The 144,179-nt window shown below is 41.0% G+C and overlaps 3 protein-coding genes and 2 pseudogenes across 3 annotated transcripts; 2 read left to right on the forward strand and 3 right to left on the reverse strand.

Moving 5' to 3' along the window:
- Positions 1–24,298: 24,298 nt before the first annotated feature.
- Positions 24,299–41,612, reverse strand: C10H18orf54 (chromosome 10 C18orf54 homolog). Its single transcript, XM_049782153.1, has 8 exons — positions 41,564–41,612; positions 38,730–39,049; positions 35,600–36,376; positions 35,037–35,190; positions 32,141–32,240; positions 29,763–29,894; positions 26,250–26,320; positions 24,299–24,529 (listed from the first exon to the last, which is right to left on the reverse strand). Exons 2-8 carry the CDS (start codon positions 39,004–39,006, stop codon positions 24,457–24,459), a joined length of 1,584 nt encoding a protein of 527 aa, XP_049638110.1. The 5' UTR covers positions 39,007–39,049; positions 41,564–41,612; the 3' UTR covers positions 24,299–24,456.
- A 1,098-nt stretch (positions 41,613–42,710) lies between these two features.
- Positions 42,711–56,073, forward strand: STARD6 (StAR related lipid transfer domain containing 6). Its single transcript, XM_049782163.1, has 7 exons — positions 42,711–42,941; positions 46,344–46,437; positions 46,641–46,690; positions 48,041–48,167; positions 52,408–52,525; positions 54,634–54,727; positions 55,622–56,073. Exons 2-7 carry the CDS (start codon positions 46,348–46,350, stop codon positions 55,812–55,814), a joined length of 672 nt encoding a protein of 223 aa, XP_049638120.1. The 5' UTR covers positions 42,711–42,941; positions 46,344–46,347; the 3' UTR covers positions 55,815–56,073.
- A 15,287-nt stretch (positions 56,074–71,360) lies between these two features.
- Positions 71,361–112,030, reverse strand: POLI (DNA polymerase iota). The gene is made up of 9 exons (XM_049782154.1): positions 111,957–112,030; positions 108,382–108,546; positions 95,006–95,158; positions 90,313–90,549; positions 89,570–89,748; positions 82,352–82,443; positions 75,807–75,937; positions 73,027–73,232; positions 71,361–72,280 (listed from the first exon to the last, which is right to left on the reverse strand). The coding sequence occupies exons 1-9, from the start codon at positions 111,991–111,993 to the stop codon at positions 71,471–71,473; spliced, it is 2,010 nt and encodes a 669-aa protein (XP_049638111.1). The 5' UTR covers positions 111,994–112,030; the 3' UTR covers positions 71,361–71,470.
- LOC126021363 (uncharacterized) lies at positions 77,549–77,627 on the reverse strand (annotated as a pseudogene).
- On the forward strand, positions 96,022–96,140 carry LOC126021166 (uncharacterized; annotated as a pseudogene).
- Positions 112,031–144,179: the final 32,149 nt, after the last annotated feature.

Consider the following 144,179-nt stretch of genomic DNA (forward strand, 5'->3'; position numbering starts at 1 on the left):
TATTTTTGTTCAGTCTCTAAGCCGAAGCCTAGGATATTATGGATCCAAAGGTTCTGCTCAGTCTCTGTTGTCCAAGTTGGACCTCTGCAATAAGACATCTTGTTGTTGTTGTTGTTGTTTTATGTGTCCTGGACTACAGCCTAGGGTAGTGTTTTCCTTATTAGTCCCAAGGTAGGCTCTGTAACAGTCATGGTTGTCAAAGTCAGTTTTCTGTTGTTGGTGCACTTATTTTTCACAGTTCAAAAGACAATATCTCTTCTGATTTACATTTAGTGTTAGGTGATGTGATAGGACAGCCTGGTCTTAGGTCAAGTTTTCCTTTCCTCGTTGTCATATCAAACTGGCACAAGTTGGTGCCAGAGTAGTGTTATAAATCTTCCAATGGAGCTTAGTTCCTGGTGGTGTTGCCCGGAGCTGTATCATTTCTACATCGGGGATCTGGGGTTTCGGATTGGACTAACACTGTCCAATCTCCTGGGGACTGGTTGTATCCACATGACACATGTTCAGGATGGGAGGCACCCTTCTGCTATAAAAAGTGAGTTCTTATCCCTAGAAGATAAGATCTTGTTTCTGTGTCTATGGTTTCCCCCTTTTTTACTGTGCCCATACAAAAACGTATGGTGCAATACTGTGTTGCTGGTGCTATTCTGGGTAAGGATGACAGGCTGCACACACAGTCTCTGTAGTCTGGTTTTGTTCTGAGCTTTTATCCCAGTCAAGGCTTTTTGTACCAAGCAGCACCAAAAATGGTAAGGATAGAGAAAAAATTTATATATTAAAATAGAACAAATAAATAAAACTGAGTTAAAAAGAAAAGGTATTCAAATAAAACAAATGGTGGAGGTGGCTACTTGTATATTTAGGATTACACATCTTAAAATGTATTGTTATACAGGTATTGAGCTTCCATAGGCAATATAAGATTCCCAATTAAGTCTTTTGATATATTCTTCTGGGGAGTAAAAGCCAAGGTACTTTTCGATTCACGGGCCTTGGAATTGAGTTTGAGAGATGCTTTGCTGCATTACGAGACCATATAGTGTCTTTGAGCTGGGAGTTTTGCTGAGGCCGATTCCTGTATCGTGCAACAGTTCACAATTTGGCGGAGGTGAGAGGGGCCATCAAGCATGAGTCAGCAGGTGTGCTGGTTGTAGTTCTTTGCCAATGCATGAGAACAGGGACCCAGATGGTATCTTTCACTGAGAAGCTGGAAGGTGATCTGTTGGGGCAGGAGGTCGATCTTGGTGCCTACCGAGTTAGGAACTGAGGGTAAAGAGGGTTAAATTAGGGGAGGATAAAGGATCAGGATTGAAAAATGAGGAAATAGAGGAGACACAGGGGTAGGGGAGAAGCAATACATGACAGGGGATATATACAATACATATATATGAATTGTTTGTGATTTCGGCTTGGAGTCAGTCATGTCCATAAAGAGTGACTTTAAAGATCTATTTGAGTGTTATCATCCAAATCTTTGGTATTCCGTTTCCTTTCCTAGGAACCGTCTAGAATGAAGAACATTTTTAGATAATGCTTAAAAAGTATATTTGTCGCGCGGGCACATTTGCGCCTGTGAGGTTATAAAAATGAGTATTAATAAGAAAAGACACTGCTGCAGGGGGTCCAGTATGAATACGGGAGGAGTTTCCCTCCTCCCCCTCCCCCCAGAGCCCAGTTGTCAAACCTGGCCCTGAAGACCAGTTTGGCATGGGGGATCTCGGTCTCCTGGACTAGGTGGTCAGCCCAGGAGGCCATTGGCCAGCTGTCTGCCCAGATTCCCAGCCATACCCATAGGAGAGGAGCAGGAGTCCTGGCATGTGGGATCTTCTGGGTCCAGCTGCAGCCTCCCTCTCCAGTATGAAAAACCATGGGGGAGGAGTTTGCCTCCTCCCCATCCCCCCAGAGCTCAGATTCCAGACCTGGCCTTGAAAGCCAGCTTGGCGAGGGGGGAGTCTCGGTCTCCAGGACTAACTGGTCAGTCCTGGGGGCCTTTCGCCAGCTGTCTGTTCAGATTCCCAGCCATGCCAGAAGAAGAGGAGCAGTAATCCTGGCATGTTGGATCGTCTGGGTCCAGCTGCAATCTTCCTCTCCAGTTTGAAAAAGCATGGGATTGGAGTTTCCCTCCTCCGCCCTCCCCCCAGAGCCCAGTTGCCAAACCTAGCCCTGAAGACCAGTTTGGCATGGGGGGATCTCGGTCTCCTGGACTAGGTGGTCAACCCAGGAGGCCATTGGCCAGCTGTCTGCCCAGATTCCCAGCCATACCCATAGGACAGGAGCAGGAATCCTGGCATGTGGGATCGTCTGGGTCCAGCTGCAGCCTCCCAAAATGGTCTTTTCATGGGTAAAAACACAGTTAAGAGCAAGAGAAATAGTTCAGCAGTTAGAACGCTTGTTTTCCACACAGCTGATCAAGGTTCAATCCCCAGCATTCCATATTGTCCTCCGAGCATCACCAAGAGTAATTCTTGAGTACAGGATAAAAAAGTGTGGTTACCATAACTAATGAATTAAAAAAATGGCCTTCAATAGCTACAATTTACTCTCTTGAGGCACTTTAGTGAGTTTACTTTTGAACTCACTTTAGTTCAAGTTTTCTTCTAAATATGGGTCACAATTCTTTACTACTCGTTTTCTAAGTGCTTTCTTACTCCCATCTAAACTCTGAAGTTCCATGACCAGGGTAAGTGCACATGAGAATACATTATTAGAACACCCTGATAATTGTGCTCTCATTAACTGCAAATTTATGAATACTTTCACTTCCCGATTACATGACACCATATGCTTCCTTAAAGCACTTCCAAAGACATGATACTTAAACACATACACTTGAACACATGACTGACTGTTATGTGATCTTTTCTTTTTGTTACATGGTCTTACATTCAGTACAATTTCAACTCTTCCCTAGAACCAGAACCAACTCTTGCAAGGAAATTATGTTTTATGTCTTTGGCAGGGAAAAAAAATCAGGTGGGCTGGAAATATCCTGTTATTACCAGAAAGGACTGATGCATTGGAGAATGTCAACACAAAGAGGCTTCAAAGGCCACCATGGCTAACATGTGATCATTCCAAGCCCAAATGATAGTTTTAGTGTGAGAAATTGAAACATACTGAACTTGAGAAAGACTTGACGTCCATGATGATACTCAAAAGCATAAGACATAATTTGAAGTGTTGAAGAGGCAGCTGTACTAGAATACATACTAGAATTCATTCTCTAATAAGTGGGAAAACAATATTATTTTGATAACAATTAAAGTATTTTATTTACTGGAGTCATTAATTAAAACTTCTAATGGCAAGCTTATTTATAAAGTAAGCCATAGATTTCTTAAAATGAGGTAGTCACAGTCCACATAGAAAGGTAGCAGCGAGTGATCTGAGAAGACCAGAGAAAGCAAGCAGTTTACCACAGCAGGAAGAACTGATTAATTCTAGTGTCACTGGAAGGAAAAGGATTCAAGAGTTAATCAACAACCAAGTACCAAGTGAGGGGCCTGAGAGGTAGTACAGCGGTAGGGCATTTGCCTTGCATGTAGCCGAACCAGTTGGGACAGTAGTTCGAATCCCGGCATCCCCTATGGTCCCCTGAGCCTGCCAGGAGCGATTTATGAGCGAAGAGTCAGGAGTAACCCCCGGATGTGACCTCCAAAAAAAACAAAACAACCACACACACACACACACACACAAAAAAAAAAAACCCAAGTACCAAGTAAAAGGAATAGAACCTATGTCTGGTAGATAGCACGGTGGTAGGGCATTTGCCTTAGACGCAGAAGGACGGTGGTTTGAATCCCGGCATCCCATATGGTCCCCCGTGCCTGCCAGGAGTGATTTCTGAGCCTAGAGCCAGGAGTAACCCCTGAGCGCTGCCGGGTGTGACACCCCCCCCAAAAAAAAAGAGTATTGTACATTTTATTTTGGTTTTTGGGTCACACCGGGCAGCGCTCAGGGGTTACTCCTGGCTCTACGCTCAGAAATCGCTCCTGGCAGGCTCGGGGGACCATATGGGATGCCGTGATTTGAACCATCGTCCTTCTGCATGCAAGGCAAACGCCTTACCTCCATGCAATCTCTCCGGCCCCCTATTAGATTGATCCCTCCCCAATTTCCAGGCCCTCTCCTTTCACCCATGTAGGACATCACTTGTCCTATCCCTCAATGTCTGGTTTAGATTATGGTCATGTCACCCACCATTTCCTTGATTCCACGTTTGTCTGGTCTTGTTCCTCCTCCCTTGTAAATCCAGTACATGCTTTCCTGCTCTAAAGTTTGCACTTGGATCCTATAACCCGTGTTTTATCCTCTAGAACCTGTCACTAGGCTTCGATAAAACTGTCCCCCAGCCAGCTCCTGTCCCCTTGGCTTTCTTTACTCTCCAGCCATACCCACTCAAGTGTGAGTGAGAACCCCTACTGTCTTGCCTGTCTGGTCATACATTAAGGACATTGCCTTGTGGGAGGTTTCCCTTTATTTTTGCAATTTCCCACGCCATTCATCCCATTACCACTCTTGATTGGTTAGTGTTTGGACAGGCAAGACTTTTAACAATCAATTAATTTGTCCTCCTGGCTGCCCATCCTTCTACTCCGACCAATAACACTCTGTCTATATAACCTGAAATTTTGTGAAGATCAGAAGTCCTCTTTTTGAAGCATTCCCATATTCTAAGTCTATGTATTGTTTCCATCAACTGTTTCCTATCTACACTTTAATTCTAAAATGTATACTATTCTCTCATAGACCTTTTACTATGTTTTATTTCTCTGCCTCATACTTGAATTCTTTCCTGTGTGGGTCAAATAAACCTGATTTGCTTTGATCCTGAACAGGCACTTCTTACCACAAAACTAACTACAAATAGTCATCTGTTAATGTTGACCCAGAAGATATTGCATACATTTCTTTGATATATACATAAATCTCTTTTTTTTTTTTTTTTTGGCTTTTGGTGTTTGGGTCACACCTGGCAGTGCTCAGCATTTACTTCTGGCTCTGCACTCATAAATAGCCCCTGGCAGGCACAGGGGGCCATATGGGATGCCAGGATTCAAACTACCATTCGTCCTGGATTGGCTGCATGCAAGGCAAATGCACTATCACTGTGCTATCTTTCCGGCCCCAATATATACATATATTTCTTTCAAAAAATGTCTTTCATTCCTTGACCTGTGCAGATACCAAGATCTCTAGATACAGAGGTCTGATTTTATCACCCATGACAGAGCAGAAGTCTTCCATACATCACAAAGGCACCGAAGGGAAGAGTAAATGAACATGCAAGGTGTCTATAGTTTGTCCCATGACAGTATACTTGAAAGGTGGAGAAACCCTGTATCTCTTAGGCCAATGGAATTCCCTCTCTAATGTCCCCAATATTTATTGTGTCTATGCAGGGAAAAAAAAAAACAGAACAAAATAATCTTTTTTTATTTATTTATCTATTTTTTTTGACATCTGTGTTTTGGTTTGACTATGGAAGTTGTCATCTTCAATTTTTTTCTTTTCTTTTTGTTTCTTTTTGTGCTCTGTCATGTTTTTATTTCAGGACCATGGCTATTATGGGGTGCTTGTCCTTATTGCTGTAGTGCTCACTGGCTTTTTTTTCTTTTTTTTTATTAAATATATTTTTATTTAAGTAACATGATCATATTTGGGTTACAGTCATAACCAGAACACCCCCCTTCACCAGTACAACATTACCCCCTTCCCCCTTCCCATCCCCTGCCTGTATTCGAGACAGGCATTCTACTACAGTAATTTGTTTTTAAGTTCAGTAAGTTGTATTTTTTTCCTTAAAGGATAAGAGTAAAAAAAAATATAGTAAAGGTGTGATAGTGGAAATTGCCAATGTTTGCATAGGTCCAGAAAAATAAAGAAAATGGGAAAAAAATCCTTGACCAGATTACAAAAAGGCCTCATCCCAGAAGTTTATTGGCATAAGACAGACTCTGGGTTCCAGGCATACCAGTCTATCCAACTCCAGTCATTCTCAAGGTCCCGGTGAAACTTTTTCACACTTTAGCTATAGTTGGTATCAGACTTTTATATTTAAAGACTCTGGATTCTGTGCATTTCTTTCGTTGATGTCAGGCTGATGTGGAGCATCCTCTAGTTTCAGCATATCATTAAATGCAGAGCGATCTGCCCTGCATGCAGACTGTTGCTGAGTCGCCTGGGTGTTGGGAGTACTCTTTGGAGTAAGTCAATGCCAAAGCAGTGGAAGGTCTTCTCTGGTAGAGGCTTGGATCCTGGGAATGTTAAAGACAATTGTGGTTGTTTCCATAGTTCAGGTGTGTGTGGGCAATGCCCATTCTTCTGAGGCCTGAGCCAAATCATTATGCCAATGTTCAGGGTAAGAGGCCTAATTACATTACCAAATTTGTGTTCCCATCTCTATTAGATAAGAACTTGTTTTTATATGTATTATTTTCCCATTTTAATGTGTCTATGCAAAAGAGAAGCAATGCCACAATACATTGTTGGTGCAAGTGGGGGCCAACGAATAAAGTCCAACATTTCCCGTAACTTGGTATAAACATGAAATCTATACAGAGTTACTCTTCTACCAGTATTGCTTATAGAACAGATCTCACAGGGGAAAATCAAACAATCAAATAACTAATCTAGTGGGCAAAATTGTCACTATATGAGGATATTTGAAAAGAGGTGTAGATGTTAAGGGAATACATCTGAGATATACAAAAGAGATACATGTGACCCTTTTATGTTTTAAAGAGAAAAAAAAAAAAAGGGTATTTGAAGACAACAGGTGATAGTTGAGTTTGAGACATGTTTTGCGGCATTACGGAACCCTATATTGTCCTTGAACTAGGGGTTATGCTGAAGCTGATTCCGGTATCATGCAACAGTCCATAGTTTGATGGGGGCATAAGGGGCCACCAAGCAAGGGTCAACAGGCGTGTTGGTTGTAGTTGTTTGTATAGGCATGAGCTGGGGACTGAGAGGGTGTCATTCAATGAGGAGCTGGATGGTGGTGTTGGGGCAGAAGGTCAGTCTTGGTGTCTATCCAATTAGAAACAGAAAAAAAGAGGGACGGCTTTCCTGGCATGTGCGCTCTGCTGGGTCCTACTGCGAGCTCCCTCTTCAGTTTGAAAAGTGAAAGGGAGGGGTATCCCTCCTCCGCCCGCCCCCCAGGGCCCGAGTTGCCAGGGCCAGCCATGAAGACCCGCCTGGCGTGGGGGGGGGGGGGGGTTTCCCAGTCTCCTGGACCAAGTGTTCAGTTCATGAGATCTGTGGCCCGCTGTCCAACCAGCGACCCTAACATAACAGAAAAAAAGAGGGACGGCTTTCCTGGCATGTGTGCTCTGCTGGGTCCAACTGCGAGCTCCCTCTCCCTCACTGGATTTTTTATTTGATATTCCTTTTGTATTGTTGTGGTGTTTCACCTCTTTTCTGCCTTTCCTCTCTCAAACTGAGGTTGAGAACCTCTAGAAGGACTCCGCCCACTTTCGGTTTATTTGATTTTTACCCCCATTTTATTGCTTTTCTTTTCTTCAAACAAAACCACATAACTAGAACTATATAGTTCCGCCTCTCAAATAGAGGGGGAAATAATGGAGGGTACCAAGACCAAACAGTTGTATGATCACTCAGTAGTAAGCTAGACACAGAGGGGACCACTCATTCTAGCATCTGGGGGGGGGGGGTGAGAGGGGAATATGGGATACAAGATGGGAATGGGGGTGGAGAGAGGACAACTTTGATGATGAGAATTCCCCTGATTCAATGTTAATATGTACCTAAAAATATTACTATGAAAGATATGTAAGCCACTTCGGTCAAAATAAAAATTATAAAAAAAAATGTCTTTCATACACATGGGTACTAACAAATGCCAATACTAATCTGCAGGCAAATCATTTTATTGGAGCATATTCAATATTGGAAAACCTTGATAAAATTCTATTATATCCTGGGTGGGGAAAAAATTCTATTACATCCTGTCTAGTTTCTCTCTCTTTTTTCTTGGTGGGGGGGGGGTCACACCAGGCAGAGCTCAGGGGTTACTCCTGACTCTGCAGTCAGAAATAGCCCCTGATGGGACCAGAGAGATAGCATGGAGGTAAGGCGTTTACCTTTCATGCAGAAGGTCATCAGTTCGAATCCTGGTGTCCCATATGGTCCCCCGTGCCTGCCAGGGGCAATTTCTGAGCACGGAGCCAGGAAAAACCCCTGAGCACTGCCGGGTGCGACCCAAAAAACACACACACAAAAAATAATAATAAAGAAATAGCCCCTGATAGGGTCAGGGGACCATATGGGTTGCCAGAAATCGAGCCGAGGTCCATCTGGGTTGGCCTTGTGCAAGGTAAACGCCTCCCGCTGTGCTATTGCGCCAGCCCTAGTTTCTTTTTTTTTTTTTTTGACATTTTAAATTGCTTTATTTAAAAACCATAATACAGGTTGTTCACAATACAGTCAGGAGTATTTTTTTACAGTTGCAAAGTATGCATGATTGAATTTCAGTTATACAATGCACAACACCATTCACCAGTGTATGTTTTCTGCCACCACTTTCCCTAATTTCCTTCTGCCCTGCTGCATCTGAGTGAGATATTTTCTTTTCTCTCTGTATAAGTATATATACACACACACATATATATACACATATATGTGTATGTACATATATTTTTTTTCTTTTCCTTTTTTTTATAATAGCTTATTTTTATTGAAGATCAGAAGTTAATATACGGTTAACATTATTTCTGCACACAACTTTCCAACAGTACCCCCATGGCCTGAGCGCTTCTAACCTTCACAGTAGCCCTAGGGCCCCTTTCATAATAGCTCAATCCAGGGCCTATTTTAGTAACATAGGATTGAAACATAAACCAATCAGATTTGTACAAGTACAACAATTTTAACCAATGGGAGCATAAACACATTTTGATGGCGGGAAGGATAAAGAGGAACCTGGCATGATGGGGGGAGGGGAAGCAAATTCTTAAACAAATAGCTAAATGATATTTACGCAAATACAATTATTTATTTAGCCTATTTTCCATTTAGATCTATCTTTTGTGCAAGCAATAAGGATCATAATTTAAACTTTACAAAAACATATCAATAACTACATACTTGAGAGCAGTTACAAAAACAGGTTCCATGGAAAGGTTAAGGCATCTGGTTAAGCCAGATTCTTTGTGCTGAGCTAAATTTATTTGCAGAGTTTTCTGTTGGTTCGGGGCTATGCAAACTTTTGTGGCTTGAATCAGACAGGCGGTGGAAAATTCATTCAGAGTTCCTTTGATATGTGGGGTGCTTGATCTCCCACATCTCCCCCTGTTTAGTATACAATATACAAGGGACAGACGTGCCTCGGTGGACTGGCCACACTGGGTGAAGAGGTGTGGGGCTTCCAGTCACTGCATCTGCTACCCTTGAGTCAGTCGTTTCCAAAGCTTGGCAAGGCACAGATTGAGGTCTATGCGCCAGCTCCTCGATAACTTCAAACTTAAGTGGCGGAGAGTTGGCAGGAGGGGAGCTGTCAGGTGTCAGCTGGTCTTCTGAGGTGCATAGTTGTTGGTACAGAACCTTTGAGTCCTTTCTGGTTGCTTCATCCACTTGATTCTTTACGAAGGTGGTGAGTTTGCGAAAAGCCCAAGGACCAAAGGAAACTAGCAACATAAAGCCAATGAAGGGCCCCAAAAAGGCTGGGAGCACTGTTGTTATCCATGGAGTGGTAGAAAACCAATTTTTGTACCAGCTCTCACTCTGCTCTATATCTTTTTGTCTATTTACTAAATTATCCTCTATGTGTTGAATGCTATCTCTAGCTAAGCCGAATTTATTTTAAAAAGCAACATTTTACTCTAAGGATGACACAAATTCCCCCCTCCCTCAAAAAAAATGTTAATTTTGAACCACGGCGGTTATTCTGCACTCTTTGCTAGGAAATCAACAGTAGTGTAAACTTCTTTAAGTTTGTAAACATTTTTAGCCACAGTTATAAGGCATTAGCAGATTCTAGAGTATGAACCAATGAATAAATATTTGTGCTTACACCAATAACACCTAGGCCTTTTAATAAGGCTAGGGTGATGGCAGTGTTTGATTTTTGTACTGCAGCGGGGAGAGACACAAGATTATATTTAAGAGGTAATAAGGCAATTTTTGATCTAACAGTCAATTTAGGCATTAAAACAACTTTTTTTTTAATGGCGTCACATTAATCACTTCCAATTGAAAGTAAAGTAAAAGCTCTTCAACTGCATAATTAAATGGACTTTTAATGTCTAAATTCTTTTAGAGTGTATATGAAGTTTTTGTTTTGTTGCTTTTTTGTTTTGGTTTGGTTTGGTTTTGGGGCCACACCCAGTGATGCTCAGGTCACTCCTGGAGATACGTTCAGAAATTGCTCCTGGCTCGGGGGACCATATGGGACATCTGGGATCTAACCAAGGTCCATCCTGGCTTGGTCACATGCAAGGCAAAACTCCCTACTGTGCTATGACTCCAGCTTCCATAGGAGTGTTCTTTTGTTTGTTTAAAAAAATTGCTGCTGAGTCTAGTTTGAGCTTAGACAGCCTAGTTACTCTGCAAATTTGTGAAAGAGTAGAGGTCCTGCTTTTTAACATTTAAAAACACAAGAAGTGTTTTACTTGAAGAGAGAAAATTAAAGGCATAAGCCAGAACCGAGAGGGAAGAACTCAAAGTGATCTATTCTAGGAAGTAGGCAAAGATTAGAAGGTCATAAATCACAAAGGTCTGATAAGAACAGAGCAAGTCCACTAAGATTGTTTTAGCAGGAATGGAATAGTCACAGGAACAATTAGTAGCTGTCTGTATGAAACGTAAGACAAACTGTGTCAATCATTGATTAAACCTAGGAGAAGAATCAGATTCTATTACTGATACAAATTCATGTAGCTAATAAAAGTTAAATCTTCAAGAGAAAATAAATTTCATCCTTGACCTACTGGTTTAGTTACATGACTCAAATACTTTCTGCCATACACCTGCTAAAGAATATCATCATAAATAAGCTTTAAACATGTGATATTTTCACAAGATTTCGAGTTTTATACAACTAAGTAATTTACTAAACACATTTTATCACAAGACATCCTATCTTATTTCCCAACTTAAAAATAATAGATTCTCCTTTTTATTGTAACATGCATACTCTTTATTGAAGCTAATTCTTTAATTGCTCCAAATTCAACACTGACTTCTGAAATAATAAGCAACTTAGTTATGTTGCACTTGTCCAAAACCAAAGAATAAGACACTAAAATCATTTGCCCTCATTTTTAATTGACTACTGAATGTTACTTCCAGTGTTACTGGCTGCTTTGATCAGCTCTCCAAAAGGCTAATGTTCTTAAACAAGGTTTTTTAACAGATGCATTACTCCATATACTATTAAATCACAATTCAATCAACCCATTACTGATTGGCAAAACTTTCATCTAGCCAACAAATGTGAGTTGACTGTAGTTTTCACTCAGACTATTTGGAACGACATGAGAGGTCCATCTAATAATGTATATGTTTTATGCTCTGCAATATTATTTTTAATGACTTTTTTGACCAATTGAAATGTTTAAAATGTCCTTTGTTGACTCTTCTGTAAGAAAAAAAAAAAAAGAAATGCTATTTGCTGCTAAGTAGATAGAACTAGAGAAGTTGTAGGAGAGGGACATACAGAGATGATCTCTCCTAGGTGGGATATAAAGAAACAGAGTAAGGAAATGACAAATGACCAAAGGCAACAGAAACTGAGAACTTTCTGCTGAACTGAGTTTTCCCAGGTCAAGGCAGTTGGGAAAGGTCCTGGAGATGATGGTACAGGAGGTGGGTGCTGGAGAGTTTGTGAATCTCCACTATTCACAGTATTGTAAATCATGGCTCAAACACTTCCACATACTAAAAAAAAATTTTTAATTGTTTTTTAATTAAGATAGTCCATTTGCTCTGGCTTGTTTTGAAGTGGTTTCAATTAATGAAGTTTCTCATAAATTTGAGAGTAGGTTAGTATCTTTTTTTTTTTGTTTTTGGGGTTTTTGGTTTGGGGTTTGGGGCCACACCTGGAGGTGTACAGGGGTTACTTCGGGCTCTGCACTCAAAAATCACTCCTGGCAGGCCCAGGGAACTATATAGGATGCCAGGGATTGAATCCAGGTCTGTCCCGGGTTGGCTATGCGCAAGGCAATGCCCTACCACTGTGCTATTGCTCCGGCCCCCAAGGTCAGCGTCTCTTGTACAATAGGACTATATGTTTTTAATGATATACTTTGTGTTTGTAACTAGCTAGGTAAACTTTTCTCCCTGTGAGTGTTTGAAAATTTTAAAAATGCCCTTTTTATCCCCCTTATCCTACCTCATCTTGTCAAATACAGAAATAATTTTATGCAAGAAGTTTGTAGTTTTGACATAATTGGATCTTAATGAAAACTTCTGATCTCCTAAGCACCTATGCTTAGAGGATGGTCCAAAACTGACCAGCAGACTGACCAACTAACCAGTTTCCCCACCCACCTCTACTCTGTAACAGGGTTCTTGGCCTTGTTCCTTCTAAATATGCCCCCCCCCACTTTCCAACCATATTTCCTTCCTGTTCCCCCTTCCCCCAATCTGTGGGGCTGGCCCCAGAGTCTCATGCAGTGGTTCCTATTAATACAAGCTTTACCTGTTGCCCCTGGGAAAATCATAGGGACATACTAGAGGCTCACTGATAATACTCTGTAATCTCTCCCCACTGCCAAATGTGGGACCTAAGATCATTTAGAAAAAAGTGCTATAAATTCATTATAATTTCTCTCAAGCAGAGTAAATTCTGCTTCTTAAAAGTCTATCTGGGGGCCACAGTGAAAACAGAGTTGGGAGGTGTTTGCTTTGCATGCAGCTGACACAGGTTTGATCCCTGGCACCTCTATGGTACCCTGAGCCCACAAGGAGTAATTTCTGAGTGCAGATCCAGAAGTAACCCAATTGCTGCTGGATTTGGCCCCAAAACAAAACAAAAAATCCAATGCATTGATGAAGGGTGTTATACATTGTATGGATTATTTCCCCGCTGTTACTCTGAACCTTCAGAGCCACAGGTTGGAAGGGGTTGCAGGCGTGTGGCCCAAGCCAACAGAGAAAGGTCTCACCATCCATCCACAACCATCCAGGACTCTATAATTAATATGTATTTCAACACATTGTATGATTGAAACTCAATCATAAAGTTTGTAACTATGAGAATAAAAACAACTTTATTACAACTTTGTAATCATGGTGTTTGAGTGATTAAAAAATATTTATATCTACTAGAAATAAAAGCTGAGGCCTAAGGCCTAAGGAAATAAAAAGCTGAGGTGATTGGCCTTCTATTGTCTCTGGATGTTATTATCATACTCCTATTTTTCTTATATCCCATAAATTAGATTATTCTGTCTATTCCTCTCTCTTGGACTCATTTTACTCAGAATAATAATCTGCATATCCATCCATATATAAGCAAATTTTATTACTTCATTTTTCCTAACAGTACGGTGCTCCCAGCATGGAACATGCTGTGCTTCCTCCCTTCTCCATGTAGGTGACAAACATTCAAGATTAGTCACTCAAATGTGAGCACTGGCCACGGCAAGAATTGCAGGGCAAAACTGTCACAGTTTCAATATTGTGGGCCAAGTGGAAGCCAAGGACAGTACCTACAAAATGCCTGAGCCAGATAATTTGTTTTTGAAGCAGGGCAAAGCAAACTTCTCGGCAGAGGTGGTCTCACTTAAGAGATTTATAGCCACACATCAAATCTTCTCTTCCAACTCAGGGTGAATTCCTACTGAACCAGCTGCAGGCATCTAGGAAGGGGGTCGGTGTCCAGAGGTGTGCATTTTGTATTAGGCTGAATTTCTACTGGACCTGTGATGTCATTTCATTGTAATGTTCATATGTTGTCTATTGAGTGTCTTTTGGTGTGCACAGAGTCTTCTGAGGATTAGATTGTGTTATCACTGTGCCTTGTGTATAGCCAGATAGTCCCTGCAAAGGCAATGTATATATTGAACGTTGAAGCCTGGCAGTCATGTTCGAACCAGGCCAGTTTTATAGACTCACTTCTCGAAGAGATGTAAACCAAGCTGTGAAAGATCATGGGTACATCAGTCCACTCAGCAGAAAGCTGCGCATCCGAGGAGAGGGCGAGCCAAGCCCCCCACCTGCCAAAAGCCACACCTGCTCCCTCTCATCACCAGAATCATTGTTTTCCTCATGGCCCTGCCTCATGGCCCCTCTGTGATTCCCTTTGGGGACAGCAATCTGACCAAATTTTAGGTATGCTTGTCTTTGAGCTGATATTACCAGGGACTTTTGGAGTGAGTGTGGGCACCCTCCCCATACCTTTCTTATTCCAAGAGGTCTGGCAGCTTGAGTACATGTCCCTAAAAGTCATAGTATCAATTATAGTGCTTTGAATTTCTGGACAACTTCATTTGTTTAATGCTGCCATCCCTAAAGGAATACCTAATTTAACAGAATGGACAACTAACAAGAGCTTACAAAACCTCCTGCCACTGTATTAATGACTTCATTGGAGATACAATAATTTTCACAAATGTGCTTGCTACTATACTTTTTTTTTTTTAACTTTATTCTCTTCCTTTCTTTTTTCAATAGCTTTGCTTTCACTAATCTGGAAACAAAAGGCAACTATGCCAACTATCTGATGCCTTTTTTTGGGGGGTGGGGGGGTTGGGTCACATCCAGCAGTACTCAGGGGTTACTCCTGATTCTATGCTCAGAAGCTGCTCCTGGCAGGCTTGGGGAACCATATGGGATGCCAGAATGCGAACCACCATCTTTCTGCATGCAAGACAAATGCTCTGCCTCCATGCTATCTCTCCGGCCCCTATCTGATGCTTTTTAAAATAAAGTTAAAATAATAATAATATGTGACCATGAGTCATAATGTTTTAAGCTTTAGAGATCTGGTTTACAAAATCGGATGGTATCCCTTCCAAAAGTTTATAATTTAGGTATAAAAAGACTTAATTTATTTTAAATAAAACAAATTCTAGGACATAATATATTAATGCTAGGAGGAGTTCAAAATCAGATTTTTAAAATGTGAGAAAAAAAAAGACTGGTGCTTTTCCTCTTCAAAATAGTTACATCTTGAGGGGCTGGAGCTATGGTGCAGTGGTAGGGCATTTGTCTTGCACGCGGCTGACCAGGCCGGACCTCAGTTCGATCCCCAGTGTCCCATATGGTCCCCCAAGCCAGGAGCGATTTCTGAGTGCAGAGCCAGGATTAACCCCTGAGGGTCACTGGGTGTAGCCCCCCTCCCAGGGTTACTGGGTGTAAACCACCACCCCCACCCCACCACCCACCGCCAAAAAAAAAAAAAGTTACATCTTGATTGTGAGAGGGATATTTAAAGTCAAAATACCACACCAACCACCATAATCTTGCCCTGGGACTTTAAAGAAAATGAACTCACAGGAGAGGCGGCTCAACAGCAAAGGTTTGTAGGTGTAAAGTCCTGGACTCTACCCCTGGAGGGGAAAAAAAAGGCCTTCCAGTGGTTTCTTCAATCTTGTAACTGCCAAGCAGACAGTGCCCTCTTGTGGCGAAAAGATATTTTAACAATTCAAACTGACCTGTAGCCATATAAAAAGCAATAACTAATAATTAGTTAAAATTCGGAGCAGGAGGAAAAATACCAACATAATTGTACTTACCAATAATAACCCTGAGTTCTGTTTTTGAAGCACAATTAAACAAGCATTTCACAGGCATGACTCATTTCACCCTTTCATCTGAGTGAAGCAGGTACTTATTTAAACTCAACTTAAAAAGGGAAACAAACCTGCCTCAGATATTCTAGCTAATGAGAGTGCGAGGGGGCAGTATTACTTAAATGTTAAACCTAAGGAATCTGATTCATGTATATACAGAGAACAGAACAATATGGTTTTTGCAATTCTCTGCTCACTTTTATTGCTTTACGCTATTGATTACTTTAACATATAGTAAAAATTAATCTTTTTAAATCATTTTATTTACCTTAAGTCTAAATGTGTGAAGACAAATAATTTAAAGGATGCTGAATCGTTGGTTTTTCAGAGACATTATCATTTTCCTTCTTGCTTTGTTAAGCCAAATTCTACCTCATTTCCTGCCATCACAGCTTTGGGATCCTTTTCCAAGAATGCTTTTTACTCAGTTCAGGTGCCTATAGTCTTATCCAAAATCCATGCAAATTGTTGTGTATCAATAACATATAGTACTACAACCAAATTAACAGCCTTTTAATATCACCTAAGGACTCCCCAAACCCAGAAACTTATTAGCATAAACAAGGTAGCTGATCAGAGAATAAATAGAATGGAGAGAAATGCCTGAATTTCAGATGGATGAAAGGAATGAGATGTTAGAACACAACATGAAACTTTGAGCTATGGCCTACCATAGCTTAACATTTACTTTAAGATGGAAGCTCCTGTGAATTCTGAGACGCACATGAATGACCCTTAGAAAAACTGAGTCTTTGGGGCCGGAGAAATAGTATGAAGGTAAGGCATTTGCCTTTCATGCAGGAGGTCATAGGTTCGAATCCCTGCATCTCATATGGTCCCCCGAGCCTGCCAGGAGCAATTTCTGAGCATGAAGCCAGGAGTAACCCCTGAGCTCTGCTGGGTGTAACCCAAAAAAACAAAACAAAACAAAAAAAAAAAAAGAAAAGAAAAGAAAAACTGACTCTTTTTTAGTATGGAGACTCACAGCTATGTATGTCTTAGTACTAATGTCTCCCCATTTGGCGTATGCCTGTATTAGTAACAAGTATTTACCAAGGTCAGGAATCAGACATGTTCTCTCATTTATTCTCAGAAGAAAGTGGCAAAGTAAATACAAGAGCCACTGACAAAGCAGCTTGTTCACAACGAATTTATAAATGGTAAAACCATTTAAAAAAATCTGCCTGATATTACAGCACAAATTTCTCCCAGTTCAAAGCATAATCTGAATCAATAAATTCAGAGCAGGCCATTCTACCTGAGTCTTTGTGCAGCCTGCCTAGAATAAATATCCTTTCACCCCGTATCTTTCATGGAAAACTTGTTCATTTTTCTGGTTAAACTTAAGTGTTCCTCCCTCCTGATTGAAATCAGGCCTTATTTTTGCAGGCCACTAAACTGTTCCATCATCTTCTTTTTTTTTTTTTTTTTTTTTTTTTTTTTTGGTTTTCTGGGCCACACCCATTTGATGCTCAGGGGTTACTCCTGGTTAAGAGCTCAGAAATTGCCCCTGGCTTGGGGGGACCATATGGGACACAGGGGGATTGAACCGCGGTCCTTCCCTGGCTAGCGCTTGCAAGGCAGACATCTTACCTCTAGCGCCACCTCTCCGGCCTCAACTGTTTTATCGTCTGTGTCCTTATAGCAAGCAGCTGCTCCATCTTCATTTCTCCAAAACAAAACTTACCTGGGTGACTGTATCCATTAATACATATCCAATATTTAATTCTCTGTGATAGTAATCACCTCAACCCTATACTCCCCTCTTGCCCTTCCACTTCCACACACACATAACATGGTGCCAAGACCCAAATAGATGTGATTTTAATGGAGCAATTAGCTATAAGTCAAATGTAGAGCTCGATTAAACTCGACATACTTTAGACACATGGCATCATATTAGAAAACAAAGAGGTGATGAATGATCTATTAACTAGATGAGGAATCATTTACAGTTTGTATCAAATCATCACTGTGCCTTGGAAACATTTTACAATTTTGTCAACGAATCTCCATAAATTTGGAAAAACAGCTACAGGTAGCAATTGAAAGTGATGAATGTTAAATAGGGTTATTGTGTTGATTTTGTCAAAATTCATTTCTGTGTACACCACATGTCATAATTCATTTTTAACTAGTTCTAGTTCCACTGTTAAACTGAGCTCTAATGGGGCCATACTGATAGAACAGTGGGCAGGATGTTTGCTTTGCAAGAGGCCTATCCAGGTTTAATCCCCAGTACCCCAGAAGCTCCCCCAAGCCAGCCAAGAGTAATTCCTGAGTGCAAAGCTGTTGTGTATGTAAATAGGTACCACCCAATGGTGGGATCAGATACCAACCAATGGTGGAAGCAGAATCAGGTACTACCCTAGGGTGGGGGCAGAATGCCAGGTCACACCCTAGGGTAGGGCACAATCACCAATCAGTTTAGGGTGAGTAACATAGTAATCCCCTAAAATATTTACATACACAACACAAAGCCAGGTGTAACCCCTAAGTAGTATCAGAGTAATATCAGGAGCACCCCTCAAAAAGTTAAATGAATAAGGCTCTAAGTCATTACACAATCTTACACATCTTACACAATGAATGTAGACACATAATGAACAAAACTGAGAGCTAAACACATCCAGAAAAGTGAAATTATAACTTTGTCAAACAAGTTTTGTCCAAATAATTCAGAAATTATAAATCTTGTCCGAAGGAAAAATAAAGCATTATTTTGTCAATATTGTATTGGGAAAACTTTACTGTGCATATGGATTCTCTTGAAAGGCAAAATTTAAAGTAATATATGAAAAAAAAAAAAAAAAAAAGGAATCCATGGCTTAACTGAAGCAAGAATAGCAGACTATGAAATCAAAGATTCAGAATACCTCTGGGGCTGGAGAGATAGCATGGAGGTAAGGTGTTTGCCTTTCATGCAGGAGGTCATCGGTTCAAATCCCGGAGTCCCATATGGTCCCCCATGCCTGCCAGGAGCAATTTCTGAGCCTGGAGCCAGGAATAACACCTGAGCACTGCCGGGTGTGACCCCCCCCCAAAAACACACACACACACACACACACACACACACACACACAGAATACTTCCATCTCCAGACATCCACATAAAAGCAGAGGCTGGCTTAATGAAAGTAATAGAAGGAATGCTCTCCACTTACTCTAATTGAACCGCTAATGTATTAAAGAATGCCAAATATAATCCTGGATTTTCAGTTCATAAACATTTATTTTGCAACACTATTAAATTATTAGGTTTTGAAAATGCCGATCCAAGGTTTATGATGTCTGTTTTCTAACAACCTGACATGTCTGCCCAGACATACCCAGATATGCCCTTGACTCGGACAGGTTAAAACAGGGAAGAGGCACCAGTAAACCAGTGACAGTTCTCTCCCAGCAGAACCTTCCTAGAACACATGGTGCATTTCTGTGCCAGATTACTCACTCAATAGTCTCTAGACTCCAAACCCACCCTGATGGGGCCCTCTTGCTTCTTCCTGCCAACTGCTTTATTAGTAGACAAGATGGGTACAAAGACAAGTGTCACCCCCTGAGACATGCAAACACCAATGTTTGATGCTCTCACCGCCCCAACCCCTGCAGCCATGTTAACTCAATCTTCCCAACACAACCACCTCAAGTCCAGCATATCCCCCTTCCTCCATGCCAACACTGGTGCTCCTCGCCTGTCCCATCTGTGCACTCAGCCCAGTCACCAGCTGCCACTTCACTCTCCCTTAAGAGACTGCATGCCTGCTTGCGTAGTGACCAAAGATCAACTCTGTTGGGGCCAACCAGTAACTACTCTGATATCCAGTGACTTACAGCTCCATGTGCTTCAGGAAAGCTTGAAGCCAAATGCTACACCCACTCCAAGTTTGTCTCCTTTGGCTGAAATCCTTCAGTTCTATCCACTGAGTAAGCTTTTCTTATATGCTGTCTCGTCTCTCAAGAGATGAAATCTATTAGGGCTGCGGGTAGAGGATCAAGTAGTATAGAACCCAGCATGGCATGTACCCAAACTTCATTTCAGAACCTGGTACTATCATGGCCCACTGAACACTACTGGGTATATACCCTAGTTGTCCCAGAACACTGTCAGATCCATTCTACCATGTAAAATACTACAAGAATGGCTGTGGCTACCACACCACCACACCACACCACCCCATCAGTGTAGCCACTGTTTTAAAATTTTCTATTAGGGGGCCGGAGTGGTAGCACAGCAATAGGGTGTTTGCTTTGCACGCAACTTAACCACTAACACGGGCTCAATCCCCGGCATCCCATAAGGTCCCCAGAGCTAGGGCCAGGTGTTGCCCAAAAATCAAACAAAAAAAATTCTATTAGGCAGTTGCTTTACACACAGCCAAGTCCAGTTTGATCCCTGGCATCACAGAGCACTGTGAGGAATGATCCCTGAGTGAAGTACCAAAAATTGCCCCAAACCCAACCACCCTCCAAAGTATACTAAATGTTCCTGTTTAGCATCACTGTGTGTTTGTTTTGAGATGCCAAACTTATACACAATTTTCCAACAAGTCAGGTTCAAAGAGGCAACAGACTAAAAATCAGTTACTTTCCTAGTCTCAAGATCTGTAAAATATTTTATTTTGAGGGCTCTAAATGACAACTAACTCATCCAAAAATACTTAAATGTTAGTTCTATTTGATAAGCAGTAACATCATAACTTCCACAATTACTTGTTTTCAATTTAGCAAGATTCACAAATGATCATATTAAGAGTATGGGGGTTGGGGCCGAAGAGATAGCATGGAGGTAGAGTGTTTGCCTTGCATGCAGGACAGTGGTTCAAATCCCAGCATCCCATATGGTCCCCTGTGCCTGCCGGGGGCAATTTCTGAGCATAGATCCAGGAGTAACCCAAGCGCTGCTGGGTGTGACCCAAAAACCAAGAAAAAAAGTAAGGGGGTTTCTCCTCTAATATAGGAACCAAGTTTAAGACTAAGACCACTAGTTTCTCCCTGATAATACAATATATTCTAAGACAATCATTCTCAGCCAGGGGCAATTCTCATCCAACGGGCCTTTAGAATTTCTCAACCAACCTAGGATAGTTGAAGGAGAAAGCCTGTAAACAAAGAACCCTAGGATATTTGAAGGAGAAAGCCTGTAAACAAAGAACCACGGGGCCAGGAAGGTGGCGCTAGAGATAAGGTGTCTGCCTTGTAAGCGCTAGCCAAGGAACAGACCGCGGTTCGATCCCCCGGCGTCCCATATGGTCCCCCCAAGCCAGGGGCAATTTCTGAGCACTTAGCCAGGAGTAACCCCTGAGCGTCAAACGGGTGTGGCCCAAAAACCAAAAAAAAAAAAAACAAAACAAAACAAAAAAAACTAAGAACCACAGTATGAGACTAGAAGGCCAACAAATAGGACAGAAAGGCTACAGGAAGGAGGAAACAGGCCAGAAGCAGCTGAAGAAAAGGCTAAGAAACACTCTTCTAAGAGACACTGTATCATTGAGGCAAAAATCTATCAAGTCATATTTTTGTACAAAGACACAATCCAAGAACATAAAACAAGAAATAACATACAAAACATGAATTAAGAGGAGGAAATTTCAAAAAAACAAATTGAAGGGTCTGGAAAAATGAATGTTTGAAAAGGAAATACAAAATCAATCTTTGAGAAAAGCTAGAATAAAAAAGTGAGTGTTTCAAGTACAGAAAAACATAAGCACAAAGGTTGACAAAATCTCTGTAAAACAAGTTAGCTGTTAAAAAACATATTATAGGGGCCGGAGAGATAGCATGGAGGTAAGGCGTTTGCCTTTCATGCAGGAGGTCATCGGTTCGAATCCCAGCGTCCCATATGGTCCCCCGTGCCTGCCAGAAACAATTTCTGAGCCTGGAGCCAGGAATAATCCCTGAGCACTGCCGGGTGTGACCCAAAAACTACAAAAAAAAAAAAAAAAAAAAAACATATTATAAAGTCCTTGATGGTGGGATGGATGTATGGTGAGATGGATGGTGAGAGAGAGAGGCCTTTCTCTGCCAGCCTGGGCCATGCACCTGCAACCCCTTCCAGCCAGCCGGGTCTGCAGGATTCAGGGTAATGGCAAGGGAATGATTCACAGTCAGGTTCAGGAGGCATCAACTTTATTCAGGCCCTAGCCACCATGTGTGGCTTCTAAGCTTTTTAAACCTTTTAAGCCTGCTCCATAAGTAGCTCATTCAAACCTGTCTTTCCCAGGCACCTCTCTTGCTGAAAACCTTTCGATCCTCTCGCTCAATCTTCCCCAATCTATCTATCTTGCCCCTGAGGCAACCCCCCTTTTGCCTCTCTAGGTCAGCAAAACAGGAGGTCAAAGACCCCTTCTAGATGGCAGGTCTGCCTCTAAAGGTAAGCAAAACAAGAATTTGGGGGAGAGGTGTGACAGTTAGCTACAGCAAATCTGCTTCAATTATGTTAGTGATTATAAATGAGTTCTTCTAGCTATTCCAACTATGGCCCCTTTTGACCTGTTTCCTTCCTAAAAATGTCCCCCTACCCCATCCCACCAGACCCTAGTCTAATTTCTTAGTCATTCCCATGATGGAAATTTCACCCATAGAAGATCCTGAGGGCCCACAGGGTGCCACCTGATCCCAAATTAAGAAATAATTGTATACACAAGTGTCTTGACTATTTTCTTTTTTTTCTTTTTTGGTTTTTGGGCCACACCCAGTGGTGCTCAGGGGTTACTCCTGGCTGTCTGCTCGGAAATAGCTCCTGGCAGGCACGGGGGACCATATGGGACACCGGGATTCGAACCAACCACCTGAGGTCCTGGATATGCTGCTTGCAAGGCGAACGCCGCTGTGCTATCTCTCCGGGCCCATCTTGACTATTTTCAATGAGAGGATGTTAAACACTGAAATTTAGAGGCCAATAGACAAATGTTAAGGTATAGATTAAAGAAAAATATTATGGTATTAGAAAAATTGATCTGGTCTAGCATAGGACTGGTAGAATTAAATTGGAAAATTAAAAAAAAAATTTCTATGTCAAAAATAGGAAATGACCTTAGTGAAAGATGAGTATAAAGCAGAAAAGAATGGGGGCCAAAGTGATAGCACAGCGGTAGGACATTTGCCTTGCACGCAGACAATTCCTAGCATCCCATATGGTTCCCCAAGCCTGCCAGGGCCAAAAGCCAGGAGTAACCCGAGCGCTGCCGGATATACCCAAAAACCAGAAAAAAAAATCCAATTGGCTTTTGAATAATCACATATTTATTAATTTCATCCCTAAACCTAAATAATTATCAGAACTGGACTTATTTTCCTCATATTCAATTAAAGTAAGTCTTATGAAAACTTACTTTCACTTAACGTTTTTCAATATACCTAAAAAATGCCGATGAAATTATTTTTCAAATGTAATTAAAAATATATAACTATGCTCATTATCTGCTTTTTAAAACAGTTTCAAAACTCTGGAAATTTAAAATATTCACAAAATAAATGTTAAATAATTATATCAATTCTTTAAAATATTTTGATTATATTATTTACATATTTTTCTTTAGTACATAGTGTATTTTATTTTGAGCAAGATTAGAATTAATCTTTTTAATCTTTTTGATAAAATTTCCTTTTAAGGTCAAAGCTCAAACTTTCCTACTGATATTCCATGAACAAAACTATCAAGGCGGCCTTCAGAGGCCAGGCTCTTCAACATCTGCAGAGCTTGGCAAGAAGCAAAGTTCAAAATTTCGAGGAGAAATACAGGCCTACAAGAACAAACTGGTTCTTCCAGAAGCTGCAGTTTTAGATAAGTTTTGTTTCAATCATTAAAAACAAACAAAAAAGGCTTGCCTGTTCTCCCTTAAACACATTCCTCTCTCCCCCCTCACATCAAAGCAAGTATCTTTCAATAAAGAACTATGTTGCTTTCACTTTAAAAAAAATAAAAGGGGGGGAGGAGGAAGATTATACACAGAAACTAAGCAAGGTTTTTCAATAATCCAGAATCAGATGAAAAATAAAGATGGTGAAGATGATTATAATAAAAATAAATCCACGTAGGCTTCAAGCACAGAGATCATCCAGAGATTCTTTATATATATATATATATATATATATATATATATATATATATATATATATATATATTTTTTTTTTTTTTTTAATTTAAACACCTTGATTACATACATGATTGTGTTTGGATTTCAGTCATGTAAAGAACACCACCCATCACCAGTGCAACATTCCCATCACCTATGTCCCAAATCTCCCTCCTCCCCATCCAACCCCCGCCTGTACTCTAGACAGGCTTTCTATTTCCCTCGTACATTCTCATTGTTAGGATAGTTCACAATGTAGTTATTTCTCTAACTAAACTCATCCCTGTTTGTGGTGAGCTTCATGAAGTAAGCTGAACTTCCAGCCCTTCTCACTTTTGTGTCATCCAGAGATTCTTAAATTTTTTCTGGTCTACAGATCAAATTCAGCATAGGACAGAGAATGGGTCCTTCCATTTCATTCTGGTATTTTGGCACACAATAAAGATACACCACAAACCCATAGACATTTCAGGGTATTTTTTAATAAATAAATATATACATAATACTTGAAACAATTACAGACTAATGGCTTAAAATTTCCATTTAATGTACACTTAAGCAATTGAAAAAATACTGTATTGTGGTGATTATTTATTGGTTAAACAGTTCTATTTTTCCTCTTCACATTTTCGGTGACTGTTTCCCACTGGTATCATCAACCAGGTCTCTCAGGCGAGATAAATGGTGCAAAGCCCTTCATTAAAAAGCATAAAATACATTACAAACCAGTATTAAGGGTTGACTAGGAAATATAGAGCAGCAAATGATAAATACACTATTTATTAACTTCAAAATTAGAAAAAAAAATATTTTTTCAAAAAACAAATTTAGAAAGTATCAAATGCTGAGAATTTTTTTTTATGAAAACTTGAGATCTGACCAGAACTGAGAGAGGGTTAAAGTAGTTCACCCAAAACTCTGTATTCACTTTTAAAAATTATATCTTGTTAAGTTATTTTTTTAAGGTCACAGCAGTAGTTTAACAAAAAAATCAATAATAGTCCATGGAGCTGGAGAGATAGCATAGCAGTAGGGCGTCTGCCTTGCATGCGGCCAACCTGGTTCCATTCCCCACATCCAATATGGTCCCTCAGCCTGCCACGGGTGATTTCTGAGTGCAGAGCCAGGATAACTCCTGAGCACCGCCAGGTGTGACCCAGAAACCAATTAATAAATCACTAAAGTTTTAATAATAATAATAATAATAGTCCATATTGCAGTATGCTTAAATTTTTAATGTAATTTTCACAATCGCTCTTTGGTGTTTTTTTTTTTCGGACCACACCCATTTGATGCTCAGGGGTTACTCCTGGCTAAGCGCTCAGAAATTGCCTTTGGCTTGGGGGGACCATATAGGACGCCGGGGGATGGAACCGAGGTCCTTCCTTGGTTAGCGCTTGCAAAGCAGACACCTTACCTCTAGCGCCACCTCACCGGCCCCACAACAGCTCTTTGTAATTTTTTTTCTGGTGTGTTGTTTTAAGTATTTTTAAAATATTAAGTAGATAACTTTTTGAAAGTACAAATCAATAAGGTCTTGAGAAAAAAATTTTTGTATGTGTGGTTTTTGGGTCATACCCGGCAGTTCTCAGGGGTTACTCCTGGCTCCATGCTCAGAAATTGCTCCTGGGAGGCATGGGGGACCATGTGGGACGCCAGGCTTTGAACCGATGACCTTCTGCATGAAAGGCAAACACCTTACCTCCATGCTATCTCTCCAGCCCCGAGAAAAATTTATTTTTAATGAGCAAGAAAGAAACAAGTAACAATTACAATCAATAATCAATAAAGAAAAAACTGTTGTTTTTTTTTAAATAAAGATTGTTAGTTACGGTCAGAACTCAGTGAAGAAAACTCAACCATCCCTCAAACTAGAAAAAAGAAAGTCAAGTCAAGGAACTTGCCCATGTTTCTCTAAATTTATTCTTCCAATTTCACCTCTTCCCATAGCCATCAGGAGTCTTGAGGACCACTCAGAAAAAAATCTATCAGATTTTAAATATCAAATAAAACAAATAATTATAATGTGCATTCTTTAGAATATCAGGAATTTATATTTCTGCGAGGGAATATAAAAACAAGTTTAATCAATATATATTAAATAAAACACATCTTCCATCTCATTTAGAGTAAGAGATGGAGGAGACTGGAGAGAGAGAACAGCAGGCAGGACACTTGCCTTGCACACAGCTGATCCCCAGCACCCCAAATGGCCCCCTTAATACCTAGAGTGGTTTCTGAGGGCAAAGCCAGGAGTAACCCTTTGAACATCACTGCTGTGGTCCAAAAACAAACAAACAAAAAAAATCCAATAAAGCTATTTTTAGAACTGCTTAATTCCACCCAATAACTTTATTTCAAAATGTTGGCTACCAAGGTCTAGATTCATTAATGTTCAGAAAGGAAATACTTACTTTTGAAGTGATTTGGTAATAGGAATCATACTTTCTTTCAATTGTAATTTAGAAAAATCATCTTCCAAAACCTATTATCAAAACAATATACCAAAATTATTTTAACTAAAACTAAATATGCGTAACTAATAAAACTTAAAAGTATTGAATGTATTATTTTATGCATACTAGAAACCAGTAAATGGTTTATTTTTCTCTGTTTTAAAATGCCAACTATGTCTTATATTCATCATTAAAATGACCTAAAGTGTGTGTCTAAATATATATGTCCATTAAAAATAAAATCTTTAGGCTGGTAAGACTAAAGCTCAGAGTTAGAATATGCAGTTGAAGGTTCGATCCACAGTACAGCCTGGTCCCCCAAGAATCCCCTGAAGGAGGCTAACAGTAGCCTCTGAATCCGAAACAAGAAACAGTATTTTTCTTTTTTTTTTTTTTTTTTTGCTTTGTGAGTCACATCTGGCAGCGCTCAAGGGTTACTCCTGGCTCTAGGCTCAGAAATCGCTCCTGGCAGACTTCGGGGACATATGGGATGCTGGGATTCGAATCACTGTCCTTCTGCATGCAAGGCAAACACCCTACCTCTGTGCTATTTCTCCAGTCCCCAAGAAACAGTATTTTTAATTTATTTTTTAAATATTAATAGAATGTTAGTTTGAAATTAAGACTTTCAAGATTATTTTTCAGTGCAAAAGGAAAAAAGAAAAATGGACCAGACTCTATTTAATGTATAATCATGAGAGTATACAGTGAAAATAAAACTCAAGCAGACTATCACAAGTTCTCAAGATGATCCTGTAATTGGTAAAAACTAAATTTCATGGGCCAGAGAGATAGCATGAAGGTAAGGCATTTGCCTTTCATGCAGAAGGTCATTGGTTCGAATCCCGGCATCCCATATGGTCCCCTGAGCCTCCCAGGAGCGATTTCTGAGCATGGAGCCAGGAGTAGCTCGAGCGCTGCTGGGTGTGGCCCAAAAACCAAAAACCAAAAAATAAAAAAGAAAGGTTTCTTCAATAAAAACTAAATTTCATATGCATGGAAAAAAAAAACTTTACCTAATTGTTTTTTTAAGAAAAAATGTCTATGAACAATACATGGTAACTAACTTTCAGACAATAGTATGTGGAATAGTACAACATAAAAAAGGTTTTTCCGGTGCCGGAGTGATGGCACAGCGGTAGGGCATTTGCCTTGCACGCATCTGACTCAGGATAGACCGCAGTTTGATCCCCAGCATCCCATATGATCCTCCAAGCCAGAAGCGATTTCTGAGCGCATAGCCAGGAATAATCTCCTGAGCATCACTGGGTGTGACCAAAAAACTAAAACAAAACAAAACAAAACAAAAAAGTTTTTCCAGGCCTCCCCAAAAATAAAGACAGAAAAACACATAATAGTGGTCATCTATTGCTGCGGACCTGCTGCGTCTCTAAGCAAGACCTTAGTGGGGTCCGTAAATCCTCACTGGGAGAAGCAGGTACACGAAGCGCATGAATATGAAATATGAAATAATGATACCACACGCAGTATGTGTGGGGTCAACACAGAAATCTGGCAAGAGTGCGCCAAATTTAATATTTTATATAAATTTTATACAAAGGGAAAATTTAATATTTTATATAAATTTTATATAAAGGGAAAATTTTTTATATAAAATTTTTATATAAAGGGGAAAAATTATATAAAATTTTATATAAAGGGAAAAAGAGGCAGTCATAACATGAAAGGAATGCAATGTACATTGTTTAGAACAAATACACATAGCTTTAGGTGTTTTGTAACCTTAGAATAGAATAGGTTTCAGTTAGGAGTTAGAATAAAAGGAAGTCTAAATTCTTACATATCAAAGAAGTTCCTGGCCCTAGCTGTCATTACTGATGTAAATTAGGGGATATCAGGAATCCTGGTTTACTCTTGATAACAAATATTCTAAACCTGAGGGAAATAGTATTCTAGCTAGGGGCTAAGACCCACTTCCTATGGTAATAGAGAATAACACTAAAAAAAGGGTTACATAATTATACCTAGTAAAATAGCCTAATTCTACACTGACCAAACCTTTTCGTAAGCAGGTATTGAAAGTGACAGGGAAAGTCCCTGAGACAGAAATCATTCTGCTGTTATGCTCAAAGGCAAGGAGAGAAGACCATTGTCTTGAAGATGCTATGTTCTGACTTGGCCTTAGGATGTAAAAAAGCTGACAGAAAGAGAGGTAGCTGGCTGGATTTTGAGTTGCAAATATACTAAGCCAGCAAGGAACTTCTAGCAGCTTGCTTGGGTACTGAAATTCCTTTAATGACTGCAGGACAGCTAAGGCCGAATTTCTGTAGTATAGCAGAAACGAATTAAAAGGAAAATGTTAAGTCACTACCATGTAAGAAGTATGACAGAAATATCGCCAGTGATCCACGCAAGGGGCAATAATTGAATTTTCCAAACGGGCCTTCTGGCAGATATTTCTTTTTTTATAATCTTTTTTTGGGGGGTCCACACCCAGCGTTGCTCAGGGGTTACTCCTGGCTGTCTGCTCAGAAATAGCTCCTGGCAGGCACGGGGGGGGGGGGGGGGAGGGGGACGGGGGGGGGGACCTTATGGGACACCAGGATTCAAACCAACCACCTTTGGTCCTGATCGGCTGCTTGCAAGGCAAATGCCACTGTGCTATCTCTCCGGGCCCCTGGCAGATATTTCTTGGGAGGAAAATTAGGCACTGCACCAGGAAAGCCAAAAGCCACGTCTGGTGCGTGCTTCCTTTTTCGGGTATAAACAATCTATAAACAGAACTAGAGAGCCAGGCTTCTCCTGCTGATGATCAGAGGGACCGTGAATTATAAGGAGCTACATTCATGACCTGCAAGGTCTCACACACGCAGAAAAGTGCTCTATCATTTGAATTTTTTCTCCAAGAATAATTTTGAGACACTGAATAATAAGTCTTGGTAACCTTTCGTACTTCTCATTGTTTTAAAATAAAATGTTGTATTTATAACAAAACTAAACACAGCAACTCATTATGGAATCTACTAGTATTGAATTTGTGCTACTTTCTTTTTTTTTTTTTAATTTTTATTTTGATCATAGTGGTTTACATAGTGTTGACAATAATATTTTAGGTACATATTTACATAAAATCAGGGGGGATTCCCATCACCAAATTGTCCTCCCTACACCTCTGTTTCTGTCCTACCTCCCATTTCCTTTTCCCTCACCCCAGGGCGGCTAGAATATGTGGTCCCCTCTGTATCTAACCCACAACTTAGTAGTCTTGCACCTGTTTGGTCTTGATGCCTCCCTTAGTTCCCCCTCTAACTGGACTAGCTAGTTCAAGTTGCGTGGTTTTGTTTGAAAAAGAGAAAAGTGCTACTTTCTTTTTAAAGAAAGGAAAGTACAAGTTTGCAACATGTACAATATGATATGCTCATTAATCTAAAACTAAGTCAATCTAAAATAAATCTAAAAAGAAATCTTGTCTCATTCACATTCACAGATATAAATCAAGTTTGTGCTTACTTGCTTAATTTCTTTGTTTTGCTCTGTGGTCTTATTCTGATTAAAACTTTCTTGCACAGCTTGAAGATTAAATAACATTTGTTTCAGGGCTTCAACAGGACCATGATGTTTCCCTCCAGAAAGGGTACAGCTCTAAAGTTAAAAACAAATGACATGTTAACCAACCAAATCCAATGTGGGAAAAATAATAATATGTTACTTTGCAAGACCATTTCCCACTAGTATAAAACAAAAATATAAGTAAGATTTGCATGCAAATAAAGTACTTTTAAAAAATCAAAATTAGAATTCAGCACTTCCTCAAATTAATTCATAGACAATGATTAGCAGAAAGGTATATCCTTTCTAGTTCATTTTAAATTAACAAACTCTAGGAGCTGGAGGGGTAGTGCTAGAGGTAAGGCGTCTGCCTTGCAAGCGCTAGCCTAGGACGGACTGCTGTTCCATTCCCCGGCATCCCATATGGTCCCCCACAAGCCAGGAGCGATTTCTGAGTTCATTGCCAGGGGTAACCCCTGAGTGTCAAACAGGTGTGCCCCCCCCCCAAAAGAAAACCTTTAAATCAGGGGTCTCAAACTCGCAGCCCGTGGGCCGTTTATAGCCCTCCGTACAACATTTTGTAGCCCTACCCTAGAGGAATCTTTTTTTGTTTTGTTTTGTTTTAGTTGTTTGGGTCACACCCCCCAATGTTCAAGGCTTACTACTGACTTTGCACTCAAGATCACCCCGACTTTGCCTCCTGCGGCCCCCAGGTAAATTGAGTTTGAGACCCCTGCTTAAATGAACAAACTCTTAACACTGAAAAGCATTTATCTTTAAAATTCAAAGGTCCCAGAGATCACGTAAAACATAGTATTGTATCTCAATTTTTCAGTTATGCATGTATTGCATTATTTGTCTATTTTTAAGAATATTTTCATGAAAATAATGGTCTTATACTTTTTCCTGAGTCATACACTCTATGCAACCTAAGCATTTGTATCTCTTATCATGAATATAATCTGAATACTTTTAAACTTCTTTTAATGATTACCCATGTTTGCATATTACAAATAAATTGCTAGCATCTGTTAACAATCCAAAGTAACAAACAGACTTCTAAAGATGTCCATTGTTTAACAATATTTCACTATTTTAATTTCAAATCTTGAGAGTTATTGTCATAAAAAATAATGTGAACTCTCACTAGTCAAGAGATTCAAAAATAATGAGTAAAAATAGTTTAAAGATTCTCCAGTTACATAAACAGACTACAAAATCGAGAATGTGGAAAACAATAAATAGGTGCAACTTTTTGGGGAAGTACTATAATGACTACACAAGAAAATTAAACATAGAACTACTAAATGACTATGCAACTCCCCTTCTGGCTATTTAGGCAAAATAAGTAAAAGCAGAGATTCAAATTGGTTCTTGGACAGCTATTTTCTTAGCAGCACTATTCACAATTAGTCAAAAGGTGAAACTGAACCAAGTGTCCATCAACAGATGAATTTACAAATAGAACAATATGTGCAACTGAACATTATTCAGTAAGACACTGTAGTTTGCAATGTTACTGAAGGGGTATCATGTATATCACTTTACCTCCTTTCAGCACCCAGTTCTTGTCCAAAGTGATTATTTCCAATTATCATTGCAATGACAGGGATTCTTCTTATCTTAACTGAAAACATACAACTCTCAATAATCAGTCACCCTATGTGAAAATTGAATCCACACTATAATAGTCTGTTTTATATTTTTTCTAGAAAAAATAATCCTAATAAAAATTTACTGAGTCAATTTCAGACACAGAATTTTATTTTATAATACTAAAAACAAGGAGTCAGAGCGATAGCACAGGGGTAGGGCGTTTGCCTTGCACTAGCCAGTGGTCGGCAACCTTTTTTTTCAACTGAGCCAAATCTTGCCAAAACCACGATTGAAATTTATTTTGAGAGCCACATAGGGCGTGCACTGACAGAGGCTAGGAGCAGAGTCCTGACTCCTGAAGCACCCGCCCAGCACACAGAAGAGCCAAACTAGAAGTGTAAAGAAGTGTAAAGAGCCACGTGTGACTCCCGAGCTGCAGGTTGCCTACAACTGCACTAGTCCAACCCAGGACTGATGGCAGTTCGAATACAGGCATCCCAGATGGTCCCCAGAGCCTGCCAGGAGTGATTTCTGAGCACAGAGCCAGGAGTAACCCCTGAGTACCACCAGGTCTGACCCAAAACAAACAAACAAACAAACAAATACTTAAATAATTTTAGGAGTGATCATTTTATTATGGCTGTATTTAGAGATGATTTAGGTCTTTTTAATAAACGCTTAATATTAGAAAGTGCAGATCAGTTATATACTTCTAATAAATTTAAAAAATTAATTTCACCCACCTGATTATCATCATGTAAAAATTCTTCAATGGAACCATTAGCAAAACTTCTCCTTGATGTCTGAGGACTATCATTAGAGTTAACAGGAACAGGAGGTTTGCTAAATAGGATTTAAGGAAATAAACAGCAATTAAGTTGCTAATACGTAAAATTGAGCACAAAACCTAATGTGTACTATTTAAATATAAGCAGCCTGCAAGAAAGAATCAAATAATGTAACGGATATTTTTTTCTTTTTTTTTCTTTTTTTCTTTCACGGCTGGAGGCCTGCCAAGCCTCCCAGCACCCCCCAAGCTAGGGAGAATGCCATCCAGCATGGGGTGTTCACTAACCCCATACCTGGGAAGAGCTGGCCTTATATCTGCCCGGCCCCTCCCTTTGCTCCTCCTCCCTAAAGTAGGGAGGGGGGGAAGCCTGGAGACCCCTAATAGAGTCCACCTGGAACCCACAGCAGGCCACCCGAGGTGGCACTCAGGCCAGGCCAAGAGTCCAGGGGGAAATAGGGGAACGGCTGGAGGCCTGCCAAGCCTCCCAGCACCCCCCAAGCTAGGGAGAATGCCATCCGGCATGGGGTGTACCCTAACCCCATACCTGGGAAGACTGGCCTCCAGGATCAAGGCACTGGAAGCCAGCTATCTGCCCTGTGATGGATATTAATGTTGCTAGGTTATTCCCTCATCCTCTCCCTAGGCTGATACTAGGATATAATTCCTCCCTTTGTCCTACCATCTCTCTCTCTCTTTTAAAGCTTTAAAGAGAAACTCTAAAAAGAGTTAAATTTTGGTCTTCAACAAATAATCCTTCAATATAAACCTTACGCTAAAAACTCATTTGCTTTAAAGTACAAACTACATTTCTCTAATACTATAAATATGCCTATGTCATCACACATAGATTCCCCTGAAACTTTCCATTGAAACCTTTCCATTGAAAGTTGCCTTGTGCTTCCACATCAAAGCAAAGGCAGGGGCTAGAAAGATACTAACTACAGGGGCCAGAGTGGTAGCACAGTGGTAGGGCATTTGCCTTGCACTAGGCTGATCCAAAATGGACCTGGATTTGACCCCTAGTGTCCCATATGGTCCCCCAAGCCAGGAGCGAATTCTGAGCGAACAGCCAGGAGTGACTCCTGAGCGTCACCAGGTGTAGCCCAAAAACAAAACCAAACAAACAAAAAAGATACCAACTACAGTGGTTAAGGAGCAAGTCTTGCATGTGGTTAGTCCCAATTGAATCTCCAGCACAAGAGGGCCCTGAGCAACATAACTCTGAAAACTCCCAGTCTCCACTGGGTGGCCTGGGTAATCCCTGGCTCCACAGGTCCTAGCACCATCATATCCTCAGGCCTAGTCTAAGAATCACTTAGTGGAACAACCCTCCTGCTTGTATCCAGTCCCTAAGCATCACTTGGAAACAGCACCCCAGCCTACAATAAAAGCAGATTTTCAGGGCAGGAGAGATAGCATGGAGATAGGGCATTTGCCTTGCATGCAGAAGGATGGTGGTTCAATTCCCGGCATCCCATATGGTCCCCGTGCCTGCCAGGAGCGATTTCTGAGCATAGAGCCAAGAGTAACCCGAGTGCTGCTGGGTGTGACCCAAAAACAAAAAGAAAAAAAAAGAATTCCACAACATATTTATTGGTGCAAAGTAATTGCTTTGGTTGTTGACCAAACTTGTTAAAACTGTAATGCAAGGACCAAATGCACAGTGATGTGACACCAACTAATTAGCAAGCATGAATTTTTTTTCACTCAAGAGTCAAAAAGAAAATCGAGTGTGGCTTGCAGTTCAAGAGCAGAACTCCTGACTACCATTCTGACTCATCAAGAGATTAATAGTTTAAAAAAAAAAAAACAAAAAACCTCAGCACGCCTTGTTCATGATATGCAGAAAAAGAGTGCTGCAGTTTAGATACCTCTGAAATTTTTCCAGTTTCACAGGTTTGTAATACTTGAAGCCCTACAATTCTAAGAATATATTTCTTGCTCAGTTGTTTCAGGCAAGCCCAAGACTTATTTTTTCAATAACACATCAACTTCTTTTTCCTGCAGTTACAGATGTAATTTTCTTTTTGTTGTCAAACATAAAGTATCAAATATGATACAATAAACTGTTTTGAAAAATAAAAATAAATAATTGCTTTGGTTTCTTCTTCTTCATACCAAACCATAACAGCTTGTATTACAACACATAACACATAAGGGAAGTTTATATAAAAGTATCCAAGTATCAAGAGTAATTGTGACACATGATACCATCGTTTAACTTAAAAACATACAAGGGGCTGAAGAGAGTAAAATGGGTAAGGGCTAAGGGTCAGAGCAGGAGTCTTGCCCCAGGCTGACTCTAACCCCAAGCACCACCAGGTGGGGTCCATAGACAAACAAATCAAACCTCTGAGCACAGAACCAGAACTGGGCCCTGCTCACTGTCAGCAGTCCAAAAACAAACCAAAACATGCCACTCAAAGCATGCAACAGTGAGGTAAGATAAAGAGCACTGTGCACAGGAGGGCAGGACTCTTGCTCCTTGGCACTGATTAGTCCCTGAGCACTGCTGGGAATAGCACTTTCAGGCATGGCCTAAAAAAAAAACAAAAAATATTTTAAATAAAGCAAGCAATACTTGCCGTATTTTTCGTACCATAAGACGCACTGCCCCCCCCCCCCCGCCCCTCAAAGAGCATATTATGGAGCGAATACTGCCTGAGTGCAGGGGAGAGCATCTAAAAATTACGTGCATTTTATAGAGCGAAAAATACGGTGAGTCATGTTCTAAAGCAATGACTATGCTGTGACCAGTGGTAATTATTTTTCATTACTTACAAAAAAAAATCACATACTCCCTTGAGAGTTTTCATTTGGAAAACTAAACTTTTCCCATTGTAACTTACAAAGTAACAGGAATGTTTTCCCATGATCTCTCTGCCTCCAGTTTATCTAAGGAGCAAGGACTATCCTCCTCCTTTTTCATAGGCTTTGGTAGTTCTTCATTACAAGGCTCTAGATTTTTCTTGGCTTTCAGGATAAGCAATTCAATTCTGTCACCTAATTTAAAGAATTACATTAAGAAAACATGCAAAGTTCAATAAAATCTCACAAAGACAGCATTCATATAACTTAAAAATAGATAAAATGATAACAAATTATGTTAAAGTATGTTTTAAGTGAAGGAAAAAGTGTGGAAGAAATGACACTTTCTATCTAAAAAAAATGGTACCAAAATGAATAAAGACTAAACTTAAAAAATATTTCACCTGAGAGAAAGTGAAGTAAAATGGCAGCCCCAGAAGCAGGTTGGGGGAGGGTGGGCAGGAGGGAAGAGAACATGAGGGAGGGTCAGAGGTAAACTGGGGGCATTGGTGGCGGAAAATGTGCACAAAAGCTCCTAGAGTTAATCACAAAAAGCAAATGTTTCTTGCTCTTGAAAAAAAAAAAGAAAGAAAGAAAAAATTACCACTGAATGGCTCTTTGGATTGCCCTGGGAGAAGTGGATTCTCATGTTGACACTTATTTTGATCACAGTCACATTCATATTCGTTAATTAATTCTTTATCGTTACTCAAGGAATTTGAGGGATCAAAGGAATCTTCAAAGCAATCTAATGTATTTGTAAATCGAGAAGTTCTTTGTGCCTGGTAACTGTGTCCAGGGGAATTTTGATCTTCTTTAAATATTCTTTCACTATTTGTATCAGGTAACAAGTCTTGATCGTGGAGCCAGACTGGGTATTTGAAATCAGGTAGACTAGTAATCCCTGAAATATTAAGATCCGATTTCTGGCTTGTGAGCCATCTTGGGTAATTTTTTGCAAGACTGTCTTTGCAAGACTGTTCTGAACTGTCCTTGAAAGGCAATTTCTTGGCAACATATACAGGTGCTTCAGAAATGTGTTTATTAGTCTTAGTCACAACTTTTGAGGTTTTTAATCTCTCACACTGCTTCCCATTTAAATTTGTACATATAATAGAGGTGACTGAGTTATTCTTGCCCACAGGAATGGCAGATTCTTGAACATTTTTCTTCCTTTCACTGTCCAAAAAACTCAATTTTCCAATGCATTTCTTGCTTTTCTTGTGGATTTGGTGACCTGGTCCAACGTAAGTGACGGAAAATGATCCATCTGCTGGAAGTTTTAATAAATCATCAGTTGTTAGACTTATGGAGTCTATGTCATTAATAATCTCTCTTCTATAGGATAAGGAGCTTTTTCTGTGATTAAGATTCTCAAAAGCTGTAAAACAAAAACACAGAAGCTTATCACACAAAATATTCAATAAATGAAATTCTCAGTTAAGCCTCTAAAACTGGGAGGTAGAGATGTGCAACCCCAGAAACACAACACCAAAGAATTTTAAAACTATGCCTGCACATGTTTACTTTTTAAGGTAATTGTCAGAGTAAGGAAGAACTTTTTAACTAAGGGATTTGTAAATTATGTCTGTTTCCCATTGTTTATGGTAGAATTAATGTTTTTAAAATGCATAATATTTGCTGTAACTCTAAAGCCAGTTTCTAAATAAAAGAGCAAATTACTGGACAAAGGCATTTTTATCTAAAACGACTTTAATCTGTGATATAGTAGTTATTTCAAATCAGAGTTGCTTTTCCAGTGATCTACAATGGAAAATGTCCTCTCTGTAATGTTTGGAAATAGAAGCAATTTATTATGAACTTCTATGGGTAATTTTTAAATAGCGTGAGCACGTTTAGTCTTGTACATGAATAACCCAACATTTTCAGTTTATGTTTTTGCTTTGGTCAAACTTGGTGTGGGTGTCAACACTCATCAGTTATTTATGAGAGTGTTTATCCCATATGAATATTGTTTCAAGTGTGATGGGAAAAATTGTAGCTTAACACTTCATTGTCCCAGTCTGCAAAAGCAGCACAATACTATTGTTTTGTCTTGCTTATAATCATTAAATCATTACTTCTACATTTAAAAAATAAATAAATAAATAAAAAGTATGAGGGGCGGAGTGATAGTACAGTGATAGGGCATTTGCCTTGCATGCAGCTGACCCAGGATGGACCAGGGTTTGATCCCTGGCATCCAATATGGTCTCGAGCCTGCCAGGAATAATTTCTGAGTGCAGAGCCAGGAGTAAGCCCTGAGCATTGCCAGGTGTGGCCCAAAAACAAACATACAACAATAAAAAAAGTGTGTCTGCCGTTTTCTCTTTATCCTCACTAAAGAAAGCTCTGATTAAAGTATAAAAGGGTGAGAATCTAGTTGGGTCAAGTGCTGGCCTTGCATGCGACCAACCATGGCCAGTCCTTCTCAGGGCATTTGTTCCTGAGCACCACCAGGAGTGATCTCTGAGAATAAAGCCAGGAGAATCCTGAGCACAGGTGGGTGTGACAAATCAAAAATAATAATTAAAAATAAAATTAAGGCCGGAGAGATAGCATGGAGGTAGGGCAATTGCCTTGCATGCAGAAGGACGATGGTTTGAATCCCAGCATCCATATGATCCCCCGAGACTGCCAGGAGCGATTTCTGAGCACAGAGCCAGAGGGGTAATCCCTGAGCGCTGCTGGGTATGACCCAAAAACCAAACAATAATAATAATAATTATAAAAATAAAATCAGAAAAATTGTTAAATATAGGTGGATAAAATAGGACATGTTTTTCCTCCTGACACCTTCAATTTAACTCATTTCTATTTGCTTTCCAATCTTCTCAATTCTTCCATGTTTTTACCATTTTTTTCAACTTTCTCATCTTACACATATCCAACAAACTAATATAGTCACATCAATATTTGTTCCTCAACACTGGCCACAGCATTGAAAGGAAGTGGAATCAAGCTAGAAAAAAATATAATTGCTTTCCTATGTGCTAAGCCTGCACATGAAGTAAAAGAGAGAAAAATTGAATTCTCCACTCTGGCATATATTATCCATATTCCTGTAAAATTTTCCATTTGAGAGCCTTCTGTAAGCGCTAAGTATTGAGGCTAATAGTTTTCAATAAATACGATTTCAAAATGTATCTTCATGGAAACCTTATCAAGAAAAAATTCATAGCATTTTAGGAATATTATTGTCCCACAGAATACAAATCAGTAAGACTAATAATCCTGTCCCATCAACTAGGATCAAGTATAAAATCACAATGGTTGGGATTTTTTATCATAAATCTTGCTAATAAAGACTAGAACTTCAGTTCATTACTCTTTCTTTGATGCTGTAATAATGTTCAGTAACAAGCACTGTTATTTATGTTCATTAGCTTCCCTTCCAACAAGGTCAAAAGAAGATCCTAGCTAAAGGTTGAGAATTTCAAAATCATTTTAGAAAATATCTGTATTTCAAACTTATAAAAAAAATTTCCTTTACCAAGCAAAGAGAGAGCAAGGCTCAACATATGCTTTGCATGCAAGAGGCCTAGGTTCAAACATTTGTACTAGTCCTTCCAAGCACCACTGAAGCCAGCCCCATACACAGAGCCAGGTGTAAGCCCTGAACACAACTATGTACAACCCCCCTACCCCAAATTTTTTATCCCTCAAACACTAGAAAAAGTTGATCGCCTTCAAGTGCCTTAAATCCCCAGAAGAAAACAAACAAAAAAGCATACCATTCTTTGGCTTAGAAGTATGTTCGGAGAATTCAGGCACATTGGCAGAACGTTTATCAATGTTAAGCCTTCCAGGCCTTGCACCAGAACACATTTGGCTGAGATCATAATCATCTATATAAGCCTGCAGAGCCTGAGATGCAGAACTGTACAGTTTATCCTTAAACCGAAAAGAGCCGCCAGAATTAGAACTACTTCCACTCAGGTTGCAGCTCAACAGAGAAGAAACTGATGATTCCCGAGAACAAACTTTGAATTTTGTATTTGATTTTGCCATGATATCCTCAAAATGGAGTATTTTTATTCATTTTTCTTAAAAACTGTAAATAAAAATGGTTAAAGTCATGTAAAAAAGTACTAGTTACATAAAATTTCAAATAAAACATTTTTAAGTTTCACTTTTATCAATGCATCTTATACACATTTTCTGTAATTTTATTATATAAAATACTATAACTATCTGAAAAACATACTGAATACCCAGTGTGTGCTAAGGTTATATATTTAAAAGTTATCAGAAACTGCATGAAAAGTACTGAGAAAGTATTTTTTAAAAAGCCCTAAAATTTATTTTTTATTTTATATATATATATATATATCTTTATTTAAACAGCTTGATTACGAATAAGTCCTAAAATTTATTGATGTAACCTTTCTTTATGATGATACAGTCAATGACATCACAATAACTTTCTCCTATATAAAATATTGCAATTCATAAGGCTGACCACTATGAACAGTAGGTATTAGGCATTTTGACTTTCAAAAATATAAAAACTATGGGGCCGGAGAGATAGCATGGAGGTAAGGCGTTTGCCTTTCATGCAGAAGGTCATCGGTTCGAATCCCGGCATCCCATGCCTGCCAGGAGCAATTTCTGAGCATGGAGCCAGGAGTAAGCCCTGAGCACTGCCAGGTGTGACCCAAAAATCACACACAAAATAATAATAATAATAATAATAAAATATAAAAACTAGAGTCAGGGAGATAATACAGCATGTAGGATGCTTGTCTTATGCTGATAGTACTCTACACATGGTGAGGCATGATATTGAACAGAGCCAGTACTTCCCAAACCATGTATGTGTGTATGTGTTTGTATATACATATATATGCAAATACGAATATGTGTGTATGTATAAAATATTAGAAAAAGTGAATGGAAAATATCTTTTAATGTTGTAAATGTCAATACATAATTTTATCCAACACTTCCCTCCAAGAAACTCAAGAGCAAAAAACTTATTATTCATCTATAATGAAAGAAATTGGCAGAAGATGGGAGAGAAAAAAAGAAATTACAAGTTTTACTACAAACTGTACAAACAAATTATTCTCTTCCTAAAATAGCATTCCACCCTTCATTTTTGGCACTTTCTAACCTCCATTTTTCAATTCTTCAATTCACTATTTTCGATTCTTAAGTTGAAAGATACTGACCACCTTTCAAAGGAGACTTAAATCACTTGGAAATCAGTGTACTCGTCGTAATAAGTTTTCCATTACCTCTTGAATTAAAGGTTTTATTTTTAATAAATATTTTAAATAAATTAAAAAAAAAAACAACTAAGAAATCTACCAGAATGGGCAGGCAATTCAAGACAATTCTTTAAACAGTTTAACCAGTAGGAGGCCGAAACAGGGTTGCCTTGCAAGCAGCCAACTCGGGTTCGATCCCCAATGACATCCCCCAACACCCAATTACTCAACCCTGGAGTAATTCCTGAGCGCAAAGCCAGGAGTAACCACTGAAACACTGGATGAAGCCCAAAATGTTATTTTATGTTTTAAAATTAAAAAAAGAAAAGAGGGGGGAGGGGAGAATGTTACACTGGTGAAGGGGGGTGTTCTGTTTGCGACTGTAACCCAACTATGATCATGTTACTTAAATAAAAATAATATATTAAAAAAATAAAAAGAAAAGAAATCAGTGAATTTTCTGTACTTACACTGAAAAGTTGCCTGGGGTGGAACATATAACCTAAATGTTTAACCCAGGGTTAAGATTTTTGGAAGTAGTTACTAATAAAATCTTAGTAATTATCATTTCTTACTTTAAAAGACTTGAGCCATCCTTCCTCCACCTTGCTTTGCACAAGGCATCGCCTTTGGAAAAGAGCTTAAAAACATCCCAGATACATCCCCCCAAAAGATGCTCACCAGGCCCCACCACTAGGACCGGAAAAGTTGAGCTGCTCACTAGACTATAAATCCCCTAAACCTTTTTTGTTGTCTTGTTTTGAGTTTTGGGGGGAAGAACCACACCCGGCGGTGCACAGGGTTTACTACTCCTGGGAAGTGGGGGGGGGGGGGGAATAGACAGGACGGGATGTCGGGACTCGAACCCAAGTCCACTGCGTGCAAGTCCAGAATCCCAACAGCGTCTAGGACTCCCTCCCGCACCCAGCGCGGCTCCTCCTCCTTCCGGAAACTCTCCGGAGCAGGTGCCCACGTGACCTCCCCAGGTGCGCCCTTGGCGGGGAAGGGCGGGGTCCGGCACACAGCTTCTCGGCGAGTGTGAGGAGAGAACCCACGATTCAATCCGCCTCCATCCTACCCACGGCGGTCTCCGGGGAGACCCAGCATCCCGCCCCGTCGCGCAGGGATCCCACGCGCAGCCTCGAATCCCACCCTGGAACGTTCAGGTCGTGGGGTGCCTGCAGCCAGAGACCCCGAGAGCAGACCACCCACCCTACCTCACCCCACCCCCGGAAGTTGCCGGACTCCCAAAGGGGCCGAACCACTTCCGGTTACCACTTCGCCCCCAGGCTCCAACCTGCCCCGCACGCGGGCCGAGTCGGGGGCTCGACGCCCCCTCTTCGGGCCGGACTCACCCGCGCCAGGCCCCCCGGAAACGCTGCTCGGAAACGTCACCCCGCCCTCAGCCCAGGGACCGAGACGCGACAAAGCGCCCGAGCCCGACGCCGCCCGCCCGCCCGCTCGTCACAGCGGGGAGCGCCGCCAAACGCGCGCGCGTTCAAACGGCCCAACAAGGCTCGGCCGCAGCTGCTGCGCATGCGTGATGCGTGCGCGGACGGTACTGCGCGTGCGTGACGCATGCGCGGTCCGGGGCGGCCCCCAGCTGGGGACACTGGTTCTCCCTCCGTCCTCCTCGGACCCAAGGGGTCGGGGAGGACCCTTATTTTTCGCCTGGAGGAGAACAGAAACGCTGCTCTGAGCTGGCTCTGCTCCCCCAGGCCGGTGAGGGGGACCTGGGAGGAAGCCAAGGGAATCTCAGGGTGCAGCCCACCCCTGCTTGCACATCAGCAGCCTCTCCTAGAATAAGAGCCGCTGTTGGCTGTGGGTGCTCAGCTTCTAGATGCCTTCGGGTCCCACCTCTGGGGCTACTAGGCCACCCCTCTTCTTGATGACTCAACACCCCCCCCATTCGATGGGGGAGATGGCTAACGATGGGGTTTTCCCCATTAGTTAGTTTCCCTATCATTCCCTCTTTACTAGTTTCCTTTGGAGGCTGGGGGCCAAGCGTTTGGGCCACACCTGGTGATGTTCAGGGGTTACTCCTAACTCTGCACCCATTGGATGGGGAGATGGCCATGGATGGGGTTTTCCCCATTAGTTAGTTTCCCTATCATTCCCTCTTCACTATTTTCCTTTGGAGGTGGGAGGGGGCAAGCGTTTGGGCCACACCTGGTTGATGTTCAGGGATTACCCCTGGCTCTGCACTCAAGTAATTAGTCCTGGCAGTGCTCACGTGAGCCTATGGGATGCTGAAGATGGAACCCAGGTTGGCCTCGCATGCAAGGTTAAACTGCCAACCCCGCTGTGCTACAGTCCAGCCCCTTCTTTCTTTCTTCCCCTTCTTTAATGCTACTGCATTAAAAACTCCAGACTCACGCATGCAAAGCATACTTGTTGCCACTGAGCTCCAGCGCTGGGACCCCACCCCACCCCCAGATGGAATTTTAGCAAACTCTTGAGAACCTGGATCCCCGAGGAAGCATGACAGTGAGATTTCCCAGATAGCACAGAAAGAGGGAGATTATCCAGCCATGTCCAGACCCTCTAACTGCATGTGTGAACCTATCTATCTACAAGGCTGGTGTGAGGAATCCAATTTCAGCCAAGTGGTGTATCAAAAAAGGATGCCATCTCAATGTTGTTTGTGTTTATTTTCCACTAATTCTGTGACTGAAGATACCCCTGACCATTTCTTCTAAATTTGTTTCAGCCCACCTGATATTTCATCACCAGGTAAGGCAACTAGCCTTATTTGGCCCCTTCCTTTCGCCCTCCGTAGCCTCTCTGATCTTCACCATTCCTTCCTTTCTCAGCAAATGAACAAGTCCAGAGTTATCTAACTGAGCTGAGTGGTTTCAGTGAAATCATAGTCATCGAGGCAGTAAGAGCTAGTGATGTTTAAATGAATAAGACAGAATTTCTATAGGAAATGATGCTCCAGTGTTCCAATAATCTGTCTGTTCAGGTTCTTGATCGATCATTACCAAATTGACTATAGGAACTAAAGAACTGTTATATGTGACAAGAGAAGCCCAAATAAGGAACTAGTCAGAAAGTGTAACAAACTCTAAAAGTTTGGGATTTTTTTAATGCCAATTTCATCAAAAGTCTTTTAGCCTTTCTTTGGGTCAGAGAGATATTACAGGATCTGAGGCACTGATCTGGTTTGAGGCCAATCCTGGTTTGATTCCCCAGCACCTTGTGGCCCCCCCAGGCTCCACTGCTGGGAGATTGCCCCCTCCCGCCAAAAAAAAAAAATTACTGCCCTTCAGAATAGAGGCTCTTCATAAGCATTATTATTAACATTCTCATACAAGCAACCATTTCATTTCATTTCACCCTGGGGTATATATCACAAATGTTTCCTAATAAAGAATAAGCATAAACAAAAGGTCACTAAAAATATAAAAAAATTTGGGCCCGGAGAGATAGCACAACAGCCTTTGCCTTGCAAGCAGCCGATCCAGAACCAAAGGTGGTTGGTTCAAATCCCGGTGTCCCATATGGTCCCCCGTGCCTGCCAGGAGCTATTTCTGAGCAGACAGCCAGGAGTAACCCCTGGCACTGCCGGGTGTGACCCCCCCAAAAAAAAAAAAAAAGTCCAACTAGATCAATTAGGAAAGGCAAAGAAACCAATAATCAACCAGAAAATAAGACTAATGGTTTACTAAAAAAAAATTTAAATATAGGTTTTATGCCTTGCTGAAAAATACATGAGCAATAGATTAATAATCTGACTCTTAGAGCTTTAGGCAAAAACTAAATAGTACATGTTCTGATGATTAAATTCTAAGTTCGAGCAAGAAAGATCTTAGAGCCTTTTCTAAAATGCACATTTAAATATATTTATTGAAGAAAAGAAAAAGAGGAAACCGTGCCCCCCCCCAAACACAGTCACTATCTCCATCAGACCAGCTCCATACTGTCACTCTATTCTCTAAAGAGATGTAGACCAAGCTGTGAAAAATTATGGATATACAGGCCACACTGCTGAAAGCTGGTTATTTCACCCTGCCAATGCCATGTCAGCTGCACCCACCACTCCTAATCACCACTTCATCAGTGGCCTTGTTTCACCACTCAACAATGGAGTTCTGTAGAGCTGCCAAACCAAAACTATAGGTATTTCAGTATTTGGGCTGTCATAACCAGAACTTTCTTAGAGGGGAGTGCAGGCATTTTTCCCTCTTCCACACCTTCTTGTACTTGGCAGAGTACTTGGCAAAGCTTGGCAGCCAAAACCATACCCCACAAAAACCACAATATCTCCCACAGAGCTTGGAATTCCTGGACTGATTTTTTCAAGTAGGAACAGACCAATTGAGATGCCTCTATCGATTCAAAGCAGCCACCTAATGTTCAGTAACAAAGCATGTAACAGAAAGATAAACTAGCAACAAGGGCTTATTAGTAAGCCTAATAATGACTTAATGACCTCATAGTAGAATAATTTTCACAAATTTTCTTACTGTACACTTATTTTTTTTTCTTTTAATGATGTTACTACTACTTACCTGTAAACATGTATTATGAGCAACTATGTAATATTTGGTCTTTAAATAAAGTTAGTCATATTAAAAGAAAAAAGAAACGAAAAATTAATTTCCTTTATCACCTAGAGAACTCCCAACTTTTCAGTATTTTCATCTACTTTTTCATAATAATTCCTACAATAATCCTATGTAGTAGTAGTATTCCCAATATATGGATGTAAATAGTAAAAATGCACAAGTTAAGCAATTTACTCAGAATTATTTGGTAAAGGATCAGCTCTATATTATGAAGAAACATTTCTCTCAACAAGCCAACTAGCTTCTCTTAAATAAAAAATGAATAATGAGCCAGATGAAGAACTGGAAAATGGAATAGGATTCATTCACAGCAAAATCATTATTTTACAGTACTAATTTTGTCATACCTCAGTATCTAACCCCTAATTAGAGTTCAGTAAATTTGTTTAAATTGGCCTGATTTGAGATAACTAAGCAAAGACAACAGGAGTCATTCATATTGGGGAAGAATTTTCCAAGCAGAAGGAACAGAAAATACAAAGACCCAGAGATCAAAAGACACTTTGTTATGTCTGAGGAACAGCCAGGGGGTCAGTGTGATAGGAACTAAGTAGAGGAAAACAGGCAGGACTTGGCTTTGAACAGGAAGCCAGTGGTCTTAATAGTTAGTGTCACTGCCACTCATTTTAAAAAATAATCCAACTGCCAAGACTTACACTTAAGAGGAAGGAATGCATGGAATCACTGCCCAGCACCACTGGCTGGAAAATCACCAAGACTAGCCCTGAATACCACCAGCACTGCTGACCTTGGTCCTGATGGCGCCAGAACATCTACCATGACCTTGATAGTCTCTAGCTCTGCAGGACCTGAGCAGCACTACATCCTCCGGCCTGAGCATGCAATCCTCTGTCCTAGTTGACTCCAATACCAGGAGTGACCTTTGAGCCCCTAGAACATAACTAGGGAAACCCTGCAAATTAAATTCCAAGAACACATGATCATCAGGATCACTGATTTATGAGAGGAAGGATAAAGCTGTTAGGAATAATGATTTATTGAATAACTCGTATGCCAGACAATGAAGGAAGATATGAAGTACATTATCTCATTTAGACCTCATATTTCTTTTTTGTTGTTTTTGTCAGACACGGCAGTGCTCAGGGGTTACTCCTGGCTCTGTGCTCAGAAATCACTCCTGGCAGGCCAGGGAACCACATGGGATGCCGGGATTTGAACACCATCCTTTTGCCTGCAAGGCAAATCCCTACCTCCAAGCTATCTCTCCGGCCCCATAGACCTCATGTTATTTCTACAGAATTCTATGTTGTCTCAGTTTCCATCTGAAAAAATGAGGGAACTACTAGATAATGTGTGTCATACAGTCTTTGAAAGAAACACAGGTCTTGAACCTCTGTCTCCAGAACCTTCTTATTTTTGTACTCTTGTTATGTTTTCTACTATAAAAATCATGAATAAGAAGAAGACAATGCAAGCACTCAGCAAGTCAGCATCTTCATTGTACATTACAGGTACCAGAAACATAGAATTAAAATGTAGTATAGAATGTTAAATGTTGATTATGATGACATTTTTACCAAGAATTTGTTTTAAAACTTTGCAGGGAGATGGACTATAAGGCACTGGCCCAGCAAACTTGCCAAGAAATTTTAGGTTACAGTCAAGATACATCAGACTGGAAAGTGGTTAAAACCTCAGTAAGAAAACAAGTTAAATATGTTTCAAGAGTTTGTTTTTAAAAGAGCCAAACCACTGGAAAGACATTTTAATTTTTTACCTCTTACAAACTGAAAAGTATATTTTTATTTTTTGCTTTTGTTTTTTATTTTTTCCGGGTTTTGCTGTTTATTTTTATGTATCTGACAGCTAATTTACTTATGGATTTTTATTCCCCTTTGAGAAAAAGATAACTGTTTACAGCAAGGCATCTAGAAAATTCCATGGAAGTCTGTGAGTACAATTTCCTATTACAGGCATTGTTTCGAATACATTTTTACAATTTTAAATGATTAGAGCCCCAATAAGTGAAATTTCAAGGTCAGGGAAAAAGGGAGAAGCTCAAAGGATGGAGCACATATGTTGCATGCAAGAAGCCCCAGTTCATAACATGGTCCCCACAAGCAAAAAGCTAGGGGTAGAGACAGATGTAGCCCAGATGCAAATGGGGAACTCCCAAAGGTGTTGCATGCCCTAATCTAGTATGGACCGCAGTTCGATCCCCCGGCATCCCATATGGTCCGCCAAGCCAGGAGTGATTTCTGAACGCAAAGCCAGGAGTAACCCCTGAATGTCACCGAGTGTGGCCCTCCCAAAAAAAAAAAAAAAACACCAAATATGGCCCAAACACAGTCTCAGTAAATAAAGTTTAATGCTAACAGGAATATGTCCTTTCATTACATATGGTTTATAGTTGATTTTACGTCTATGTGAAGGAAGTTGAATAGTTGAAAAAAAGAACATGTTTCCCATGAAGATTAACATACTTATCAAGTCTCTACTGAAAAGTTTCTTATATAGAATTCTTACATGGAATTATATCCTTAAATTAAGAATTGGGCCATATTTTATAATTTCATAAATTCAATTGTTCTTGGCTTACAGTAAATAGCAGGAAAATGTTTAGAAGTCTTTTTAAAAAATTAGAGCTTTGAGTGAAATTAAATCCTTTAAAAGATGCATGTAAGAATAAATAAAAAAATAAATAAATGAAAGATACATGTAGGGATCAGAGCAATAGTACAGAAGGTAGGGTGTTTGCATTGTACACGGCTAATCTTGAGTTCAATCCCTAACACCCCATAGTCCCCCAAACCAGCCAGGAGTAATTCCTGAGTGCAGAGTCAGAAATAACTTGTAAGCACCATTGGCTGTAGCCCAACCCCCATCCCAAAAAAAGATAACTGCAGAAATCTAACAAAACTTGTAGAAAAATGAAATGTTGAAATTATAGTATTTATTATAACAACTTTAAATCAGTTTAAATACTAGTTCATCTGATGAATTGCTGAAATTTCATTTTTTGTGTGTGGGTGGGGAAGGCCCACATCCTGCAACATTCAAGGTTAACTTCTAGTTTACACTCAGAAGTTACTCCTGGCAGGCTTGGGGGACCATATGGGATGTGTGTGTATAAAACTCCTGCCAACTCATGCAGGGCAAACACCATACCCACTGCCACTACTCCAGCCCGTTTCCTTTATCTTTTTCTTACTGTTATTGGCTAAAATAGCTTATTTTGATGTATGTCACATTTTCATCTTAAATTTATTAAATTCTAAATACCCTTTATTTTGTTAACAGATACCGTGTTGAAGGAATAATTCCAGAACCAGCAACTAAACTATCTGATTTCCTCTACAAACCTGAAAATAGAATTGCATGGGATAAATCATTGAAAGTATACAATATGGTACACAAGATTGACCCGGTAATTTTTCATTTGTATTGGACTTTTACTATATTAACATATTTATTTGTAGCCTTGTGTTTTGAGTTTAATAAACTTTTATGTAGATACTTAGTGATTTATAGGCCCAAATAGAAATTTTATTAAAATCTTTTAACAGTTCTTTATTACTCAAGAGATTAATTCAAATTCACTATATACTGTTGGTAACTGCATACCTAATTCTGAATTTGATCAGTTCTCTTGAAAATGTGTTCTTGGGCCCGGAGATATAGCATGGAGGTAAGGCGTTTGCCTTTCATGCAGGAGGTCATTGGTTCAAATCCCGGTGTCCCATATGGTCCCCCGTGTCTGCCAGGAGCGATTTCTGAGCCTGGAGCCAGGAATAACCCCTGAGCACTGCCGGGTGTGACCCAAAAACCACAAAAAAAAAAAAAAAAAAAAAAAAGAAAATGTGTTCTTTAGTATAAGAACTCACATGCTCACCAATCCATGAGGCAGACAAAAAAGAATGATCGTGCCTTGCTGACATAATTCAGTAATTGATCATAGTGACATTCCATTAAATAATGGGTATAATATAGACATATATTGTAGGGTTTTAAGAACAAGTGTGTGCTACCTTTCTTTAAGATTTAAGGACAGGGAGATCCGAGAGATAGCATGGAGGTAAGACATTTGCCTTGCATGCAGAAGGACGGAGGTTCAAATCCCATCATCCCATATGGTCCCTCAAGCCTGCCAGGAGCGATTTCTGAGCACTCTGAGCACTGCCGGGTGTGACCCAGAAAACCGATATATATATATTTATATATATATAAATATATATATATAAATATATATATATATTTAAGGATAGGGGTAGGCAGGAGTAGGGAGAGAGGATAAAGAATGGGTCCATGTCGTACAGGTTCATTATTAGAGGCTATACGACTGGAGAATCCCCTGTTCAAAAAAAGAAAGAAAATAAGAATAAAGTGTGAAATAACATTGTTCAGAAAGTTTTACATATAATTTCTATAGACTATCTCAGTTAATGAAAATAAAGAGAAAAGATAGATATGGGTGAAATAACCAAAGAATGGCAGGGTAAAAGGACATTAGCAACAAGGAACAAGCCACAATGGGCGGCCCATTGTGGGCCTACTATGGAATAAGATATCTATTTAAAAAATAATAAGGGCCAGAGCAGTGGCACAAGCGGTTTGCCTTACACGTGCTAACCTAGGATGGACCACGGTTCGATCCCCTGGCGTCCCATATGGTCCCCCAAGCCAGGAGCGCATAGCCAGGAGTAACCCCTGATCATCACCGGGTATGGTCCAAAAAGAAAATAATAATAATAATGAACTGGGCCAGAGCGAAAGCATAAGAGATAGGGTGTTTGCCTTATACATGACTGACCTGGGTTTGATCTTTGGCATCCCATATTTTCCTCGAGCCAACCACGAGTAATTTCTGAGTGCAGAACAAGGAATAACTGTTGAGCACCACTGGGTGTGGCCCCAAAACAACAATAACAACTAAATGTATTGTCTAAAAGAAGGAATAATACGCTATACTTTACAGCATACTTTAGGGGAGAGGGTAATTTTCCTCTATATACACTCTATTAAAATTTATTTTCCATTTCTGTTATTGTCTTTCATCCTCTAACAAATTTATTTATAGAGGAATCCTAACTCCTTTTCCAAACTCCACCTTTCACAGATACTGATGTTGTCTTAACTAATTCATTCTACAAGCAGGCCTTGCAAAGTAATTGTAAACCACATACTGGATTCCAGCACTAGGGACAAGAGAGGACTGGGCAGAAAATGGCCTTGATGCAATTTCATAGACCTTGCTGTTACAATTTCTAATTCTATTCAGAAGAAAAAGTAGAGAATAAACAGGGTGGTGGTTGTTGTTGTTGTTATTTTAAATAGGAAAACTGCATGAGATTGATGAAAACGAAGATTAACCAAACTGTAACAATTATGAATGCTAATAGTATTGGCATTGACCAGAGAGACAAATCTATAAGTCAGTAATCAGAGAAGGCCACACTGAAGGAGAGATGAAGGAAAAGTAATGGCCGTGAAAATGCTGCTCTCCTGGGATAGAGCAACACAGATGAGCATGTAAGGCAGAGGCTTTGGGCTGAAGCTTAAACATCTTATTTTTATGGAAAATGTTTATATATAAGTGGTGGTACTGAAGACTCTACTGGCTCTGTGCTTAGTATTATGGGGTCCTTTGGCTATGGTGGGAATCAACCCAGGCCATTTTGTGAAGGCTGTACTGCTGTAGGGGTTTGGGGGTGGCCAAACATAGGAGAGTCTATCTGAGACTAAGGGAAAGTTGGTCCGAGGGTTGTGTGTTATTGTTAACCTGTTTAACATTGTCTCCTGCTCACATTCAAATTTGACTAACTGGAGGGAAAAAGAGAGACTAAGGAAATCAATGGTTGATCAGCCTAGGGAAGAGAACTATTAAAACTATTTTAATACTTGTAAGCCAATCATAGGGTTGCCAATGTGTTCAGCAAAAAACTGCAAGAGAAATTGCAATAGAGACAGGTATTACTCCGAGAGCCCAGAAGAAGTGCTTGTCATACAGTGAAGAGCCACCTGAGAAGGCCAAAACAAAGTGCAGACGGAGAGCAAGACAAGACCTAGGATGCATTAGGGCACCTGGGCGGAGTGCTTGGAGATCCATACATACCTAAGGCTTGTGGTAATATCCACTGGAGTCTTCCAAGGGATACATAGGACCAAGGCTCTGTGTTTCATGCCAATAACTCTTGGAGAAACCATGTCTGGAACTTAGAATTCTGCAATCTAGGGTTGTTCTCTGAGTGTTCATTTACAAGAGGAGGTTGGTCTCAGTTCAAAGCTCTTCACAGCTCGGCCAAACAAAACAATCACTGATGTCTCAATCCTGAAGTGTAGTTTATCTTAACTCACAATGGGAATTTATCATGCCAAGAAGGGCAAGATGAGAATTGAGCTCAGGAGAAGGAAATGAGCATGGATTCTAAGTCACAAGCTTTAGGGCTGAATCCTGACTCCTGCAGGAGGATGTAGCCTGTTGGAATAGGTTAGAAGGTATATTGGACTAAAGACCTAATGGAGAAGAGGAATTCACAATTGACCAAGACCCTCCAGGATTTACCAGATATCAAGGCAGCATTTAACATTGGTTCCTAAATTTAGGTCTTACATCACTGACTGCTAATTTATCACATTTTCTGGACTTTACTTCCTAGTCAAAAAGAAGTACTAGAAATTGTATGGTCTCTTTAGTTGTACATGTGATTTAATCTGATAGGCTACCATTTCTCCATCAAAAAAATGGAAAAATCAAGGGCCAGAGAAATAACATGGGCTAAAGCACTTGCCATGCAATGTAGCCAACCCTTGTTTGATTCCTGGCACTCTAAATTTGGTCCTTTGACTATCCCCAAAGGTCACTCATTCCTGAGCACAGAGCCGGGAATAGTCCAGTCCCTAAAGACTGCTAGGTATGATCTACCTCCACCATCACCCACACACACACACACACACACACTAAAATGCGTGTATTTAGAATTTCTAAGTGTTCAACATGCATAATAATGCTCTTAACAAATGAATGGTTTGTAAATATAATCTCCCACTCCTAAGGATACCTTTGTAATTTTGTTAATGGTTTTCTTTGCTAAACAAATTTTTTTCTTTCCTATTTTTTGGGGGGACTACACCCAGAGGCACTCGGGTTACTTCTGGCTCTGCACTGAGAAATCGCTCCTGGCTGGGGAATCATATGGGATGCTAGGGATCCAACCACCGTCTTTCCTGGGTCAGCCACGTGCAAGGCAAATGCCCTACCACTGTGCTACCATTCTGGCCCCTGTCTTACAATTTGACTGTGGTTCCACTTGGTAATTGTCTAATTCTTATTGCCTTGCACTTAAAATGATAAATGTGATGTTCTGTTAACAGTGAAACTGCAAGTTGAATGAGAGGTAAACTCTGAAATATTCAAAGCTCTACTTATTTCTAGTAGAGATGAACTATAGGCAATTGGGAAAGAGGCAGGAGAGATAGTACAGTGGGGCACAGTGCCCAGCTGGTTTCAATCACTCCCTGGCATCAGATAGTGATGGTACAGCCAGGAGCCATCCCTGACACAATCCAAAGTGAGCCCTAGCCCCACTAGAAAGGAAATTCTTTGGGGACCAATAGAAAGACTTTAAATTATACAATAGTTTCAGTTTATATGGTTTGATTTTTTGCAGGACACATTCATATGTCACACTATTACCCAAAGTTTTGCCATGGGCTCAATTTCACCCCGAGACTTTGTGGACCTGGTATCCATCAAGCACTGTGATGGAAACATGGATGTTATCAGTTGTAAGTTGCAACATTTTCTTATATTTTGGAATCACTGTATTTAATTACTATTCCAACAGCTTGGAAGAAACTATACTTTTAACTATTTTATACTAATGGAAAGATAATGAATAAACATTTGACTCTGGAGGTTTTATTTATCATAGCTAAAAAGCTGTGATATACAGTGACATCCCTGGACTTTTCTAGCAGATATCCTGCAAAGGAATCGAAATAGAAACTTTTTTAACTTTATTTATTGATTGATTGGTTTTTGGATCACACCCAGTGGTGCTCAGGAATTACTCCTGGCTCTGCACTCAAATCGCCCTTGGCAGGCTGGGGGACTATATAGGATGCTGGAATCGAATAGGGACCCTCCCAGGTCAGCTGCATTTAAGGCAAATGCCCTACCGCTGTGCAAACTTGAGGGCTAAAACTAAACAGTCAATACTTTTGTTTTGGCACACCTGGAAGTACTCAAGGTTTACTTCTGAATCTGTGTTTAGGGATCACTACTCGGGATCATTTAGGATTCCCTGGATCAAATCTGTTGAATCAGTTTGTGAAAGGCAAACATCCTGCCCAACCATCTCTCTGGTTCCAGCAGCCTATACTTTTAACCTAAGAAGCAAATTAATTTGGGTGTTCATAGTTTTATATCCAGTAACTTATTAAACTTTTGAAAAAAGAAAAAGGTCACTAGAGGGACCAAAGGGATAGCTCAGCATATAAGGCCTTTGTCTTGTACATACGCAGCCCACCTGCAGCCCACCTGGCTTCGATCCATGGCATCCCATATGGTCCCCTGACTCCACCAGAGATCAAAGCCAGGAGAAACCCCTAAACACTGCTGGGTGTGGCCCAAAAAAAAAAATCACAAGAGAGATTTTATCCTGGAAGAGTCTCACACTGTCATGCTCAGAGCTTTCTCCTAACACTTTGAGGTCTTACCGAGTCTGAAGTAATCCCTAAGCATCAACAGAGATGGTCCCAACATAAAACAAAATTTAATGGGTTTAATTTTTTCAATTTTTTAAAAAATAAATAACCAAAAAGTTCATAAACCCACTAACCTAATAGACTTTTCTGTGACATTGTTTTGCTTTAAATTTTAGGAAGTGAATGTCTATTATTTTATGTTTTCTCAGTTAATTACAAAAAAATCATATTGTGGGACTAGAGAGATGGAACAAGTGGTAGGGCATTTACCTTGCATATGCTAACCTGTGACAGACCACGGTTAGATTCCTCTGCATCCCATATGGTCCCCAAGCCAGAAGCAATTTCTGAGTGCAGAGCCAGGAGTAGGAGTAACCCCTGAGTGTCACCAGGTGTGACCCAAAAAGAAAAAAAAATACTGTCATGAAGTTGATGAAACTTACAAGTAAACCTGTCTCCTGACTGAAAACTCTGAGGCCTTCTTGGCAAGGAGGGTGGGGAGGCCAATAGTCCCACCCACACCCTATAGCCTCTTGCTTCGACTTCATGACTAACATCAAGAGATGCCAAACCACTGACTTGTACGAGTCCCACAGTTCTTGGAGCACCTGGCCACACATGCAGCCTCAGGATACCAGAGAGGGACACAGAAAAATTAGATGGGAAAGTTATATAGAAGCCCACAAACTCAATAAGTAAAAACTATTACACAGAAGGCATAGTTAAAACAAACAGATTAGTAAATTATCAGACAATGATATTAATAACACCATTATGAGATATAACAATGTTGGCAAATTTTCTCTTGCTAAATTATTTTTTGATAATTCCATTTGCCACTTTTTTGTAACAAGCAATATAAAATAAATTATTTTGTGCCTGCTAAGGGAGCAGGCTTGGGCAGTAGGTGAGAAACTAGGGATAATGGTGATGGAGAAGTCACACCAGTTGTGGGATTGGTGTTGGAAGATCAAATGCCTGAAACTATCATGAAAAAGTTTGAAATGCTCATACTGGCTATTTTTTCTGTTGGTCTATGTATATGTTCAGCGGTGAACACATACATACATAGCTTTTGAACTAATGTTAGTTCTGACAATGTCTGTTAAATCAATTGCTATGCTATTGGAAATAAAATTGTCCATCTTTTTGAAATAGGTCTAATTTTAATTTTTTTAATCTCTTAGCTAATAGTGTGGAATTTCCAGCATACCCTCCATCTTCAAATTTTATCCGTGGTTATAATCATCCTTGTGGCTATATATGTTCACCTCTGAAAGAGTAAGTGGGACTTGCATTTACTTTCAATAGTTTTTCAGTTCAACTGTAATTTATTAACTAAAGGGATCGGGGACCCTAGTTCATCAGTAGAACTAATTGGCAGCATTTTTTTTTCTTTTTTCCCTTTATTTTATTTATTTATTTATTTATTTATTTTTTGTTTTTCAGGCCACACTCAGGGGTTACTCCTGCCTAAGCACTCAGAAATTGCCCCTGGCTTGGGGGGACCATATGGGACGCCAAGGGATCAGGGGATCGAACCGCAGTCCTTCCTTGGCTAGTGCTTGCAAGGCAGACACCTTACCTCGAGCACCACCTCACCAGCCCTTGGCAGCATATTCTTTAAGGGGAGAAAAAGAAATTTGATTCAAATAATTTAAGTGTAGAGCCAGGAGTAACCTCTGAGTACTGCCGGTTGCAACCCAAAAAACAAAACAAACAAACAAAAAAAAAGTATTAAGATATAGGGCCAAAGAGATAGCGCAGTAGTAGTAGGGCATTTGCCTTCCAAGTAGCCACATCAGGATGGATGGTGGTTCAAATCCTGGCATCCCATATGGTCCCCCAAGCCTTCCAGGAGTGATTTGTGAGCACAGAGCCAGGTTAACCCTGAGCACTGCTGGGTGTGACCCAAACACCAAAAAAAAAAAAAAAGAGTATTAAGATATGTATATTCTACTACTTTGTTAATACATGTAGGTAAAATGTTTATGTGACTATGTTTTACTTTATTTTTAACTTCAGTAATTGTCCTGTATAAGGCATCTGGATAGGGGAGAAAATAAGAGTCAAGGAAGGGCCATAAAAACCAGGAAATCTGCTTTCTATAAATTACAAATTCAACAGATAAATATTAAAGTTCTTTATATATTTTCATTTGTCCTTGGCTTATAGGAATCCATCACATTCCAAACTAGTGATGTTTGTCCAGACAGACATGAAAGGAAAATTGTCCCCATCAATCATTGAAGCTACCATGCCTTCCAACTTAGTGAGTTTCATCCTCAATGCAAAAGATGGGTTAAAGATACAGAAAACGTCAGGGTGTGGACATCGTCATACAGGTCATTCAGTAAAGAAGAAATGAAGCCATTCAACCTCAAGATCACTGTAACTACAGTTACTTCTCAGTGTGCATAAACACGTCAACTATTCTAGACAGTCTGATGGTACTGATGGTACTTTATGAAAATAACTAATAACTATATAAGAGAATAACACAAAATCCAAGTTTTGGGATAGGTTTTTGGACCACACCCAGATGTGCTCAGGGGTGACTCCTGGCTCTGAGCTCAGAAATTACTCCTGGCAAGCTCGAGGGATCATATGGGATGCTGGGAATCGAACTCAGGTTGGTTACATGCAGGGCAAATGTCATATTATTTAAGAATAATGTTAAGCAATAGAACTCAATGCCCTTTTTGTTTAACCCCTCTGAAAAATGCTCTATAAAAGAACAAGAAAGCATCAGAGGTCTCAAACTCGCAGCCTGCGGGCCGTTAGCAGCATTACATTTTGTGGTCCTGCCCTAGAGGAATCTTTTTTTGTTTTGTTTTGTTTTGTTTTAGTTGTTTGGGTCACACCCCCCAATGTTCAAGGCTTACTACTGACTTTGCACTCAAGGATCACCCCGACTTTGCCTCCTGCAGCCCGCAGGTAAATTGAGTTTGAGACCCCTGGCATAAATAGTCAGAGGTCTGCTTTAAAGATTGAAATATATTTCAAATTGTTCTTCCTTCACACACAGCCTTAAAATGAACAACAAAAACAAAGCCATGAACACAAAAATTAAAAAGATTCCTTTATGTCCCGTATCTAGAATTTATAACTGAATGGGTTGTGAATCATTTAAGTCTGGGATCAAAGAGATAGCACCTCACATCCCATATGATCCCTTGAACACTGCCAGGAAAAGTTTCTGAGTGCAGAGTCAGGAGTAAGCCCAGGGCATTGCCAGATGTGGCCCAAAAAACAAAAACAAACAAAATAACTCAGTTGTCCCAAGTCCTTTCAGTTACCACTAAAAGACCAAGAACTTAACTAAATTACCATAACAAGTAAGTTAGGGAATCACTTAGCATGGAAGTTTGCAAGAAGTGAAGCTGCTTAGGGAACTTGGAACTTACAAGTCACAGCAGTGATTCCTCTGGGTTTCCTTGTTTCCTCTCGTCTATTCCAGACAGTTTCCTGCAGAAGCCTCCAGCTTCCATAGAACAGCCAGTACAGGACAACCCAAAATAAAAATAACTGACTTCCGGGAAAAGCCTTTTCCTCTCAGCCACCATGGCAATAGCTTGGAACTCGGCCAGTGAACTCCTACACTTAGTGTCTCTGAACTAAATCTGACAATACAGGCAAACTCTGGTCTAAAAGCTGCACCCCCGCATCTGGTGGTCACACTAGAGACAGTGAAGAGGTGTGATCTCAAGCTCAGCAAGAGTCATCTTGCAGCTACTAGTTGGCAGAGGCTGTTGACACACTGGTTACCTGTCTTGGAGAGCCCGTGTTGGCTGATCATGCACTGAGCTGAAATTTTTTTCATCTTCCATCCATCACAAGTTTTACTGTCCCTGCTAGGAGAGTTATCAGTGGGATTCAGCCTCCAGGTGAGCTTCCAGCTTCAGCTGGCTGCAGCAAGCCACACAGGGCAGGAAATGGAAGGGTCCATCACCATTGGCTTTCCTTGACTCACTTGGTTCTCAGGAAGGCCTAGTCCCAGCCAGCAGCCGTGGCTTCCCATTCATGGTCTCCAAAAGATGTCCTTGTCCAGTTCTCACGAGGAAAGGGCCTTCCAGATATGATGATCCTGGAATTATTTGGGTGAGCCCTAAATCTAACCATTAAATCTATGCCCTAACTCTTAAGGAGAAGGTGAGGTCTTGGACAGATAGGGCCAGAGACTAAAGTTTTGTAGCTACAAACCCGAAGCCAGGAAAGGGGGAGGAAGGATTTGCCCAAGGGGAGGGAGTGTGGTCCTGCTGAAACTTGGGATTCCAGACTTCTAGGTCCAGAAGAGCAAATCTGTTGGGGTTTTTATCGGAGTTGGGTGCACATACATCCTATATGGGGTTTGGATGCCATTTCCAGCTCTCAGTGCTTGCAGTATATCTAAGAAGTGCTCAAGTGTGCCAGAGATTGAACCCAGAACTCCTGTCTGTACAACATGCACTCCAGCCTTTTGAACCACCTGCCCAGCCCCTCTTTTTTTTTTTTTTTTTTTTTTTGGTTTGGTTTTGGGGGCATACCCAGTGACATTCAGGGGTTACTCCTGGCTCTGCATTCAGAAATCACTCCTGGCTTGGGGGACCATATGGGACACCAGGGGATTGAACCATGGTCCCTCCTAGGTCAGCCGCGTGCAAGGCAAATGTCCTACCGCTGCACCACCACTCCAGATCCCCAGCCCCTACTTTCTTTTAAGTCACACAGTGAGAGTTTCACACAGGAGCCATTGGAAATTAATACACTCTGTCTGGTTGAGCAGGTCTCAAGAGGAACTTGGTTCTCAGTGAATCTCAATACTGGCCAGCACACTTTTGGGGGTGACCTCAGGAGTGGTCAGCACCCCCCTGCTGGAGTCATCTGGGTCCAGTGGGGAGCCGAGTAGCTGAGTTCAGCATTGCACTGAAGCAATAGGTTTTGCACTTTGGCCAGGAGGGAAACTGAGAAGCCCTTTATCCTCTGCAAGGAGTATTGGTCAGTAGTGCTGTTCTCTGCCAGGTGCTAACAACAAAGCCCAGACTCGCCCACCACATCCTCAGGAGACAACAGAACTGATCCAAACAGCTGAGCTGGGGATGGCAGAGTTGGGGGAGGAAAGTGAACTCTCATTCATTGCAACCAGTGTGCATGACCACCACAGCTGAAAGGAGACTAGCAGCACAACCAAGAGTACAAGCCCCAGTGAGTACCCGACTGAGGAGGTGGGTACAAGGATCTGCTGTTGGAAATCTGTGCATGGGAAACCACCATTCTTACTATTTTCATTGAAAAGAGAAGGAAGGGAGGGAAAACCAGAGATAGCTGAATTGGTTTGGTCCTCTGAACTACATGGTCCACTGAGCAGTCCGGTCCCAGTGCAGCTCATTTTAAAGTACAAATAGAAGTCTACTTAACTGAACATAGATTTTGGTCAAATAGGTTAGTACTAAAAATCAGTCTTTGGCCCAATCAAAAGCAGCATATTGAATGGAGATATAAAAATAATACAAGGTCTAGAGAGAGTACAGCAAGTAGAACACTTGACCTGCATGCGACTGACAGACCCAGGTTCAATCCCAGGGAGCACACAAAGTCCCCTGAGCACCTACCTCCAGGAGTTATCCCTAAGCGGAAAGTCAGGAGTAAGTACTGAGCACAGCAAGCAGGGTATGGCCCAAAAACAAAAGATAAAAAAAAATAAAAATAGATTTCCCCAAAATATATTTATTACAATTTGATTTTAAAATCCCAGCAGTCAAGAGCTGGAAAGAAAGATAATAGATAAGGCATCAATCTTGCACACAGAGAACCCACGTTTAATTAAACTCCACCATTTCATATAGGATCCTGAGCAAAGCTAGGAGAGATCTCTGAGCACAGAGCCAGGTGTACCCCTGAGCACTGTCAGGAGTAATCCCTGAGTGCAGAGCCAAGAGCAACCTCTGAGTATTGTCGGGTCTGGCCCAAAAAGCCAAAAAATAAAATTTTAGCAGTCAACATTTTAGAACTTGATATTAGAATGAAGGAAAAAAGATGTATTACTCCCAGCTTCTAGACTAGACCTGCAGATACAATATTGTACATTTGTGATACTCTGGGCCAAATGGATTTACATCGTGCTATCACCTTTATGGACATGAAGTCTGGGAAAAGGAACTTCCATTCAACTTCATTTTGAAAAGTTAGTTATCCAAAACTTTGGAAAACCTCAAAATAAAAATGAGTCTCCAATAGTCATTTGGGTAACTGATATTTTAACTTTGAACCTATTTTAGGGCCTGGGGTTTGGCTCTGGGTAAAGCAGAGGCCTCACATGTGTGAGGTGCTAGGTTCCAGCTTCAGAACCCTTCAAATATACATGTTGTTTCCTGCCCAAAGGAAGTCAGGGGCCTTGAGACATGTCATTGTTTTCATCCCAGCAGTTGGTGTTTCCTCGCACCCTCTCAACCTTCCCCCACCACCACCACCACACCCTACCAAACTCTTGCAAATATCGATGCTTTCAGATTATGCTTTCTGGTTATGGCCCATTAACACTTAACAGCTTCTCCAGACTTTCCTTGCCAGTTCTTTTGGGTCAGGCTTCAGAGCCAAACTGATCCAGCCGATCCAGGACCAAAGGTGGTTGGTTCGAATCCCGGTGTCCCATATAGTCCCCCGTGCCTGCCAGGAGCTATTTCTGAGCAGAGAGCCAGGAGTCACCACCGGGTGTGGCCCAAAACCAAAAAAAAAAAAAAAAAAAGAAAGGAAAACAGCCTGGAGCATTAGACTTGCGTGTTGGAGTCAGACAGTCACACCCTTAACCTCTGACATGTGTCATGCCTAACTGTAAAACAGGCAGGGGTTAAAAATCAGGCAGTCCCCACCTCCACTGAAGACACCAGATAAGGGCTGGAGCCAGGAAAGAAAAACAGGATGTTAGCCCAGACCATAAGTCATGAGGACTAACTGCAAGAGAACAGCAGGCCCATATCATACCATAAGTCATCATAAGTCATAAAACTGACCATGGCAAGATCCCAATAGACTTGTTTCTAGAGTTGATGGAAAATTTACAACCTGCCTACAGGCAAGTCAGCACATACCTGTTCCCTCGCCTATTACCCTCCTTTCCCGCCAGATGTAACCTACAGATGTTACTTATGTGATCCTGCTGCGCAGTGCGTCAAAGATATCTCTGCCTCTGCATTTTTGTTTTGTTTTGAGGGGGTCACACCCGGCAGCGCTCGGGGGTTACTCCTGGCTCTGAGTTCAGAAATCGCTTCGGGCTGGCTCGCTGGATCTTATAGGATGCTGGGATTCGAACCACCCTCTGTCCTGGATTAGCTGCGTGCAAGACAAATGCCCTACCGCTGTGTTATCTCTCTGGCCCCTTTGCCTTTTTATTCCGCCGCCTTTGACTAACACTTTACGTGAGATTATAGGTAGTTTAGTTATATAATATTTAATTTTGCAGTTCTGGTTCCTATATCACCTTTTTTTTTTTCCGGGCCACACCCGTTTGATGCTCAGGGGTTACTCCTGGCTATGCACTCAGAAATTGCCCCTGGCTTGGGAGGACCATATAGGACGCTGGGGGGATGAACCGCGGTCGCGATCTTTCCTTGGCTAGCGCTTGCAAGGCAGACACCTTACCTCTAGCACCACCTCGCCGGCCCCCCTGTATCACCTTTAACTTCTGTTTTAATTGTGTTTTCTTTCAAAGCTCATCCTAAGCTTTCTGGTATTGTTTACCCCTCAGCGTCTGAAAGGTGCCACAAGGTGGCACTGTCTACATCTTGCCTGGTACTTTCCTTTTTCTCCAAAGTCAAAAATTCATTTAGGTATATTTCAATTTTCCAAATATTTCATAACAGTGCTTGAATAAAAAGCAGTTTCCTCACTGTCCTCAACTCTCTCAGGCCCCAAAGCCAAATAGTATTTATCCGTTTTGTGTTGCTCTGCACAGTTCCTAACTTCTAGGAACCAACTTTTGAAGTAGTAATCTCAATTACAATTTGTGTTTTTGGTTGACTATATGCTCACCATAGGTCTTTAAAGTATTTGAGTTCTTGGAAATATTAACTTTCAATCTCTTTCTCTACTCAATAAGTTGAAACTTGCTAATTTGGGGATGAGGTAAGTGACCTACTTCCCTTTCTGATCTCAGGAGCTGCTCCACATAATGCTCAGAGTCCATGCAGTGCCAGAAGTGGATCTCCTGCATGTAAAATGGCACTCAGTCCATTGAACTACCTCTTGGGACCCTATATACATATAATTATTTTTAATATAAAATTTTATATTTTAATATAAAATCAATCATGTTTAAGGCTATAGTACAAAAGGCAGGGTACTTTCCTTACACATGGCTGGATCTGGTTTGATCCCCATTACCCCTTAAGGTTCCGAAAGCTCCACCAGGATCACTGAGCCCAAAGCCAGGAAAAAGCCCTGAGTACTGCCAAAACAAAATAATAATAAACAAAATCATATTTAGGCTAGAGAAATGCTACATGCAGGAGTCCTAGGTTTGATCTGTCGATATGGGCTCCCAACACCACGGCATTGAGTATGACCTCCCAAAAGAAAAAATAGTCTTCCCATTCATAGAGTACCACAGCATCTTAGTGACAATAACTGCAAAATAATAACTTTGATGGATAAAATTATGAGCAAGTCAGCAAGATCTTATTTCATAGCATTCTGAACATTTACCTCAAGACTAAGAGTTAACTAAAAAAATGTGCAACCTTTCTGTTAAGACAAGAATTGACATTAGATTTAATAACCTATGTCGTCACATGATCATTTCCTATACAATTTTACTGATACCAAAAATGTTAAAGTATTTGATTATTCAATCATCCAAAAGGCCAACCCACAGGATTAGAAGTCTACCACCAGTAAAGCTGAGCTCTATTGCATGCCTAATTAAACACACAGATTTAGGGTATCTATATCTCACAGATCTTTTCAACGCCTCCCAGTTCGTTTTGTTCTATCAAAAATGTGTTGAGGGCCGGGGAGATAGCATGGAGGTAAGGTGTTTGCCTTGCATGCAGAAGGATGGCGGTTAGAATCCCGGCATCCCATATGGTCCTCCAAGCCTGCCAGGGGTGATTTCTGAGTGTAGAGCCAGGAGTAACCCCTGAGCACTGCTGGGTGTGACCCAAAAACTAAAAAAAAAACAAACATTGAACACTGAACTTGTACCAGGAGGCCCAGGTTCAATTCCTGGCATCCCATATGGTCCCGTGAGCCCACCAGGAATGATTTCTGAGCATAGAGTCAGGAGTAACCCCTAAGCGCTGCTGGGTATGACAAAATAATACTAACAATAAAAGACAGAGATTACCTTGGGAGGAAAGTCTTAAATATCTCAGATTTGTTTCTGGAGGCCTGGCTGAGAAACCATCTCCCAGTTCTCTAACCACCACATTATTCTATTCTGATTCCAGTTATCCATATTAGGTCAATTTTCCTGACCAAAACAATATTAAAAAGAAGCTGAGGGTGCCAGAGAGATAGCATGGAGGTAGGGCATTTGACTTGCATACAGAAGGATGATGGTTCAAATCCCAGCATCCCATATGGTCCTCCGAGCCTGCCAGGAGCGATTTCTGAGTGTAGAGCCAGGAATAACCTCTGAGCGCTGCCAGGTGTAACCCAAAAATAAAAAAAAAAAAATAAAAAAGCTTAAGAGTTTTTCCAAAATAGGGACTGGTGAGGTGGCGCTAGAGGTAAGGTGTCTGCCTTGCAAGCGCTAGCCAAGGAAGGATCGCGGTTCGATCTGCGGTTTGATCCCCCGGTGTCCCATATGGTCCCCCCAAGCCAAGGGCAATTTCTGAGCGCTTAGCCAGGAGTAACCCCTGAGCATCATCAAACGGGTGTGACCCAAAAAAAAAAAAAAGAGTTTTTCCGAAATAGGGTCAGAGCAATAGCACAGTGGCCAAGGCATTTGCCTTGCATGCAGCTGACCCAGGTTTCAATCCCTAGCATCCCTGAGCCTGCCAGAAGTAACCCCTAAGCACTGCTGGGTGTGGCCCCCAAAAAACAAAAAATTGTTTTCCATAATAAGTTTTGCATATTCTTGAAAGATTTCAGGCCAGAGAGGTAACAGCAGGGAGGCTCTTGCCTTACAAGAGTTAAAGCTGGATTCAAATCCCTGGCAACACATATGATCATCTGAGCACCACCAGGAATGATCCCTGAGCACAGAGCCAGGAGTAAGTCCTAACCACTACAGAATATGAACAGCTCAAAAACAAAGAATTTTAGTATTTTAAGCTTTATTATATGAACATAGAATTACAGTTTAGGAAAGGCTACCCAAGTCTATCCAAATTACAAAAACTTCATTTCTGTTTATTAAAAGTAGAACTCTTTCTTGAACAAAACTCATGACACAATTAGTAATGTCAATTTCACAGGAGAACAATATTATGAGGGTACATCTCCTTCCAGAAAAATAACTTGGTACAGATAATATTGTGAGCAAAGAATGAGAGTGAATTACATTCTCCCAGTAATTTGTTTCTAAGTGGTACTGTGCAAAAAAAGAGAAATACTGGGGCCGGAGAGATAGCATGGAGGTAGGGTGTTTGCCTTGCATACAGAAGGATGATGGTTCAAATCCAGGCATTCCATATGGTCCCCCAAGCCTGTCAGGAGCAATTTCTGAATGTAGAGCCAGAAGTAACTCCCTGAGTGTTGCCGGGTGTGACCCAAAAACAAAAAAAAAAGAAAATTAAGAGTTTTCCCAAATAGGGCCAGAGCAATAGCACAGTGGCCAAGGCATTTATTTGCCTTGCATGCAACTGACCCAGGTTTGAATCCCTAGCATCCCTGAGCCTGCCAAAAGTAATTTCTGAGCACAGAGCCAGAAGTAATACCTGAGCACTGCTGGGTATGGCCCCCAAAAACAAAAAATTGTTTTCTATGCAAAACAAAAAAGGGAAATACCATAAGAAAGTGAGGGTTGGAGCAGCAATAGCAGAGTGAGGAGGGTATTTACCATAAACATGGCTGACCATGGCATCCCATATGGGCCCAGAGCATTACCAGGAAATCATTTCTGAGTGCAGATCCAGGTATAATCCTAGAGCCTAGGTGTGGCCCCAAAAGAAACTGACAAAAAGTGAAATAATTGTGTCTGCAGACAAGACAAAACCTTGGACCCACACAAGCAACTGTCCACAACTCCTACAAAGCTGTTAGTTAGATAAACTGAGAAACTAGAGGAAAAATAATCCTAAAAGACATCAAATAAAACACAAAATATAGGGTAGAGAGACTAGCACCCAAAAATCCTAACCCATAATCTTCCTGGATCTTGGGCTTAATTTTCAAGGTGAAATTAAACTAGTTCAAGCTTATGATTATAGCTGAAGTATTAGTAGAAACAAATATCTTCTGGCAGGATCCATTCATACTCAGACTTCGGAGTCTTACAAATAAAGCCAAAAGACATGAGCACTCTAAAAACTATTCAAAATAAAGGGCCAGAATGAGGCTCTGTGATAGGATACTGTTTGTGTGAGGTCCAAGGTTTGATCCCTTGTACCCCAGTACTATTGCAAGCCCCAAGTATCAAGCCAGGGTACTTCTCATACACTTCTAAGTGGAGTCCCATCCCAATTAAATGATTAAATAAAAAAATCTCTGGCTGGAAAAACAGTCCAGCAGGTAAGGAATGCAGCCAATCTCCATTCAATCCCTGGTACCACATATGGCCCCTGAGACCGCCAGGAATTATGTCTGCATGTAAAGACAGGAGTAAGCCCTGAGCAAACCCAAAAAAGTGAAAAATATAACAATTAAATTTTTAATCTGGTCCAGAGAGATAGCACAGCAGTAATGCATTTGCCTTGCAAGCAGCTGACCCAGGACCAGCGGTGGTTCGAATCCCAGCATCCCATATGATTCCCCTGTGCCTGCCAGGAGCTATTTCTGAGCAGAAAGCCAGCAGTAACCACTGGGCACTGTCAGGTGTGGCCCAAAAACCAAAAACAAAAAAAAAAAAAACAAAAAAAAAAAGAATTAAATCTAGAATATTATACCTAAATACTTGCAAGCAGCCAATCCAGGACCAAAGGTTGTTGGTTTGAATCCCGGTGTCCCATATGGTCCCTGTTGCCTGCCAGGAGCTATTTCTGAGCTGACAGCCAGGAGTAACTCCTGAACATCACCGGTTGTGGCCCAAACACCAAAAAAAAAAAAAAAAAAAAAAAAAAAAAAAAAAAAAAAAGAATTAAATCTAGAATATTATACCTAAATACTTGCAAGCAGCCAATCCAGGACCAAAGGTTGTTGGTTTGAATCCCGGTGTCCCATATGGTCCCCGTTGCCTGCCAGGAGCTATTTCTGAGCTGACAGCCAGGAGTAACTCCTGAGCATCACCGGTTGTGGCCCAAAAACCAAAAAAAAAAAAAAAAAAAAAAAAGAATATTATACCTAAATAACAATCTGAGAACAAGACTCTACCAGAGAATTAGAATTAGAATAGAATAGTATTAGAAAAAGCAAATACAGAATAAAAATGACTATGTTTGGGATCAAAGGAAACAGCCTACGTGGAGGTCCCATGTTCGAGGTCCCAGATTCACCCTGGTAGCCCCTTTCTCCTTCAAACACTGTAAAATGAAAGTAAGACTGATTACAGGTGGATCTGATACAGACAGTATAAGGAAGACTCAAGACAGGGCCAGGAAATGTGAGATGCTGTTCCCATGGGCAATCTTCCTAATGCTTGGATAATGTCTGTCCCTCTGGAGTAAAGCTGTCAAAACCTCTCCACTCGAAACCCCTCTTTGCCTGAAAAATGCATCTCCATAATGCAATTGATTCTGGATTCATTCAGGTCACTGCTGCATGTTCAAACACCTTTTAATGCCACCAAATTTAGGAAGGTCATTTAGATAAAGGATCCCATTGGCAATCATGGCTCAATTTAACACACTAGGCCTTCAGCATGAGTCAGACTGAGAGGAAGGTGACAGGGCCCAGAACCTTCCAATCCCACTAATCTATACTGTCCAGCAAACAGGAGACAAGACACAAAGTGCCCAGGGAGCCACAGGAGAATCTGATGCTGGCCAAGGGGAAGCGCTCACTCAGAACCTCATCTGGAAAAGAAGAGCAAGTGGAAATGTCTGAGAGGAAAAGGCAGAAAGAATTGGCCTCATTCAGTGCCTGTGAGAATTCTAGAAGGAGTTAAAAGGGAAAAAGAAGAAAACAAGGAAAGGGAGGGGGGGATTAAGACAAGCTGAAGCAATTCATGCTGCTGTTATAATGATAATGTGGCCTATTAAATTCTTTCAATACCCAATGAAGCTTAGGTTTCAGGGGGTGGGAAGAGGAGGTCAGCACACATACAGGGCAGTTGCTCTACTTTCTGCTAAGCCACATCCAGGGCCCTCCCAAGTAGGTTTTTTTTATTAAAATTAGTCTTTATACCATTCTAGGAATAGTGTAAAACAATTTAGGTGATCTTGGCAAAAACCTAAAAACAAAAAATTCCATTACGAAGTGAATAGAGGGGCTGGAGAGATAGCATGGAGGTAAGGTGTTTGCCTTGCATGCAGAAGGAGGTGGTTCAAATCGCGGCATCCCATATGGTCCCCCGAGCCCGCCAGGAGTGATTTCTGAACCGCAAGCCAGGAGTAACCCCTGAGCACTGCCGGGTGTGACCCAAACACCCCCCCAAATAAAGTGAATAGAGGGGACAGAGCATAAGTATTTTAACATGCATGTGGCTGACCTGATCCCCCAGCATCACATATGGTCCCCCAAGCACAGGCAGTAGTAGTTGTGGTTGTGGTCCAGAAACCACCAAAAAAAAAAAAAAGTGAGAACTAAAAAGTCACATCCCCAAAAACACCAAAGATAGCTAAGAGGCTTCAGAAACAATGCTCATCATCACTGGTTACCAGAAAAATGCAAATGAAATGAATAAGACAGCATGGAGAAAGGCCTATGTGAGAAAAAGCCAGAAACTAATGGAGATGGGAATGTGGAGATAGCAGCTCCTTCAGGGCTGTCGGAAATAGTGTGAGCTATAGTCTCCCAGAAAAAAAAGGCAGCACACAGGGAAACTGTGTGGAGACCTTTCTTCTAGTCGCAGATATGGGAAGAGAGGACGGTATTTCTTCTGCTCTGAAAAGACTTGCTCTCCAGGTCAGTGATAGGCAATCTTTTTTTTTTTCAACTGAACCAAATCTCGCCAAAACCATGATTGAAATATATTTTGAGAGCCACGCAGGCGGGCACTGACAGAGGCTAGGAGCAGAGTCCTGACTCCTGGAGCGGCCGCCCGGCACACAGAAGAGCCAAATTAAAAGTGTAAAGAGGGCCCGGAGAGATTGCACAGCGGTGTTTGCCTTGCAAGCAGCCAATCCAGAACCAAAGGTGGTTGGTTCGAATCCCGGTGTCCCATATGGTCCCCCGTGCCTGCCAGGAGCTATTTCTGAGCAGACGGCCAGGAGTAACCCCTGAGCACTGCCGGGTGTGGCCCAAAAACCAAAAAAAAATAAAAAGTGTAAAGAGCCACATGTGGCTCTCGAGCCGCAGATTGCCGACCACTGCTCCAGGTGATGGTGGTGCACCCCACTATGTGCCAGCATTCTGCTGAGGTCATCTAGGCCAGTACGCAGTCATGTGGGGGACCTTGGCAATGAACTTCTGGAAGTGATGAAATGAAGATATGACCTGAGGCCTTCTTTTTACAACTGAAGACACCAGCCTGCCCGTTACCAGGAACCATGATACTCAACTAGGGCCATTCCATGGGGACAAAGGCCTGTCACAAGGAATACAGACCACTAGTCCTTTTCTTTGACAACCCTCTAACTATAGTTTCTTGTCTGCACAGAAAGATGCAAGCTTTAAGTCCAATAAAATGAGTCTTGTGAAAGTTTTTTGAAGGAAAGTTTTTCTAGAATCAGAACTCTCTCATACCCCAATTAGGGATGCATTTTTTTACTGTACAGGATCCTTTTCTCTCCCTAAATTCATCTTAAAAACTACTTTTTATCTTATTGTCTTCTGAAATTCCAGATTACCACAACAAAGGAAAGAGATAAGCATTATTTTTTTTAATTTATGACTAAAAGCAAAGATAACTAATAACTTGAAAAAGTCAAAGGCTAATAACTAATAACTTGAAAAAGTCAAAGGCTAATGCAATTAAGATACCAAAAGACTAACTCTCTGCTTGTTTTCTGGCTTACACATCTAATGCTAAGGTCTATTCTCAACTTGATTTTCAGGGTGTCTTAGAGACCCTACAATGAAAGGGATCAAACCTAGGTCTCTTGTATGTAAAGCATGAGTTCTGACCTCTTGAGCAATCTCTCTAGCCCTAAATGACTAACTTAAAGTCACAAATAAGTAACAAAGCACTGATATAAGCCCATATTTGCACTTCAAAAAGTTTACTTTTAACTGGTCTCTCTTCTCCTTTTAAACTGGTTGAAACCATTTACTTTCTTATTATTTCTATTTGCTTTGTTTGGGACCACACTAAGTAGAGCTAGGGGATGAAGTTGAGGCAGAGGTCATTTCCAGCAATGCCCAGGGGACTACGAGGTGCTAGGTGAAGGGAGGTATTCTGTTTATAACTGAAACCCAACTACAAACATGCTTGTAATTGTGGTGCTTAAATTAAGATTTTTTTTTTGGTGGTTTTTGGGTCACACCCAGCCGTGCTCAGGGGTTACTCCTGGCTCCATGCTCAGAAATTGCTCCTGGCAGGCACGGGGGACCATATGGGACGCCGGGATTCGAACCGATGACCTTCTGCATGAAAGGCAAACGCCTTACCTCCATGCTATCTCTCCGGCCCTAAGATTTATATTAAACAAAAAACAACTCAGGGCTTCTTCAGGCAAAATATACATCCCAGTTCTTTCTACTACAGCCCCTTTTTGAGTGGTTCAGAGGTTCAAATCCATGACCTCATATACTGCAAGATTACTAACCTATCCTCAAGACCCCTTTGCCATCTTTTTAAAAAACAATTACAACTGTCCAATGATATCTGGCTGAAATTATTACAAGGATCATTTGAATTTTTAAACAAAACATCTTCTTAAAAAGTGATGCCTTGGGGCCAGAGAGATAGCATGGAGATAGGGCATTTGCCTTGCATGCAAAATGATGGCCAGTTTGAATCCCAGCATCCCATAAGGTCCCTCCAGCCTGCTAGGGGTGATTTCTAAGCTAAGCGTAGAGCCAGGAGTAATGCCTGAGTGCTGGCGAGTGTGACCCAAAAACAAAAAACAAACTAACAAAAAAATTGATATCTTGGGGCCAGAGAGATAACACAGCAGTGGGGTGTTTGCCTTGCAAGCAGCCAACCCAGGACCGACGATGGTTCAAATTGCATTACATATGGTCCCCCAAGCCAGGAGTAATTTCTGAGCACATAGCCAAGAGTAACCCCTGAGCATCACTTGGTGTGACCCAAAAACCAAAAAAAAAGAAAAAAGTGATATATTGCACTAATGTATATTTAACTATTCTATTAGAATACTATACATACAGAAAATTCTACTGTAAATACAGTTTTAAAATGAAGATTAATGAATATTAACAAAGTGAATAACTGATGTTCCTGCTCCAAGTTATCAAGCCAAACTCACTGCTAAAAATTCTTGTTAGATTCGTCAGATTCTTAAAAACTTAGATGAAATTGCTTACTTATATTCTAAAGCTACATTTTACTTGTATTTCTGCACCTTCAGTTTAGCAGCTCTTTAGGATATACTGGCAACGATCATAAAGTTGAGAACAAGGAGCCTCCATACAAGATCTAAGGGATAGATGATGTTCTAGCTGCATTCGAGAAATATCTACATCTTTTAAATGATAAAATATCCATAATTGTATGTCCAGTTTTAAATGGTCAGGCAAAAGGAGTCTACAATGATAACCATGGGAGAAAGGGAACACTCATCACCTTATTAACTTGTACATTTGCTGTGATTCTGAAAGTCTTAAATCTCATCTCCAAAATAAAAACAGAATTTTTAATATAATTTTTATTTTAATTATAGTGGCTTACATATCGTTCACAGTAATATTCCAGGTACATATTTACACTGAATCAGGGGAATTCCCACCACCAAATTGTCCTCCCACATCCGCTCCCATTCTGCCTCCCATATCCTCCACTCTCCCCCCGCCAGGGGTTGCTAGAATGCATGGTCCCTTCTGTGTCTAGTTTATTACTTAGTGGTCTTATAACTGTTTGGTCTTGTGCCTCCATTACTGCCCCCTCTAACTGGGAGGCGGGACTAGAAAGTTCAAGTTATGTGGTTTTGTTTGAGGAAGAGAAAAGTAATATAATGGGGTAAAAGTCGACTATGCCAACTATGAGGAGAGTCATTCTAGAGGCTCTCATCCTTGGTTTGTGGGACGAAGGGGAAAAGAAGAAGGTGAAACACCACAACAGTTCAAAAAGAGGAATCAAATAAGCTATCCAGTGAGCACTGCAGCAATAAAAATATGCACCACATAGTTGCCATGGTCTTGAGATAGGAAATATGACAAGGCGCAAAGAAGAAGAAGAGAAAAGAAGAAAAGATAAATATATATAAAAAAAAAATGGACAACTACTTCAATATCTACCCCAAAACAAAGAAATTGACAAAAACTAGATTAAAAAAATAATAAAAAATAAAAAAAGGATTATTTAGTGTTTTTTGTCTCTCCCCCCCGCCCTTGCACAGGCACAGTAAATATTGGGGTCATCCGAAACGGGAATCCCCTTGGTCTAAGAGATACAGGGTTCCTCTACCCTTGGAATATATTGTCATGGGATTATCTATAGACACCTTTTACGTTCATGCAAAATAAAAATACAATTTAATCCATCACTTTTAGAGAGAATGACTCAAAAGAAATGAATTTCTCTTATCAAGCGTTCTTAAAGATCTATTGCTGTAAATTTCTGGTGTCCATTTTCTTAACATAGAATGAAGTTCCTTCTAGGTTCAGAACTAACTCATCTGAGAACACTGATATTGCCATCACTTTTTAGTGTGTTTTTTCTGAAAATGGTTATTTATGTACACTTTGGAGACCTGATCCTGTTCTCTTCCATTCGGCCAATAGTTCTTTTTGTACCTCTTCTGGTAGTTCATAAAAGACATCAGGATCAATATCAGAAGGAAAAGTAATTTTCTCTTTCGTTGGCTCTTGCTTCCTGTTTTCTGCAGGTACTTCCTGATGAGAGACTGTGGTTCTAGGTTGTGTATGATTATCTGTAGTGCAGTTTGGGGAAGCAAGTTGCTCACTCTGCAAATTCAGAGTAGAATGAAAAGCAGTCACAGCAGGGTTTGTATTTGAAGCGTAAAATCCCGGAGATGCTTGACTCATTTTTTCATCTTTTAGTTGACTGTCTAAATAGAATGAATAATCCCTTCGGTTAGACAAATATGAGGAATTACTGTTAGCTGAGTCTGAAGTTCCTGGTTCACAGGGAGATACAGACAAGATCTGTTTGTTACTGGATAAATTATCTCTATGGTTTAAAGGACTATCTTGCAACTTCTTCGCAGGAAAGAAAGATAATATTCCTCTAGAGACATGCTGTGGACTCAGACTTCCCTTCAACTGAATTTTCTCTCTGGATTGTCCTGTAAGGATTTCTGCTTGAATATCTACTGGAAGCTGCTGGAACACTTCCTGATCCACACCCTCAGGAAGACAGCTGAGTGGAAATCTATGGCTGTCTCTTTCTTTAGAAAAGTTTGTAGACTCAAGTGGAGATTCTCCAGATCCTGTACCTTCAGTTCTTCCAGTTGGTTGTGATTCCCAGTTCGGTCCTTTATCATTGGAAATATCCTCCCTGTGCATGTCTTTCATTTTCTAGAAAATGAAAGTTTTAAGTTTAAGCTTAAAAAGCCTGTGGGCTATTGCTGCTGACTTGGTGCTAAGGGGGTGCTCCTGGAAGTGCTAGGGAGACCATGTGGTGGCAAGGCTGCAACACAGGTTTTCCATGTACAAAGCACTGTGTTAGCTCATTGAACTATGTATCTGTCCCCTGTCTACTTTTCTTCTTTTCCTGGCCACACAGTAGTGCTCAGGGGTTAATCCTGGCTCTATGCCCATATATCACTTCTATAAGGGCTTGGAAAATCATATGGGATGCTAGGTATCAAACCCAGAATGGCAACGTTAAAGAAAAACATACTATTACCACTGTACTATTACTCCAGCCCCTGCCTGATTATATTCTAAATAATCATCCTGAAGTGTGCCATTACTTAATATCTGACCAACATGTTTCTATTCCTAGTCCTTAACTTCCATTATTCTGGTCAGTTCCAAATAGCTAGAGATGATAAAAATCACCATGAGACTTTGGGGGCTGGAGTGGTGGCACAAGCAGTATGGCATTTGCCTTACACATGGCTGACTTAGGACAGACCACGGTTCAATCCCCTGGCGTTCCATATGGTCCCCCAAGTCAGGAGTGATTTCTGAGTGCATAGCCAGGAGTAACCCCTGAGCGTCACCAGGTATGGCCCAAAATCAAAAAAAAAAAAAAAATTACACAAAACTAAGCTAATATTTATAGTATAACCACACAATTAGGATTGACATGTACTTACAAAACTGCGCTTGCCAGAACAAGAGGTTGATGACTGTGACAAATTGAAGTAAGAATCAATTGTCCCTTTCTTAGCAGGGCTGAGAGCTCTCAGGTTGCAGAAGCACACACTTAGAAGGGTGAGATGGAACGGCAGCTTCACATTCACCATGTTCCGGAAAAGTTTCATGAGAATATCAACCAGCGGGGTCATGACATCATAATTGCCTAGATATTGAAGAAGACAACATCAAAAATGCATAATAAATATTCAGCACTCCATCTCATTTATATTGCTTTAAGAAATTAAAATCCTAAATAGTATCACTGGAAAACTTGATATTATTATTTAATTTTATTAGTAGTATTATTGTGGTTTGAGGGACATACTCAGAGTGCTCAGGGGCTGCTCCCAGCTCTGTATTCAGAGTTCATTCATTGACATATTCTGTGGAACAAGAAGTGCCAGAGATGGAACCTGGGCCTCCCACATGTGTTGAATCCATCGAGCACCTGTATCTCCAGCCCAGAAAGTCTTGACATTACTTATTTGTGATTCTGGCAAACTGATAGGTGAGAAAATCTTTTCACAAAACTAAATGAAATTGTCCAAAGAAAAACCCAAACCCATGACATTTTTGGAGAAATTAGAAATTAAAAAAAAGCAAATAAAATGAGAAGCATCAGAGAAAAAACAAAAATATGAAATAATGGGGCCAAGGGCCAAGTGGTCTCAGTGGTCTTGGTGTTGTTAAAAAAAAAAAGTACAGAGCTAAATATACAAGCCAAAGTCAACAATGAAATAATGAGACCCAAATATTAACAAACAGAACTTAAATGGCCTATTATACTGGCAGGCTGAGGGTAAGGGGAAGTCGTATGGGATACCCTCTGGGAACAATGGTAGAGGGAGTTTGACACACTGGTGGTGGGATTGGCCCTGACTCATTGTCTGTCTGAAACCTAACTAAGAACTTTGTAGATCACAATGGCTTCAATAAAATATGTTTTTAAGTGAGAAGCATTAATCTATTAAAAGCTCTTTAAGAAAGTAAGAGAGAGGCCAGAATGATTATTCAACAGGTAGGACATTTCCCTAGTATGCAGCTGACATGGATTGATTCTCCTGCACATCATATAATGGCCTGAGCCACCAGATGTAAGTTATGGCCTAAACTGCACCCCACACACAAAAAGAAGTTAAAAAAAAAAAAAAGTGAGAGGAATGGATGAAGAGCACAAGAACAGAGATAAGTCTAGCATGTACAAAGCCCTGAGTTCCATCTCTGAGACTACATGACCATCCCAGCACCATCAGCATGGCCATGGTAGCCCTAATTAGTGAAAAGTCAGGTTTCTATTGCCAGACTCAGTATCCCCACGCATGACTGGGGATAATCTGATGGTTTGGTTTTCTTTTCTTTTTATCTTTTGAGCCAAACCCAGTAGTGTTCAGGGGTTACTTCCTGGTTCTACATTCAGGAATCATTCCTGGCAGGCTCAGAGGACAATATGGGATGCCAGAAATTCAACCTGAGTCATCTGCAGGCAAGGCAAGCACCCTACCCTCTGTATTACTGTTCCGACCCCACTTTTGCTTGTTTTAAAAGTATGCCAAAAGAGACTGGTATGGCAGGTAAGGAGCTTGCATTGTATACTGCCAACCTGGGTTCAATGCTTGGCATCCCGTATCTCAAGACCTGCCAGAAGTATCCTTGAGCTTAGAATCAAGAGTAAGCCCTGAGTACCACTGGATGTAACACCAACACCCTTCTACAAAAGAAAATCTATATAAAATTGATCTAAAAATAAATATACAGATCAATAAATAAGGAAGAACAAGAAATAAAATGCTTACACTTATAGTCAATTAGTTTTTTTACTAAGGTGTATAAATCAATAAAAAGAAATGACCCTCTATGAATTTTGTTGAAACAACTAAATGCATACATCCAGAAGAAAATAAGATGCTTATCTTATGCCACAAATAAAAAAAAATAAATTAACTCAAGGAGGCCAGAGCAATATAGTACAGCAGGTTAGATTCTTGCCTTGCACATGATAGACCCAGGTTCAATCTCTAGCATCCCATATGATTCCAAGCACTGCCAAGAGTGATTTCCGAGTGAAGAGCCAGGAATACATCCTGAGCAATGATGGATGTGGCAAAAAGAAAAAAAAATAACTCAAGATGAATATAGATGTAAAATTCCAATATTTATAGGCCAAAGAGATAGTGTGAGGAGCTGGTGTCTTTGGTCTGATGAGACAAAAGCCTCAGGTATAGAACCAAAACAAAACAAAGCCCCAAAAGTAAAAAGTTTTTAAAAGAAAACAAAGAAGAGAATAGCTTTCACCTTAGGTTTACCAAAGACAAACCCTCATAGTTATGTTGGTAAGAACATAACTTGTTATACCCACTTTGAATAAAGTACCATCTAACACTCCCACTCACTAAAATCTACTTAAGATGAAGGAAAGTTTATATTGGCCCAATGACTAGCATGTAAATGTTCACACTAACATTTTTTACAATAGCTCCCCAAATGAGAATAGTCTAGCCATTAAGTTATCTTGTGCAGTAGAATAGTTTTGTTTTTACTAGACTTAGAGACATTTCTCATTTTAAAAAGCATCAATTAAAGCTCTCAGTGAAAATGTCTAACAGGATAAAGATATTTATTTATAATGCACTCCCAGTGAAGGCCCTCCTCCAACTTTTTATCACATTTTGAAGTCAAAGTCTTCTTTTCTTTTAAGAGCTCAATTTGCCAATTAATTCATTAGATAGCTAGTCTGTACCTGCCCCTAACTTCTGGATGACATGGGAGGGAAGAGAGCACTGGCGACTCTCACGGTTCCAGTGCTTCCCAGACGAATGCCGACGAATTACTAGTCTGACAGTGTGTGGCTTCCTTCCATCTTGGCATACTCTGAAAATGCAATAAATTAGCAAATATTACAGAAAGATTTGCTCAGTGGTCTAAAACACTTCATTTATCTGAAAGTGTGTAAAGAGCCTGAGTAGCCTATATAAATTTTACAAAGTACATGTACATTAAAAACCTGATGTCTTACATAGAAAGCACTCAATTTTTTTTTCAGAATTTCTGCAAAGATTAGTAAAAACAAATCCAAAACATAATTTAAAACATTATGGGGCCGAAGCGGTGGCACAAGCCGTAAGGTGTCTGCCTTGCACGCACTAGCCTAGGACAAACCACAGTTCAATCCCCCGGCGTCCCATAAAGCCGCCCTCCCCTCTCCCCCCAGGAGCAATTTCTGAGCACATAGCCAGGAGTAACCGCTGAGCATCACTGGGTGTGGCCAAAATAACAAACAAACAAAAACCCAAAACATTAAGGGCTTACACTTAGCTCTGAACTCAGAGGTCTTTCCTGGTAATGCTAGGGGGACCACATGGGTATAGGAGATCGATGGAACCTGGGTTGGCCACATGCAAGGCAAATACCCTACCCGCCATATGATCACTCCAATACCTCCCAAAATAAGGAAATTACCCTTGCTAAATAAAAACACTAACCAAAGATCAATGAAGTCAGTAATATCACCATTATATGGCATATTAGAATAATACCCTAATGATCACTTGTACAATGTTTAAGAAGCAAAGTACTTATCTATATATCACAATATCTATGTCATCCAAAATGTTTTTGTTTTGCTTATAAATCCAAAGTTTTAGTGACTTATAAAATTCACTTTAAAAATCTCTTTACTGGGGGGCTGGAGAGATAGCAAAGCAGTAAGGTGTTTGCCTTGCATGCAGAAGGATGGTGGTTCGAATCCCGGCATCCCATATGGTCCCCTGAGCCTGCCGGGAGCGACTTCTGAGTGTACAGCCAGGAGTAGCCCCTGAGCGCTGCTGGGTGTGACCAAAAAAAAAAATCTCTTTATCGGGACCAGATAATAAGTACAGCAGGTAGGACACTTGCCTTGCACACAGCCTACCCGGGTTTAATCCCTGGTATTCCATATGGTCTCCCAAGTACTGCAGGAGTAATTCTTGAGTGCAGATCAATGAGTAACCCCTGAGCATTTCCAAGTATTGCCCCAAAACAAAAATTTTACTAAAGAAAATGTCATTAAGGAATATTTTTACGGGCCGGGAAGGTGGCGCTAGAGGTAAGGTGCTTGCCTTGCAAGCGCTACCGTACGATGGACCGTGGTTCGATCCCCCGGCGTCCCATATGGTCCCCCAAGCCAGGAGCGACTTCTGAGCACATAGCCAGGAGTAACCCCTGAGCATCATGGGTGTGGCCCAAAAAACCAAAAAAGAAAAAAAAAAGGAATATTTTTACATAGATGCATGTTAAGTGTATGTGCTCTCTCTATATATATGCATTATAAACTTAGCTTTTTAAATGTAACTGCATACATTAAAATATCATAATATTAAAGACAAACATGTTATTAAACGTGCCCAGATTTAGAACATTTATAGTTGATCATTTTAGGTGTCTTAGCAAACAGATTATTTTTATAATCCTTTATCACAAAACTTTTGTTTGTTGCTTTACTGAGAATATTATGTAATTTAAATAGTTCTAGTAAACATGTTGTTTACTACACTTGATCTTAGCCAAAAGGCCGAGAAGCAATAAACATGTTGTTTAAATATCTTCTATTAAACTTGATCTGTGAAGTCCTGCAATTTGAAGAACATTTGCTAACTAAGACATACTAGAAAGACAAAATTATACTGTAGTATAAATGTCTTAAAGCAGTATTAGAGTTGGATTAAAAATTATGTAATTTTGGGCCTGGCGCGGTGGCGCTAGAGGTAAGGTGTCTGCCTTGCCAGCGCAAGCCTAGGATGGACTGCAGTTCGAACCCGCGGCATCTCATATGGTCCCCCAAGCCAGGAGCGACTTCTGAATGCATAGCCAGGAGTAACCCCTGAGCGTTACCGGGTGTGGCCCAAAAACCAAAAAAAAAAAAAAAAATGTAATTTTGAGGGGACAAAATACTTGTATTTTATGAAAGTATCACCTGATCGCATGTGTACATCCAGGACTAACACCCAAGTCCTGAATACCACCAGGTTTTCCCCCACACTGAGAAATTATACAAGTCATTCAGATTGTATTAATTATGTATATATTTTAGAAGGAAAACACACAAAAAGATGTTGACAGTTGGAGACATGAATTTACATCTCATACACTGAAATAAGGGGCGATGGCATTAAAGAGGGAATAAGGGGCTTGAAAAACAGTACAACAGGTAGGACACTTCCCCTGGTTCAATTCTCCAGTACCCCACATGGTCCCCCCTCAATGCCACCAAGGGGGATCTCTGACACAGAGTCAGGAGTAAACCCTGAGCACAGCTGGATGTTCTCACTTATAAAGGGGGAGGGAATAAAAAGCAGATAAATATGGGCAAATGGTGATATCATTTCACAAGTTTAAAAAATTCTGTATCAGGATCCAGAGCCATAGCACAGCAGGTAGGGCATTTACCTTGCATGTGGCTGAGCTGAGTTCGATCCCCAGCACTCCATATGGCTGGTCCCCAAGCCTGCTAGGAGTAATTTTTCAGTATAGAGACAGGAATGATCCCAAAGCAAAACAAAAACAAACAAACAAACAAAAAGAACTGGCTCTTTTCTTATTGAGTCTTCAAATAAAGAAGCCTATAAAAAGTACACTTCCTGTGGTTTGCCTCTGTTTCCAATGGCTAGGCATTTTATAGTAGGCTTATAATTAGCTGAAGCAAAAGAGATGACCCAGTTTCACTGTCTTCCTCACAAGCCAGCCTGAGTCATCTCACCAAATCTGTATCATTAAGTCAGTACAGACTACATGAAGTAGAGCTCGACTAAGACATGAGTCCCCCACTACGTGTAAAGGCTGAAGTAGCTGGAAAGTTCACTTCTGTTTTCTGCAAAACCATTTTCTCTAGTCACAACTAGCCTGCCTAGCTTCATCACATCAAACCTATGCAAAACTTCTCAGGCCTTCGTACCCATTTAGAGACATCAAGGGACCCCCATTTAGACATCAAGGAGGGACAAAAAAAAGTATAACTCTCTAGTGGAGAACTGAAAAATATATACAGAATTACAATGGAGTAGCAGCAAAGTAAGTGTGCAACTCAGCTGACGCTTTCACTCTTCCTCCAGTCACCCCAGCTGATTGCCCTCACCGAAGCTTCTTTCTAAGTGTACAGCTTCAGTTCCACATCACATACTCCCCATTTACAAATAACCTCATCATTTGGTCCTTCAGCTTATGCCATTTTTTATCAGAGATTTTTAAAAAAGACATAATTGGGACTGGAGAGGTGGCATTAGAGGTAAGGCATCTGCCTAGCACGTGCTAGCCTAGGATGGACCAAGGTTTGATCCTCTGGCGCCCTATATGGTCGTCCCTCCCCCCCCAGCCAGGGGTAATTTCTGATCGAATAGCCAGGAGTAACCCCTGAGCGTCAAATGGGTGTGGCCAAAAAAAAAAAAAAAAGATATAATAATTGTTCCTCTGCTTTTTATTAATGATTTCCTATCCTCAGCCATCACAAATATATATACACTAATATATACTAATATAAATTTAGAAACTGTAACAAAGTTATTCTTCCTTGCTTGCCGTATTCCTTAACAAAAATCAAGTAGCTGGGGCCAGAGCGATAGCACAGTGGTAAGGTGTTTGCCTTGCACTCAACCAACACAGGATGGATGGCATCCCATATGGTCCCCTGAGCCTGCCAGGGGTGATTTCTGAGCACAGAGCCAGGATTAACTCCTGAGCACCAGTGGGTGTGACCCAAACCCCTGCCCCTCCCCCCAAAAAGAAAAAAGCAAGTAGTCATTAGACCAAGGACAAAGACTTAGAATTGATACAGGAGAAAATCAAGACTTCTTCCCAGTATATATACACAATGGAATATTATGCAGCCATAGGAGAAATGAAGTCATGAAATTTTCCTATACATGGATATAAATGGAATCTATTATGCTGAGTGAAATAAGTCAGACGGAGAGAGATAGAAACAGAATAGTATCATTCATCTATGGGTTTTAAGAAAAACAAGACATTTTTGTAATAATTCTCAGAGACAATAGAGATGAGGACTGGAAGGTCCAGCTCACGATATGAAGCTCACCACAAAGAGTGGTGAGTGCAGTTAGAGAAATAATTACACTGATAGCTATCATAAAAATGTTAATGAATGAGGGAAGTATAAAGCCTGTCTCAAATACAGGTAGGTGGGGAGGAGGGAGATTTAGAGCATTGGTGATGGGAATGTTGCACTGGTAAAGGTGGGTGTTCTTTATATGACTGAAACCTAACTACAATCATATTTGTAATCAAGGTGTTTAAATAAAGATATTTAAAAAAGACTTCTTCCTGGTTTTAAAATGCAATTTACATATCTTAATTTATAAAAAAGAAAGAAAAAACTTGACTGGAGAGATCAAGTACAGTAGTAGAACACTAACTCTACATACAGCTAACCCAGGTCAATCCTAGGTAACCTATATAGTTCCCCAAAGCCATGCCAGGAATGATCTCTAAGAACAGAGCCAGAAATAAGCCCTGAGCACAGATGGGGTGTGGCCCAAAATTCCAATAATTAAACTAAGAAAAAGAAACTTTTATCATCAGAGGAGACAGTTCAGAGCTGGAGTGTCTGTGACTGGTGGGCACAGAATCCCTGGCACTGCATGGGCTCTGGATCACCATGAAGGAAGAGTCCCAGTACTGCTCAGATTTCTCCCCACCCCTGTCAATGCAGCATGCATGTCTCCATTACTTAGGGAAGCACACTCCAGATGTGTCTTTTGGCTTTCCTGGTGCAGTGCTTAATTTTCCCCCCAAGAAATATTTCAGCCAGAAGGCCCATTGGAGAAGTCAATCATAACCCCTGCGTGGATTACTGGCTATATTTCTGACATGGCTGTGACATTATATTTCTCTTTTCCGTTATTTGATTTTGTCTCCTTTGCTAACTACAGAAATTCGGCCTTAGTTATCTTGCAGTCATAAAGAAATTCCAGTACCAAAGAAAGCTGCTAGAAGTGCCCTACTGGCTTAGTATATTTGCAACTCAAAGTCCACCCAGCTACCTCTCTTTCTGTCAGCCTATTTACTTCCAAAGGCCAAGTCAAAACTTAGCATCTTCAAGACAATGGTCTTCTCTCCTTGCCTTTGAGCACCACAGCAGATGATTTTGCCTCAGGGACTTTCCCTGTCACTTTGTATACCTGCTAACAAACAGGTTTGGCCAGTGTAGAATTAGGCTATTTTACTAGGTATTATTCTGTACCCCTTTCATAAGTTTTATCTCTTTCTATTACCAGATCATAGGAAGTGGGTCTTAGTCCCTAGCTAGAATACTATTTCCCTCAGGTTAAGGATATTTGTTATTAGGAAGAAAACCAGGATTCCTACTATCCCTTAATTTACATCAGTAATGACACCTAGGTCCAGGAACTACTTTGATATGTAAGAAATTAGCCTTCCTTTTATCCTTTGACTCCTAACTGAAACCTATTCTATTCTAAGGTTACAAACCACCTAAAGCTATGTGTATTTGTTCTAAAAAGAAACAATGTACATTGCATACCTTTCATGTTATGACTGCCTCTTTTTCCCTTTATATACTCCCTTGCCTGAAGATTAAATTTGTTGCACTCCTGCCAGAAGTGTGTTGACCCCACATACACTGTGTGTGGCATCATTATTTCATATTTCATATTCATCCGTTCATGTACCCGTTTTCCTCTCATTAAAGTACTATGACCCACAAGAATTGCTGAGACGCAACACATCTGCAGCACACACACCCCCAAAAAAAACAAAGCCCAGAATGCTAAAGAGATACTAAGCTGAAAAATTCTACCCTTCACAAAAACAAAACTACATTTTTGCCAAAGTCATAGATATATGGACACTAGAAGATAACCATGTTTAATTATTTACTTAGGGATTTGGCCGTCACACTTGTCATTGCTCAAGTATGCCTGGTATTCCTCAGGGTCTATGCAGTGCTAGTATTTGAACTCAGACCTTTCACATGCAAAGCTTGTGTTCAGTGCACTGAGCTACAGAGATAGCCCTAAAGCCTTCGTAGGTAACTACTAGATTCATGTTTAAGCAAAACGTTTGCTAAAGTTTCAACCAAAGGAGTCAGGTAAGTTCATTTAATTATGAGTATGGGTCACTATCTTTGCAATAGTTTATTCACATAGAGAAGCTCAATGACAAATACATTATCTCTTCTTATCTATCTTTAACTTACTTTCCAGTCCATTTTAGAGGCAAAATATCAAGTATTCTTTCCATATGCTATTCAGAAATACAGAAAAATTGGAAAGTCACCTGTTTAAAAGACTAGCAAGTAGTTCTTCAATCTTATGCTTAGTTTCAACTTCTGATGAACATTTTTTAAATGAATCCTCTTCACTGAAGGACTACCAAGGAAACAAAAATAAGAATGATTATAAACCCAAATAAGTGTATCCATTTAATAGTACAGTTGCCAAATAAATATTCAACACATCTTTACTAACTAACCTCTTAGTCATTTAGTTGACTTTAACTCTTACTCTGCAAATTACTATACTCCTCTACAAAGTACACTGCAAGTCAAAGAAAAGTACAAAGCTCTCATACTGAAAAGGGAAGTCATCACTACCCCGCCCCCACCAACCTTGGCGGATGTCCCGCCCTTAAGGAAGTCGTCACTACCCCTTCCATCCCCCTCCCCCTTCTTATGGTATATAAGAAGGACCGTAGAACACCACGTGGTCTTTTGCCTCTGTCCTGTTACGGACACACATTAGACCCTGACAGGCCAGAATAAAGAACCCCACTTGAGCTTTTGCCTGAGTAATCGTCTCTTCATTTCTCCGTGTCGGAGTGTTATCTGGATTGCTGGACCTTTCGATACCAACGCCAAGTTCTGTTGTATGATCACACTAAGAGGCATTATAGGATTTTAGTTAAAAATTAACATTGAGAAAATTATTTAATTTTTCTAAAGGATAGAATCCTTATCCTCACAAAAGATTGGGAGAGAATGAAAGTGAAAAGGGAAATCAGCCCCCCCCCCCACCAACCTTGGTGGGTGCCCTGCCCCTTAAGGAAGTCGTCACTGCCTCGGCCCCACCTCTACCCCTACCTCACGAATCATTGGTGTTATCGTAGCGGAAGTCCAGCCCTCAAGGACTCTTCTTCCCCTCCCACTTCCCATCCTATATAAGGGGGTAACGAGGGACCCACGAGGTCTTTGATTCTGGTGGGAATTCATAGACCCTGACCATTCATAATGGTCAGTATTAAAAGCACTTTTTAAAGCATCTGCTGGAACTCATAAGCCTCTTCATTTCTTTGCGCCGGGCAGCTAAAATTAGGACTTCCGGACCTTTCATTTTGGCGAGCCAGCCAGGAGTCCTCATTCTGCCCGGCACGGAGTTATGAATAGGTGTCTGGTGAGTTCTGATGTGTATGTGTGTGTGTGAAAGCGCGCGCTTTGCTTCATGTCTGTCTGAGTTTGTGGTGGCTTAAGCTCTTTACTCGATGTGGAAACCGAGTAGAAGCAGACTTTGTTTCATAGGGGGGTTAAAGTCCCCCCGGGTGACTAAGGAATCTTCCACCTGATGCGTTTCCAGGTGTGTGTGGTTCCCCATCTGATGCGTATACCAGATGGGCAAGAGGTTGACGAACTTTGGCTGCTTAGGTCACGACCCTGGTGGTACCCCAGGGGTTTAGTAAGAGCAGCTGGAAGACGTTCCGAGCTGCTGAAGAGGTTGTCTGTCTGTGATTTTTGGAGCTCAAGAACTTGGTCATTGGCATAGTTGTCTGTCTAGGATTTATTGTGGAATGCAGAGATTACTTGAACGCATTTTGCTTGGTTATTTGTGGCGCCACGCTGTCTGTTTGTCTGTCTGTTTCTTGTCTGTGTGTTCTATGTTTTTTTTTTTTTTGGTCTAACCACGGGACGCAAGCCCGACCCCCTCTCAAGGGCCGACCCCTGGGGAAAGGGGCCGACCGCCGGTGAGCCGGCGTCTCCCTCGCCCGTCAGTCGTCCCAGCAGCGAAACGCGCAACCCCCGCTGCCTGCGGCGCGGCGAGAGGGCGCCCGAAACCCGCCTAACCCGCTCCCCACCCAACCAGGAAGCTGGCGCATGCAAGGTCCACACTAGGGACTTGGCGGGGGGTGTTGGAAATTGCAAATCCCAGATTTCTCAAATGGCCATCGGGAATAAATTTTCCTGGAGAATTTCTGAACTTTGCAATTCCCCAACTATCCTGCCATGCGTTCAGGCCAAAAAGAGCAACTGGCCGTTTTTTTTCTAGCCGAAAAAAAAAAATGCTTTTTAACTCACCACGTGGTGAAGAAATTCACCACGCCCCAGGGCAAACTATTGTCCTCCCAGCTCCACCTGGCTGAGGAATGTAGGTCATTTACATATCAAAGAAAAATCTAGCAAATGGTTTGGAAGTCAAAAAAAAAATTTTTTTTAAGCATTTAAATTTCTAACTTAAAGGTTTCTTAAAAAAATTAATAAGAAAATGTTGCAAATTACTGTTGTTATTTTTGTTTGTTTTTCGGTGCACGTGAAAATTTTTAGCAGCGGAACCACTGCAAAAGAATAAGTGGCGAAGCTTAAAAAAAAAAAAAAAAGGGAGGAAAAAGAGAAGAAGCCGAATGGTAGGGCGTTTGCCTTGCATGCAAAAAAAAAAGTGGTGTAAAAAAAATTAAAAATGTGTAATAAAAAATGTGTATAATCAATCTAAATAATTATTAATATGTCTCTAGGTTAAAAAAAATGTAAATGTTTTTAAGCATGTTCTATCAAAAGTAGTAAGCATTCATTCTTTCTGGTTTTCAACATTAATTTGTGTAACGTAAATTGCTGGTGTTTAGAATTAAGCATAATTAAAATATTATTTTGCAATTTTTCATTATATGTTACCAAGAACATTAATATTTGTATCACAGGAGGTTTTATAAAATTGGTCATGGTTTTATTTGAAAATGTATAAAATGTTTCGTTGCAGAAAAAAAATTCTAAAATTATCTAAGTAATTTAAGTAATATTTGCTTTTTCTCTTCTCCCAGAACCTTTTAGTACCATTTATGTCATGGCATCATGTTGCTTTGCACAGAATACAAGCAAATGGCTTTTCTCTCTGCATGGGGAGTAGTCCTCATGCAAACAGAAAATCAAAAAAAAAAATTAGTAAGGAAACCCCAAAGCCCTCTTTCAGAGGAATAATTGGAGTTGAGGCGGTGTGACAAGCAGGCACCGGCGAGAAACTGAAATAAATGGCCTGAGTAAGGAAATTGAAGATTTTCCTAGAAGATTATCACAGCCTGTGGGCCCTGCTCTCTCCCTCAAGCTCAGAAGAGAATTCGAGGTCAGTCTCTTCCAAACCTGGAGAGGAGTGGAACAGACAAGTCACCTCTAAAAATTCCTGCAGAGGGTGAGATGCCCAGCCAGAAGAACCTCATGCTGAACCGACCAACTCATCAGCCAAACCTGAGTGACTGTGAAAAACCTGCAGTGTCCACAACCTATCCTCAAAAAAGCTCTGTAAGTAATGGGGGTGCCCCAGATGGAGATTTCTCCAACAGTGCTGTATATGTGCAAAGAAAAAAGCCAAGTTATTCAAATACCGGGTAAGGTACAAGGTAAAGGTGGAGAGAAAAACCATTTTTGGTAGCTAATTAAAATTCTAGTGGGCCTAATTTAAAACCCACTTCTTTAAAGTAACTCATGTAAAAATGCTCTTACTAGTTGTATTAAACCAAATCATAAATTGCAAATGCAAATGTTAGTCTAACTGAAGTAACTCAAAACTGTTTATTCATAATGCTATTATGCTTTGTTTTCTGTTAATTAATTTGTGCTATCATTACAGACAATAAGAACAGCTATGCCATTCAAGTTGTGCTATTTACTGCTCCAAGGCCTGAGTGGGTTAAGTAATATTCCCCTGTATAATTAATCTAATCCTTTTCAGGTGTTAAAACTGTAAAAGTAAACCAGTTAACTGCTCCTTTAGGGAAATATGAGATTTCATCCTATCTAGAGATTGAAACTGCAGTCCCCTGTCAGCCTGAAGTAGCTACAGAAGATTGATCTTCGACCACGTTCCCTCTAATAACTTCTAGGGTAATGAAATCTCTAAAGCAAAATGGTCATCAAAGAAAAAAAAACTATAAGGGGAAAATAAAGGCCGCAGAAATTAATAAGCCAAGTTAACTACTAAGAATAACATTATGCCTATCTATCCCAGAGGTTAAAGCAGGTAGCAAAAATTATGCTTCTCTTGGTAATGTTAAAAAGTAAAACAGTCATTAATAAAAATAAAATTTCTTCATCTCTGTCTAACCCAGTGCAGGAAAGGCAACTGGAGTTTAGGGCTCTCTACCCCAACAGCTGTTTAAGTTGCAAAAATGAAGAAAAGAAAGCAGAAACCTCCTTATTTTCGTTGTGGAATTCACAGCCTATGTGAAAAGAACTGCTGTCAAGGTGAACTGCATGCTTCCTGGGTTCACGCCTTCCATCCAAAACCTGAAAAGTGAAGCACACTGAGGATCCTCTCAAGATACGGGTCTGGCGGGCACACTTCAGCCCTAATGCACTCACTAACTCTGAAAATGCTCTCCCTGGCACTTGCTAAGGAAGGGCTCGAACTGCTTACCTCCGGTCCTCTACTTCCCATGTGTGTGTTTGGGGGGCCAGAATGGGTGTGTAAAGCAAAACCTCAGCCTTTGCCTCCCTCTTGGGGGTGGGGGGAATTGGCCTCTGGCTGTCCCTGTCTCACTAGGTAATCTAACCTTTGCTTCTTCTAGCTGTACTTATGTCAAAAGGTAATCCCGTTTAGCTTTAAATCTTCTGTTTGCTATTCATAACAGCACCAAATCTGTAAACCTGGGTCAGGTAGAAGGTACTCAGTGCTCAAAAGTCCTGCCTGATCCCTCTAGCCCAGGGTATTTACCTCCGAAACGGATATAAATATGTGGTAAAAATTTGGCTTATGCATCCCAGCATTAGTGCTCCCCAACATTAACATCATCCCAGGACATTTCTTAGGCACTCCTAGGTCTGAGCACTCTACTGGTAGGGCTCAGAAGTTGCAGGTAAATTGGTAACTGGAAAAGCAGAACTAACAGGGCTAGCAAAACTAGCGGGGCTAAACAAAAATAACAAACTCTCACAAAAGTTAATTTCAAATGTGTGAAACAGAATCAAGCACCATCAAGAGTAGCTGGCCAAGATAAAAAGCTATTAAATGGTCCCTTATGGTCTTTATGGCATGGAATTCTCCCCTATCTAATACCCCTACTGGGGCCCCTCCTAAGCCTTTTTACTTCTGGTAGCCATTGGCCCATGCAGGGTTAGCTCATGCAAATAATTATGACCAGTAATATCAGAAAGTAAAGGCCCCAAAATCACATTGGCTTCTAGGATTAGAAGCCTCCAGTACAAGAAGTGGGGATTGAAAAGGGAAATCAGCCCCCCCCCCACCAACCTTGGTGGGTGCCCTGCCCCTTAAGGAAGTCGTCACTGCCTCGGCCCCACCTCTACCCCTACCTCACGAATCATTGGTGTTATCGTAGCGGAAGTCCAGCCCTCAAGGACTCTTCTTCCCCTCCCACTTCCCATCCTATATAAGGGGGTAACGAGGGACCCACGAGGTCTTTGATTCTGGTGGGAATTCATAGACCCTGACCATTCATAATGGTCAGTATTAAAAGCACTTTTTAAAGCATCTGCTGGAACTCATAAGCCTCTTCATTTCTTTGCGCCGGGCAGCTAAAATTAGGACTTCCATCTGCTGGAACTCATAAGCCTCTTCATTTCTTTGCGCCGGGCAGCTAAAATTAGGACTTCCGGACCTTTCAAAAGAAATGGAGATGGCAGGGAGGCATTAACAGGAGCGGGAGAGAGAAGCGGGTTCTCTGGGCTGGAATGCACCTTTGCAAACAGCACCCCTGGCTCTACATGGGCCACAAACCTCCACTGGAAGCAACCCCTAAGCACAGATCTGGGAACAGTGACTGAGACTACCAGGTACATCCCCCAAACAAAAGGTACAAACACACAACATTATCACCTGCCTTTAGGGTTTGTAAAGAAGGCAAACTGGGATAATGTATATGGGGGGAGTGTTAACTGGGTGATTATATAGTGCTCTTCAACAACCAGTCCCCGTACCAGTATTGGCCCACAGGTTTTGAAAAGGTGAAAACCACTGCTCATCCTGATTATAACTGCTGATCCATATAATGCATGCAGGACAAGTCAAAAGGTTGAAGAATGTTGACTTAAATATTTCTATATTTCATCAATTGTTTAACTATTTTGAAAACAAGATTTTTGTTATGTTTTGCCTCATCTATGCAATATAGACAATTCAAATTCAAATTCAAGAGATGCTGCAGCTGAGTCAGCCCAGGCAGGCCCGGTCTCTGGGCTGAGATCTCTGAAGGTTTCTGGGGGAGAGTGTCAGGCAGAATCCCTGCTTTGCTAGAAGGCCTAGGGCCCCACACAAAACCCAACTTCCTCTGGCAAATAAACAACCCTGACTAATGAGAGATAGATATTACGCTGCTGAGTCATCCCAGTCCTGGGGATCAAGCAACATCTGCAACCTAGTTACTGACAACCTAGCAGGAGCACAAAGAATCAGATGGGGGAAAGTGGGGAAGAAACCCACTAGGCTCCATAAATGAAAACAATAGCATAGAAGGCTCGACCAGAACCTATCAGCTCAGTAAATCCTCAGACAATGACTTCAGAAACACTACTGTGAGATATATGTTGCAACAGGCATAAAAAGTAAATTAGGGGCCATAGAGATAGCATGGATGTAAGGCATTTGCCTTGCATGCAGAAGGACGGTGGTTCAAATCCCGAAATCCCAAATGGTCCCCCAGGAACGATTTCTGAGCGTAGAGCCAGGAGTAACCCCTGAGCACTGCCGGGTGTGACCCAAAAACTTAAAAAAAAAAAAAGTAAATTACTTTGTGCCAACTTAAGGGGCAGGCATGGGTGGGACACTGGTGGAGGGAAGGTCACAATGGTAGTGGGAGTAGTGAGAACAGTTGTTAAAACACTAAAAATCTGAACCAACTGTAGCATGAACTTCATGTGGCCCAGAAACCAGAAAAAAATAAAGTATTAAGTTTCAAGTTAGCCACTTTGGTTTTACAACTTAAAATGTAGGATTTGAAAAAGTTCTTAATGTTTGAAAATTTGTTGAGGCACTTTAATTTATGATTCCATCCACCCCAAATAAAAGAACATCATATTTCTAAAATTAGATATTTTTGTGTGTGTTTTTGGAGGTCATACCTGGCAATGCTCAGGCCTCACTCTATATTCAATAACTCTGCATTCAAGAATTATTCCTGATAGTGCTTGGGGACCATATAGAATGTTGGGATCAAACCTGGATTGGCTGCATGCAAAGCAAATGCCCTAGACACTGTGCTAGCTCCCTGGCCTCAAATAAGTTATCTTTATTGCAAAAATAATTTGACAACCTGTACTCAATCAAAATAAATAACATTCTCTTGTACCTGAGGTGGTCCTGAGGGTGTCACAGGAGAATCATCCTCTCCAAAACCGAGTTTCTGGATACGGTGAGCAACTGACACTCCTAATTCCTTTTCTAATATCTTGGATGAAAAGGTTTGAAGATCGGTCACACTACTGATACCCAGTGCTTCCAACCGTTTGGTAGTTTTATAGCCAATCCCTAAACACAAAGAAATGCATGGATTGTTAAAAGTAACTCCTCCTTATAATAAACTATAACAGTATCAAACCATTCAACTGCATCCTTAAATTACTTAACACCTTGTTAGGCTCAAATTTCACTGTAAAATTTAAATTTCATTTCAAATTTCATGTGAAGTATGGGTCACAGAGATAGTACAGGGACTAAGATGCTTGCACAGGCCAGCTCTGGCTCAGTCCCAGAAGCACATCTGGTTCCCCAAATACTGCCAAAAATAAATCCTGAGCACTGCCAATAATTCCTGTGGCCCACAAGAAAATAAACAAAAAGAGAGGTATGATATCACAATTTTGAATTTCAATTGTCTTAAATTTTCTATTTCAGGGGCCAGAGCAATAGTATAGTAGGTAAACTGCAGTCCACTTGAGTTCAATCCCAGGCATCCCATATGGTTTCCCAGGCACAGCTAGGAATGGTACCTGAGTGCAAAGTCAGGAGAAAGCTCTGAGAACAAACAGGTAAAGGCCCAAAACAACAACAACAAAAACACAAGAAAATATATTCTCAAGTATGATTACTTACCAGGCATTTCCTTGATGTGATTTAAACTCTGAATAAGATCTTGAGAACTTTCAGGTAATAAGACTGTTTGCTGATTTGGTTTAAAGGTACCAGAAACTAATTTTGCTAATAATTTATTAGAAGCCACGCCAGCACAGCCTGTGAGACCCAGCTGGTTCCACATGGCTTCCCGCATCTCTGCTGCAAGGTGAGATCCAATAACGAGTCTGCGGTGCGAGATGTTATGCAGGTTTACAGCTATAAAAACAACCAATGTCATTAGCAGTTAATGCACACAAAGTATTTCTTAGTCTGGAAAGAGTACAAGGCTTTATACCACCACTATATTCAGTCTTTCTTTTTCTGTTCCATAAACTAAAGAAATTGAGTGGTGGAGGAGAAAGACACATATGAAATGACAGGAGCAGGAGCTAAGGGGTGCATTTCTGGTGTTGAGAAAGGACAAACTAAATATACATGCCAGAGTCAACAACAATGAAATCATGAGACCCAATTTTTTTTTTTTTTTTGGTTTTTGGGCCACACCTGGCAGTGCACAGGGGTTACTCCTGGCTGTCTGCTCAGAAATAGCTCCTGACAGGTACGGGGGACCATATGGGACACCAGGATTTGAACCAACCACCTTTGGTCCTAGATCGGCTGCTTGCAAAGCAAACGCCGCTGTGCTATCTCTCCGGGCCCATGAGACCCAAATTTTAACAACCAAATGTAAAAATGTGCCTGTTATGCTGACAGTCTGGGATGGGGGGTAGTAGAATGGGCTGGACTCAGGAATATTGTTGGAGGGAAGTTAACAGTAGTGGTGGAACTGGTTCTGAAACATTGTATATGAATAACTATGAATAACTTTGTAACCACAATAAATTTAAAAAATGTTTAAGAATAAAAATATAATAATTCTATAAACTACCATTAGCGTATTTCAAGGATATTTGCAAATGAATACGTACTAGGTGTGCTTAATGGTTGAGATTATGAAAATTAATCTCTCATTTAAAAAAATGTTCTTATAAAACAGAAATGCTAGTGTCTGCCTTGAAATATTGTTATGTGAATGAAATATGTAAGCTGCATGTCACCTAATAAAGTTACTATTCAGTGAAAAATAAATGTTCTTACTGGGGTTTATGAGATAGTACAGCGGGTAAGATGTTTCCCTTGCATGTGATTGGCCACAGCTTCCCCTCCCACTCCAGTCTCACCTGGAGTGTTCCCTGAGCACAGCTGAGCGGATCCCTCTACCTCGCCCAAAAATATCCTACTAATTATTCTAAAGAATAATTTGAATAATTCATTATCTGTAAGGATATAAGTGTCACATTTACTTTTAAACTAGAATTTTAGTTTTTAAAGATAGGAATCTAAACTTTAACCCCACAGCTATAATGTGGTTTTAAAATAGTTTCAGATTGGTCATAATTTAAGAAAGCTTTTAAGAAAAATTCACAGAAATGTATAGAAACACATTTTCTTAAGTGTGAAATGATATCAGAGTCATGAGCTACTTTTTCCCCTCAGGAATACTGAGCGATGGGATGGGGGCAGAGCTCAGCAACAGAATGCTTGCCTACAAGAGTGAAGCACTAGCTTCAATTCTCAGCTCCATCACCACAGTCTCTCTCTCTCTCCTCTTTCTCTCTCTCTCTTCTCTCCCCCCCCTCTCTCAAGGATGCTGCCGCCTGCAATTTACTTCCAACAAATCAACAGAGAACTAGTTAAGCAAATGTGGCAAAATGATGGCAACATATCTACAAGGAATACCTTAAATAAATGTTCACAGTACTATTCTGTCAACTTTTCTATAGATTTGTCAAGGAAAAAAGTAAAACAGTTTAGTCCAAGTTTGTGGGGAAGCAGAATACATAAATAAATGATCCTTTTTGTTTAATACCTAGCACTGCTGGTAGTCCTCTGGCCACTCCCAGGGCAGCTTAGGAGTCATTAAGCAGGAAGGACCATAAACAGGCCCTCATGTGTGCCTGGCATGCATTCTACCTCTACCACTTAAGCCATTCCTGGCACTCAGATCATTCTTTTTAGGATATAAATCTATCTGTACTCTGTTCTAGTCAATAATTAGAATTTGCTTTACATAACCTGGCACCACAAAGGAAATGATTATGGAAACATATTTGGAGCATTCTTGTTACACAGCCCTGTTAAGTGACCTAACAATATAAAGTGCAAAAGACATGTGAAAAGCTTTGCGCCTTCTCATAAAGAGAATTGTAGTTTACCTTCTGATTGAGTAGAAAACTACACTAGAGGGCCCGGAGAGATAGCACAGCGGTGCTTGCCTTGCAAGCATGCGATCCAGGACCAAAGGTGGTTGGTTCGAATCCCGGTGTCCCATATGGTCCCCCGTGCCTGCCAGGAGCTATTTCTGAGCAGACAGCTAGGAGTAACCCCTGAGCACGGCTGGGTGTGGCCCCAAAACCAAAAACCAAAAAAAAAAAAAAAAAGAAAACTACACTAGAGACTGATCACTGTAGATTTCAGCAAAGGAGAAGCAGCACATGCCGAAAACTATGACGTTCTGGGCAGATCTTACAGAAAACCAGAATAGCCTGTCTTCTATGTGGTGTGACGTGACATGGCCAGCAGAGTCACAAGATGTCTGCATGCCTGACTAGACTGTCACGGGAGCATATCTACAGTTTATTTTCAAAAGAAAATATCTTTGAAAACAGCATTAGTCATTTACACCTTAACATTTAAAGGAGATGAACTGTTTTGTTCTTGCTAAGAGTTGGTAAAGATGATTTGAACTGATGAAAAATGATTCAGCATGGGTTAGTGCAATAACACAGTATGTAGGGAATTTGCTTTGCATGTGGCCAACCAGGTTCAATCCCCAGCATCCCATAGGATGCCCCCAGTCTGCCAAAAGTGATTTCTGAGCACAGAGCCAGGAGTAACCCCTGAATGCCACAAGGTGTGCTCCCCAAAAAATAATAAAAACAAATCAGCAAAAGCTAGGAGTAACCCACAAGTCAAAGGGAAACAGGAGGGGCTGAGTGCCTCAGAGGAACAGAGGGGAGCAAATAAAAGAAAAAAAAAACAAAGCCAATTGATGCCAGCTCAATAGTTTTGTTCTAAACAGTCTTAATTATAAGCCTATTATTGAATTATAAATGCATGATCAATCCAACTCATAATCTACAGGTGAAGAAGGGTTCAGTAGCTTTAACTTTCGTTTTGCGATGTGTCCCCTATGCTTCCTCACATGCCAGGCAGGCATCCTGGTAGCTCCGCCGTCTGCCACTCCAGTGCCATGGGTGACTTCCAGCTACACCACAGTCAAACCACAGCTAAATGTGTGTACACTACACTGAGAGTCCTCACAGCTCACAAAAGGAATAAATAACAATGGTAAAACACCAATGATGTCAGAGAAACGAAAAGTACCAAGTGTACAGTTATAAGCCACTAAAATGTCACCATTTCTTACATACTAAATAGGAATTGACTCCTAATGTAACCTGAAATTAGTGAAATAGGGCTGTCCCTTCAACAAAAACCTGTAGCTCTCAAAAAGGGGCAGTCAAATCACTGAACACTGGGGCCAGGGAGTTGGCACAAAGAACTCTGCATGTGCCAGACCCAAGTCCCAACCCCAGTACCCCAGAAGCGGTTATGGAGGCCCCCAAACCCTGCCAGGTTGTTCCTGGTGGCCCAAGCATACCAGGGCTTATGTAATTCTACTTCTTTGGGGCCTTTTATTCTGCCTCCTGGCCCAACTGAGCTGAATATTGAGTGATTCCCCTCTTCTTCCACCCATTCTCTGAGAACCACAAAAAGGTTTTGTTATTTCATTTTATTTTGTTTCGTTTGGGGGGGGGGGGTGGTTGGACCACACCTGGTGGCACTCAGTGGTTACTCTTGGCTCTGTGCTCAGAAATTATTCCTGGCAGGCTTGCTCAGGGGTCTATATGGGATGCTGGGGATGGAACCTGGGTCCATCCCAGGTTGGCAGACTGCAAAGCAAATGCCCTATTGCTGTGCTATCACTCTATCACCTACAAAAAGTATTTTTTATTAGTATATCACGGACTTTATTTCAATGTGTAAGCCACACTCTGTGAGGAACAGGAGCTATTCCCAGAGTGGTATTTTTGAAGACTATGCATTTCAATGCCAGCAGATCATCCTTGGTGCTCCTACATGTGCCCTCTCTCTTCCAGCCCTTGCTCTGGCCTAAGGAAGCGTGTGTTTTCAGTCCTTAAGGGCATCAGAGAGGCATTAGAAGAAGAGGCATCAGGAGAGAGAGCTATCATCGTCAGAGATACAGCATCATATTCAGCATCAGCAACTCATATCATCAGAGAAGCAGCAGCAGGAACATCACCAGAGGGAGTTAGTCAGCCTGGAAGTCAGTTAAGAAGCCTGGTAAAGCAACTGAAAGGGAGACAGAGGCCGAGAGAGCCCAGTAGGAGTAGAGAAGTAGCTGCTGGGAAAGGGCTAGTATGGAGGCCATGTGAGTAGGCGTACATGGCAGTAGAGACTGTGAAATAAAACTAGCTGACTCCTGAAACTTCATCTGACTGCTTTGTGAATCTCTCCACCTTCACCCTGCAACCTTCAGACCCGCAAGATTATAGGGGCTGTGGGAGCCAGAGTTGAGCCCAGAAAGGCCTCACCATCCCCACACCAACAGTAGGACTCTTTAATTTATATTAAGACAACAACTTACACTGATCACGGTACACATGGCCTGACACAGTCATCGCAAACAGCTCATCACTGTGAAGCTGCTGCAGTCTCTGCTCAACAGTATCCGTCAGATCCACAAAATTCTCATCCAATCCCAGTCTCTCAACAACTGGACTGAATTCTTCAAACAATCCTAAATCAAAAGAATATCAAAATACAAACGTGATTGAAATCTTCATTTGAAGTTAACTATTTTGTGATTAAAAGTAGAATCAATGTAGCACTAAAGATCATATATTTCGTAAGTTACAGTTTCACAATATCTTTGACAAGCTCTTTGTGAACAGTTTTATTTTTCTGTTCCATAGTTTTTGGGTTTTGGTGGTGAATACCCCTAGTGGTGCTCAGGGGCTAAGGCTATGTCCTTGGAGCTCAGAGGCTACCAAAGCTCCATCAGGTAGTGCCCAAGGATTGACTATGGAGCCTCAAGCAGGTCTTGCATGTGCTCCACCAACTACATCTCTCGGGCTCTAAGCTACATCCTGAGACAAGGCAGCATCTTCTAGCAAGGGGAGGCCCCAAATGGCATTCCCTATTCTCAAGGTTGCTTGTGGCACTATCTTTAACTCAATTTTCTGAACCTTTTAGTTCTGTATCTGCAGCAAATCAAAAGTCAATGATCATAGTTCACTGAGCTCTTGAGGAGAAATGTCAAAAAATAAAATTTAGTTTATATAGAAAATATATTCTAGCTCTATTTTCCGTGAGTGCTTTTAAAAGAACAAAACAAACTCAAAATTCACAATCTTAGTATTTAGTACCCAATTTTAGTTTTAGCTAAAGTCAATATACACTCCAAAACAACTGTCCAATTCATCCTCTCCCTGTTTATCTGCTAAGAGCAAAGATGCACCAGAAACTCCATAAATTTAATCTAGTACATCATTCAGTCTTTAATTAAGTGTTTAATAAATTGAAATTAACCAAGATTTGAAATAACTTCAAAAGGTCTAGCAATTCCCATTTCTAAAATTGCTAGAATTAAAACTAATAACAGTCTATGGCCATACCACCCTGAACGTGCCCGATCTCATCTGATCTGGGAAGCTAAGCAGGGTTGAGCCTGGTTAGTACTTGGATGGGAAACAGCCTGGAAATACCTGGTGCTGTAGGCTTAAAAAAAAAAAAAAAAAAAACTAATAACAGCTTTAAATCATTGAGAAGAATTTTTCGCTTTTCTCTGAATCACCTATTGATGATAGTTATGGCAGAAAACTAATTTTTCATATAAACAATGTAACCCCAAAAATCACTTTCAGCATCTAGGGGGTGAAAAGATAGCATGGAGGTAGGGCATTTGCCTTGCATGCAGAAGGATGGTGGTTCAAATCCCAGCATTTCATACAGTCCCCTGAGCATGCCAGGAGCAATTTTTTTTGGAGGGGGTGGGTCATATCTGGCAGCGCTCAGGGGTTACTCCTGGCTCTACGCTCAGAAATCACTCCTGGCAGGCTCGGGGGACCATATGGGATGATGGGATTCAAACCACTGTCCTTCTGCATGTAAGGCAAACACTTTATCTCCATGCTATCTCTCCAGCCACCCCCGCCTTTTTTTCAGGAGCGATTTCTGAGCATAGAGCCAGGAGTATCCCCTGAGCGCTGCCCGGATGTGACCCAAAAACAAAAACAAAACAAAACTCATTATTCTCGCGAGAAAGACTTTCTGGTCATGTATGGTATTCATTTACATTTCTCTCATCAGTTTTCTACAGCTTTTCCCCAAAGGTATATGCCTGATAGCCAAGTGTAACAAGCACAATATGTATCAAAACAATGCTATGGGGCCAGAGCAATAGCACAGCGGTAATGCATTTGCCTTGCACACAGCCATCCCAGGATCGGACCCAGGTCCGATTTCTGGAATCTCATATGGTTCCCCAAACCTGCAGGAGCAATTTCTGAGCACAGAGGCAGAAGTGACCCCTGAGCGCCACCAGGTGTGATCCGAAGTTAAAAAAAAAATTAAAAGAACAATGCTATACATTAAAAATAAAGGACAAAGTTATAAGCAAAAAGTAATAGAGTCAAACACTGTTGATATCATGGCGATCGGACTTGGATATGCCCTTTGGACACTCTCACTGTAATAATGAACCTGGACATGCCCCCCTGAACACGCATGCCCCTTGTCATGTCCGTATAAAAGGAGAAATTTGAACCTTGGGGGCGGGGGCCCATGATAGTGACCAGAGCAGCACCTGCCAGCTCACAGGAGCCAGAGATAGAGCTTTGGCAAGATGTCGCCTTCTTTGTATCTAACCCTCTCTCTTTCTCTGATAAACCCAGACTTCCCCTCTCCATCCTCCATCCTCTCCCCCACACCCTGCCCCACAACCTCTGGCTGGTAAAGCTCTCTCTCCCTTCCTCTCTCAAGGTGGCAGTGGCAGGCCTCAGACTCCAGAAGGAATAAAAAAAGATACCTGGTTTCTCTCCCTCTCTCTCAGTCCCAGGCAGGCAGTCACTATATGTTGGCATACCTGGGTAGGCATTTGAAACCACCAAGCAGCCAGGCCCCATGGGCTCCTGCGAACTTTGCAGTACCAGGCTCTGGCAGCCTTGGGCTTCTAAAGCATGCAGCCTTGCAGCCCTGAAGCCCTGGCAGCCTTGGGCCACTGTAGCCTTGTAGCAGCCGAGCAGCAGACAGACTTGTAGGTTATTGCAGTAAACTGCAGAAGCCTGGCAACCCTGCAGCTAACCGCAGTAACTACAGTAAGAGATTCTACAAATTACACAAAGCTGTTAGATCACTGAATGTCAATTATACTGTCTCTATAACTAGGTCAAAAGCACAAATCACTGAACATAATTCTAGTTGGAGCTGGATGGTTAACAGTGGCTAAGGTGCACGCCTTGCACACACCCTACCCTGGTTCTACAGAACATTGTCAGATATAGAAATGATGGCCTCTGAGCACTACCTGCACAGATCTGAGCACCCCTGGTACTGCAAGTACCAAACAGCACTGACTCAGGCCTTAGCAGCCGATTGCAACCCTCAGGCCCAGTTGGCAATAACAATCAGAAGTGGCTCTCTAGGGGCCAGAGAATTAGCACAGCAGTAGGGTGTTTGCCTTAGACGCTGAAGTACAAAAGACGGTGGTTTGAATCCCGGCATCCCATATGGTCTCCCGAGTCTGCTGGGAGCGATTTCTGAGCATAGAGCCAGGAGTAACCCCTGAGCGCTGCTGGGTGTGACTCAAAAAAAAAAAAAAAAAAAAGTGGCTCCCTAGCCTCTATGAACAACAGGCAACCTGCCTCTCGGCAAAATTTTCAAGCTATCTTGCTGTCGATTTTATACAGAGACTGCATTTATTAAACATAAAATTATGCAAGGTCCAAAATAAAATTATAATTATGGAAAATGTACCTAAGCAGAATAGATCAATTTAAAATAGATGAATAAAATGGGTTACTATATAGCTGTAATTTACAGCATAAGTACAGAATATGTATATATACATAATAATCATATCAGAGATAAACTCAGTATAAGACTGTTCCTCATTCAGCTCAGAAAATATTATAAGGGGCCAGAAAGATAGCATGAAGGTAGGGTGTTTGCCTTGCATGCAGAAGGACAGTGGTTTGAATCCCGGCATCCCACATGGTCCCCTGAGCCTGCCAGGAGCGATTTCTGAGCATAGAGCTAGGAGTAACCCCTGAGTGCTGCCGGGTGTGACCCAAAAACCAAAAAAAAAAAAAAAAAAAATGAACAAAAGAATGTAAGTTTCTATCAATGCACAAGTCACACTGCGAGTATTTGCCTTTTTAATGTTATTTCAGCACACTAAATTACAGGGCTGAGGAGTGTTATTTTCAGCTACCCTGCCACCCACCACGCAGTGTGTCCAGGTTTGACCCTGTCAACTGCCCACAGCCCATACCTGCTTAGCAAACTCAGCTCTGCAGGCCAACTCTCTCTCATTGACTGATTTTGAGAACTTACTATATGTGTAATCCACACTTATGACAGTGAGTAACAATAGCATTTCTTGTTATACTAGTGCATTTTTAATACAAGATTTTTATAATTATGAATCAGTGTAAAAACTCCTATTTACTCAGGATAGGGATATACTTCAGTGGGAGAGCATTTGCCCTCCCCTCCCTTGTGAAGCCATGAGCTTTCCCTCAGAAACACAAAGTCCTGAGCACAAAGTTCTGATTTGATCCTAAGCACAGCTGTGTGTGGCCCCAAAACTAAACAAATATTCACTGAATATTCAATCTCATGTTTAAATGTTATGTTTTAGATAATATACATTTTAATTAAAATAAGTGCTATTATGAAGCACAACAGGTTCAAAGCAAGATGCACTACATTTCATAACAATAATCTAGGACTAGTTAAACAAAAAAAAATTTTTTTAAATACAACAGACTACTAAGCATACTTTTTTTTTTTACAGGGGCCATATCTGGTGACGCTCAGGGGTTACTCCTGGCTATGTGCCCAGAAATCGTTCCTGGCTTGGGGGACCATATGGGATGCTAGAGGATTCAACCGTGGTCTGTCCTGGATCAGTCGTGTGCAAAGCAACTGCCCTACCACTGTGTCATCGCTTTGGCCCCAAAGCGTATATTTTTAAAATGAGCTGAGTGAAATAAAACTGAGAACCGAGGCAAAATATAAAACGTTGTTCTATATAATCCATTCTCTGTTCTCTAAAATGAAACTTAATATTTAGATGCAAAATTTTGCTCAAATGTATGAACAAAAATACAGTTTTTTCTGCTTAACTGTTCGTCAACTTCCTCTTATTTTCACACTTTGCCTCTTCCCTTCCCGAATTGAATCAAACTTAAAGGCTAATTTGTATCTTTTCATGTTTCTCTTCCTATACTTAAACAAACAGGCATATACTTTACATGGGAAGGGAGAGGAAGGACTAGGGCCACTGTTTTACACAGGTTGAAAAATAGTGATACATGAGGCTTTGAAGTCAGTCTTTTTCTCACTTTAAATCAGGAGCCAAATCAGATCTCAGCAATGCATTCTTTTCACCCACACTATACCATCAGAAAAGACATGATCATTTATCTTTAGTGTATTTAGTTTAAAAAGCTAAATTTACATTTACCTTACTCTTTTCTAAAATAGCATATTTTTGATACTATCTTAAATGGAATTGTATTTTTAATCTCTCTCTCCTCAACTTCATTGTTTGTATATAAAAACGCTACTGTCTTTTGTGTATTGACTTTGTATCCAGCCACTTTACTGTATTGGTTGATTGTTTCTCGGAGTTTTTCTGTGGATTCTTTAGGGTTTTTGATGTATATCATCATATCATCAGCAAATAGAGCTAGCTTGTGTTCCTCTTTCCCTACTTGAATTCCTTTGATTCCCTTCTCTTGTCGGATTGCTATTGCTAGGACTTCTAAGGTTATATTGAATAAGAGTGGAGAGAGTGGACAGCCTTGTCTAGTTCCTGACCTTAGTGGGAATGCTTCTAGTTTCTCGCCATTAAGTATAATGTTGGCTGTAGGCTTTTCATAAATAGCTGTAACTATCTTAAGGAAGGTGCCTTCTAACCCTATTTTGCTGAGTGTCTTTAACATGAACGGATGTTGGATTTTGTCAAACGCCTTCTCTGCATCGATTGATATGATCATGTGGTTTTTGTCCTTCATGTTGTTGATGTGGTGTATAATGTTGATTGATTTGCGTATGTTGAACCAACCTTGCATTCCTGGGATGAATCCCACTTGATCATGATGTATGATCTTTTTGATGAGGTGTTGGATTCGGTTTGCTAAGATTTTGTTGAGTATCTTTGCATCAATGCTCATTAGTGAGATTGGTCTGTAGTTTTCTTTTTTGGTGGTGTCTTTGCCTTCTTTAGGAATGAGTGTGATATTAGCCTCATAAAAGGAGTTGGGGAGGATTCCTGTTTTTTCTATGGTTTTGAAAAGCCTATGGAACAGTGGTAATAAGTCTTCTTGAAATGTTTGATAGAATTCACCTGTAAATCCATCTGGGCCTGGGCATTTGTTCTTAGGGAGTCTTTTAATTACGTCTTCAATTTCCTCTGAAGTGATTGGACTGTTTATAGTTTCTAGGTCTTCCTTTTCCAGTCTTGGAAGAGAGTGTTTGTCCAAGAATCTGTCGATTTCTGGTGGGTTCTCTAGCCTAGTTGAATATAGTTGTTCATAATATGATCTCATGATATGTTGTATTTCTTGGGGTTCTGTTGTAATCTCTCCCCTTTCATTGGTGATCCTAGTGATTTGGGTGTTTTCCCTCTTTTTTTTAGTAAGTTTTGCCAATGGTTTGTCTATCTTATTTATTTTTTCGAAAAACCAACTCCTGGTCTCATTGATTTTTTGTATTGTTTTCTTAGTCTCTATGTTGTTTATTTCTGCTCTGGTTTTTATGATTTCTTGCCTTCTGGTTGTCGTTGGATTTCTCTGTTGCTGTTGTTCCAATTCTTTGAGGTGATCTTTTAAACTGTTGGTTTTGTTATTTTCCTGTTTCTTAACATAGGCCTGTAATGCTATGAGTTTCCCCCTAAGTACTGCTTTTGCTGTATCCCATAAATTCTGACATGTTGTCTCTTCATTGTCATTCGTCTCAAGGAATCTTTTTATTTCCTCCTTGAGTTGTTCTTTGATCCAGCTGTTGTTAAGCAGTATGTTGTTCAATCTCCAGTTATTAGTTTTCCTCCATTGCTTCTTCTTGACATCAATTATAAGCTCTGTTGCATAGTGATCTGAAAGGGTACTTCTAATGATCCTTACCTTTGTGGTCTTATATAGGTTGGCTTTGTATCCTAAGACATGATCTATTCTGGAGAAGGTTCCATGTGGGTTTGAGAAGAATGTGTATTCTACTTTCTGGGGATGGAGGGCTCTATATAAGTCTATTAGCCCTAATTCTTCTAATTTTTCATTTAGAGCTCTTATTTCTTTACTATTTTTCTGTTTGGAGGATCTGTCCAGTGGTGATAGTGGAGTATTGAGGTCCCCTACTATTATCACAATTCCCTTCATGTGTTTCTCCAGGTTTGTCAGTAGTTGCCTCACATATTTTGGTGACTTTACATAATATCATAAATATCATAAATACATAAATATCAAATACCTAGGAATTAACCTTACAAGAGAAGTGAAAGATCTATACCAGGGAAACTTCAAAACACTTCAGAAAGAAATTGAAGATGATCTAAAGAAATGGAAGAACATCCCATCCTCATGGATAGGTAGAATTAACATAGTCAAAATGACTATTTTACCCAAATTGCTATATAGATTTAATGCAATCCCTATCCAAATCCAGACACAATTCTTTAAAGAAATAGAACAATCAATTATAAAATTCATTTGGAACCATAGAAGACCCAGGATAGCTAAACACATTCTGAAAAATGAGAAGTTGGGAGGTATCTCCTTACCTAACTTGAAACTATACTATAAAGCCATAGTAATAAAAACAGCATGGTACTGGAACAGAGACAGGACCTCAGATCAGTGGATTAGAACAGAATTCCCAGACATAAACCCCCAGATATATAGCCAACTAATATTTGATAAAAAGAGGCAAGAATATGAAATGGAACAAAGAAAGCCTATTCAACAAATGGTGTTGGTACAACTGGAAACTCATATGCACGAAAGTGAAAATCGACCCATATCTCACTCCTTATACAAAAGTCAACTCAAAATGGATCAAAGATCTGGAAATCAGACCTGAATCTATAAAGTTTATCGAGAATAAAATAGGCAGAACACTCGAAGACCTTTATATTAAAAAGGTCTTTGAGAATGGAGCACCAATGGCAAAAACATTAGCATCAACTATAAACAAATGGGACTATATCAAACTAAAAAGCTTCTGCATGGCAAAAGAAACCCTACTTAATGCAAGAAGACAGCTAACAGAATGGGAAAAAATCTTTTCACTTGATATATCAGATAAAGGGCTGATATCTAGAACATACAAAGCGCTCAGAAACCTGAGTCCTTCAAAACCAAACGAAGCCATAAAAAAATGGGGAGATGAAATGAATAGACATTTCTCTGAGGAAGAGAGAAGGATGGCCAACAAACACATGAAAACATGCTCACCTTCACTCATCATCAGGGAGATCCAAATCAAGACAACAATGAGATACCACCTCACACCAGTGAGGTTGGCTCACATCAAAAATAATGGGAACAACCTTTGTTGGAGAGGATGTGGTATGAAAGGAACTCTCATTCACTGCTGGTGGGAATGTCCCTTGGTCCAACATCTATGGAGAAAAGTCTGGAGAGTGCTCAAAGAACTCAGAATTGAGCTGCCATTTGACCCAGCAATTGCTCTCCTAGGCATATATCCCCAAGATGGAAGGACATTCATTCCAAAATACGTATGCACCCCACTATTTATTGCAGCACTTAGTATAATAGCCAAATCTTGGAACCAACCTCGATGTCCAACAACAGATGAATGGATCATTAAGATGTGGTACATATATACAATGGAATATTACATGGCAGTTAGAAATGATACAATCACAGACTTTGCAGCAACGTGGATGGACCTAGATCATATTATGTTAAACGAAGTAAGTCAGAAGACAAAAGAAAAACACAGAATGGTAGCACTATTCTGAAACACCTAGAACACATAAAAAACAAAAAAAGGACATTGAAGAAGCATAACTGCTAGAACCACAAAGAAAGACTTCATAAGGCCGGGCGGTGGCGCTGGAGGTAAGGTGCCTGCCTTACCTGCGCTAACCTAGGAGACGGAATGCGTTACCGGGTGTGGCCCAAAAACCAAAAAAAAAAAAAAAAAAAAAAAAGACTTCATAAACTCCATTCCCTGATCTGCACAGCCACTAAGACCTCTAGAAACAGGTCTGATTTTACCATCCAAGATAAAGTAGAAGTCTTCCACATACCACGAAAGCAGCAAGAGGAGAATAAATGATCTATTTTTTTTGACGTCTTTATTTTGGTGTGGAGATTACGGTTGATGTCTCCAATATTATTTTATTTTATTTTGTTTTGTCTTTCTCTTTCTTTTTGCACTTGAGTATGATTTGATTTCAGAACCGAGATTATTGTGTGGTGCCTGTCTTTATTGTTGTGGTGCTTATCGGTTATTTAATTCGATATTTTTTTTGTGTGTGTGTGTGTATTGTTGTGGTATTTTAATTACTTTTTTCACATCCTCTCTCAAACTGAGGTTGGAAGCCTCTAGACAGGACTCTGCCTATTTTCAGTATATTTGATTTTTGATTGAGAGGAGGACATATTAGGTGATGGGTATTCCCCTGATTTAATGTGAATATGTACCCAAAATACTACAGTGAAAGATATGTAAGCCATTATGGAAAAAAAAAATTGTGTTTTTAATCAGAAAAAAAAAATAAAATAGCATATTTTACTCTGCATTTTTGCAATTACAAGTCAAGCTTTAAAAGAAAGGACATTCTGTATGACTATACGGCTTCATTTCAGTTAGGTCAAACCCAAGTATTGATAACACTGGGTTATTAATGAGACGTATACATTGGTCCATTTCCAGCTCAGCTCTCAGGGATTCCTTTGGGCAGTGGCCAGAAGACAGTGACAGGACTCAAACATAGACCATGAGGCTCCGAATGTGTGTACTCAAGCACTCAAGCACTGAGCCAAATTCCCTTTTTTTTTTCTAATTTTGTTGTATAGTTTTCTCATATACATAAATTTCAACCATTACATAGATCAAATCTGTCCAGCTACACATTTCATATTATTTATGACTATAAAGTCAACCTCATATAACTTTGTTTTTTGGGGAGGCAACATTCGGTGATGCTCAGGGGTTATTCCTGGCTCTGCACTCAAGAATTATTCCTGGCCATGTTCAGGGGACCGTCTAGGATGCCAGGGACCAAACACAGGGCAGTCACAAGAAAGGCAAGCACCCCACCCACTGTACTCTTGCTCCAGCCCCTCATATAACTTTTTGATAATGTGTGTGCCAAGGGCAACCCCTGTAGTGTTCCCAGGGAACAATGCAGAGCCAGGGATCCCACAAAAGCTTCCTAGATGCAAAGCAGATACTCCAGTTCATTTAGTCATTCTCACAATTTTTTTAAAATTAAAATTCCAAACTAAAGGGGCTAGAGAGATAGGATGGGAGGTAGGGCATTTGCCTTTCATACAGAGAACAGTGGTTCGAATCCCAGCATCCCATGTGGTCCCCCAAGTCTGGCAGGAGGTTTTCTGGAGCCAGGAGTGACCCCTGAGTACTGCCAAATGTGACCGCCCCCCCAAAAGAAATCCAAAATAAAAAGCTACTTGAGAAAAAGAATACCTGGCATTTTCTTTTTAAAAAAATTTTTTTTGTTTTTGGGTCACAGCCAGCAGCGCTCAGGGATTACTCCTGGCTCTATGCTCAGAAATTGCTCCTGGCAGGCTCGGAGGACCATACGGGATGCTGGGATTTGATCCTTCTGCATGCTAGGCAAAGGTCCTACCTCCCGGCTATCTCTCCTGCCCTAAAATATTTTTTAAATCAATAGTTAGAAGTTACTCCTTCGGGGCCGGGCTGGAGGTAAGGTGCCTGCCTTACCTGCGCTAGCCTAGGAGACGGACCGCGGTTCGATCCCCCAGCGTCCCATATGGTCCCCCAAGCCAGGAGCGACTTCTGAGCGCATAGCCAGGAGTAACCCCTGAGCGTCACCGGGTGTGGCCCAAAAACCGAATATCCTCATATAGTGACAATTTTGCCCACTGGATTTGTTATTTGATTGTTTGATTTTCTCCCTTTGAGATCTGTTTTATAAGCAATACTGGTAGAAGAGTATCGCTGTATAGATTTCATGTTTGTACCAAGTTACGGGGAATGTTGGACTTTATTCGTCAGCCCCCAGATGCATCAACAATATCTGTGGTATTGCTTCTCTTTTGCATAGGCACATTAAAATGGGGAAATAATACATATGCAAACAAGTTCTTATCTAATAGAGATGGGGACACAAATTTGGTAATGTAATTAGGCCTTTTACCCTGAACATGGGCATAATGATTTGGCTCAGGCCTCAGAAAAATGGGCATCGCCCATACACACCTGAACAATGGATACCATCTATGGAAATAACCACAAAGTCTTCAACATTACCAGGATCCAAGCCTCTACCAGGGAAGACCTACCACTGCTTTGGCAGTGACTTACTCCAAAGAGTGCTCCCAACACCCAGACAACTCAGCAACAGTCTGCATGCAGGGCAGATCGCTCCGCCTTTAATGTTAAGCTAAAACTAGAGGATGCTCCACATCAGCCTGACATCAATGAAAGAAATGCACAGAATCCAGAGTCTTTAAATATAAGAATCTGATACCAACAACAGCTAAAGTGTGAAAAAGTTTCACCGGGACCTTGAGAATGACTGGAGTTGGACGATCTGGTTTGCCTGGAACTCAGAGTCTATCTTATGCCAATAAACTGAGGTGAGGCCTTTTTAGTAATCAGGTCAAGGATTTTTTTCCATTTTCCCCATTTTTTTGGACCTATGCAAACAACGGCTCTTGCTACTGTCACACCTTTACTTTTTTTTTTACTTTTATTCTTTAAGGAAAAAAAAATACAACTTACTGAACTTAAAAACAATTGTAGTAGCTGGGGCCGGGCGGTGGCACTAAAGGTAAGGTGCCTGCCTTGCCTGCGCTAGCCTTGGATGGACCGCAGTTCGATCCCCAGGTGTCCCATATGGTCCCCCAAGCCAGGAGCAACTTCTGAGCACATAGCCAGGAGTAACCCCTGAGCGTTACCGGGTGTGGCCCAAAAACAAAAAAAAATAAAAAATAAAAAAAAATAAAAAATAAATAAAAACAATTGTAGTAGAATGCCTGTCTTGAATACAGGAGAGGGATGGGAAGGGGGTAATGTTACACTGGTGAATGGGGGTGTTCTGGTTATGACTGTAACCCAAATATGATGTTACTTAAAAAATATATTAAAAAAAAAAAAAAGAATGGAAAAAAAAAAAAAAAGAAGTTACTCCTCCCCAGGCCAAATGCTAATCTTACCTGATGGTCAGACCAGCTCACAGTTGGGAGGGGTCTGAGGTTGGTAATAAGGCCTAGGGGAGGGGTGAAGGAAGGAGATTCAGCAAGAATCCTCAGTAGGACTCAGCATGGAGAGATGATAGAAACAGGATAGATGCAGGGCAGCTGAAGGAGGCTGCTTAAAAGGTTAGCTGAGAAGCCATGTAAGTTACATACATGGTGGCTAGAGCCTTGTAATAAAACCTTGTCTCCTGAAACTTCATGACTGCTGTGAATCATTTCCTTGCCATTAAACTGAACCCTCAGACCTACCAGGCCAAAGAAAGTGCAGGCACAGAGCTGGCTGAGAAAGGCCTCACCATACACTCCACCACCTTCAAGGACTTTTATTAATTTAATTAATACAACACCCTATATAAAAATTAAAGCTGAGGGCCATAGTGATAGCACAGCAGTAGGGTGTTTTCTTGCACACTACCGATCCAAGCAGATCTTGGTTCAATCCCCAGCATCCCATATGATCCACCAAGCCAGGAGCGGTTTCTGAATGCATAGCCAGGAGTAACCCCGGTGGATCACTGGGTGTGGCCCAAAAAACCAAAAAAGACAAAAAAAAAAAAATTAAAGCTGAAAGTCTACCTCCTGGGGCCAAAGAGACAGCATGGAGGTAAGGCATTTGCCTTTCATGCAGAAAGTCATTGGTTCAAATCCGGGCATCCCACATGGTCCCCCGTGCTTGCCAGGAGCGATTTCTGAGCGTGGAACCAGGAGTAACCCTTGAGCACTGCCATGTGTGACCCAAAAAACAAAAATAGACAGATAGGTAGATAGATAGATAGATAGATAGATAGATAGATAGATAGATAGATAGATAGATAGATAGGAAGGAAGGAAAAAAAGAAAGTCTACTGTTGCATTAAATATTAAAGGAGGTCCTTTGGATGGAGCTGGATGGTGATGGGATGCATGGAGGGGCCTTTCTCTGCCATCCCAGCACCACGTCTCCAACTTCTCCAGTCGTAGGGGCAGCAGCTTCAGGATAGCCGCGAGTAAATCATCCACAGACAGGTTCCAGGAAATATCAGCTTTATTCGTGCCCTCACCAACATGTGTAACCTACCATAACCATTTATGCTGGATTCCTATTCAGCCCTGCATTGTACCTTGTTTCTCAGCCATCTCCTCCTGCTTCCTTCTCCATTCTCCATCCAGGCAAAATCCCCTTTGCCCTTCCAGCCAAAGCCTTTTGTTATCTACCAAAGACCCCCTCCCAGAAATGGGAGGTCTATTAGCAGGTAAGATTACACAGGAGGAATAGGGGTGGGGTAACAGTCTACCACTTATAATCTTGTACTGTAACCTACTGTACCTGTAACCTTGTATGACATCTCTCTGTACCGAGTCAAGTCTTCTCCATTTACTAATACCAGATGTGGACATTTTTCTTTTGCCTCTCTGACATTCATAAGTTTCTTAACTCCGAGTTTCCTAGCTTCATAGTTACAGGTAACCACCAAATATTTCTGCTGCACCCCTGTAAAACAAAATATACTGTGAGAAAATTGAACAGAACCAAATATATACGCATCTTAAAATTCACTAAATTTTCCAATTATAGTTATAAATTACAATGTGACATATTTTAATTTAGAAAAAAAACTGTTTGAAATTATACCCTTTGGTTGGGGATAGCGTTGAAGTGGTAGAGCACAGTCTGGCATGTGGAAGACCCTGAGTTCTACCCAGAGCACTATATGACCAATCAGCTCTGATAGTTCCAAGCACTGTAAGCCCCAAACACTTCAAAGAATGGTCTAAGCCATACACTGCTGTGTGTGGCCCAAGTGGCCAGAGAGTTCAGCTGGGAACACATTGGCCTTGCACACAGTTGACCCACATTCGATCCCCTGCATGGCACAACAGAGGTCTGAGCTTCACAAAGAATAAACTCTGAGTACCAGAGTGTGGCACTCAAACCATAAATAATAAAACTAAACTGAAAAATTAGAAATAATTAAAAGACTGAGTGTGATGCAAAAACCAAAAAAACAAAACGAAAACAAAAGGAGCCGGAGAGATAGCACAGAGGTAAGGCGTTTGCCTTGCATGCAGAAGGACAGTGGTTTGAATCCCGGCATCCCATATGGTCCACTGAGCCTGCCAGGAGCGATTTCTGAGTGTAGAGCCAGGAGTAAGCCCTGAGCGCCACTGGGTGTGACCCAAAAACAAACAAACAAAAAATTAAAGAATAATGACTATAAGAAGTGAAAACATTCTGGAGCATAAGAATATTTTATCAGCTGGTCCGATGGCAGTGGTTTATCAGAACTTACTAAAGTTAGTATCACAAAAGTTAGTATATAACCCCCCACTGCTCAATTTGACTGGCTTTAAAAAAAAAAAGAAAAGAATATTTTATCAAGACTAATTTATTATTTATATAGTATAGTACTATATAAAACTGTTATATATAGTTATATCATAAATAACATAAAACATATATCGTGAAAGTAATTTTAATGGGATAAAATATCAAAGCAGGAAAATTTTAAGTTCATACTGAGAGGGGGAGAGGGGAGGGGTGAGGGGGAGGGGGAGGGGAGAGGGAGAAGGTGAAGGAAAGGGAGAGAGAGGAGAGGGAGATAGGGAGAGGGATACAGAGGAGAAAGATAGGGAGGGCAGAGGGGGAGGGGGAAAAGGGAAGGGGAGGGGAGGGGAGAGGGGAGGGGGAGGGGGAAGGGGAGGAGAAAAATAGGGAGGGAGAGGGGGAGGGAGAGGGGAGGGAAAGAGAGGAGGAGAGGAATAGGGAGGGAGAGAGGGAGAGATGGAGGAGGAGAAAGGGAGGGAGGGGGAGAAGGAGGAGGGAGGGAAGGAGGGGGAGGGAGGGAAAGAAGGAGGGAGGGGGAAGGGAGGGGGAGGGGAAGGGGAGAAAGAGGCATCAACAATTTCAAAAACAAAAAATAATTTGGCTATATTTTTAACCTGGCAAAATTACCATAAGTTGATGCATCTTATTACATTCTTTAGTAATAAAATATAATACAATCCTTATTTTATTTTTACACACTACAAAAACAAATTAATTTACATTGCTTAAAGTTTTTTTCTTTTTTTTTTTGGTTTTTGGGCCACACCCTGTGACGCTCAGGGGTTACTCCTGGCTATGCGCTCAGAAGTCGCTCCTGGCTTGGGGGACCATATGGGACGCCAGGGGATCGAACCGAGGTCCGTCCTAGGCTAGCGCAGGCAAAGCAGGCACCTTACCTCCAGCGCCACCGCCCGGCCCCGCTTAAAGTTTTTTTCTACAATTAATTATAGCTACCATTACTCACTTGTTTGTTTTTGGGCCACACCTGGCAGCGCTCAGGGGTTTCTCCTGGCTTTGCACTCAGAAATCACTCCTGGCAGGCTCAGGGGAACCATATGGGATGCTGGAGAACAAGCCTGGGTCTGCCCCTGGTCAGCAGTGTACAAGGTAAACACCCTACCACTAAACAGAGTCCTAGGCTGGACTCACCAGTCACACCAGGTTCCATCCCTGGTATAGAATAGGGTCCCCCGAACCAGGAGTGATCCCTGAGCACAGCACCAGGAATAAGACCTGAGCACTGCTGGGTGGCCCCCAAAGCGAAACAACAAAAATAACAGATGTCATAAGGCCAGTGAGATGGCCCAGAAAGCTGGAGGTCAGGATTGGACTGAAGGAGAAAAACCTGGGTTGAATGCCCACAGGCATGGTGCCCTGACCCTGAGCATTACCAAGAAACATGAGCGTCAATAGGCCATACTCTCTCACATTGGACCCAAAAACAAAACAAAAGCTCTGCTTTCTTCCAAGGACCTATCTAAAGCAATCACTACGTTTTTCCCTCCCAATTAATGTTCCCATCATTGTACTGTTCTTCTGAGTAATCAGAAAAGATTAGAAAATGAAATGTGATTGAGTAACCCTCATTATCAACAATAACATTATGATATTATAATCATCTACAGGCTGCATAAAAATGTTAGTTGACGGTAACTTAAGATTGCTAAAATTATTTCTCTTTGGACTTGTTTTCATGAAAGTAATAGTCACAAATAATTTCAACATTAACATTTAGAAGTTTATGTCCCCACTCCCTCTAATGTATGACATGTTTCTACATCTTTGATATTGTCAATAACCAACATTATTTTACAAGATTTTCTAATAAAACTAATTATGCCCCAAATAGAATCAGTGTCAAAAGTAAAAAGTGTGGGGCCGGAGAGATAGCATGGAGGTAAGGCGTTTGCCTTGCATGCAGAAGGTCGGTGGTTCAAATCCTGACATCCCTTATGGTCCCCTGAGCCTGCCAGGAGTGATTTCTGAGCGTAGAGCCAGGAGTAACGCCTGAGCACTGCCAGGTGTGACCCAAAAGCCAAAAGCCAAAAAAAAAAGTAAAAATGTAAGTTTCAACCAGAACTACATAAAAACCTGTCAAATGTTTTAAAATGTAGCCTTTTAATGCAATACTGTAAGTTACCACCCTTTATCTTAACACTAAAGGGTCCTACATTATTGCAAAATTGAAAGACTACTTTCACTTTCTCTAAGCAACTTTCAACCATGTCTTCACTTCCTGATAATAAATCCATTCTGATACTGTCTCAAGTATACTTTTCGATTAAGCATTACCTATAGAGCATGTTTGGTTACAATGCCTCTAGCTAGATATAACTTTTGGAGAAAAGTTATATCCCAATCCTCACCCCTTGGCACCTTTGGGAAAGTTTAATCTTGGCATACCAAAAATAAGTTCCCCCTGGTAATCAACTAGCCCGGGGACGGCGTTTCACTGTCTATGCAGCGCCTTAATTTCGCTTCCAAAATCTTTAGTATTAAGCCAGAATACAACAAACATAATAAACGAGCATATCATCACCTTATACAATAAAAATATGATCAATGTCTAGAATTACCTAAAGGCTTGCCCTTTAGTTCTGGATTTGAGATCATTTCTACTTGTGCGTAAAAGCAATCCAGATCCACATGTACTATGACTCTAGATGAAATGCTTCCTGCAGGAAAAACTTGATCAGGAACTGTTGCACAATATGCAAGGAAATCTTCTTTAGAAATAGTCAATTGCTTTTTCATTTCTGAGCAACCCCAGTTCCTTAAGACATGAGAATCTTCTTAACAATTCTTTCTTTCTTCCCCACACCTCCCCACCACCATCACCCAAGATAAAATTATTGGGAAAAAAAGTAATTTGAAGGGAGGAGTGTCTGATCAATACTGGAAGATGCAAGGGGTAATCCCGTCACTTGGAAATTTATCGTGAACATTTAGAATACATCCAAACATGCAGAGAAGTTTAAATACTAACTCTTCATTTAAGAATTGGTTTAAGGGATGGGGGTGTTACTCAATGGAACAGCAACTGCTTTGCATAACATAAAGGCTCTAGGGTCAATTCCGGGCAATCTACAAACTCTGAAACAGGAAACAGAAGATCACATACGAGTTTCAGTGGACAGATTCCACATAACAAAAATTTATCTATCTGGTACAGGGTGGAATGCTCAAATCTTAGAACAGTGCCTGGCACAAAACAGACTATCAATAAATCCCGTTTGCTTTTAAAAAGATTGAGCAATAAAAGAAAAAACAAAGCATTTTTAAAAGAGAAGAAGGGGGGCCGGAGAGAGAGAGCATGGAGGTAAGGCGTTTGCCTTACATGCAAAAGGTCATTGGTTCGAATCCCGGCATCCCATGTGGTCCCCCCCAGCCAGGAGCGATTTCTGAGCATGGAGGCAGGAGTAATCCCTGAGCGCTGCTGGATGTGAACCAAAAACCAAAATAAATAAATAAGTAAATAAAATAATAAAAGAGAACCAGGGAGTTAAGGGAAAAAGGACCAAAAAAAAAAAAAAAAAAGGCTGAAGTCCATGGATATTTTACCAAGTGGTTCTTGTCAACTGGGGCAAGATAAGGAATGTTCAACTCTTCCTATCGGTGGAAAAACAACTAAAGGACAGCGCAGTGTTCTGGTTTGGAGCAAGAGGGAGTAGTCTAGAGCAGGGAAAAAAATTTGCAAGAACTTATAGGACCTAGATCAAGCCTAATTAATTTTAGTGGGGTGAATGTTCATTGAAGCCTTTTAGCAAATGCAGCAGCTGGAAGTGGACGAAGCCAAGCGATCTGCAACTAGCTGAAGATGGAAGTCAAGTGTTTTCCTAACAGGGGAAAGTGGGTGGGTAAGGAAGGGGCAGCAACGGGCCCAGGAAGGTAAAAACCCCTTGCCCGGGCGGAGGAGGCTGCAGACGGGCCTCGCCCCAAGGCTAGGCAGGCGCGGCGCCTGCGGCCTAGGTCGAAGGGACGCTGGTTCGAATCCCAGCAGGGCCGAGCAAGGCCGGGGCGGTTTCGCCCCAACGGCAGCCGCCACCGCCGCCGCTTTCCGGGCGTCCTCCGGCCCCGCGCCGCCCCCACCCTTCTCAATGACACCGAGAGAGGACAAGGCCGCTAGAGTGGGGGGGATCCCCGAGCTGAACACACCCAGCTCCGCCTGCTGCTGCATGGCCGGGCCGCGCGCGTCCTTTTCCGCGTCGAAACCAGCTTCCTCTTCTGGCCCCGCCCCTCAGCTTCTCCAGCCAATCACAGCTCCGCTTTTGCCTCGTCTCCAAGGAAACCGAGGGAAAACCCGCCTTTAACTCATACGCCTGCGCAGAGCCGGCCTACTTCCGTCAGCGCGGGGGGGGGGGACCTGGTGCGCATGTGCGCATGCGCGGGTGGCTGGCCCGAAGGGAAGCCCCATCCTGGGTGCCTTGTCGTTTTTGTTATTTTGTCTTGGGTGGTTTTTTTTTTTGGTTCTCCTAGGCGGGCTGGGGATGATCTGGGGGAGACTGAGGATCGAACCCCTCCAGTGCAAGGCAAACTGTATTTTCTCTCTCTGCGCAGCTTTTTTTTTTTAACTTATTTATTTAAAGAAAATGCATTACATAGTTGACATAACTGATAATAATACATTTTTAGGAAGACCAAAAGCAACATTTAAAAAAAATAGAAAATTGAAAGAAAAACTAAAGAGATGGAAGAGAAAGGAAATATTTTTGAAAATTATTGACTCACAATGAATTCATTGAAGCACCAGCAGAAAGTTTAGTAAGCTCTTCTTTTTCCCTAAACAGCTTTTGACTTTACTTGCCAACAGGTCACTCTTGATCAACTGTTAGAAAAATTGCCAATTCTTAGGCACATTTATTCATGATGGAAGGAAAGCAAATTTAAAGGGTGGACTGAAGTCTGAGCAAAGCTGCATTATGAACCAACAACCTTTCTGTGTTGTGTTGGTTAATTTTGTTAGATATTAGAAGAAATTTTGACGAGTTGGACAGCAGTTTTGTTTTGTTTTGTTTTTATTAAATGCTATGGGGATGAAGGTGTGCAGATCTGCTGAGCTGTATCCAGGCCCCTGAATTTTTTCATCTCTAAACCAGTGTTTCTCAGATTTTTGTTTCACTGGGACCACCTTGCCACATTCTTTATTTTGGCCTCCTAATCTCATATCACCCCTAAGATTTACATGATTTTCTACCTGTGGCGCCCTTAGAATATCATAGTAACACACAAGAGACCATATGGCCACTGGCTGAGAAACTGGACTCAAGTATATAAGGTTTTGCTATATGAACCTTGTAATTAAATAGATTCTTCCTTCCAGATACGACCCTCCTCTCTGCCCCCCCCCCATTTGCTGATTTTAGTCAGAATGCATAATTGCCCTGCACCTCAGATTTTCCACTGTAAAAAAGCTGCTTTAAAATTAAATGAACAGATGAAAACAGACATGTGCTTTAAAATTTCAGTGTACATAAGTCACCAGAGACACTCAGGCATGGAATGTTTATTCCTTTACCTTCTTTTTAAATGCCTTGTGAGCTCATGGATTCATGAAGTTTAAGATGCTCATGTAGTCATATACTATATTTTACTTGGTTATACTGTTGTAGACTTTGAAAACCTTGAAAATTCCTTGTAATAGCTGAAACCCAGTGGTTTGGAGACCCAAGTTTTCCTAGGATATTTTGCTCAAAGATATCTAGGCTAGCCCTCTAAAGGACTCCACTCTAGAATCTAAAAAGGAAACTAGTGCCACTCCTGGTGGCGTGGGGTTGTGGAGGGGCACATGGAGTGCCAGGGATCTGATCCAGGATGACTGCATGCAACAAAGAGCCCTGCCCTCTGTATCATTGCTCCAGCCCTTAAAGTGTATCTTTTCTTTCTTTCTCTCTCTTTCTTTCTCTTTCTTTCTTTCTTCCTTCCTTCCTTCCTTCCTTCCTTCCTTCCTTCCTTCCTTCCTTCCTTCCTTCCTTTCTTTCTTTCTTTTCTTTTAGGCTTTTGAGTCACACCTGGCAGCACTCGGGGGCCACTCCTGGCTCTACCCTCAGAGATCCCCCATTGGGCTTGGGGGACCATATGGGATGCTGGGATTCAAACCACTGTCCTTCTGCATGCAATGCAAACACCTTACTTCCATGCTATCTCTCCGGCCCTATCTTTTCTTTTTAATAATGGTGTTGGGCCACACCCAGAAGTGCTCAGGGGTTACTTTTGGCTCTGCACTCAGGAATTATTCCTGGCAGTGCTCATGGGATGTCGATGATCGAACCTGGGTTAACCACATAAAAGGCACATGCCTTATCCACTGGACTATCATTCTAGATCCTAAAGTGCATCTTTGTTCAGTGCTTCTCAGTCTTTGTTGGGTCCATTTTTTTACTTGTAGACAAGATTTTGAATTCTTGTTGAGAATGAAGCTAACCACAAAATTTACCACCATGAATTGAAAAGGCACCTTTATAATTAGAGCCCCAAACTCACTACACTCCACTACTGGTAAAACAACACATAATTTAGTCTTACTTTAGTTCATTTAGTTTTTTCTAACCTGCCAATTATGAAGTTGGCAGGTGACTTTGAATAGAACAGAGGAGAGAGTGGTAGCCTGAACAAGTAGAGCGGGCCTAGCTATAGAGTTTGCAGTATAGAGATCCTCATAAATCTGCCACATGGGTTAATATATTTTTTTCTGGTTTTTAAATTTTTTTGTTTGCCTGGTTGGTTCATTGTGTGTGTGTGTGTGTGTGTGTGTGTGTGTGTGTGTGTGTGTATTTTTTTTAGCTACTGGTGCTCAGGCTACTCCTAGCAGTGCCAAGGATTAAACCAGGCTTGGCTACATGCAAGGCAAACATTAATCCTTGCACTATCCCCCTGCCCTGCTTTGAAATACTTAAATAATATTTCAATAAAGAATATATATTTCCAAGTTACACTGCACTTTATAAGTTATTTTCCCTATGCTGAGGACCTAGGGAAGTGACCTAGAATAGGAGTGACCATGGCACAGTGCTAAGATCTTGGAATTATCATTTTCATTTTACCAAAAATGAAAATGCAGGGGAAGATTAAGGTGCTTACCCCAAGTTATGGATCTAAGGATAATAGATCCTCCTTTTAGAACATTTTGTAGGGCATGGAGGGAGGAGTCCTGGGCTGTGCTTAGAGCTCATTCCTGGCTCACTCCTGGATCTCAGAGATCAATCCGGGCAGTGTGTAGGGAACCATTTGTGGGGTAGAGGATCAGCCTGAGTCAGGTTATTTATTAAAGCAATTGCCTTACTGCTGTACTTTCTCTTAGGTAGAATTTTTCTACCTAATTTTTCTACCGTAGAATTTTTCTTAGTGAAGAATTTAATAGTATTTCTTTCTGGGGCTGAAGCAATAGCAGAGCTGGTAGGGTGTTTGCCTTGCATGTGGCCAATCAAGGTTCAATTCCATATGTTCCCCCAAGCCTGCCAGGAGTGATTTCTGAGCCAGAAGTAATCTCTGAGTAACACTGGGTGTGCCCCCCCAAGTAATATTTCTTTTTGTTTAGCTTAGGGAAGTAGTGCATACCAATGATGCTCAGGGGACTATGTGTTGCCAGGGATCAAACCCAGAGCTACAACATGCAAATCTGAAGACATTATATATTAAGAGATAGAAAAATATGATTTACATGAGCTAAAACATTTTGCTTTGTTGTGGGATCTGTCAATGATATATATTTTATTTCTAGTTAGCCTTCCCTCAGTTTTAATTAATAGGTTCTCATCTAGGATAATTTCATAAAATAAATACTTTGATTCTGCTTTTTGTTTATGAGTTCCAAATGAGAAAAACAATTGCAAGGCAAAATAAACATTAAGTAAATAAGTAAAATCGTTGTTGAAACACAGTTTCGGAAATTCTGAAAAAAAAATGTGGTTTAGGGCTGGAGTGATAGTACAGAGGGTAAGTTATTTGCCTTGCAAGTAACTGATCTAGGTTTGGTTTAGCTTTAGCACCTATATGGTCCCTTGAGCCCTGCCAGGAGTGATCCTGGAGTGTAAAGCTAGAAGTAAGCCCTGAGCACTGCTGGGTGTAATCTGAAAAATAAAAGAAAGAATGAAAAAAATTATGATTCATGAGGGATTATGGGATTGCCGTGTGTGCCCAGTAGATAAAGAAACTGGGGGTGCTGGAAGGCTTCAGAGGTTAAGCTATGTGAACTTCAGTACATTAACAGATAAGCAGGAACATACACATCAGGAAAGGGCGGGAAGCAGTTACCAGCACCTGCTCCATTCTGCTGGCTGATCTGGTCACACAGTAGAGCAGAGAATGACTCTGAGGGCTTCACAAGAATGTCAGGTGTCCTGTTGGTCTTTATTTTTTGTTGGTGGTTGGCAAGAGATGTCAAGTCTGGGTTGAAAGAAACCATTTGAACTGAGGAAGGCACCTTGGATTGGTTTTGTCAGATCTCCAGCTGGAACCACGGTTCTGACTAGAGGTGTATTTTAACCCAATCTCAGAGGAGCTAGTCAGCAAAGGTTAGAGACACCTGGGCAGTGACACCAGCAAAAATGGAGCCCTGCACTATTGGCATGGAATTGGGGGGGGGGGTGATGTCCTACAGTGCAGAGGACAGCTGTTCACAACAAAGAACAACCCAGCACAAGGGGGCAGGGAGCATGTGGGGCCCAGATTAGGAGCACCCTGGCTTCAGATGTCTCCATCACACTGCTTTCCTTCTTAGCTCTAACTGCTGGGGCTGGGAATGTGAGGAGCAGCTGGGAATGGGAGGAGCAACTACAGTTCCTGGCTTGGATCACCAGGACCACACCTAATGGGTGGGAAAGGAAAGGGTGCAGTCTGCACTGCCCAAGACCAGACCCAGGGCAAAGCGTTTCCTCCCACTTAAGCCTCAAGATGAAACACATTCTGAGCCGCCTTGGATGCACTTTTAATTATAAAAGGGACAATTTTACAAAAAGAAACTGTATGAAGAGACAGATTCTGTTTAGTCTCTTATCTTAAGGTCATCCTGAAGGTTCAAAAGAAAATGACTGCAATTGCTATAAAAGGCAATTTTAGGGACTGGAAAGATAGCACAGCGGTAGGGCGTTTGCCTTGCCTGCGGCCAACCCAGGACATATGGTGGTTCGAATCCTGGCATCCCATGTATCCCCCGAGCCTACTAGGAGTGTTTTCTGGGCACAGAGCCAGGAGTAACCCTTGTCGATCACCCGATGTGACCCAAAAACAAACAAAAAGCCCTAAAAGATAAAATATAAAAATATTTTAAAGGCAATTTTAGAAAGAATACTTCTTTGTGGAGCCTGCAAGTTGCCCCCAGGTTGATAAGTTAATGCATCAGAAATAAATCACCAGATCCATACTGAAAACCAGAAAATACAGAAGGACTTCAGAAGGCTGACAGCAAACTAGAATTGTGATGTGCTTTCCTACAATGTGTGTCATGAATATGTACTTAATAACTGTCACCCAACAGTCTCAAACCCTTCACATAGAAACTTCAGTTGTCATAAAAAAAAAAATAATAAAAAAAAGCCCTTTAGTGTTGCTGGCCTGGTGTCTGTCTTTCTCTCTTTCTCTCTTGCACATTTCTTTGCACACCAGAGCAAGTTTCCAGTTCTCTGTGTAACCTGGCAGTCTTTGCTGGCTAGCGTGTGACTGCAACTAAGAGAAGTAGAAGAAGCTGGAGTTCCTAACAACTCTGACCTTTCTTTGTGGTTTTGTAAAAGTCTGATGAAAGGCCTGCACAGTCATTTTAGTAATACCACATTAAGTGTTACTTGTTGGTGCATGTTCCATGGGGCTTGCCCCGTCATTTTGGAGAGAAGCAGAGGGCAGTGTGATCACTAGATAAGTCATTCTGGCACCAATGTGTAGAGTTTGCAAACTTCTGTAAGACCAGGAAAGGAGAACTTGATCTCTTACAGAAAGTGCAAGCAGGTTGGCAAAGATCATGTACATTGTCTTAACTTTCTAGACACCTGACTTTATTTTATTTTTTTTATTTTTATTTATTTATTTATTTATTTATTTATTTATTTATTTATTTATTTATTTATTTTGGTTTTTGGGCCACACCCGGCTGTGCACAGGGGTTACTCCTGGCTGTCTGCTCAGAAATAGCTCCTGGCAGGCACGGGGGACCATATGGGACACCGGGATTCGAACCAACCACCTTAGGTCCTGGATCGGCTGCTTGCAAGGCAAACACTGCTGTGCTATCTCTCAGGGCTCGACACCTGACTTTAATGTAACAGTTTCTTCATTAAAAAAATAAAGAACTTGGGGCCGGAGAGAAAGCATGGAGGTAAGGCGTTTGCCTTTCATGCAGAAGGACGGTGGTTCGAATCCTGAATCCCGGCATCCCATATGGTCCCCTGAGCCTGCCAGAACCGATTTCTGAGTGCAGAGCCAGGAGTGGCCCCTGAGCGCTGCTGCGTGTGACCCCACCCCCCACCCCCAAAAAGAAAAAAATTTTAGACCTGAGTGAAAGTACAGAGTATTTGTCTTGCACATTGCCAATCTAGGTTCCATCCCAGGTACCACAAAAGGTCTCCTGAGCCCTGCCCAGGAGTAAACCCTGAGCACCACTCAGTGTGGCCTAAAAAGCAAAAACAAACAAACAAAAGAAAACCCCAAACTTTTCTGATTGCAAAACACAAGTAATAATTATTATGAAGAATTTGGAAAAATACAGAAAAAAGATGAAAGTAAAAGGAAACAACTCATAATAATCATCATCATAATAATAGTCTATAATTTTGGTACTCAATAAAATGCAAATTTGTTGCATGCCTTGCATATGGCTGACCCAGATTCAATCTCCAGCACCACATATGGTCCTTTAAACTCTAATAGCATGATCTCTAAGTGCAGAACCAGGAGTAAACCCTCAATATAACTAGGTGTGACCCCAAGAACCAAACAAAAAAATATAAAACACAGCATGAAGGACATTTTTTGATTATCTCCTTATTTGTCTTTTGAGGGGTTGGGAGATTGGGCTCACATCCAGAAGTGCTCAGGGAAAATTCCTAGTTCTGTGCTTGGAAGTAACTCTTCATGGTGTTCAGGGAACCATACAATACTAACTACACTCCAGCCATATCTTTATTGACCAAACCAGAAAGACCACTGCAAAATGCATTGCCTGGTGGGGGGAATCACATACATTTATACATGTGTATTTTCAATGTTAATTTGAAATGAATTATTAAATATGGTCTCAGCTTAATAACTTCCATTTAATTCATAATATTATTTTCTTGTTGGATAGATAGGAATATAATATATAGGATTTTTATTTTTGGTTTTAAGATTTTACCTGGCTATGCCAAGGCTCATTCCTGGGGAACCAGATGCAATGATGAGGATCAAACTCAGGTTCACTCTGTGCAATGTAAGTACCTTACTCACAATACTATCTCTCTGGCTCTCAATAGGACCTATTTCATGTAACTAATTCAAAGAATTTCTTTTTGTTTGTTTGTTTGTTTGTTTTTTTGGGTCACACCTGGCGATGCTCAGGGGTTACTCCTGGCTGTCTGCTCAGAAATAGCTCCTGGCAGGCACAGGGGACCATATGGGACACCGGGATTCGAACCAACCACCTTTGGTCCTGGATCGGCTGCTTGCAAGGCAAACACCGCTGTGCTATCTCTCCGGGCCCTGATTCAAAGAATTTCTTAAGTACCTTTTAGGACTGGAGACAGGGCTCATTGGGTTGAGCACATACTTTGTATGCAAGCAACTCAGGGTGAATACCAAGCATTACATGATCTCTGAGCATAGGTCAGTTGTGGTCAAAATGCAAAAATAAAAACAAAAATAAAATTAATTTTGTTTTAAAAGACCAGTTAATCCTAAAAGTACTGTTTGTGCCTTGGATAATTTTTTCTTCAACTCACTGTTTGGGGTATTCTAATAAAGCAAAAAGGTTGATGGTTTAGTGTGAAAATCCTCAACAATTTTCACTGTTCCTTGAGACAAACACTGGTAACAACTAATCACTGTTAATAATATCCATCAAGCTATCTTGCCCAACTTTTTATTATATTAATATTGGGTAGACATACTGGTTGACTCTCATTCATGCTATGGAGATTTGTGAGCCATGCCTTTTCACTTAACATTTTTTTTTTTTTTTTTGGTTTTTGGCTTTTGGGTCACACCCAGCAGCATGCATGTCTCTATTTATTAGGGAAGCATGCCCAGACGTGGCTTTTGGCTTTCCTGGTGCAGTGCCTAATTTTCCTCCCAAGAAATATCTGCCAGAAGGCCCGTTGGAGAAGTCAATCATTGACCCTTGCGTGGATTACTGGCTATATTTCTGACATGGCTGTGACATTACATTTTCTCGTTTCCTTTTATTTGATTTTGTCTCCTTTTCTACTACAGAAATTCGGCCTTAGCTATCCTGCAGTCACAAAGAAATTTCAGTACCAAAGAAAGCCCACCAAAAGCTCCTCACTGGCTAGTTTATTTGTAACTCTTACTTCGAGTATAACCTGGCGCCAGCAACCGTTTTTCTGGGTCTAGCTCCATGATGGTAAACAATAATTTCCGTCCCCCCAATTTCTCTTTTCCTTTTAACCTGCTTCTTTCCTCCTGTTTCTTGAAAAACCTGTTTTTACTAACCCAAAAAACATCTCCAGCTCATGTTTCACATTACCTCTAGCAGGGCTCTTTCTCACCTACATCGGGTAGTTATTTAATATGTAGATTCTAGGGTCTGCTACCATTGTGTTGTCCCTCCTAACGATCCTCTGCCCTTTGTTTTCCCTAAAATTACCTTGCATACCAGAGGTGTGCTTAAAATGTCATCGGCTGAAAAGTAGAATTGTCTCTCATCTCATGGATGTGGGTCCCCATACAATGCATTTTGTGTGGTCTCAATTATTTCATATTTCATATTCGTCTGCCTCATGTAACCGCTTTCTTCCATGAAGGTTTTATGACCCCACTAAGGTTTTGCTTAGGGACAAAAGACGTCTGCAGCAGCGCTCAGGGGTTACTCCTGGCTCTATGCTCAGAAATTGCTCCTGGCAGACTTGGGGGACCATATGGGATGCCGGGATTCAAACCACCAACCTTCTGCATACAAGACAAACGCTTTACCTCCATGCTATCTCTCCGGCCCCACTTAACATTTTTATAACATGATTTATTTTTCATGCTTAAAATTCTACTGCATTTGCCTTGCACACTGCCAACTCAGGACAGACTCCTGTTTGGTCCTTAGGTTCCCATATAGTCTCCCAAGCCTACCAGGAGCAATTTCTTAGCACAGAGCCAGGAGTAATCCTGAGCATTGTCAGGTGTGACCCAAAAAACAAGAATTAAAAAAATATTTTTAATTCTACTGCATTCTTTCTAGCAAATGCATTCTGAGTAACTTCACATGCATGGACTCTTCTTTTTGATTTTGTGCCTTAGTAAATATATTTGCATATATAACTTGATTGCTCTCTTTGGGAGCTGATCTCATCTGTCTGTAAGACAAATTTGACTTCCTAAATATCTATAAGAAATTAGCTTTTAAAAATATTTCATTAATTAATTTTACTTGCGGCACCAAGATTTCCAATACTGCTCATGATAGGGTTTCATGCAAACAACACCACACCCTTCACCAGAATGTCCAATTCCTCCACCACTATCTCAGGGTTCCCAGCCACCACCTCCCACAATGTTTTCCTTATCATTTAAGTATAATAAAATCTTATGAAATACATCATGATATTCAAGGGCTGTGAATTCTTCCTCCAGATACTGATGCTAAACCCTTCTTTTCAATGACATCTGAACTACTATCCTCCTGGTTCAAGCCCCCTCCACATTGTTTCTAGCTTAACCCACTGCTGTGGCCTAACACCTGCCCTTCACCTTCTGTGGGTCCTACAATGATCCTCAAATCACATAATAAACAATTTTATTTTTTGCTAAGAACCTTTTTGAGAGTAAAACTTAGGTATTTTCCTTGGCATATTCCTTTTTTTTTTGGTTTTTCGGGCCACACCCATTTGATGCTCAGGGGTTACAACTGGCTAAGTGCTCAGAAATTGCTCCTGGCTTGGGGGGACCATATGGGACACCGGGTGATCGAACTTTGGTCCTTCCTTGGCTAGCGCTTGCAAGGCAGAGACACCTTACCTCTAGCGCCACCTCGCAGGCCCCAGCATATTCCTTAATGCCTCGAATAGTTTCCTTTTTCTTGCCTACTTCTTGCAATTGAGTCATACCAGTTTCCTTTGTATTTTAGGGATGTTCATTAGTCTGCAGTGTACAAACCAGAAGCCCAAAAGAGCTGAAGTATTTCCTGACTGACCCCAAATTCTTAACAAGTAGAGCCAATAGTATAAGTGCTGGCCCTCATCTGAGTCTGAAGACAAGAGATTAATGTCCTAGCTAGAAAATATGTAGGCAGGGGATGGAGTAATAGCACAGTAGTAGCCTTGCACGTGGCTGATCTGAAGGGACTTGGGTTCGTTTCCCCAGTATCCCATATGGTCCCCTGAACCTGCCAGGAGCGACTTCTCAGTGCAGAGTCAGAAGTAATCCCTGAGCATCGCCAGGTGTGACCCAAAAAACCAAAACAACAACAACAACAACAACAACAAATGTAGGCAAAGCATATGCCCCATGATTTAACCCTTTTGCTCTATTTAGGTGCTGGATTGATTAAGGAGTAGTTTCACTGGGGGAGCATTCTGCTTTATTCACTTTTTTTAAAAATAATTGAATCACCGTGAGACACACAATTATAAAGTTGTTGAGTTTCAGGGGTGAGAGCGATAGCACAGCAGTAAGGCATTCGCCTTGCACACGGCCATCACAGGTCGCACAATGATTTGAATCCCAGCATCCCATATGGTCCCCCAAGCCTGCCAGGAGTAACACTTGAGCACAGCCGGGTGTGATCCAAAAACTAAAAAAAAAAAAAAAAAAAAAAAGAGTTCCTTCTCCCCTGGAAAATACTTATTCTAGGAGTTAAAGCAATAGCACAGCGGGTAGGGTGTTTGCCTTGCATGTAGCCAACCCCAGCATCCCATATGATCCCCCAAGCCTGCCAGGAGTAATTTATGAGCACAGAGACAGTAGTGACCATGACCACCACCAGGCATGGCCCAAAGAACAAAAGCAAAACAAACTTATCCTAAACTTTATTGCTTATTTCCTCCTCCTCCTTTTATCTCTTTCTTTTTTGTTTGTTTTGTTTGTTTGTTTTTGGGGGGGGTCACACTTGGCAGCACTCAGGGGTTACTCCTAGCTCTATGCTCAGAAATCGCTCCTGGCAGGCTTGGGGAACTATATGGGATGCTGGGATTCGAACCACTGTCCTGCATGCAAGGCAAATGCCCTACCTCCATGCTATCTCTCTGGCCCTGTACCTCTCTTTTTTAAAAAAAAAATAAATGGGGTGTTAATTAAGTTGATTGTGGTAATCATTTCGTAATGTGCATATACATTAAATCATCATGATGTACACCCTAAATATAGAAAATATGACCTAATGGAGTTCAGCAGTAGGATACCTGCCTTGCATGTAACAGGCCTGGGTTCAAACTCCAAAACCACTGGGATTTTTTAACGAAAAGGTTAAAAAACTAAGGGCTGGAGCGGTGGCACAAGCAGTGAGGCATCTATCTGCCTTGCACGCATTAGCCTAGGACGGACTGTGGTTTGACCCCCCAGCGTCCCATATGATCCCCCAAGCCAGAAGCAATTTCTGAGCGCATAGCCAGGAGTAACTCCTGATCGTCACCGGGTGAGATCGGAAAACCAAAAAAAAAAAAAAAAAAGGTTAAAAACTGAAAAACTAAATAACTACACACACACACACACACACACACACACACACACACAAACACACAGCAAATCAGAGAGAGATAGAGAGAATATTTGTCAATCATTTATAAAGTTGGAAGAAAAAGGGAAAGTGTTCTACAGAAAAACCTCCATGTTATCAATGGTACTAAAATTACAATAAAAATTCTGCCTTTTTATGTTTGTTGACATCTATACAGCCTAATAACTATTATAATTTGAATTATGCTTACAAAATGTTTAACATCTGAGATTTCAACTATTTTCCCATTTTTTTTTCATACTTTAAAATCCTTGAAGGATGCTATCACTTAGTTAATGCCCATTTAATGTTTATAATTGAAGGATATTTTTAACATACTGGCACCAGGCTTATCATTACTGCTGTTAAAATCATTACTCCTTTAAAAAAAAGTTTCCACATGAAATTTAGAGATACACAGTGGCGGGGGCCAGAGCGATAGCACAGCACTAAGGCCAACGGGACAAACGGCGGTTCGAATCCCAGCATCCCATATGGTCCCCCGAGCCTGCCAGGTGTGATGTCTGAGCACCGAGTCAGGAATAACCCCTGAGCGCCGCCGGGTGTGACCCCAAAACCAAAAAAAAAAAAAAAAGATACACAGTGAGGTGGCAACAAAGGTTCAAAAGCAACATAATGGAAGAACTAATCAACGTAATTGATTTTGGGGTGGAAGTTTGAGAAGGAGGGGTGTGAAGGTCCATGGGAGAGGGAGGTGCTCTGTTGATGGGCTCTGGTGATGGTGCTCTGGTGTTAGAATTACTTGCATTAAAACCATTATTAGGGCCCGGAGAGATAGCACAGCAGCGTTTGCCTTGCAAGCAGCTGATCCAGAACCAAAGGTGGTTGGTTCGAATCCCGGTGTCCCATATGGTCCCCCGTGCCTGCCAGGAGCTATTTCTGAGCAGACAGCCAGGAGTAACCCCTGAGCACGGCACCGGGTGTGGCCCAAAAACCAAAAAAAAAAAAAAAAATTATTAATAGTATTGCAAATCACAGAATTTCAATCAAAACATTTTAAAGAATGGAATTACCACAAGTAAGTAAACAGTTTCCACATGAAATAATTTTAATTTGTTTAAATTTATTTATTTGTTTTTGATTGTTTTATTTTGTTTTTGGGTCATACCCGGCAGTGCTCAGGGGTTACTCCCGGCTCTGTGCTCAGAAATCACTCCTGTCAGGCTCCGGGAACATATGGGATGCCAGGGATCAAACCCCCGTCTGTCCTGGATTGGATGTGTGCAAAGCAAACACTCTACCACTGCGCTATCTCTCCAGCCCTGATTTATTTTTGTATTTAGTTTAAATTTATTTTTCTTTTGAATCTAATAACCAGAAGAACTATTAAGAGATCAATGGTGAGGGTTGGACAAATAATGTAGATGGTAGGACACCTGTTTTGTACACAGCAATATGGACCTTCTACCAGAGTGATTCCTGAATACAGAACCAGAATAGTCTCTGAACATTACCAAGTGTGGTTCAAAACACACATACACATATATACATGCACGCACGCACACACACACACACACACACACACACACACAGCAATGGCAATGAATGCCGGAGAGATAGTACATCAAATAAGGGCACTAGCCTTGTATACAGACCATCTGAAATTTATCTCCAATATTACATATGGTTCCCTGAGCACTGCCTGGAGTGATCCCTGATCACAGAACCAGGAATAAGCTCTGAACACTACTGAGTATGGCCCCATCTGCATAATAAAATGAAGAAAGAAAAATCAATAGAAACCAATTAGCAATGAAGACCAGAAGGCAGAATTTCTGAACCTGTAACCCAGATAATGAAGTATTCCCAATCACTTTTTTCCCCACCAGTATTTAAAATGGTCAGACATTTGAAGTCTTCCAAGAACAATATTTTCTTTTTATTAACATTTGCTCAGTATATTCATTTGGGTAATGACATATACTACCTTTACTTTTGTAATGAAAAAGTAGTAATCCATATTGAAATCGCTCCTGGAAGGCTCGGGGGACCATATGGGATGCCGGGATTTGAACCACTGTCCTTCTGCATGCAAGGGAAACACTTTACCGCCATGCTCTCTCCAACCCCTTACTATTCTAATTTTTAATCTATATAGAATTACCTATACACTAATGCTTACTTACAGCCACTTTTTTTTTTTAAATATGCTTGATTTACTGTTGTTCTTCAAATGTCACAGAATCAAAACCAAAGACAAAGCAACTGTCACAATTGTGGAGACAAGGTTGATAAATAAGAGAAAGATAGATTCCTGGATCAGATTTTTTTCTTTTCTTTTTCTTTTTTTTTTTTCTTTTTTTTTTTTTTTTGGTTGTTGTGCCACACCTGGTGACGCTCAGGGTTTACTCCTGGCTATGCACTCGGAAGTCACTCCTGGCTTGGGGGACCATATGGGACGCCGGGGGATCGAACCGTGGTTCGTCCTAGGCTAGCGCTGACAAGGCAGACACCTTACCTCTAGCGCCACCGCCCCGGCTCCCTTGGATCAGATCTTGATACAGAAAAGAAGTATGGGGAAAACTGGCAAAATCTTAGTGAGTTCTATAATTGAGTTAATAATTAATTGAGTTAATTTGTACCAGTTTATCTTCTGCATTTGGTAATTATAATATGGTATATAAATTGCTAACAGTAAGAAAACACGAAAGAATAGACAAATTTCTGACCATTTTCGCAATGCTTTTTTTGCAATTTTTGGAGGTCTAGGATAATTTCAAAATAAGACAGATGATTCCCCAGGAAGCAATTACTTCAGAGAGACTTGATATTTCTTAGCCACAGTAGCACTTTTCCTCTATCTGGAAGTTAGCCTTGTTTCTTCAGTGGAGCAGTTGATAAAAGTGCAATTGTTAGCTTGAACACTGGCAATATTTTATGAATAAATATACATTTTAGTTTGCTAGATTTATACTTTGTAGAGCAAAACGTTCATACTTTGAAAGGTCCACTGGAATTAAAACCAATTGAGATGAAGTATTGCATTTCTCATCTTAAAATTTTCTGAGTATTTTCTCATTGAGTAGAATCTCACAATGAATTTCAGAGATAAAATTTCATTAGGGGATTTTTTTTCTTTTTCCAGGTTTTCTTTTCTTTTTTTTCTTTTTTTCTTTTTGTTTTTGGGCCACACCCGGTGGTGCTCAGGGGTTACTCCTGGCTGTCTACTCAGAAATAGCTCCTGGCAGGCACGGGGGACCATATGGGACACCAGGATTTGAACCAACCACCTTTGGTCCTGGATCGGCTGCTTGCAAGGCAAACGCCGCTGTGCTATCTCCCCCAGGTTTTCTTTTCTATTAAGGAATTTGAATAAATACAGTATAGGTAACATGGGAGCACTGTAATCAATGAAGGAAGTAAATACACAAAAACTTTACTAACTAGATAGGGGTTTCATTATTTGAGATTATTTTATTAGTGACAATCATAAAAAGGAGTCTTTTGAGAGCACCTAGTCCTTTTTTTTTTTCTTTCTTTTTTTTCTTTTGGTTTTTGGGCCACACCTAGCAGTGCTCAGGGGTTACTCCTGGCTCTGCACTTAGAAATCATTCCTGACAGGCTTGGGGAACAACATGGGATGCCAGAGATCAAACCCGGGTTGGTCATGTGCAAGGCAAACACCTTACCAACTGTGTTATTGCTCCAGCCCCAACACCTAGTCTTATATTTACCATTTATGAATCACCTACCACAGGCAATTAATTAATCTCTAATCTTAATACAAAACTCAACATGGATATGTCCTATTTTACAGTTGAGGAAATAAAGGCTAAGAAAAGTTAAGTAGGGCCCAGAGAGATAGCACAGCGGTGTTTGCCTTGCAAGCAGCCGATCCAGGACCAAAGGTGGTTGGTTCGAATCCCGGTGTCCTATATGATCCCCCGTGCCTGCCAGGAGCTATTTCTGAGCAGACAGCCAGGAGTAACCCCTGAGCACCGCCAGGTGTGGCCCAAAAACCAAAAAAAAAAAAAAAAAAAAAAAAGAAAGAAAAGTTAAGTAACTGCATCTAAGCATCAATTTATCTCTGTTGTGTCCAAAAATATATTTATATTGGTTGATCTATCTTTCAAAAAATTTTATCCTTAGTGAATTGTGTCATAGTGAGATTTTAGAATATAAATCTTCGAAATTTTCTGTCAATTTATATGAAAAATATGACAGTTCATTTGAAACCAGTTGGGTAGGTTATGTTATAGTCATAGGTAAGAAAATTCAAGGTTTTGGGGACAGAGAGATAGCATGGAGGTAAGATGTTTGCCTTGCATGCAGAAGGTCGGTGGTTCAAATCCCGGCATCCCATATGGTCCCCAGGAGCAATTTCTGAGTCTAGAGCCAGGAGGAACCCCTGAGTGTTGCGGGGTGTGACCCAAAAACCAAAAAAAAAAAAAAATTCAAGGTTTTTTAGATAGTGAAACCATGTTTATTTCATAAGTACATTCAATGAATGATATGAAGATCCCAGAGTCTTTGATAATGTATAATATTGTAGCACCCTAAATGTGTTTTTCAAAGGTCAGAAAAAATACCAGTAAGTGATCTAAAAGAAGTAGCTTGATGTTTATTTTAAATGGTTTACTTCCTCATTCCTTTATTTATCATTCAGAACCACAGTGAAAATTTTATGGGTAGTCTCCTTGGTGCAAAGTTCCCTTTCAAATAGAGATAAACAAGTACCCTTATTTAGATCTCATTGCGTGTTCTTGCTGAGAAACTTATTTATAAACTTTGGATATGGGAACTATTACTTTGTTGAGGCTTTCTTTTAGAATCCAGACACTTTATAATTGAATTGGCAGGCAAAGATCATTTACTTGATAAAGAGGGTAAGAAAACTTTGCGACTGTTGTTGCTTTCACCTTACAATTAACAGTGACATAATTAGATACTATACTTTAACACCCTGTTATAAGATACAGGTTTAAACCTATCCCTTACATCATGAAACCAACAAGTTTCATCCCATGTGGCTCAGCAGCCCTGCTTAGTGAAGTTAAAAAGCATTAAAGGGGTTGTTGAACAGAAAATTGTCTCAAAGCTCTCGAATAAATAATCAATACCAATGGTTTTCTTTTAAGCTTTGGTTAGTATTGTATTGTATTGTATTGTATTCCATATGGTATTTCAATAAATACAGTGTAATCCTTTCAAAACTTTATAATCAAAATAATCATATAGGTATCAATTGAAAATACTTGATCCTGGGCCCGGAGAGATAGCACAGTGGCATTTGCCTTGCAAGCAGCCGATCCAGGACCAAAGGTGGTTGGTTCGAATCCCGGTGTCCCATATGGTCCCCCGCGCCTGCCAGGAGCAGACAGCCAGGAGTAACCCCTGAGCAACGCCGGGTGTGACCCAAAAAAAAAAAGAAAAAGAAAAGAAAAGAAAAGAAAGAGAAAAAGAAAATACTTGATCCTGGATCAGACAGATAGTACAGTGAGTTAGGCACTTGCCTGGCACAGGGCTGACCTGGGTTCTAACCCTGGCAATCCCATATGGTTCTGAACCCACCAAGAATGATTCCTGAGTGCAGCGCCAGGAGTAATCTTTAAGCATCACCCCAATACACACAAAATAATCTGGTATTTGATTAATCATCTAAAAATTCAAATATAATTGATTAGGGTAGGGTCTGAGAAACTGAATTTTAAATGTTAAAATAAAACGCAGATAAATATATTTATTAAATATTTGTTTATAATATTTACACTTGATCTTAGCCAAAAGGCCAAGAAACGTTGTTTATAATATTTACAATAACTTATACAAATTATAAATTATTTATTAAATAAAATTAAAAATTACTTTTAAATAGTTTTATAGGGATACTGTATATTTGAGACAAACTTTATTCTTAATAAAATAAAACCCAGGAGCCTGAGAGATAGCATGGAGGTAGGGTATTTGCCTTGCATGCAGAAGGACGGTGGTTCGAATGCCGGCATCCCATACGGTCCCCTCAGCCTGCCAGGAGCGATTTCTGAGTGTAGAGCCAGGAGTAACCCTTGAGTGATGCTGGGTGTGACCCAAAAACCAAAAAGAAAAAAGAAAAAAACAGAATGGTGTATGAAGTACAAGAAAGAGCAGAAACTTTGCTATTAGACAAATATTAGTCTTATTCATTTAGAACTAAGCGGCCTCTCCTTTGACATCTGTTTAAGGTAATATTATGTGGCTTGGGGGAGGGGGCAGACAGGAGGAGGGAAATAAAAGCTCAGAAACTGGAATGGAACTGAGGGTGTGACTCAGTGGTAAAACTGCCCTGAATGTGTGAGACCCTGAGTTCTGTTCTCAGAAACACACACACACACACACACACACACACACACACACACACACACACACACACACACACCAGACCTATTCCCATGCAAGTGAAAGTTGGCAAAGTGCTGATGACAAAAACATGGAGGTAGGGTGTTTGCTTTGCATGCAGAAGGATGGTGGTTCAAATCCCAGTATATATGGTCCCCTGAGCCTGCCATAAGCGATTTCTGAAAGTAGAGCCAGAAGTAACCCCTGAGCGCTGGGTGTGACCCAAAAACCAAAAAAAAAAAGTGTTGATGAGTCATTAAGGAAATGCTGATCCTTTCTTTTTTCTTTTCTTTTCTTTTCTTTTTTTTTTTTTTTTGGTTTTGGACCACACCCGGCGATGCTCAGGTTACTCCTGGCTGTCTGCTCAGGAATAGCTCCTGGCAGGCACGGGGGACCATATGGGACACCGGGATTCGAACCAACCACCTTTGGTACTGGATTGGCTGCTTGCAAGGCAAACGCCGCTGTGCTATCTCTCCGGGCCCAAATAATTCATTTTTGCTGGAACTTAGCATGTCACCGCCATTTCCTATTCTTGGTTGAAGCCCATCACGTACACTTTCAATTTTTCTGCTGTGGAAAGGTATTTAAAAAAAATAAACAGTTGCATGGGCCAACGAGCAGACTACTGCGAAACCGACCTCTGAGGTTTCGCTCTCAAGCCTTTGCCACACATTTTGCCACAGACACGAAGCTCACAGCACTTCTTTTTCAGTCAATGTTTTTTTATTTCTCACTGAGAATTTAACTTCATAGCTTCCAGTAACCATTTTGTGATTCTCAGTAGTAGGTTCCTAGCTAATAACTAACTTGGCCACTGCTTGTATACAAAATTTAGGGAAGCATTTCTTTCTTTTCTTTTCTTTTCTTTTCTTTTTTTTTCTTTTCTTTTTTTTTTTTTTTTTTGGTTTTTGGTTTTTGGGTCACACTCGGCAGTGCTCAGGGGTTACTCCTGGCCCTGTACTCAGAAATCACCCCCCGGCAGGCTCAGGGACCATATGGAATGCCGGGATTCAAACCACCGTCCTTCTGCATGCAAGGCAAATGCCTTACCTCCATGCTATCTCTCCAGCCCCTAGGGAAACATTTCTAATTTAATTATTTGTTTGTTTGTTTGTTTTTGGTGTTTGGATCACACCTGGCAGCGCTCAGGGATTATTCCTGGCTCTACACTCAGAAATCGCTCCTGGCAGGCTCGAGGGACATATGGGATGCCAGAATTTGAACCACCGTCCTTCTGCATGCAAGGCAAACACCTTACCTCCATGCTTTCTCTCCAGCCCTAGGGAAGCATTTCTAACTTATTTTTATAATGGAGTTTGCGTGGTAGACTTTTCTTTTAAGTTTTGGGGTTTTCTTTCTTTCCCTTTTTAATTTCTGAGCCCCGCAGAGTCAGAAGAAAAGAATTAGGTAAAACCTGTCTAACTACATCAAAGACATTTTCAATAATTGCATGAAGATGCACAATGCATGCTCATACATGACAATGAGAACGAAGACTATTTTAAACTTAACGGCTAACCTCTGAGAACAATGAGAAACACTGGCTTCTGCAGTTGTTAAGAACTGGAATGTGTTTATTAAAACAACAAATAATGGGTTGTTGTACTGGTGAAGTGTGGTGTACATTCTATGATTGAAAACCCAGTATGAAAATTTTTGTAAATGTGGAAATTAAATAAAAAATAAAAAAACAACAACAAATAAATCTAGTTTAATGCTCAACGTTTAACAAGCCCTTGTTCAGATGTGTAGATAGGGGTTACACATCTACAAACTCTTCTTTGATACCTGATGTTTCTTAAAAAAGGTGCTGCTCCCTAGGGGCCGGAGTGATGGCACAGCAGTAGGGCATTTGCCTTGCACGCAGCTGACCCAAGACGGACCAAGGTTTGATCCCCAGCCATCCCATATGGTCTCTCAAGCCAGGAGTGATTTCTGAGCTCATAGCTAGGAGTAACTCCTGAGAGTCACTGGGTGTGACCCAAAAATCGAAAAACAAAACAAAACAAAGAACAACCAAATCTGTGCTTCTTAACAGAATTTGTTGAAACCTGGTATTTGCTAATGTTTTGTCACTGATTTGTTCCTGATAGAAAGTGTTGGTTTTTATTTTTTTGCTTGTTTGTTTTTTTAGATTTTGGGCCACACCCAGCCATGCTCAGGGGTTACTCCTGGCTCTGAGCTCAGAAATCACCCCTGGCAGGCAATGGGGACCATATGGGATGCCAGGATTCAAACCACTGTTTGTCCTGAATAGGCTGTGTGCAAGGCAAATGCCCTACCCCTATGCTACCTCTCTGGCCTAAGAAGCATTCTTTATTTCTCTCTCAACCCCTCCTCAGAGACTTTTGATGATACCATCTTCTGCCACTAAGCCAGCAGCCGGACTCAACTACAAATATGTCTGCTCCCATTTTCTGCTACTCAGGAAGATCTAAGATGCAGTCAGACCTGTACTTTCTAATTATTAAATAGTTCCTGAGCACCACCAACTATGGCCCCCCAAACAAGCAAATGTTTAAAAAAATTTTAAGTAATAACTACACTTATTACAGATCCTCAAATAATGGGCCTAATTTTAATCATTGCTGGATTCTCTTCAAGGCCAGTTCAGGAACCTACAGACGTGTTAGGTTAGGACTTAGCATAAGTAAACTTTATAGTAAAGTTGCTACAGTTTGGGAAAGGTTTTTTTGTATTACTTCACCATCAATTCAAAGTAATTTTCCATTCAGTTGATCTTCACTGAAATCTGAGGTTGATTAAGAGTTTAATATCTGGGCCCGGAGAGATAGCACAGCAGCGTTTGCCTTGCAAGCAGCCGATCCAGAACCAAAGGTGGTTGGTTTGAATCCCGGTGTCCCATATGGTGCCCCATGCCTGCCAGAAGCTATTTCTGAGCAGACAGCTAGGAGTAACCAACCCCTGAGCACCGCCGGGTGTGGCCCAAAAACCAAAAAAAAAAAAAAAAAAAGAGTTTAATATCTCAGGAGTGGTGATAACTACCAAGAAAAAGAAGAAACTGGACAGATAAGAGTACTGGCTAATTTTCCATATCCTTCTGGAAAGAGATGTGTTTCCCCCCCCCCCCCCCCAGTGAGGAATAATTGTGTCAGGTGGCAACAGAAAGCAGGGAGTTTAATCCAATTTATGTGGAAATGGGATGGCTCTTGACATAGACCAGCCTCTTCAACAAAAAAGGTGAGGTCAGAGGGGCTCAGGCTGTGGATGTCTTATCCATCATTTCTCCACAGTCCTGCCAAAATTCCTATAGATGAAAAAGAGGTTTGATATTTAGTCAGGGTTACACCATGGGTGCTCAGAGGTTATTTAGGTTTAGTTCTCTGTGAACATTCCTGAAAGTAGTGTCAGGGAACCAAGCCCAAATATGTATGCAAAGCCAGCTGACTTACCATTCTGGCCCTGAAGAAGCTTTTTTTTTTTTTTTTTTTGGTTTTTGGGCCACACCCGTTTGACGCTCAGGGGTTACTCCTGGCTATGTGCTCAGAAATCGCCCCTGTGCTCAGAAATCGCCCCTGGCTTGGGGGGACCATATGGGACGCCGGGGGATCGAACCTCGGTCCTTCCTTGGCTAGCGCTTGCAAGGCAGACACCTTACCTCCAGCGCCACCTACCCGGCCCCCTGAAGAAGCTTTTTTAGAGTCTTTGGTACATTACAAATATCCACGAAGCTAACAATGGGGCCCGGAGAGATAGCACAGCGGCGGCGTTTGCTTGGCAAGGAGCAGATCCAGGACCAAAGGTGGTTGGTTTGAATCCCAGTGTCCCATATGGTCCCCCGTGCCTGCCAGGAGCTATTTCTGAGCAGACAGTCAGGAGTAACCCCTGAGCATCGCCAGATGTAGCACAAAAACCAAAAACCAAAAACAAACAAACAAAAGAAAGCTAACAATGGAAGTTTCTTTTTGATGACTGTATAGAAAAAGGCATAGGCGGTTTTTTTTTTTTTCTCCCCTCAGTGGGAAGGAGCAAAGTTTAATTACCTAATTTGGGGACCTGGCCAATGTAGTAGATGAAGTCTATAATGTAGGAATGACTAAACACAAGCTCATTGTTACAACAGGATTGAATTAAAGGCCTTACCTAGGTAAATCCCAGTTTTTCTATTAGGGACAGAATATCTGACAGGAGTGTCTGAGTTTCTGGAAATAAATAATTAATTAAAATGTATTAATTAATATAAGCATTCTTGAAATACATTACTATTAATTTCATATTAGCATAGAAGTTGGCAAACTTTTTCTATAAAGTCCAGATAATAAATAGATATCTAGACTTTGCCAATGTGTGACTTTGTTGTCAGTCACACTTATTCAGTTCCACTGTTTAGGTAAAAACAGCCACAGACACATAAACAAATTGGTGTGACTGCCTTCTTGTCAAGACTATGGACAATCTTTAATCTTACCCACTTTCCTAAAGTCAAAAAGTACTTTATGACCACTTAGAAATATATAATCACGGACCAGAGAGATAATACAGCAGGTAAGGCGCTTGCTTTGCACACAGAAAATTTGGGTTCAATCCCTGGCACCCCATATAGTCCTTTGAGTCCCACCAGTAATGAACTTCAAGCACAGAGCCAAGAGTAAGCCCTGAGCATTACAGGGTGTGACCCCAAACCAATGTATATCTAGATAAATAGATAAAAATCACTCACAGATGGTGGGCTATAAATATCATCCACAGGGTTTAGAAAATAGTGAAGATAGAACAATGAAGACAGTATAGTGGTTGGAGAGCACTCCTAGTACGCTCTTGACCTGATTCAATTTCTTGCATCACAAAGTCCCCTATGTATCTTGAGTGCAGCCCTGGAGCCCTCTGCTCCCTCCCAGCACACACACGCACACACACCCCTTCCTGAGTTCAGGTATTCCTATATCACAGGGCCCAAGCAGCATCATGGGTGGGACCATTGCCCACAAGTCACCTACACCATTGATTAGAATCTCAGGTGGGACCTCTAAGATATCCTGGACATAGCTTGAGAGGCACCCCCAAAAATATGCACAGGCTGGATATAGCCAGTGGACTCCATTTTGGCAAACTCTGATATAATGCATATTCCTTGTACAAATTCCCATAAATTCATAACTGACATTGTTGTTAAGGAGTAGCATACCTTCCACTTTACTGTTTGAATACAGGATACTTTTACAGAATTCTATAGTTTTAAATCAATAATTTCGTCTAAAACAGAGTTTTCCAGGCTCAGTCCAAGATTAATTCGTAGTGAACAGATGGAGAACCTAATTCAGATCCATGGATGTATTTATAAAAATATTAAGTGAATGGGCCTGGAGAGATAGCACAGCGGTGTTTGCCTTGCAAGCAGCCGATCCAGGACCAAAGGTGGTTGGTTCGAATCCCAGTGTCCCATATGGTCCCTTGTGCCTGCCAGGAGCTATTTCTGAGCAGACAGCCAGGAGTAACCCCTGAGCACTGCCGGGTGTGGCCCAAAACCAAATATATATATTAAGTGAAGTCTTTCAGTTCTACTGAGTCACAGACTCCCCTATTTAATTAAATGATTGTACTCATCACTTTTTTTTTGTTTGTTTTTGTTTTTGGGTCACACCCAGCAGCACTCAGGGGTTACTCTTGACTCTACACTCAGAAATCGCTCCTGGCAAGCTCGAGGAACTATATGTGATGCTGGGATTCGAACCACTGTCCTTCTGCATGCAAGGCAAACACCCTACCTCCACGCTATCTCTCTGGCCCCCTCATCACTTTTTTTAAGTAAACTTTCAATTTTGAAATTATTTCAGAACTCTGAAGAGTTGTAAAAATAATTAGTGAGAGCACATCATACTTATAGCAATTACTCTCCTAAGTACAATTTTAAAAATCTCCCATATATAATAAAAATAATTATTCAATGGGGCTGGAGAGATAGTATACTGGGAAAGGCACTTGCCTTCTACACGACTGACCCAGGTCAATCCCTGACAGCCCATATGAACACCTCCAGCATTCCTGAGTGCAGAGGCAGAAGTAATCCCTCCGCATTGCTAGGAGTGGCCAAAAAATAAGCAAGCAAGCAAACTAACTAATTAAAACAAAACAAATAAAAAAAACAAAGATTATTCTTTAGACAATTTAGAAGTTTCTGTTTTTTTAATCTCTTTTATTCCTTAATAATTTCCTCTATATTTTTTATATCCTATCATTTCTCTTGGTATATTTTCAAACACATATTTTATTACTTCAAAGTCACCAATGTGTTTCTGTCCCTCCCAAGTCTTCATTCTTCCCGACACTACATATTGATATTTTTGTGTATGATTTTTCAAATATTTTTCAGTCTATGAGCTTCCCCATTTGACTTAGCAAAGTAAAGCAAGTTTCACAATTCCCTGCCTTTCTTCATGGTTTCACTCCCCTACCACCTCTTGTACCTTATCTATATGCTTCTGCTAAGGAGTGGCCATAACTGAATCATAACTTTGCTCCACATTTTGACCTCAAATTCACCCACCCAGAATTTGGCTGTTATCTTTTAATGCCTTATAATACCCTCATATTCATATCACAATAGATCCTAGGTCATTTTATTACTTTTATTTTTACTAGTTGCTTTTAACTTGGGCCAACTTTGGTTTGAGTAACTAAAGGAAGTCTCACAAGAAGCAATTCTTACAGGCTCCTAGTGATTCCAAATTATACTTCCTCATATGACATCTTTGTGACATGCACAGGAATTTCTTGGTGCCAGACTTATGCTTGTATTCTGGTCCTGCTATTTATCAGAGAGATCATTTTTGGCAATCACTCATTTTCCACAACTTTTATTCCCACATTCCAAATGTTACCTGATGCAACTGTCTATACTATAAAGATTGGCCTTATTAGGGGCCAGACATACAGCACAGGTTTTTAGATCCTTGACTGTGTCCCCTTAATCCCCAACACCATACTGTCAAGAGTTTACCCTTGAGTACATAGCCAGGAGTAGTTTCTAACAATTGCCTATGCGACCTTCCTTCCCCTATCCAGAAAAGAAAATGTGCCCCTTCCACTAGAGATATGTTTGAGGATGACATAACCAAGTAAATGTGAATAGGGCCTTAAAAGAAATGCCAGAACACTTCAAAACAGTCTATATTCAAAGATTCAGAGTTTGAAGGGATCACAGAGGTAATCCAGTTCGAATGGGTCACTTTACAGATGAGGAAACTAGAACTCATAAAGGTTAAATCACTTACTCATGGTCACTGAGTTGGTGGCAGAACCAGGCTTCCCAGTTTCTGGACCAATGCTTTTTTTTTCTGGGGGGGGGGTTGGGTTTTGGGTCACACCCGGCAGTGCTCTGGGGTTACTCTTGGCTCTGCATTCAGAAATCACTCCTGGCCGGCTCAAGGAACCATATGGGATGCTGGGAATCGAACCACTGTTTCCTGGGTTGGCTGCATGCAAGGCAAACTTCTTAACATTGTGCCATCTCTCTGGCTCCCCAATGCTTTCTTATCTAAGCAAATTGTCTTCCTCAAGAGAACCTGCATTTCAGGTTACTCATATTTACCTTCTCCATCGTGAGTTTTGCTGTGAAGACCACAATCCTTAAGCCCTTGAACTCTAAAATATCAATTATGCTCCATTTCAATAAATGTAGAAATTTATGAAGAGTGAGACACTTTAGTAAAAATCCACAGGATTATAAGTGACTTATCATTTTACTTCATATTACTTATAATATCTAGAAATCATTCCTGCTTACTGAGATGCATATTTTGCAAAAAGCCTCAATAATAAAGATTTATATTAAACTAATGGATTAACCTCTAGTGCAAGACCAAAAAAAAGCTTTAGACAGTTTTCAATAATTGCCAATAATTATCGTATTTCAACTAATTTATTATCCAGTATGACAGAGTTAAGTGTAGAGTAGTGCACCTAAAGTCCAAGGTAATCTTGATCTAAAATTTTTGATTTGCTATAATTGAAAAAGACATATACTTCTCCCATAAAATAGGCATTAAATTCATTTGTTTTAGGGCTGGAGAGATAGCACACTAGTATGGCGTTTGCCTTGCAAGCAACCAACCCAGCACAGAAGGTGCTTTGATGATCTCCAGCATCCCACATGAACCCCCAAGCCTGCAGGGGCGATTTCTGAGCACAAAGTCAGGAATAATTCCTGAGCTGGGTATAACCCAAAAACCTAAAAAATATTTTTTTTCCATTTGTTTAGGCCAGAGTGATAGCATATTGGTAGGGCATTTGCTTTGCATACAGCTGACCCACAAATGATCCAGGTTGGAATCCTGGCATTGCCTATAGTCTCCCAGCCTGCCAGGATGATTTCTGAGTGCAGAGTCAGGAATACCCCTGAATGTCATTGGGTGTGGCCAAAAAAAAAAAAAAAACCAAACAACAAACAAATTCATTTGTTTTTAGTGCAGAGTCTTGTAAGAATAACTTCTGAGACTTTATTCTTAATCTAATAATCAAAACTTTGAGCAACTTTGCAATTTTTTCCTTTTCCACTAAAAGAGAAAAATAACCATAGGACTCTGTTATTAAGAACGCAAGGACAGGGCCCGGAGAGATAGCACAGTGGTGTTTGCCTTGCAATCAGCCGATCCAGGACCTAAGGTGATTGGTTTGAATCCCGGTGTCCCATATGGTCCCCTGTGCCTGCCAGGAGTTATTTATGAGCAGACAGCCAGGAGTAACCCCTGAGCACCGCCGGGTGTGGCCCAAAAATCAAAAACCAAAAAAAAAAAAGAACGCAAGGACAGAGGCCAAAGCAATAGTATGACACTTGCCTTGCAAATGCTTTCTACCTGGGGTTGATCCCCAGCACCCCATATGGTCTCCCAAGCACTGCCAGGAATGATCCCTGAGCACAGACTCAGCACTTAGCAGTAAGCCCTAAACATTGCTTTGTGAGGCAAAGAAAAAGAAAGAAAGGAAGGAAGAAAAGAAAGGAAGGAAGGAAAGAAAGGAAGGAAAGGAAGGAAGGAAGGAAGGAAGGAAGGAAGGAAGGAAGGAAGGAAGGAAGGAAGGAAGGAAGGAAGGAAGGAAGGAAGGAAGAAGGAAGGAAGGAAGGAAGGAAGGAGGAAGGAAGAAAGGAAGGATGGAAAGAAAGAAAGAAAGAAAGAAAGAAGAAAGATAAGAAAAGAAAGAAAAGAGAAAGAAAGAAAGAAAGAAAGAGAAAGAAGAAAGAAAGAAAGAAAGAAGAAGAATAAGAAAGAAAGAAAGACAGAAAGAAAAGAAGGAAGACAGAAAGGAGAGAAAGAAAGAAAGAGAGAAGGGAGGAAGGAAGGAAAAAAGGGTAAAGGCGAAGAAAAAGAAAGAGAGGGGAGAGACAGAGAGACAGAGAGAGACAGAGACAGACAGACAGACAGACAGACAGACAGACAGACAGACAGACAGAGAATCTGGCCCGAGGCTTAGACTTTTGAGAATGTGATAATCTCTCTCTTGGGAAAGTCATCCAGCTACATTGTTTTAGCTTTTATTGCATCAATACAGAGCCTTTGGGAAACCTTTTATTTAATGAGGAGCCCAGACTCCTGACTGAAGAACACTGGGCAGGGGACATAGCATAATCAGCTCCTCCTTCATCTGAAGTCACCAAGTCACCTTTCTCTTCATTACTGCTATAGGTGGGAGAATTGGGTCCCCCAAAGTAGGTCTCCTAGTGGCTTGTGAAAAATCGCAAGTCACAGCCTAGCTATCTTGACTCCTAGTTGTCTTTTGTAATATGCGGCAGATGACTTATGCAAAGTGGAGAGCCAGAGATTTCTTAGCCTCCAGAGGGAAAATGTAACTGCTCATATGGAGGAAGGGGAAGGGAGAAAGTTTGGTCACAGCAGACTAGTAAAACAAAACAAAACAAAACAAAAAGATACATTAGGAGAGATAGCATGGAGGTAGGGCATTTGCTTTGCATGCAGAAGAATGGTGGTTCGAATCCCAGCATACCATATAGTCCCCTGAGCCTGCCAGGAACAATTTCTGAGTGTAGAGCCAGAAGTAACCCCTGAGCGCTGCTGGGTGAGACCCCAAAACAAACAAACAAACAAAACAAAACAAAACAAAACAGCAGACTAGTAAAGTTTTCCATGAGCACTGCCCAGGACGAATATTTTGTCCCGTTAGTTTTATCGGATAGCTATCAGAATGCACCCGAGTTCCACCTGCTCATCACAGCCTGGAAAATCATCCCTGCCACCAGATTTCTTGGGGAGCTGTGGCTTCAATCTGGAGTGAAGAATTGATCTCTTTAGGAAAGGAAAACTAGCCCTTGCAACTGTTCAGGTTACTTGACTTTTTATCATCATAGAAAAGAAATTCAGAGAGGAGACAAGTAGCAAAATAAGAACATTTACTTTGGAAATACAAGGAAAGAGGAAAAGGTAGGAGCAATGTTCAGAGGATCATGAACTTCTCTCTCCAGAGAGAAGAAAGCTGCAAATGTATATCTCAAGTTGAGAAGTAGAGATGTGTCTGAATTCCAAAGATAGAAAATGTAACCTCTTCCAAGTCAGCTTTATATGTTTTCTCACTAGCCACCCCCCTCCCACCAACCTAATAGCATCTATGTAAATCTGTTGCTTGGGCGTTGTCATGGGGAAGACACTGATGGTCTTTTTTATGTTCCTATCACAACCTTTGAATCTGCCTTGTAGGTTTTCTTCCTTTTCAGGAAGTCAAGTCTTAACTATATACCTTCCTATATCTCAAACAATCTCCAGTCTTTTCAAATGCATTTCTGCATCTCAGCAGCCTCTGTGCTTTGAGATTGTTTCCACTTGGAGACACAATGATTCTTTTCAATCCAAATTTTCTAGACCATCTATCTGTCTGCTTATCTGCAACAATTACCACAATAAACACACACCTCAGGTAACATGTCTATGCCAGTTTTCATACATGTTATATTTGTCCATTGTATGTTCTTCAACTCCATAAGTACACCATCTCCCCTTAGAAATGCACAAAATTGTCTCTCCAAAACTGCTTACTATGCATACACTTATATCCCTCGAACTCTATTGGGCATTAAATCAGACCTTCATCTTGTCTCTTTAAGGCTCTGGACTACAACCTGTGTTGGTTGGACTTTCTAACCAGCTTAAGCTGTTTTCTCACCAATAAAGCCTTCTTTTCTGATCATTTGTGTTTATTAAACTATAGGCTGAAGCTATTTAGTGATCATTCACACAGAATCTCATTGTTTACTTTTTTTTGTTTGTTTTTTTGTTTTGTTTTTTGGGCCACACCTGGCGATGCTCAAGGGTTACTCTTGGCTCTTGGCTCAGAAATTGTTCTGGGGCCAGAGCAGTGTTGCAAGCAGATGGGTGTTTGCCTTGCATGTGGCTGACCCAGGACTGACTTTAGTGTCCCATATGGTTCCCCAAGCCAGGAGTGATTTCTGAGCACATAGCCAGGAGTAACCTCTGAATGTCAGCAGGTGTGGCCCAAAAAACAAACAAACAAAAGAAAAGAAATTGCTCCTGGCAGGCTTGGGGGACCATATGGGATGCTGGGAATCAAACCTGGGTCTGTCTGGGTAGGCCACATTTGCAAGGCAAACATCCTACCGCTGTGCTATCACTCTGGCCCTGCTTACAATTTTTTATTTATTTATTTATTTTTGGGGTGTTTTTTTTGGCCACACCCATTTGATGCTCAGGGGTTACTCCTGGCTAAGCTCTCAGAAATTGCCCCTGGCTTGTTACAATTTTTTTTAATGTGATTCTGAGATTAAATACAAAGCTTCACACTTGTAAAGCAAGTTCTGTGCCATTGAGTCACAATCTCCAGCCTCAATTGGTTGTATTTTTTTTAAACTGATTTCAAGCTATTCATTAGCTGAAGTTTCACACTGTATCTTATTTATTTCAAACTTTTTCAAGTGTGTTATCTGAGGAAACCTTGCAAGCAAATGGATGGTCTGAGTGGGGCAGCTTGTCACTGGTAAATGTGGTAAAAGAATGAAACCAAAACCAACCAAAAGCATGAAGGATTCTGAAATACAGGATCCATCTGAAGAGACTGGGGAAAACCTTAGCAATGCAGATTACTCAAGAGCATGGTTGGACTCCTACTTTCCTCTATGGAAGCAGCTCCACCATAGAAATTATGGCCACACTAAAATTATCAAGGAACAGGGCTGGAGTGTTGGCGCAGGCTATAAAGCTTCTGCCTTGCCTGTGCTAGCCTAGGACAGACCAATGTTCAATCCCCGACGTCCCATATCGTCCCCAGAGCCAGGAGCAATTTCTTTTTTCCTTTCTTCTTTTCTTTTTTTGGTTTTTGGGGGTTACTTCTGGCTCTATGCTCAGAAATCACTCCTGGCAGGCTCAGGGTACTATATGGGATGCCGGGATTCAAACCACCGACCGACCTTCTGCATGCAAGGCAAATGCCTTACCTCCATGCTATCTCTCCGGCCCAAGGAGCAATAGCCAGGAGTAACCCCTGAGCGTCACCGGGTGTGGCCCCCAAAAAACAAAACAAAACAAAACAAAAGAATATCAAGGAACACCATACAGAATTCCAATCTCTTTCCAAAGCACAAGCAACAGGCTTGAATGTTGGGGGTGGGTGGGAGGTGTAGTTTAGGAAACTATATATA

Source organism: Suncus etruscus, chromosome 10 (genome assembly GCF_024139225.1).
Source record: "Suncus etruscus isolate mSunEtr1 chromosome 10, mSunEtr1.pri.cur, whole genome shotgun sequence".
Lineage (NCBI taxonomy): Eukaryota > Metazoa > Chordata > Mammalia > Eulipotyphla > Soricidae > Suncus > Suncus etruscus.

Excerpts from the sequence above, each read along its gene's own strand:
- C10H18orf54 (XM_049782153.1), bottom strand. The coding sequence starts at position 39,006 with ATGGCAAAATCAAATACAAAATTCAAAGTTTGTTCTCGGGAATCATCA. Across the intron at positions 35,191-35,599 it reads ATCCAAAGAGCCATTCAGTG|GTGACAGAATTGAATTGCTT; the intron begins GTAATTTTTTCT and ends TCTTTAAATTAG. Across the intron at positions 24,530-26,249 it reads ATTACCAAATCACTTCAAAA|GGCTTTGCACCATTTATCTC; the intron begins GTAAGTATTTCC and ends TTTTTAATGAAG.
- STARD6 (XM_049782163.1), top strand. The coding sequence starts at position 46,348 with ATGGACTATAAGGCACTGGCCCAGCAAACTTGCCAAGAAATTTTAGGT. Across the intron at positions 52,526-54,633 it reads AAACATGGATGTTATCAGTT|CTAATAGTGTGGAATTTCCA; the intron begins GTAAGTTGCAAC and ends TTAATCTCTTAG. Across the intron at positions 54,728-55,621 it reads ATATGTTCACCTCTGAAAGA|GAATCCATCACATTCCAAAC; the intron begins GTAAGTGGGACT and ends CTTGGCTTATAG.
- POLI (XM_049782154.1), bottom strand. The coding sequence starts at position 111,993 with ATGATCTCAAATCCAGAACTAAAGGGCAAGCCTTTAG. Across the intron at positions 89,749-90,312 it reads TCACATCAAGGAAATGCCTG|GGATTGGCTATAAAACTACC; the intron begins GTAAGTAATCAT and ends CTTTGTGTTTAG. Across the intron at positions 73,233-75,806 it reads CATCCAGAAGTTAGGGGCAG|GCAATTATGATGTCATGACC; the intron begins GTACAGACTAGC and ends TTCAATATCTAG.